Genomic DNA, 143239 nt, shown 5'->3' with positions numbered 1-143239 from the left:
GGCATGAGTAACGTAACAGCCTGTTTAACACCGCACCGGTAGAATTACTAGAATATTCTCCACCATGGAGCGCATTGTTCGCTCCAAAAAACTGAGATATAGTCGCTAATATATGTATGTATCCAACACTGTCAGACCACAAAAAGATGTTGGACAAAAAATTGTGCAATTTAAGCAAACGTGTCATTAAAAAACAGATTTCTTCAAGTGTTTGTAATGGTGATAATCCCTGGTAGAAGAGAAATAGTTGATTAAATTGATGCAGCTTTTTGAATTTCAGTCTATTTTAGTCACATTTAAAATGTTTTTTCAAAATATAAAGATAGATCAAAGTTATCAAACTGCTTCTATCATCTTTATTTTTATTGGAACTGTAGTAACAGAGGATGTGACACACTATATACAGTGGATATAAAAAGTCTACACACCCCTGTTTCAATGCCAGATTTTCATGATGTAAAAAACATGACAGCAAGACAAATAATTTCACAACTTATTCCACCTTTAATGTGACCTATAACCTGTACAACGCAATTGAAAAACAAACTGAAACCTTTAAAGGGGAAAAATATAAAATAAAAAACTTAAAATAACCTGGTTGCATAAATATGCACACCCTTAAACTAATACTTTGTTGCAGCACCTTTGGCTTTTATTACAGCACTCAGTCTTTTGGGGTAGGAGCCTATCAGCGTGGCACATCTTGATGTGGCAATATTTGCCCACTCTTCTTTGCAAAACCGCTCCAAATCTGACAGATTGCGAGGGCATCTCCTGTGCACAGCCCTCTTCAGATCACCCCACAGATGTTCTATGGGATTCAGGTCTGGACTCTGGCTGGGCCATTCCAAAGCCTCAATCTTATTCCGGTGAAGCCATTCTTTTGTTGATTTAGATGTGTGCTTTGGGTCATTGTCGTGCTGAAAGATGAAGTTCCTCTTCATCTTCAGTTTTGTAACAGAAGGCCGAAGGTTTTGTGCCAACACTGACTGGTATTTGGAACTGTTCATAATTCCCTTCACCCTGACTAAGGCCCCAGTTCCAGCTGAAGAAAAACAGCCCCAAAGCATGATGCTGCCACCACCACGCTTCACTGTAGGTATGGTGGTCTTTTGGTGATGAGCAGTGTTGTTTTTGCGCCAAATATACCTTTTGGAATTATGTCCAAAAAGTTCAACCTTTTCCCACATGCATTTGGGAGATTTCAGATGTCTTTTTGCAAAATTAAGCCAGGCGTGGATGTTTTTCTTTGTAAGATAAGGCTTCCGTCTTGCCACCCTACCCCATAGCCCAGACATATGAAGAAGACGGGAGATTGTTGTCACATGTACTACACAGCCAGTACTTGCCAGAAATTCCTGCAGCTCCTTCAGTGTTGCTGTCGGCCTCTTGGCAGCCTCCCTGACTAGTTTTCTTCTCGTCTTATCATCAATTTTGGGCGGACGTCCTGTTCTTGGTAATGTCACTGTTGTGCCATGTTTTCTCCACTTGATGATGACGGTCTTCACTGTGTTCCATGGTATATTTAATTCCTTGGAAATTCTTTTGTAGCCTTCACCTGACTGATATCTTTGAATAATGAGATCCCTCTGATGCTTTGGAAGCTCTCTGCGAACCATGGCTTGTGCTGGAAGATGTGGCTACAAAAATGTCAGGAAAAGCCTACTAGAACAGCTGAACTTTATTTGGAGTTGATCAGAGGCACTTTAATTGGTGACAGGTGTGTGCTGACTCCAGTTTAACATGAGTTTGAATGTAATTGGTTAAATCTGAACACAGCCACATCCCCAGTTATAAAAGGGTGTGCACACTTATGCAACCACATTATCTCAGTTGTTTATTTTTACTTCACCTCCCTGAAAGATTTCTGTTTGTTTTTCAATTGCGTTGTACAGGTTATAGGTCACATTAAAGGTGGAAAGAGTTGTGAAATTATTTATCTTGATGTAATTTTTTTACATGACAAAAACCTGGCATTTAAACAGGGGTGTGTAGACTTTTTATATCCACTGTATGTAGTGCTGCTAAATGCATATTTGAGTCATGCCCAGAAAAGACATGAACTACAGTAGCCTGCATGTTTGCAGTGATATTCAGAGTACGAGGATTAATAGTCAGGCTTTCCAAAAAAAGGCTTGCATCTTTGCAATTCACTTCTTTCACTTGAATTAGAGAAAAGAAATTCTGTTCATATATTCTGTTATCAAAGTTTAAAAAAAAAAAAAAAAAAAAGTGTAAAATCTCATCTTGTATCGTGAGGTCAGAGTTTTGTCACACCCCCATGACAAAGTGATGATTTACTGTCTGGAGGCTGTGCATAGTGTCGTACGTATTTCAAAGCTGACTGGATACTTTGTACGTTTTTCTGGCTGTTTGAATAGATCAGCTCTATCAGTTTGACGCCATGCAAACTATGTTCTTCTGTTACTATGAACATTTCAAACATGACAAAAGTCAGTCGTCTGCCTGATCTTGTGTTGTGAGCAGACAGCTGAGCATGCTCTCTCTGGACTGTTATGTGGAACTAAACAGTAGCCAACTGGGAAGTGAAGTGACTGAAGAAGGAAACACAAAAATCACAGCAAATCACTTTTTTCTCACCTCCAGTTTGGATTGCAACCATGCACAGCCCACATCAAAGCCTTGTTTATGACCTCATCCATGATTTTTTCTTTGTAAATTTTGGTAGAAATTTCAAAAACTGCAATAGCGTGATCTTCCTGCCTGTTGCCCACCCTGTTTGACTCAAACGCTGTTTCTCACTGCAAAGGATTTGGTGAGATTTGTGAGACTTTTGAAAATAATGACACCGGTTGTGAATAGAATCTGGTAATTTGTGACGTTTCTGTCTGCATGTTTGGAGTTTTTTCATAACATTTTTAACATCTGTTAAAATTTTTTAAACCTTAGTAGGCCAGGCTTTTGCTTAGCCTAAAGACTAACAACTGGTGGAAATGCTCGCCTTGCTCTGCCTCTAAAGCAATCAAAACCCTGTCTACCAACCGTGCAAAAGTTTAAATAATTCACTTGATAATCGACATTTTAGTCTGCAGAGAATAAAATAGTTGTGCAGGACTACTGCTTATTTAGTTCTGCTTTCTGCTTACTTAATGAAATACATTTTCATCATGAGGCTGCCAGAACACAGTTACATAAGGCTTTTTCTCAAATTGTCTGAAGTTTTTGGATTTTTACAGGATAAAATCTGACATAGACACAGCTCTCCCTCAAGAATAAACTTTCTTGCCGTGACTCAGAAGTCCATGTCAAGTTTTATTCCTCTATATGAGTGTCAAACCTTCACAGTAAGAGTCTGTATTGTACCTGTGAATTTCTGGCTCAGTGGAGGCGTGATGGCCGTCGCTTTGACCAAGGCTGCCTTGCCGATGTGCTCCAGATCCTTCACCTCAGGCACGCGGTCGTGGTAGATAAAGTCGTTGTCCTTTTTGGCGGCAGTAAGAGCTCGGTTGATCTTGTCACTCAGGTCTTTTACACTCACATATTCATCATAGCGGGACGCCACCGTCTTCACCAGCTCAGTTGCATGCTGCAGGGAGAAACAGAGTAGAGGAAAGAAGACGGATTAAAACATTTGCTTTACACCGCGTTACACCCGCCACATTATTATGCAAATGATATTTTTCTCTGATTTTCCTAAATATTAATGCAAATGACAGAATATTTTTCACTCCTTGAACAAATTTCATAATGAAAAAAAATATTTTTTTAAAAATAAAAACCTCAAAATGCACTGTTCCACATTATTAAGCACAACAGCTTTTTAAAGCATTTTATAGGTTGCAAAGAACTGAAAATGGTCATTTGTAGAAATTGCAGCATCAGGGGGTCATATTTACTGAAATCAAAGCTATTTCCATCAAAAACATCTTAACAGGACAAGTTCCATGTTAACATAGGAGCCCTTCTCTGATATCACCTTCACTATGCTTGCATCCATTGAACTTGTGAGTTTTTGAAGAGTTTCTGCTTGAATTTCTTTGCAGGATGTCAGAATATCCTCTCAGAGCTGCTGATTTATTGTGAACTGCCTCCCACCCTCATAGATCTTTAGCTTGAGGATGCTCCAAAGGTTCTCAGTAGGGTTGAGGTCAGGGGAGGATGGGGGCCACACCATGAGTTTCTCTCCTTTTATGCCCATAGCAGCCAATGACACAGAGCTATTCTTTGCAGCATGAGATGGAGCATTGTCATGCATGAAGAAAATTTTGCTACAGAAGGCACGATTCTCTTTTTGTACCATGGAAGAAAGTGGTCAGTCAGAAACTCTATATACTTTGCCGAGGTCATTTTTCACACCTTCAGGGACACTAAAGGGGCCTATCAGCTCTCTCCTCATGATTCTGGCCCAAACATGACTCCGCCCCCTCCTTGTTGACGTCCCGGCCTCATTGGCCATCCACCAACCATCCACTACTCCTCCATCTGGACCATCCAGGGTTGCATGGCACTCATCAGTAAACAAGACTGTTTGAAAATGAGTCTTCATGTATTTCTGGGCCCACTGCAACCATTTCTGCTTGTGAGCATTGGTTAGGGGTGGCTGAATAGTAGGTTTATGCACGACTGCAAGCCTCTGGAGGATCCTACACCTTGAGGTTGGTGGGACTCCAGAGGCACCAACAGCTTCAAATACTTGTTTGCTGCTTTGTAATGGCATTTTAGCATCTGCTCTCTTAATCTGATGAATTTGTCTGTCAGAAACCTTCCTCATTATGCCTTTATCTGCACAAACCCATCTGTGCTCTGAATCAGCCACAAATTTCTTCACAGTACAATGATCATGCTTAATTTTTCCTGAAATATTGAATGTTTTCATTCCTTGTCCAAGGCATTACACTATTTGACACTTTTCAGCAGCAGAGAGATCCTTTTTCTTTCCCATATTGCTGAAACCTGTGGCCTGCTTAATAATGTGGAACATGTGGAAAAGTGCATTTTGAGGTTTTTATTTTAAAAAAAATAATAGTTATCATTATGAAGTTTGTTCAAAAACATTTGAATTATACTCTAACTGTTGATGACTTGAGAAATATTATGACTGTCATTTGCATTGATATTTAGAAAATCAGAGAAAAATGTCATTTGCATAATAATGTGGAACGCAGCGTATGAATATGCTTCATGATTCTATGTGGATCTTACTGTTTTGTTTGACCCTAGATTTTGCATCACATAATATATCTGAGACCATGAGGAAGTCGTGTACCTGCAGGCGAGCGATCTCTTCCCCAAAGCGTTTCTTCTGCTTGGCCAGGACGCTCTGGTGCAGCTCGGCGTTCGCTTGCATGATGCAGTGCTTAGCCGCCAGCACCGGCAGCACTTCCTGAAAATAAAAATACTGACCAGGGAGAGGCAACCACAGAGCAACACGCAGGCACACGCAAACAGATATGTACACACGCACACAACACAGATACACGATGGCAAGGCAAACCACAAAGATGGCGGACACACAGCGGCAAGGTAACAAATCACAAATGACACCAAGGGAGCCAATCGCAGACAAGCACAAGCAGTCAGAGGTGTGCAAAAAAAATAAAAATAAAAAACACAACACAAGCGTACACAATCATTGCCAATGCCACCACCACCACCACGAGGGATGCAGGAAGAGAGGAAGACAACGAGAGAGAAAACAGAACAGGCCATGAGTGTTTAACCTCTCTGCAAAAGCTGCAACACCTTCATCAAAACGTCCCAGAGCCAAAAACTGAGGATGTGTGTTTGTAGGTAGAAGAGTGACGATGATGCTGCATGTGTACCGTTGATTTCATACATTCACATTCATTCATTATCTAGTCCAATTTTCTTCTTTCTTTAAAGCATTAGTATCTATATCTACACCAAACGAGGGATTCAATGATTCAATCATTGGGTTTCAGAAAATATGAGATACCCCCAAATTAAACTGATGTATAACCAGATTATGGTTGGCAAAAGACGAAAACACTTTGTTTTGTTGAAATAAGAGGAAAACAGAGGGAAAGTTTTATTAAGCTGATGATTCTGTGCTATCCTAACCAAAAAACGTTCAAGGGAGATCTGAAAGATTAGGAGGTTGACTCTTTATATAGTGATGAGCTGATGGCACAATTTCCTTTCTCAATACTCTGTTTTATTTTCTACAAAAGCCTTTCCACTGTACATTCAGATCCCGTCATTTTTTAAATTTTATTATGTTTCAGCCTGATGCTGCAGTTAAAAAATATAATTGTCATCCTCAGTAATCTACACTCAGTACCCTGCCATGACAAAGTGAAAGCAGAACTTTAGAAAGATTTGCACTTGTGTTAAAAAACAATTTACTTGCTTTCAACTTCTTTTGATTTATTACATTGCCATTCTGATTTTATTTTATTTTTATTCTGTTTTTAATTAATTTCAGTTCTTTTCTAATTTGCTTTTAGTTTTTTCTTTTTTTTCTTTTAGTTTTTATTCATTTATTTTTAATTTATTTTTGATTGAGTTTTTTATAATTTAATTATTTCTTTTGTTTTAGTGCATTTTATTGGCTGCAAGTGTTAAATAAATATGCTAGTAAAATATCTAGGAACTATCACTTTCACTGCATTCAAAAAGCAGCTTGAAATTAATTTAATTCTGTGTTTCTCATCGAAATAACAATTTTTATTTGCATTCAGAGCCCGGTCAGAGTTAAAAAACATACATGTTGGTATAATAAATGATCATGAAAGCAACATATTCTTCTTTTCACTGAATTATTACTAATCACAGGGGATAAATTGAGAATATGCTACAATATATAAGAAGTTGGCCCTCTGGCATTGGCATAAAATCGATGTGGCCCTCTTGGTAGCCAAAGTTGCCCATTGCTGATCTAAAGCATGAAATCACAGTGTTGAGTGTGTGTGTATGTTTTAATTCCAGTGTTAGATAGACAGTAAGTACGTCAGACATCAATGATTAGACGGTGAGAAACCATTCAGAATGGAAACGGCAGCTTAGTAGTAATCAACCAATCAGAGTGAAACAGGATGGAAATGGACCAATGAGAACAGAGACAGGGAGTAATTTGGACAGTTCCCACACCTGAAAATCACCCTGAGAGTCTTTATTGTTTCCAGAAATCCACACGCACATACAGATCAATACACAGAATGAGACAGACAAAACACACACTGCACAGTATAGAATCACCACACTGAACACACAGCTGACTGTGAGTGTGTGTGTTTACTCTCTAAAGCCGAGCAGTGTGTATTTTTGCATGTGTGAGTCTCACACATACCTTGGGGAGGTTGTCTTTGTATTGGCACTGCTTGAAGGCATCGCCGTAGAAATCTGCAGCCTGATTGGCCAACTTTGCGATGACAGCATCTTTCATTTTATCTTTAGGGAGAATGAAAAGCTTTTCAGAGAAAATTTTCAACATTAAACAACAAAAATAAGTGAGAATCATGTGATTTTTCTGACTGATTATCTAAAATGTGGATGTCCATCCAACATCTGAGTGTGTGATTATTTTTTAGCGCTCTTGCGCTGCTTTATCTTGATATCATTTTATACCCTTAAATAAACAATAAAAGTGAAAACAGTAACTTAAGGTAAAGCTCTTCCACTCAGCACAATATATAGGTCTTTCTTTAACAAGTGGGCTTTTTTATGATGTAACCTTCAGACTGTTGTGCTTACAAACTCCAATAAATAACAGTAGACAGAACTGGGGCGGAAGCTCTGTGCACCCGGGATCAAATCTGCCAACTGCATGTTTGCAACACATTAATCTTGAAGTGGAAGAAAGCTGGAGTGTGTCATAAAAGATTTTTTTTTAAGTCAGCCACTCTTAACTCAGGGATACAGCGGCCTAATTTCAATTCTAAAAATATTTCATTTTCCACCCCAAACATTTAATCACAAATCTCTGTACACCTGAGACAATGATTAAGTGTTTCCATTTAGGTGTTTATTTCATTAATATCAAAATCAGCGTGAAAGTGGGTCTACAGTGATGCAGCGCAAGTAATTAATGCAGCCACACACAAAAAACTTTTAAAGTGCCAAAGTGCAAAAATGAAATGTGGGGGAAAATGTTTTATTCTCATGGCCCACCTGCAGTACTTTCACTGTCAGTTATCAGGCCAGTTGTCCAGACCCTAGGAATCACTGTATTATTTTATAATCACTGTTAGGGCCTGACCAGTGACACCAATGCACATGAGCAGTAAAATACAACTGCTGTACTATTCACACAGGACTAGTACTACCCGTGAACCTCTAATAATTTGTGAAATACCCCCTGACATCAGGATTCGGTGCGGTGCATTCACACAGGATAAGTTAAGTCTGTAATGTACTCAAATTTACAGACATTTCATACTATATTGGAGCCACGCTAAAAGATAAAAAATTAAGAGGATCCTTTAATTTCTTTTTAGAAAAAAGTTAAAATTTTTACAAAGAAAAAAACCCTTTTTTTTTGGCTTTTTCAGTGTGTCTTTCTTTGGATGACTATGATAGTTTTTGTCTACTTTAAATTATTTCATGTCTCTCTTCTGAGATCTATAGAAGTGCAGATAAAACACAAGAGTGCTCTGAAAGACTCTCCAGCCTGCTCCAGGTGTAGATGGTGTGTGTTTTTGTGTGTCTGTGTTGGTACACTCTAGATGTCTGTCTTTTTTTAGTACCTGATGTGGCTTTGAGGAAGAACACCTCCTGAGCCTGAGCCAGCATGATGAGGCTCAGGGTGCCCACGGTCTCAGGGGAGATGTCCATGGTGGGCTCCCTGTTCAGAGCTGACAGCACCGTGTCCTTGATGTGACTGAATGCCCCGCTAGCCAGCTAGAGAGAGAGAGAGAGGGATAAAAGGAGAAAACAGGTAAGATGCTAGAGAAAGGACTGGAATTCACAGAAGTAGATTTTTGGAATTCTTATTCAGTTTTAGATGCTGAAATATGAAGTTAAGTCACATTCAAGTTTAGTTTTATTCCTGGAAGAGGTCAGAATCAACTAGAAGCTTGTGTTGCAACTTCAAACTCAGTGAAAACTGGTTTTGGCCTTCTGCTAGACAAACTTTCACATCATGTGACTTTTCTTCAAATACTAATCTCAAAATAATTAAAGGCACAGATTAATTTCAGTCAAGTTTTTAAAGCATTTATGGAGCTGGAAACAGAGAGGGGGTAAGTCAGGAAAGGGAAGGGCATCAAGGATCGGATTTTAAAAAAGGCCACCTGCGCTGAGGACAGCCTCTGTACATTGGGCGCTCAGACATGAGTCTGGTTCTTCCTGAGATTCCTTCCCCTGAAAGGGAAGGTTTTGTCGCCCCTGTAACAAGGCTAAATGCTTGGGCTGAGCTCATGGTGACTAGTGCTTGTTTTTAGAATAATAGGCTAAATCAGGGAGTACGGTCTGGACCAACCCTCTTTGTAAAGTCTTTCGAGATCACTTCAGTTATGAATTGGGACTATACAAAGAAAGACTGGTTGGCTGACTTGACCTTTAGGCTAGACCCTAGATTAAATCAATTTTTCATGTTTTATGAACAAAGTTGTACCGAGAAAAATGGCTGTTCTGTTACATGTAAAAAAGAAGACCTCCAGCAAGCACAATCAAGACTTGACTAATTTTTAAAGGGCAAATCCGACATTTATAAGAGAACTTTTGCATTAACAGTAATAAAAAATTAGAATGGAATAAAATAAGGTAGGCTGTTATTATAGCAAATCAGATAAAACCAAATTCAATAAATCAGCATCAAAATCTTAAACAAAAATGTGTTATTTCTGTATTCTTCACTGAGTGGTGGTGGGCCATCGATGAAGTGGTCAGATGGGAACACGAGGGTAAGAACTACTTGTTCTTCCCAAGCTGCAACCTTCAGTCCTGAAAAATGAAGCCAATGCGGAAGTGCAAAAAAATTGCTATACTGTGAGTGTCCACTTTAGGCTGGCTGTAGGAACACCGGAAGTCCCGTCTACACACGTTAAACAGCTGGTTTTGACACTAGAAATAAGCTGGTTTACAGCCTAGTTGAAAACACCAAACGTGTCTCATTAGCCAGTGTCTTATGGTGCTCCCACTGTATGGGGGGTGACTGTTTTGGTACCACGATCGTTTGGATTATATTTAGGATGAAAGTTGACTGGTGCATCTCATTTGTTGACAGATAGCTCGGCAGGCAGAGATTCTGTCTCTGTCAACCGGAATGCTAGCTAGCAGGCTGACAGGAAGTCGCACTTAGTGGGTGGGCCGTTAGGTTGATCCAAAGTTCGGTTGAGACCGCGATTTCAATATGGAAGCCTCCACGGATTGGCTTCAAAAGCCGTTTGAGTCTACCTGTTGTAAGCAGACAACTGACGTCACACGGGGTTTGTCCAATTCTTTCTACAGTCTATGGTTCTTCCCCTCTTCTGTTAAAAAAAGGTCAATTTCTCGTTCCTTTGCAGCATATACGTATCCTGTATTAAGGAGAGACTTAACAGCTGATTTCTCTCTAAGACGACCTCAACCTGCAGATAGTCCACCAGTTTATCTGATAAAATGCTGCATTGATAACCATCTCAAAAAAAGCCTCACAGCTGCGTCAGATGACGGTTAACTTGACCCACTTTGGAGCCACTTTGTTCCAGGCAATCATCGTGCAGCTGTGAGTGACAGCTGGCCTCAGTCATTAACGTTCTGTTCACGATACAGATCAGTGGCATGGTCTTTTTTGTGAATGTATATCGGCATAAATAGACCTATAAATAATATAAATAAGACCATCCCTTTTTTTCAGGTGCGTTTAAAGGTACACACAAAAAAACTTTTATCATATTAGGGGTAAATAAGGTACATTACTAAAAACTGTAGAATCAAACTTTCATTGTAGCAAAGAGGGACACTGAAGAAATGTATTTATTTGATGTTTCTGAGTCACAATTAAGAGACAAAGGAGCTTTAGAAGTGAGTTAAAACAGACTATCAGCTGTTAGAAACATCGTCTGTATGTCCATCCAACAGGTTGGTAAAACTTTGCAGCCAGGCAAAAACATGAAACATGAGACACTGAAAAGCAGACATTCAAAACACATTTAAGGACAACTGAAGGCAGAGCCATCACCAAACGACATCTTTAGATGTCTGTAGTGAAAAGAAAGTGCTTCTTATTTCTTCCTTTTTTTTTAATTCAGTTGGGTTAAGGCTGAGTGATGCAATTATTTTTCATCCTGTTGAATCTGGTCTTTGTTGATCTGAATCTCCTGATGGAGGGCAGGAGCTCAAATTCAGCATGAAGAGGATGATCAGGACTCTGTATGATGTCCTGAGCCTTAGATGTTACCCTCTTGTAAAAAGGTAAAGATAGATCAGGTTATTTAATACCAATTATTTTACTGACAACTTTAATGATGTGTTCTAACTCCTTTTGATCTCCTATTGAGAGGAAACCAGGAGATAATGGCAAAGGTCAGGACAGATTCAAGCATGGAGTGATAAAACATTGACATTCTTTTGCTGCACACCCCAAACCAGTTGAGCTTTCAGAGGAAGTGCAGCAGCTGCTCGATTTCTCTAACTACATCAATAATTTTGTTAAAAGGCAGCTTATTATCTATGACCGTGATCATAGCAAGCCCCCAACAGCTTCCCATCTGGACCCCAAAGTAGAATTAAATTAATAAAATGTGCAAAAGACAAAAGATGTGGTTTATAGAGTATCTTTTGTCTTTAAATCCCTGCAGTTATTAAATCAACCCCAAGATGATTCATATTCCTGATTGTTTTATCAAGAACAATTTGATGCTGCAGTTTTTTTTGTGTCAACTTTCCGCTTCAGGGTCTCTCAGAGTGCATCTTTTCCAGCCTGACAATCAAAACAAAACAGCTGTTTCTTGCATGTGCTTTTAACCAATCACGACACAGCATACTAACGTCAAACCCACAAATGTACAACATGACAGTCACAGAAACATGCAGCCAGCCAGAGTATTTCAATCAACCGTATTTGGGCTGGTAGGAAATTATTTAAAAGTTGAGCCCTTGTACAAATTCAGTTGATGACCCCTGGTCTATGCTAACACCGAGGTACATCCAAGTGGGAACACTCTGCAGTCTCCTCCTTCATTGTTCTTAAAATGTAGACAGACTTTACTAATAAGCTCCATCTTTAAATATCAAACTTCCAGTAGTCCTTTCAGACTACAGTTAATTTCCCAGGTGTCCCATCACTGAACTGTACTCAGGTTACTATAAGACTGTGCAGGAGTACCTGATAGTATTTGGCTGCAGCCTTCAGTCCTTCATCGTTGTCCAGGTTCTGCTCGGAGGCGATCTGACTGGCCAGCGCTGCTGCGTTGAACAACACGCACGTCTTCTCGTAGCCCAGACTAGCTAAAGCTGCAAAACACAAAAACAAAACACAACAGAGTCAGAACTTATTCATCCTGAGGATGCTTTTTATTTGTTGATGTGAGTGCTGATATATAAAAACACACTTTCACATCAGCTCTACAGACAGATAGTTGGCACCTGGCATTTCTGTGAGCTGATATTTAACAACACCAAAAATCTTTACTGGTTCATGCTGCAGTTTCCCCCTGAGATTGGTGAGAAAATTCACCAGACACTACTCCCCAAAGAGGATTTAAGATTTACTCTGTGAGGTTTCCAGGGATTATTTGCTCTCATTATTCTTCCAGTTAAATTTTCTGAACTGTAACTTCTCTCTCCTTGACTCACTTCAGTTTCAGCACACATACCTGTCTCACGTCTCTCTCTCTTTTACACACAGTGAGTGAGCAGTTTTTCCCAAACGTGATATAACACCTTGTCAAACCTGTTTCAGGTATAACAGAGATCTATTCTGAGTTAGAGAGCTTTACCTGAGTCAAAGAGTCACACAAAGAGACGGCTGGACTCAGAGATAGTATGACAAATATTTACCCAGCAGGCCTTTGCCTTAAATACTCCTCCATATTGTTTTCTCCTACTGCAGTAAAATGCATTTGTTCACATTTATATCTTTATTTGTCTGATAAAAATCAACTGATTTGAGGTGGGACTCACCAAGTTTGACTGAGCCACCAAACAGGGATCCTTTATCAAAGGCATCCTTCCATGTGAAGGTTAAGCAGAGCTGTGGGACAAAGAGACACTTTGTGTTCAGGTAGAAGTCTTTGGAAACTGAACCTTAAACTACAATCATGTGCGCTGTTCAGTCACGTACCTGGTTTTCAGAGAAGGGAAACTTAGGCTCCACTGCACACAGCTGGTCATAGTATCTGAAGGGAGAGAGAAACGGCAGAGTTAGGACAATGTCTGACGATACAACAATGTCAAAGATAGGCTTAGATATGATACGAGCAAAAATCTAACTACTTGATGCCCTTTTCAGTAGGGATGCACGACATAATCAGCAGGATATCAGTATCGGCAGATAGTAGCTTAAGTGAATTATTATACCAGCAAATATTATTGTTATTATCAGCAGATAGGAAAATGTCTGCCGATATGTAGAACCAGAATTTGGGCTATAAAAAAATGCCTGTATCAGCTGTAAATACTGGCTGCATGAACAAATTAGATAGTGGGGTTTTAGTCTGGACCAATTACAGATGTAATATTAAAATCATGACAACCATGATATGAAATATCATCAGTATTATCAAAGTATTATTAGAATAAGCCTAAAATCTAAAAACAAAAAAGTTCTCAAGTGTGCATTAACAATAAGGTTAATGATGGTAATAAGGTTATTGAAGCATTCGATGATTTGATTTTATGATTTTATTTTATTCCAAACTTTGTCTTCTTCCACCTTTTAAACATTGCTTTAATTTCAGCATAAATCTCAACAAATAACCATGTTTTTATTTTTATTTGAACCAATTTCATGCATATTTCTACAAAAATATGCAAAATATACAATCTAAAACCATTTAAAAATACACTCCGGTTCTTGGAAGGCATCTTGCGACCCCCACTTTGCCTTAAATGACATATTTTCCATTACTTTACATTTTAACCAAAGTTACCAAAAAATCAAAGAAAACAAAAACAGATATACAATTCATATTTTCAGTTCAAAGCACTCATCAGTCTGAGTCCTAATCAATACCACTATTGATACTTTACTGTTGTTTAGTGGAAAGATAAATGACAATCTGTTTTAAGCAGATGTTGACTGAGTAATAAAAAAAAAAATAAAGTTAAAAAGCTCATAATTCCACCTGTTAAATCTAGTTTATATAGCTAAAAAAGAAAACACATTTCTCATCCACACAACTGGATTTATTCAAGTTTCTTATCAAAAACTGAAAGTTTGTTTTCTTTAAATTACATGTGAACACATCATGACATTTTATTTTGCTTTCACTCACACAATCATTTTGCCCTACTGTCCTTGAACATCTCATGAATATTACTGTTTTGCGGGCTCATTAAGTGAGAGAATTTACTTCTACCCTGCTGATTTAAACAGGGATTTCAACACTGGATTTATATCTTTAACTAACGGGAGCTGCTTCCAAGTTTAGGAGAGCTTTTCATGGACGTTTTGAGCAGATGAGGAGCTTCTAAATCCAGTGTTCATATTAAACCTACCGTGTTTTTTCCCGTAAAACTGACAGTCTACTGTAGGCTGCTGCATTTTGGTTTAATCTGATTCATAGTGCTGATGTGATTTTTTTTTTTTTTTTGAGCGTATGCATTGATTAGCCTGCTGCTAAAGTGCTCCTTAGGTCTACCTGTCTGTCTGTGTCTCTGCACTGCAGCAGACAGTCACAGTGAGTGGAGCAGGAAAGACCAGAGGAGAGGCACAGCGATGTCGTCTCCTCCTCCTCCATGTGTTTTTTTTTTCTGTTCACCTCAGTAAAAGAGCCATTCTAACATGCTGTCTAGACATTATTTACAGTGATATTAAAAAGCATGGTTATTGCTTACAGTTACCATGGTAATAAAAATATGAACGATAACATAACCATGTGGAAATTTTATCACGTTTATCATTATCACTAATAACCGTTTCATCTCTAGAAACAACAGACCTGTGTCAGCTTAAGTATTTTTCTTTCTTTATCCTCATTCCTTAGACTTTAAAGTCTGATTGAAGGACCAAAATGTGTTAATTTGTTCATCCTTAAACTATAAAATGTGTTTTAAGGACTGAAGTTTTAGGTCTGAATGAGATTTAAATATTGGTATCACTATCGGTATCTGCAAAAATTAATTTGTAAGTATCAGTAGATCAGATATTGCAAAAACTCAATATTATGCTTCCCTACCTTTCAGTATCATGGAAACAAATGTAAACGTTTGGGCATCTATTATTATGCCATTTCTTATTTTAAATCACCACAAAATTTAAGCAAACTCCTTCACAACGTTAGCAACATACTCGTGCAACATAGGCCGTGTTCTCTCTATTTCTCTCAGCAGCTTTTGGTTAAGATTCTGCCTTGACAAATAAAAATGCCTGTTCTGATTGTTTTTACACTTCTATACCTTCTTTTAAGTGTAAAAACTAATTGGAAAAAAAGGAAACTGATAGATAAATCTAAACATCAAATCTTAGTTAAGAAATGGTTGTGATTTTATGGCATAACTTGAGATCTTTGAGGAAACTCTGACTTTAACAGATATTTGACTGTGAGTTTAGAGAATAATTGATGGTTAAGTAAACACTTTGGTGTCTACACTCACAGTGGAAACTCCTCTGTGCTTGTCTTATCAGTATCTGTGCACTTGTGATGTAAACCATCTATTATTAGGAATGACTTCATGTGAATGGGCCAGTTAGGGAATCCCCCATTACCAGTTCAACCACATGGCTTCATCGGTGCCAGAGAAAACTGGAGAAACCATAACAGAGTTTACACTTCAATGTTTCCCATTCAGATACAGAAGGTCAAAGAAAACCTGAGGAGAGCTCTGCTTCCGTCTGAAGAGAAACAAAAACATCCTAAACAAAACAATGGTTACCATGGCAACACAGTGGCTCTGTGTCTGTGCAGCTTTGAAAAGGACAGAACCCGTCGCCCTGGCTACCTGACTAACAAACGACATGTGCAGGGAGACAGGGACGACAAAGCTAGCAGGTCATTTTGCACAGACATGCTAGCTCATACTTTAGTGCTAATTAGAGTCATATGCTGAAAGTGACAGACCGTGCTGCTTACACACGCAGCATTTCAAATATCTAGATCTTTATACAATAATGACATGTAAAGTAAGACTCATATCTACGAGATCAAGACTGTTATAGGGTAACAGGAGAAGTATTCCCTGCCCCCCGTCTTATCGGCACCCATCCTACAGCTGGTAGCCCGTATGAAACTTTGATAATCCTGCACAGTCTGGTTAAATGTCATCTCTGCATTAGTGGATGCCCATATCATGTGCGTGTTTATTCCTGGCCCTGTGTGTCGCATGATCGAAAAAACAGTAAAAATGAATTTCCTCAGTGGAGTTAATAAAGTGTATTCTTCATAAGTGATCTGACGTTATTTTCTTTCTTTTCCCCACATTTATAGTTGTTTTAGGTACCTATGTTTACGTAAAGAAGAAAAGTTTAGCTAACAATGACACATCATGCTGGAAAAATACAAATAAAGCAACAAAAAGATTATCAGAGAACAGACAAATGGAAGACCCACACCCTCGGAGTTTTTCACTGGCTTTACATGTAGCTGGGTTAACTCTCGGCACTAAATAACCTGTGAGTCACACAGAACAAAGACTGAAAAGAGAGCGAGGGCAAAGTCTGCTATAGGTGAGGAGAAGCATGTTAATTTTCACTGAACACAACAATAGTGAGGTTTCAACTGTATTTATTATTAAGGATAAGGACCCTTTGAACTATTCATGACCTCTTTGTCCAGGTCTATCTGGCCTCTTAAAGATTAATAATCTGCTCACTAAGAAGGAGAATGACAGAAGTCAGGCCGGGTAACTGGAGCAAAGACACAGAGGAACTTTTACACACATAAATCCTAATTGCTGTCATACTTCCTCCATGAAAATCTGTCAGCATGTGACATATGTGACATATTCTGTTGTATCAAATACTGTCCAGGGTTGAATAAAGTCAGAGCTGCTATGAAATTTACAAAGAGAGTCATCACAGTCCTTCTCACACATATACTCATTTTGATCTGATATGTAAAGCTGTGGTTTTCTTCCCAAGCCTCTGTCTCCTGAGCCGAGGGCCTCAGCTATCTGTGGGTCTGGCTGTGATAGCCATCAGGGAGAGGAGCTGTCTAGCTTGGACTTCCTCTCTGATTTTGCATGGATTAGCAGCTAATGCAACTTCGACCCATGGTGATCATGAGTTTGAAAAAGAGATGCAACAGTACCTCCCAGAACAACTGTAAGCTGATACAACTACAGAAAATCTAAATCAATTTCAAACTGCATGTCAATGTCAATGCAGTTGTACTTACCAATGTAATTTTTTAGAAGTAAAACATTATGCACTGTTTTACACATGACTCAATAACCTCAAAATTAAAAAGTTTTACTTAAACGTGTAAAGAGGAATAAGGAATCAGGGTGTTTGCATATTTATTGTTCAAGAACTGAAATATAATGGTCATATGTTTTCATTAGCTTAAAAAGTGAATTATCAATATCAACAGCTATGAAAATTTCTGACAATATTTACAATCATTATTTTGGTTGTCAAAATCTGCCTGTATCAGCTGTATATATTGGCCATACAAACAAGTAAGTTAGTGGAATTTAAGCTGGACCAACAGACCTACATCAGCTGAAGTCTTTTTCTTCATTTATTCTCATTCCTTACACCTTAAAGTCTAAAGACTAAAATTTGTGCATCCTCGAACTTCAAATTGTGTGTATTAAGGACTTAAGTTCGACATCTGAATTACATCTAAATATTGGTACTGATATCTGTAACAGCTATAATTTCTAAATATCAGAATATCGGTTATCAGTACAGATCCAACATCATGCACCCCTAAGTAAAATAAGTATCACTTTAATTCAAAAAGAAAAATAAGGAAAAGGTTTATTTTTAACTTTCCAATAATTTAAATGCAATTATCTTATTTTTTCATAATTGCTTTGAAGCTAATTTTACCTTTATAAAAATTCTAAAATATCATAAGGAAGTTGTGATAAAATCATGCCGTGAACTCAGTTTTATGAGACAAGTGTTTTGTTACAGCCCCAGTTTGAATGTGTCTTAATGAAAATGCATGTTCATCATTTTGTTAGCAGCAGAAAAAATAAGTAATTAAAAATTCAAATTCTGAATTTGACTTGGTATAGATGACTAGGAAAAAAAATACTCAAGGTGAGTTCCTATCTCTAAAAACCTTCATGTGTGTATTAACCAATAATACAAATGTCACCAACCTAAATAAAATCAGCAAAACCACAGTGTAAAAATGATCTTATTCAAGTTCAAGTCTTGTACTCAAAATCTTATGGAAGTTAAAGTAGTTATATTAAACAAAATATACTTAATGTGACAAACATAAAACTGCATTTCATAATAATATATCATACCACTGGATTATTCCTACACAGTTTCACATAGCATGTAGAGATGCACAGTATTATCTGCACAACATGGGTATCAGCGAATATGAAAATGTTTGCCAGTGTTTACAACCGATATTTTGGCTAAAGAAATCTGCCTACATCAGCTGTAAATATTGGCTGTGAGTTGATGGAGTTTTAGGCTGGATCAACAGACCTATGTTTGCTGACGTCTTTCTTTATTAGTCATTATTCCTTACACTTTAAAGGAGACATATTATGCAAAAATCACTTTTCCAGGCTTTTCTAACAAAAATATGTGCCCCTGGTCCGTCCACAATCCCCTTATGTACCAGAAAAATTAATTCCCTTCTAACCTCTCTTTCTCCACCTTTCAGAAAATGTGTGCTAAAACAAGCCGTTATCAGACTTTACCCTCGTAATGTCACATGGGGAGTAGGCACCCCAGGTTTGGTTGGCCCTCCCTGCTTGGAAGACAGTTCCACGCTCCTCTCCTGATCATCCTCTCAGCTGCCAGCTGAGATGCTGGATAGCTCAGTGGGTTACCCTGCTGACTATGGTCTGGGAGGTTGATGGTTTGAATCCCAGTCAGGTCCTAAACTTTAGATAAAAGTGTCTGAAGGACTGAAGTTTTAAGCCTGAACTACATTATATATCAATATTGATAGCAGCTAAAACTGAGTTGTAAATAGCATTTTGGATATTGGCAAAAATCCAATTTCATGCATCCCTAATAGCAAGAGAACACTATCCCAAAACAGCTGTTGTATTTTACTTTATTACAAAGGTATGACTTTACCTGAACAACCTGGTAGGAGATCTATTCTTTTGTTATTGCCAATGAGAAAAGATCAGTTTCTTCTGTACAACTCCTGAGTAGCTACTCAGTACTTAAATCAAATTTTCAATTAAATTGTTGTTACTTCTGCTGGAGTAGATCAACAGTCTTGTACTTTTACTCAAGTGAAATACTAGCAGAGTAACTGTGCTTTTACTGAAGTACAATCAGACATTTCCCAACCCTGATAGGTAGTTGTATTCAAATGTCATTATATCTCTGCTTTTTCTTATAGTTTCCCTGTATGTTAAAGATATGTTAAAGCCTCTTTCAGTCCATGAAAATGCGCTGTAAACATCTTAGTAATTGTGATGATTATCAGCCAAAGTAGCTTTAACCATGTCTGTCTGTAATGTTATGCTTCAGCAGGTATTCAGTCATATTTTCAGTTTAAGAGGCCATCTTATATTGCTATCTTTCTGACTGCTGGACGTTTGTATTTTGTGCTACAATACGGTTTAATACAGAACATACAATTAAACTAAAGATTTAAGCTAAAACTAATCCTACAATCATACCACAGATTTGACCACAGCTAACTAGGCTAACATGGCTAATATTATTTCAAAAATATCAGACACTTTTGTTAAACTAGAAGACAGGTCAGGCCTCTGTTAGTCTGCCCAGGAAACTTGGCAAGTGTAGCAATGAGTCAGGCATTATGGTAAGGAAAAACCTCCGACCATATTATGTTGACCAACTTTAGCTCCCAGGTTAGCCGCTAAAGCTAACACATCTGGGTGCGGCAACGGCTGGGCTAACTCACCGCGACAGGTGAGACGGTAGTCGGTGTAAGTGATAGAGTTGCTAAGCCAGGTGAGTTACGGAAGGCAGCTCTTTGTACCTGAGCAGGATCTCCAGGGAGCTCTCGTGTTTGTCCAGCGGCCTTCCCAGCGCGTTCCTGCGGAGCTTGTTCAACTCCTCCACGGCGCGGATGTACTCCGCCTGCTCCTCTCCCGCTGAGTAAGAGGCTGTGACAAACTTCGACAGCGGCTTCGCCAGATCCACCTCGGAGGACTTTTTTAACGGGACTGAAATAAACGTCGCCATTTCGGCCCGTAAGGTGATATGTAGAGTCAGAAAACAGAGGCGATTAGCGACCAACGAACACAAACAACAGCCAGCGACTCACTTCCTGGATTCTGACAAGAAACGTCAAATTACGTCATGGGGAAACGGCGCCGCGCACCGCGCAGACTCAGTATAGGTTATAAGAAATGACGTTATTAAAAGTAAATGTGTCCACAGTTTAAGTTTCATAATTCATTTGACTTGTCAAAGAAGCATATTAACAAAGCAGACAGGTGTCAAAACATATCTGACTGGCCCGTGTTGGCCTGTTTGTAGTCCCATCTCTGAGTAACGGATATGGTTTCCTCCCACTTTCTCAGACCAGGATATCACATGGCTCCTGATTTAACGCCAGTGATTGGACCAGGGGCGGATTAAGCAATTCAGGGCCCAGGACGAACACAGGTATGGGGCCTCTCCACATCCTTTCTTCTCCCCCTCTTAGATTCTTAATTATTAAAGAAGGAGCCTCTTCTCTTAATCAGTCTTCACACAGAAATGATTTAAGGATGTTTGGGACTTAATAAAAGAAAATATATACATATATAAAACTTATAAACAATTAAAAAATGCACTCAGACTATACAAATTTAGTTTTCTGTATTTTTTTTTTTACATTATAGTCAAATACATTTCATTTTTAATTTCCTCTTGCAGTTGTCCAATGCTGTAAAGATTTAGTTTTTTACTCTGTTAAGTTCTGTTTCGTTATGGCTGTGGTATTTTAGATTAGACACTTAATGGAGCCACTGCCACATGCATGATCATGTTCAAGTTCAAAATTGATCCAACACAACCAAAAACGACTGTTTAGCCTTTAATTTCTTTTTGGTATAGAAATATCCAGGTGGACATCCTGTGGCCAAAAGGCATTGGATCATGAATATTAAGTCCACATATTTATTTCAGTTAAAAAATGACAATTTACTCAAGGGGGTGTATATATTTATATGTGTTAGTGTGTGTGTGTGTGTGTGCGTGTGTAAAAAAAAAAAAAAAAATCATCTCCCCTTTCTGTTTTCCTCCACCTGCCCCTCTCCATCTCTCATTTTCCCTCCTCTCTCTCTCTTTTCAACCCAAACACAGCTTGGGCAGATGGCTGTTCCATGAGTCCAGTTCTGCTCCAGGGTACTGCCCAGTAAAGGAATCTTTTTCCACAACACTGAAACTTTTCAAAATGTTATTTAATGCTGAAACTTACGGTGATTAATGTTGGGTCTTTATAAATAATGTCAAATAGTATGGTCTAGACCTGCCCTTTTTTAAATTGTCTTGATTACTTCTGTTATGAATGGGTGCTTTACAAAGACTGACTGACATGCTGTTTCCACTAAAATCTAATGTGAGTGTTGTGTGATGAAGCAGGACACCAGAGAAAGTTATGAAATCATTTATTCCCAGCACGTGGTTGTGTACATCTCCAGCATACGATACTGTGCACGAGAAGCATCATCATTGACATTAGGCTGAACATGAACGGTGGTCACCTCTCCTGCTCGCACTCTCTCAAACACACTCAATAACACACACTCACACATACAGACGACTGGGTCAGGCCTTCAGGGGACCAAAACTTGGTATCACATCCGCTCTATTACACTCTAATTCTTTGAGTCTATGAACACAGTTAACTTTGCCTTGTAAACATCACAAGAGCTACAGTCCTGGCTCTGGCATGTGGGGAGACAAACTTCTCAGTCTTTACATTTTTTATTCTCTTATTCTCTTTCTTATAGGTGGGTATAAAGAGGTTGTGGCTGTAGGACTATGGACTACACATCAAGCTTGAGTTTTGTGATTTTTCAGTGCAGACTTGGTCTCTAACTTCTGGGGAAAACAGGAGGAATAACACCCACTGAAAATCCTTTATCCCTCCCTCCCTGCTTCCCCATCCTCCTCATGCTCTTTACTAAACAGTAAGCTAAACAGTTACATCATACCAACAGGAAAGATTTCATGACTACTACTGACATAAGTTTTTTCTGAAAGAACAAAAAAAATAATACACATGCTCACACACGCATACACATCATCTGACACTTTGAGGCGTGCAAACTGGATGCAAATCGCCACACATGGTGCACCAAAATCAAAAAGGAGGGTTGACTAAACCAAGGACTCGTGTGAGACTTCCTGTAACTTTTCAAAGTAAGTGAACACGCTTTGCGCTCCCCTTGCTTAGCTACATTAAAAACAGCATTTTGACGATGGAGGTGGAGCTGCCAGGATTTTCTAGTCTATGGTTTAAGACTTTCAAAACCAGGCTACTGCAGTGATACATTTCTTCCAGCCTGTGCTGTGCTGTTCTTGCAGAGGAGATCCTGGAATGGAGGGTTTATGTACATGCAGGGTAGAGCAACTCCACTACATGAGGGTTTAATTTTACCACATAATGGATTTCATGATTGCTTCTAGTGACAGAGATGTACAAAGCCATCTTCAGAAAATGCCTATCAACCTGAAACCCATTTGGTCCACATAACTGAAGGTTTTTGGATAGGCATTGCTGTCCTTGTATCAGCCGGGGTTTTTTTTACATTTATGGCTGACATTCCAAAAGGAATAAACCCCACTCCTCTAAAGCAGCGTCACAGGGTCAGAACAGAGAGCAGATGGGTCAAAGATGAGGAACGTGTGCACTGTGTTTGTGAATGTGAGCAAAAGATTCAGTTTTTTAAAAAAGCCGATATGGCACCAGAAAAAAGTAAATTCAATGAGAGCAACAAACACAGCTGATCCATAAATAAAGCATCAACTAAAAACAGGTAAAGCGCAGGCTGAACAGGACGCACATGAGGAGACGGATAGATATGGCTGGACTTTATACGAGTGAGTGAGTGAGTTCAGTCTGTTTGACAAGAAAATTAAATTAATTCTTGTGTCAACGTCCATGAATTTGTCCTGAATATTTCAGGCATTATCGAGCTCAGCCGTTCATAAATGTTTCAATAAGACAACCCTCGTCGCGAATGTTAAACAAGCAGAGTAAGTTGGGTTTCACCTTGAAGCAGGTTAGTATGTTGAGATCGCATGCTGTTCAGCAGTACAGGTTATCAAATACTGGCCTAGTGCTGGTTGTGTGCGTTGTGTAGGAAGGGCAACGAGCAATAAGGAAACTCTGCTTTCTTTATATTTCCTTCTTCAAGCCAGAACGCCACTCTACCCCCTCTCCTGGAGCCCCCCCCCTCCCTCACCCTGCAGGAAACAATATAAAAGACAAAAAATAAAATAATAAAATCAAAATACATACAACGTTGTCATGTTTCCTCTAACTTCATAGCCCCCTCCGGTCTCTCTTCTCTGAACTGACCTCCTCCGTTAATAGTGTTTTCAATATGAAACAGTGGACACACCCATGTCAGATTCTAACATTTTACATGGCTTCTTAACGCAGTCTCTGCTTTCCATCAAGCGGGCGGTTAAGAGAGAAGAGGAGGAGGTACGAGGAGAGAGTGAGAGGCAGTGCGAGGGAGGGGACGGAGAGGAGGCTTCAACTCCAAAACAGAGGGTGGAGTATTAGTGATGCCATCTGTCCTGCTCGCTACTTCAGGATTAGATGGAGTCCTTCGCCCAGTTCATCTGTGGAGGAACATGACAGAGGTACATCAAATCCCTGCTGATCCCTTGGGCCAAATTTACAAAAAAAATGTTTAAAAACCCATGGTATCAATGATCCTGAGCTCACCTTTGACAGTGCTGATCAAAAAACAGGTTTCATCTGGCAGGTTGTAAACCATCTGTAAAACACATCACAGACAAGGCAGACATGTAAATTACATGCAAATAAGAGGCCCCACACAGTCGAGTTGTTGTTGCTGCACAAAGCATGGTCTAATTCTACTTCTCTAAACAGTCAACACGTCTCAACTGTAGCCCTGCCATTTACTCTAAAAAAGCTCTACAATTACATCTACAGACTTTAACCAGAGCAAAATTAAACATTTAGAGAAAAACAGTAATATTTCAGCTTATGACTGATGTATTTCTACAGCAAACTAATATCAAGCACAAGAAACACACCAAACATGCATAGGGCTGGGCAATTAATCACAAATTAGATTAAATCACAATATGGCCTGTTGCAATATCCAAATCGCAGAAGTTGAAATATTTCTTTGAATTGAAATTTGTGTCAAAATACCAGTTTAAAAACTTTTCTGCAGCAGATTATGTTATGCATTACACACTATGCAATCATTCAAGTGGCATTTTTTTAGAATAGTCTACAAAAAAAATCTTACTTTCTTCATGTTTTTTTACATTTTTGGATCAAATATGAGAATGACATAAAAATTATCACTCCCTTCAATACAATAATTCATATCCAATTTGCAATACGAGTCAAAATCATCACAATTAGATATTTGTCCAAAATTGTTCAGCCTTAGTTTAAGCTAATATTGTGTTGCTTGTAATCTAGAAATATTTATTGCTTGTGTTTGTTGGAAAATAGACAAAATGAAGAACTTAAGAAATAACTGCATATCAAACTGCAATTGCAATATTGCGGAAAAATATCGCAATTAGATTATTTTCCTAAACATGCACATCCCAGAGAAAAAAAAAACGAAGAAAAATGTCTTTAATGTTTAACAAAAAAATATGTTTTCAATTTACCATCATCCACCACAATCACTACAATTAAGGAGAGACATACACTCACTGAGCACTTCTATAGGTGTTTAACTGTTCATTCATACAAATCTTATCAGCCAATTCATGGCAGCAACCGATGCATTTATTTTCATGCTGAGCAAAAGACTGGGGAAGAAAGGTAATTTAAGGGATCTTGAATGTACCATGGTTGTTGATGGTCTCGCAGACTTTGCAAATTCTGACCCTACCATTTTCTGACCCTACCATTTGAATGTTGCTGTGCTGCAGTGACTTGCGGTCTTGTTGCAGCATCCTGTGGTTGTGTTGCTGTGTCCTGCTGTTGTATTGCAGCAACTTGAGGTTGTATTGCAGTGACCTGTGGTTGTGTTACAGTGACTTGCAGTTGTGTTGCAGCAACTTGAGGCTGTATTGCAGTGACTTGTAGTTGTAGTGACTGTACACATGTCTATATATATAATTATGGGTGTGTATATATATATATATATATAAGTGTACATTTAAGAGTCTCCCCATTTCCAATCTGTAATTTGTTCAACATGCTTTGTTTACTCTACTCTTGCTGCTGTAAATTTGGAATTTCCCCTTGCGAGACTAATGAAGGAATATCTTACCTTAGTTGTGTTGCAGCGACTTGTGGTTGTGTTGCAGTGACTTGTGATTGTGTTGTAGCAACTTGTGGCAGTGTTGCAGCAACTTATGGTTGTGTTGCAGTGACTTGTAGTTTTTCTGCAGTGACTTGTGGTTGTCTTGCAGTGACTTGTGGTCTTGTTACAGGTCCTTTTGATTGTCTTGCAGTGACTTATGGTTGTGTTGCAGCGACTTGTGGTTGTGTTGCAGCAGCTTGTGGTTGTGTTGCAGCAGCTTGTGGTTGTTCTGCAGTGACTTGTGGTTGTGTTGCAGTGACTCGCAGCTGTCCTTCACTTGGTAGCATTAGTGTTTTTGGTCATAGCTTGCATTTGTGTTTTCTGTTAATGCAAATTGTTTTGGATATGCATTTCTGTAAGACCTCCCTGCCAGCGTACCTCTATCTCTCTCTCTGAACTTCTTGGGTCAAGTGCACCAGCTGGTCATACGCCTGGGTGTAACATTATGCCTGACTTAGAGCTAGAATTAATGACTGACTTAAAGTTCTTCCCTGTGCACCAGCTGGACAAAAGCTCTGAGTTATGCCTGGGTGTAATTTTTATGCCTAGAATAGAGGAGTATGTTAAAAAAGTCAGACCTAACCCATGTTTTGTGAATGGGAGGTGCACCGAGACGGTCATATAATGTAAGAAAACCTGATGGCAGCGCACTTTAACTGAATTATCAACGGAAAGGTATGAAGACAAGAGATGGAGAATCATTTGTGATTGGACTATAAACCTGTCAGTGTACCTGGACAGTCACCTGATAGAAAAGCTTTGTTTTAGCAGACAATCTCTGTGAACATTTCTCCTAATACACTACCAGATGTGTCAGATAAGACAGAGCTGTCACGCCCTGCAGGTGCTGATTCAGTGTGTCAACTTTTCTCTCTCAGTAGGCTGTGTCATATACACCCATTTAAAGCAAACAGTGATATACTATTTAGTTAATAGACATGTTTGGTGCTAATTTGATTAAAAAGACTCCATAATTCAAGACAGCGGAGCAGGGCAGGCGGGTGGTGCATTTTAAACCCTTTAAAGACCACTTTAATATTAAATCAGACAGCATCATCGCAATTTATAGGAATTCTATTGGCTTCACAAAGAAATAACTGACTAATGACTTCTTTTCTTTTGGTTTACGTTATTCAAATCTTCTGACAATAGTCTGATAGAAGCTAGAATAGAAGGGAAGTGTGTACGGTAGGGAAACACATTCATGGGTGGGTTAACTTTTCAGGTTGGTAATTTGGACTTCTGGATAAATCCAAAAGACACACATCCATAAATGTCATGTTTAAAATAAAGTCTGCTTTTTGGACTCGGGGCATTAAATATAAGAGTTTGAACAAAACTTAGATGAAATGTAGTTCAGTTAGACAAAATCTCAGACTCATATTTATTCTGCCTATCATGTCATTGTAGTGGTGGGCAGTGAACTGGTATCAGTACCTTCGCATGAGTTAAACGAATATGTTGTGTTGTAGTACACACGTGAGGTAAAAATGCTGCTACCGCTGGCGTAGCAGAGTGATATGTGACAAACAGCAGCTCAGCCTGAGTCAAGTCATCAGCATGTCTTTCTCTAGCATTATAAGCTGCCAGAAAACTAACCAAATGTCACCCACTCTTACAGTAAACGGGTAAAATATGTGTTTTTTCTCTTAATGTTTGATGGCTGAAATAACCACAACATGCAGCAAGTGTGTTCACATTTCAGAGCATCTCCGTTGGCCAATCTGAGGCTTTAAAGGGATATTTTGGCATTTTTTGAAGTTGGGTCATATGAGGTACTTGGCTATAGTAGTGGCATTGGCCTCCGGTGATTTTTGTGAAAGTTGATCCTGTGGTTATAACGAGCTCAGAGAGCTCCGCGGCATAGTGGCTATAAATGGGAACGTTTTATCCACATAGTTTAACAACTTTTACATAAAAATGGGCCAAGAAAACATTAGCTCGCCTGTATGCTGTATCCAGAAAAAACCACCATACAAAGCACTTCATTTCTCCCAAAAAACCCCCTCAGAGTCAAGCACTAATTTACGAGCATGGGTTCGCATTTTCCACACCCACACAACCAGGTAACTCAGGATCTTTCCTGCTCAAAACTTTCAAATGAAGTTTCTCTGCTCTCTTTTTCAGCCTGCTGACTCTCCAGGGTGCAGACGATATCAGTGCGCGGCGGAAGGAGACAAAGTGCTGAAAAATTAGTGCCAGACACAGAGGGGTTTTGTTGGAGAAATGAAGCGCTTTGTACGTTTCAACGCAGCATACAGGTGAGCCAACATACTTTCTTGGCCCATTTTTACGTAAAACTCGTTAAACTACACGGATAAAACGTTCCCATTTATGGCCACTATGCCGTGGATCTCTCTGAGCTCGTCATAACCACAGGAGTAACTTTCACAGAAATCACTGGAGACTAATGCCACTACTATAGCTACGTACCTTATACAACCAAACTTCAAAAATCCGAAATACCCCTTTAACACAGGCTCAGTGTTGCATTTGTTTGTCTCAAGTCTTTTAACTGCTCAAGTAACATTTTTAAAGGTGTGTTTTAACTCATGACTTTTGTTTTAAGGCTATGGTGAGTTAAAACAAGTTCTGAGAAGCAGCAGTAAACTTTTTTGCAGTGTAAATTTGCCAGTGTGGTAGCCAAAGCTAAGTTAAATCAGTGATTTACATGCTACTCAAGTTCTTCACAATAAAATTCATGGTTGTTATTTTTCTCACGTTTTCACTGTGAATGCCCACATCAGAAAATGTGTCGTAGAGATTACACTTACAAGTGTAATGAGAAAGGGGATCTTCTGCTCAGACATGAGTTCAGTCGGTCATCACAGGCTTGTTTTAGGGGGAGAAGGGGGGTTGTGTCACATGAATATGCATTTAAATGTATTCTCTCTTTTTAATTTTGTAATACTGTGATGCAAAGCTTTACTGTAACATGCAAGAAAAAGATGGTGATATGATCTTAAGGCCATATTGCTCAAGCTGCGTCATAACTTTCTACTGAGGGATATTTGGGTTCAGTATTATTTTTCTTCTATATTTTTAATCTTACTTTCTGTAAGTCTCTTGACAGCAGAAGTACTGCTGTTTATTGGCTTTCCACTTTTTTCTTACACCTATGTTCATATTTTGCAACAAAGTAACAGGACAAATTTATCATATCTGTAAACCTACTTGGCAACAAACTGCTTTTTGATCCATGTGCACACGCTCATCATTTCAAAGATGTACTTAAATATACACCTAGAGCTCAGTGACAAAGCTGTTTGCTGGTTTTCATGGTGACGGTTTTTTACTGTATGTGTGCTGATGATGGAGGCCTTCTTTCTTTTGTAACAACAAAGAGCCCTCTACTGGTTGAAGATTTAAGGTGCTGATGAAGAACTGTTTTCAACAGAGTGCACATGTGTCTGTGGTGTACCTGGTCGCTGAGCAGGATAAGGATGCCTGTTGGACCCTGTCTGTACACCTGGTTGATCGTCCCCAGCGGAAGGCTGCACACACATGCCATCTTACGGATGAGTTCTGCAGCTGTGAGCTCCTCCAAGTACAGAGCATGATACACTGAAACAGAGGAGATCTTTAAACTCTTGCACTGTATTACACTTTGAATGAACATCAGCGCTCTAATGCAATTTAGCTTGTTTACCATGTAAATTTGAGGAAATGCTGTGTTCTTCGTTTTCACTGGTGCCCTGTGTCTCCAGCAGGGGGCTCTCTCTGGGAGACTCCTGACAGACGTACACTGTCAACCTGGGGCGCACTGACCTGCACACAGACACACAGATTAATGCAGAGAAACACACTGGCCCCTTTATTATGATGTGTACAAACACACTTTCTAACAAACCTGGATTTAAGGGCATTGAAGAGTCTGATACCATCTGCCGGCCCGCAAATCTGGACCAGGTCGTCCCGGGTAAGCTTCAACAAATCGGAACCTACACGAAAAATATGAGAAGAACTGTTACTGAATCTGTTACTACATCACACCCATGCTTCAGTGTGTGTGTGTGTGTGTGTGTGTGTGTGTGTTTGCACCTGAGAAGTGAGAGAAGAGCCGTGTGTAGGAGTTGAAGCGGTTTTTCAGCAGCCACTTCTGTGCGTCCTGTATGGAGGCAGTGGGGCTCAGCTGCTGCACAGGAAAGAAAAAGACACGTCAACACACTTTCAACATATGAATGCCAAATTTAAACTTTTGACACATATTCGCGACCCAGAGATTCTTCAGAGTAAAGTTTTTAAATTAGAGCTGCCACATTTCCTCGTTACCAGCCACTGAGGAAATATCATTTTCTTTTATGTCAGAAATAACACTAGAGCTGAAACACACTAGTATTTCATTCATCTCACCATGCTTAACGTAGTGTAAATATTGTAAGTAAATTCTTTTTAAAATTGATGATATTTATAGATCATGTTTTGTCAAAACCAAATGTCAGTAGGTTTGCTGGTAAAAAAAAATAAAGAAAACAACTGAACTTTTCCATGGAACAAGAAATGGACCCAAACATTTTTGGCTATTATATATTTGCTTTAAAAGTGATTACTAAAAATTATTACAAACCAAAAACATTTTATATGAATAATCATGCAATTTTCTAATTGTTGCAGTTCTCAATTACATACTATGGCTTTATAAAGCATTGTACTGTATGTTTTACCCTTTTAATGATTTTATAAACCAATCATGGTCACTATAATTTGGCTTTTTTGACAAAAATTACAAGAAAACTCTTTAATGTCAAATTGAAAACAGATGTGACTCAATAAATATTCACCCCCTTTATAGAACAAAGGTCAAGCCAATTGGTGCTAGTAGTCTCACAATATCTGAAATGTGGATCACCTGAGTGCAGTGAATGTGTCTCAGTGACTGCAGTATAAAGACACCTGTGTCTGGAAGGTCCATTCACTGTCTAATTGGTATTCATGGCTACCATTACACAATGAAGACAAAAGAACACTCCAAGCAACTCAGAGAAAAGGTTATTGAATAGTATAAGTCAGGGGATGGATACAGAAAAATTCCAAGGCACTGAACAACCTCTAGAGCTCAGTTAAATCTATCATCAAGAAAGGAAAGGAATATGAAATGTGTAAATCTGCCTATATCAGGCTGCCCTCACAAACTGAGTGAGTGAGCAACAAGGAGACTAGTGAGAGAAGCCATCCAGACACCTATAACTACTCTGAACAAGCTGTTCAGATTAAACCTGGACTAGAGTTCACCAAATGGCAGCATGTTTGGCAAACACCAAACACTGCACATCATAACAAAGGTTGTGCTGGACTTTTTTGTTGTCCATCATTTTGACGGAAAGGGTCGTAAAAATTCTGTCATACCATTTAACAATCCATCATCATACTTTTCTCTTTAGTATCTGTAATATTATTCAATATGAATTTATTAGTAGTGTTTAAATAATGAAGCACTCTTTCCCAACTTATATTTAAAGAACAATCTTTGAGGTTGTGCATTTTTAATAGCACTGAGAGAAAGATGAACACAGCAGCACATCATTTACTCCTCATCATTTTTACGCAGTGACAGTGGAACAACAATCCCTGTCTTGAAGCAAGCAACTATGAACTGCACTATTTAAGATATCACACACAGTTTTGAGGATATTTCTAATATCAAGATGTTGTAGTTAGACGACCATAGCTGTTAACAAGTTGTTAAAAGGCTGCACTGTGGAGCTGTGTACATTTGTCTGCTCCACAGGAGTTGTAATCCGAAAAGATGTCACACACTCGGATCTTGCACCCTGAGTCAGGTGCGTTTGTATTTGCCTTGACTGTGAAAATTTGTAGCATGTGGCAAATTGTACTGCGAGCCTGTGTCTATATCACTTCTTTAAAGTCCTGCTGGATCCATCCAGCCTGACAGAGAGCTTCATACAGCACACACTCATGCGTCACAGCGCTGAGACAAGTTGGAGAGATGGAGAACAACTTTTTAATTCTGTCTCTGTTATGAGCTGTGAGTAAGCTACAAATGTATGTCTGTTTCCATATCTGATATCCACAAAATAAATGAGCAAACTTTGGTGTTTAAAGTGAGGTTTCGGTGCAAGAGGGGAGAGGGGAGGATCAGGCGGTGGTGAGGAGGCGAGGTGAAGCAGCGGAAACTGTTTTGAATCCTCAATCACCCATTTAAATGACTTAGACTGATACGAATTTTGCATAAAATCGAACCTGTTCCAAAAAAAAACGGCAGTTTTGGCATCAGCGTGCAGACATGATTAGAACATGAAATGGACTCATTGTGCAAAGGCATTAACACTCTGCATGCTGACCTGTACCCCTCTGTGACTGAGACACCTGCAGTAGCCTCAGTGCGCTGTCAGCACAGAGAACCAACATGCTTTTACTTATCTACGGTGTTGAGGTCAGGGAGAGAGCCCACTGGCTACAAGATTTTTTAACAGATTAAATAACCTCCTTAATAGTCCATGTGTGCAAAATGGAAAAGGTCTATGCATCTGTGTCTCTGTGTGTGCGCTGAAATGCAGGGTCATCCTCATCATTCCAGTCAGTCAAAATGACGGACAGCCTTCAAAATTCTCTGTCATCCTTCAAAAAAATCCATCAATGACAGAGAAAATTCAGTTAATGCGACCTCTGCATCATAACAAACAAATCATCCCCACTGTCAAGCACGGTGGTGGCAGCACCATGCAGTGGGGATGCTTCTCAGCAGCTGGCCCTAGAAGGCTCGTAAAGGTAGAGGGTAAAATGAATGCACCAAAATATAGGAAAATCCTGGAGGGAAACCTTAATTAGAAACAAGCAGCTAAAGTCACTGCCTAGGAAAATGTTCAGTTCTCCAACTTTTCTACAAGTAATACTTTTAAAAAAGACAAGTACACTCTTACCTCTGAGTTGCCATGGTTACCAGGGTCTGCCTGGTGATTGGGCGAGGACGAATCACTACAACACAAGAAAAACAAAGAGTAGTGAGATTGACAGAAACCTTCATTAAAGGAAATGCACAAAAACAGAAACGTACAGTTACCTGTCTGGTACTGAGGAGGTCGTATAGGTGGAGAGTGGGGCGGAGCTGAAGGAGGGAGTAGCTGCCTGGTTTGTGCTGACGTAAGCATTATCCGGCCACGGGGAGCACTGAGGAGACACAAACATGAAGATAAGAAGAAAAAAAGAAAAAATCTAAGGGGGGACTGGGGCTTTAGCATTGCATCCCCTACTCCTTCCAGTTAAGAGTGAGGGTTTCCCCATTATGCTTATGGCTAATTTACACAGTGCAGTTTCAAGGTGTAATATTTACACCCTTGTGACGTTTCATCTTCACGATGAAATGTCCCAGAGGGATAAGGGGGGGTGAAGACACCCCCCCTCTGTGCTGGCTTCAGAAATAGAGAGATATTACAGAGGGTTAGCAGGGGAGCTCAGTGCTGTGTGTGTGCATAAATCTTTTATTGTGTGCATATGTTGGAGCTCTCACTATGCTGTGAATTAACATATGTTGACATCAATATCACACTGCTGTGAAATCAATATGACTGTCGTAAGGCAGAGCTTCATCGTGGCAGAGTGGTGGCACCTTTACTCTACAGTCAAGTGTATACAAAAAAAGGTTAGAGGGTCTGTGAGTGGAACAGTGAAGGATGATCTCTGGAGGAGACTAGAGCCGGTTGCTTACACTGCCTCTCTTGGCCAGTGAGTCGCCACAGTCAGCGGGAAGTGTCCGCTTGCTGGACTTTTTCAGCTCGTGGTCACCCACGTCTTCTATGATGGGTTCAAGTCTTGTCTGCACACAGAGACACAATGGAGGATAGATAATCAGAGAAACCAATAAACACAACTACAACATTCAGGCACGTTGTTGATAAAAAACTGTGATAAAACTGTGGCACAAGGCACATGTTCTATTTTTATAAGTTAATGGATGAAAGTCAAGGACCTCCTTATTTTTTATAAACATTTTAAACAATGCATTCACATGATTATGATGATGGGCGAATGCCAGTTAGGGGTCAGAAAATGGGAGACAGCCATTAGGAATTAATGGGAACAGAGGAAAGTTAGAACCTTACATCGCTACATGGACCTCTATACTGCAATTATCACAAGAAATGTTTTACATACACCAAGTATGATCCCAACAATTTACCCAAAAAAGTGATTTTTTACCACAGTTTAACAATTTACCTGGCCTGGAGGCGATCAATGTCTGGACCTGCAGACCTCCTAGCGTTTAGCCAGATGACAGGAGACAAAAGTCTAAGAGTTTATATTGAGCTAAGAGGCTTGCTGAACCCCTTTAACATACTGCATTACTGCATCATCTGCAAAGAACCTATGGTTTTTTTGCAGTTGTTACACATAGAAATTTTTTTTTCAACTTTGGGTATAAAAAAAGAGAAAAAGTAGTCTCCCAATGAAATCTCCACATTTATATCATATCGTGGTTGTTTACACTGTTATCTAGAAACTGTTTAATTCAATCTGACTGACAAGACCAGTGGATTCAGGCAAAACAATCCTAAGTTTTTGAGGGAGCTGGGAAAGATCAGTACTGTCAACCACTTTACAAAATACCAGGCCCCCTCTCGGTCTTCCAAACAGCTATCTGTTTCATATCATGTCTGTTTAATTTAAATAAACACTGAGGGACTTGACCTTTCTTAGGATAGTTAACCCATTAGTTCTGCCAGGCAGTATCTTCATCACAATGGTCCTATGCAGAGCAGTTAAAGAACAGATTGTTCTTAAACCTTGTGTGTTTGTTATTGATGAAGCTCAGCTGTGGTAACGTTCTGTACATGCATGCATCCTCTCAATGCCTTAAATCTTTGGATACTGTATACCATGGGGACTGGGTTTATAACAAATCTTAAGTCCTTAACTCATCACTGCATTCTGTATGATCAAGTTGGTTGGACTTCTTTGACCTCACAGGCTAAAACAGTGGCATATCCTTATTCATAAAGCTTTACTTAATCTTCTTCCATCATATGTGTGATTTTAGTCATGTGCAAAGTGCTGAAAGCTACAGTCTTTGCTCTGTGACTCAGTCAGAAAATTTTCTTTTACCGTCTGTTGCCAAAGCCCATCTTGAAATAAGTGAGAGGAGTTTCAGGTACACTGGTCCTGCAGCCTGAAGTCTGCTGCAGGACATCTCATGTCTTGAGAGGCTGGTCTCTTTCAATCTTTTTAAAGGAAGCTTTAAGGCATTGGAGGAATATGCATCAGATTGTAGATGTTTTGATTGATGATTTTCTGCTCTGTGACTCAGGATCTGTGATCGTAACTGCTCCGTTTTTTATGCTTGTGTCTTTGTTAAATGTGCTGCTGCCCGTCGTAGCCAGGACACTCTTGTAAATGATATTCTTGATCTCAATGAGGCTTCCCTGATTAAATACATTTAAATAATAATAATATCTCACCTCTGTGTATCTGTATTTTCTGCCTTATACAGAATTTTGATTCATTAGCTCCAAATAACTTGACTTAATGGGGGCTGAGAACACCTTAATGGCCCTTTACCTCAAATTTATTTGTGATTAACCATTTTGCAGAAATATTCTTGCATGAGCACTAGGGCTGGGCAATTAATCGCAGACTAGATTAAATTGCAATATGGCCTGTTGCAATACTAAATTGCAGAAGTTGCAATATTTCTTTGAATTGAAATTTGTGTCAAAATACCAGTTTAAAATCTTTTCTGCAGCAGATGTTAATCATTACACATCATGTAATCATTGAAGTGCCATTTTTTTAGAATAGTCTACCAGAAAAATCCTACTTTCTTAATTTTTGTACATTTTTCCAATTAAATATGAGAATGACATAAAAATTATCACTCCATTCAACACAATAATTCATATCCAATTTGCAATACGAGTCAAAATCATCACAATTAGATATTTGTCCAAAATTGTTCAGGCTTAGTTTAATCTACTATTGTGTTGCTTGTAATCTAGAAAAATATATTGCTTGTGTTTGTTGGAAAATAGACAAAATGAGGAACTTAATAAATAACTGCATATCAAATTGCAATTGTAATACTGCCAAAAAATATCCCAATTAGATTATTTTCATAAATGTTTCAGCCCTAATGAGCACCCACATTTTAAAAAGGGCAGCCCCATGAGTAATAAAAATGAATATTGGTGCTTGGAGGTACATAAACATGTCTGATGTTCAGTCCATACCAGCAGCTCACTAACCTCTGACAGGATAGTGGTATCATAAGAAGGCTGGTACTTTTCCTTTTCTTGGGCTGTGCGTTTCTCCATCTTCTCCCGGTCCGTCTTCTGCTTACGGTCCGCCCCCTTTGGCTGAACAGGACATGGAGAAGGAGAAGAAAAGGACGCCATTAAAGAAGGCACAAATTGCTAAAAGGGCTGATAAAAGTTGAGGTGTACAAGCCTCTTTCTCTATCAAACAATGAGTGTACCTTAAAGACTTTGATTTGGCAGGAGGCAGAGTGGAGGTGCTCTGTGTACTCTCCTCCCTCTCCCTGGGCGAACGTGTCAAACTGGATCCTGAAGGGGACGCCCTTCTCCCCGCCGTGCTTCCTGGGAGTGAACTCTGTGCTGATGCAGTGCACCTTTAGAGAGTGAGAGTGTGTGTGATCCAAATGTGTTTGATGTGGAAATTCAGTGGCACACCCAAACAGCTGGCGCGGAGACAAGCTGGTGTGGGTTTTTTTGTTTTGTTTTTTTTTTTACCTGAACAAAAACAGAGGTTCTTTTGTTCATGTCCCAGAGGAATTCAGCTGCATTCAGCTGGGAGGGGTGAGTCTTCGGCTCAATGATGCCCACTGACATGGGGATATCTAAAACACAAACATACATTAAAACACAGAATAACACGGATGCCACAGTTAAAGAATACATCATTTTCTGGGCATCATTACCGATGTCAAGGAGACGGTCGCCGGGACGATTCCACTTCCAGCCCTCCAGCTGCTGGTGCTCTGTGTATTGTAGCCTGCGGTCATGAAACACCACCCGCACTATGCTCTACGCACACAAACACAAACTTAGGAATCATTGCTGCATGTGCTCCTCAGATCATCACAAAGGGCTGGAGTAATTGATTATTTTGTAATCAAGTACTCTATCGATTCTTCTGTTGATTAATGGAGTACTCTAAGAAGAAAAATTGCATTTTGAAAAGAATCACTGCTTTTTTCAAGAGCAATAGTACCAAACAAATGAGAAAAGAAGACGGGCCCCTTAAAATAAGTACTTGTATATTAGAAATTGGTATTAACAGATTCTCTAAAGGAAATATACTTTACAAAGTGCCACAGAGTTATTTTTGCAATTTACAATTATTTTAAGTTAAAATTAATGAATTGGGGTTTAGGGATGCTCTCACATTTTGGGTGCTAACACTTTATTTCTTTAATTGGAGTTTATTTTTATTTATCTATTTGCCATTAAAGTAAAGGGACTCTTAATCATTTATATATCTTCTGCTTCAAGCATGAGTGTAATATTTCACCATCTAGTAAAAATAAAGCTCCATCATTCACACATTGGTCTAATAATGCCTGAAAACTGTACTCTTACATAACAGGAATATGATCTAATTTTCAAAAGGTGTTCACATTTAGTTTTTGCAAGCGCATTTTAGTTTTTTTATTAGTTGATCCATGGTAAACATGACTTTTTAACACGATCTCTGGACCTCGAGAACACAATAAGGGATAAAGCTGCTTCAGAGACCTGTTGATTCCTTGACTGGAAGATGATGAACTCTAAACTATCTTTTCTCTCTGTCTCAGTCACTGTTTGTAGCAATAACGTGTTTCTAATTGATTGGTATCTTACACTTTAAAAAATGTAATCCCCACCTCTTGGGGACTGGAAAGAGAAAAAAATTGTTCTGTGACAAAAATTCTTCAAAATTTCCACATATTTACAGAAAGTCCTTCCACTTTTTTGCACTGGCTCGATTTATGCCATTATTAAAAGCAGTCCTGTCTGCAGAGACACAGAGGGCCACATCACAGGCTCTCTGTCTCTGTCTCTCTCTCTCCATCCTGAGCTATTCAGGCAGTCTCGGTCATAATCTGCACAGATACAGCTGCTAGGTGCTTATGCGCTTTGTTTGCCAAACATGATGCGATAATGAAACAGCCACCCATTGGTTGTCCTGCCGTCAAAACGCATCATGGGATACAATATGGAGGTTAGCATCCAAAGCTAGCAGCAGAAACTATCGAAATTTTGGATTTAAAAATCGATAAAAAGACATTCATTATCAGATTTACTTGTGTGGATTTTATCTATAAATACCCCAGAAAGTCATCTGAGTTGGATGGTTCAAAAGTTATTTAACTGTTAATAGCCTGCGTTTTATCTTGTCATATATGACAGCAGTTTCAGAGGGTTAAACTGTGCAGTTCTGCACTATGCCACTCTTTTCTACATTCTATTTTTACCATGTGGAGTTTGCATTTCTGCTTGCAATAGTATGATAGTTGAGCTCTCAGCCACAGCCCATGAGTAGTGCTGCCCGCCTCTGCTCTCTAATTGCAGTGCGTTCAACAAAGTTTATTTGTTTAAAGCAGGATTATGACATAATAAGGGAAAAGGCTGTTAAGAAATAGCACCAACCTCTGTGGTCGTGGTTTCCCACCCTGTGTATCCCAGTACAAAATGAGTTATTACGGCACCTGTCTCAGGGTTATATACCAGTATACATCGGTATATAAGACTTGATGAGTGTGGATTATAGACAGAATTTTAGGAAAATTAGGTCTTGTCTGTATATCAACCCCTGTACCAAGAGATTTTCCTTAGCTTTTTTAATGCATAAAAACCTGGTTTCTGGGGTTGGGTGTGGATTTTGTTTTCACAGTTGTTTTTTTTTTTTTGTTTTTTTTTCTTTGAAAGTAAAGGACTTAATATTAGATTTTTGGTTGTATGAAAAGTGCTCTGCAAATAAATTCTGATAACTGAGTGACATAAGGTGGGAACATTAAATTAGAAAAAAACAAATGATCCAAGAAGTAATAAACTGCAATGATCTGCTCACCTTCACCAACTTGTTGTTGAGCTCTGGTAGCTCCCCTGGATTCCTGTTATCCAACATACGCACCTCGTAAGACTGGCCTGAGAGGGTGAGAAAGAAAAGAGAAAAAAAAACATGGCTAAGAGTATCTAAAAATAAGACGGTGTGTGAAAACAAAGTTTACCCTTCATCTAACATTTTAAGTTAATTCTATCTGTTATGGTTCATTATTTAGTATCGGGGTCATTCCTTAAAAAAGTCCATCTTGGCTGAAAGTTTGCATTACAATTCAAAGAGCAGCATTACGCAGAAGAGTTTGCTTGACACAAAGCTGTAGGCAGTGAGTGATTATCTTTGTCGAAAGGCCCATTTTGCTAGATATTCTGCTGCCCCACATAATCAACCCCAGAAAATGACTCAAACCCTTATGGTTGACAATCATCAAGATTGCTCATGAATTTTACTGTGAGACAGATGATTCAGAGCGTCAGCCCTAGAACCGTTTCATGTTGCCATTTTTTCTCTGGTCTCAATCTGCTTCATAATCCGGTCCTCCTACACCTCTAATGCCGAATTTTTGTTTGTGATGCACTGTGGTGAAATTTTGTATTTTGCTACCTTTTTAATGAGGGTAATGATGCAAGCAGATGCTGTATCTCCATTTGAGGCCAGACCAACAAGCATTGATAAAACAATCATAAACAAACTGGATTTTGTCCAATCTGACTCAGAGGGTGACCAAGGATTGACTAGATTATCTTACCCTGCAGTTAATGGAATTAACTTATAACACTGTGGTTGATTTAAGGGGTTTAGTAAGATAGAGTGTGTATGTAAGAGATTTTACAACCATATGTCTTTAATTTAAAAGATTTTGTCTGCCGATATTGATATTATAGTAATAATATGGTCCATTACAAACTGATTAAAGTTGGGTCTTTGTTAAGAGAACAATTAGTGCAGTCTGCTGGTTTTAGAAAATGTCAGGGGACATTTACTATGAATTGGTGCAATACAAAGAAAGATTGATGTAAATGAGAAACACGTTGTGTTGCCCCATGTATAAAATGTGCTGTAAAAGTTTGACTCGATTTAATGTTGGCCACAGTTATCAATTCTTGAATTCAGTTTCTTTCAATCAGACCCACAGGTGAATAAAATCAAGTACATAGCCATGCAGCCTCCATTTTCAAACATTTGTGATCCTTAGTGGGTCGTTCTGAAGAGCTCAGTGACTTTAGGCGTGGCACTGTGATGGACGCCACCTTTGCAATAAGACGGTTGTGATATTATGACATAAGTGATATCATAAGAAAGTGGAAGCGTTTAGGGACAACAGCAACCCAGCTACAAAGCAGGAGACTACGCAACAACATAAAGTGGGGTCGATGACTGCTAAGGCACATGGTGAGTAAAATATCTCTAACTCTCTGCTGATCCCACAGCTGAAGAGTTCTGAACTTCCACTTGCATTAATGTAAACACTAAAACTGTTAGGCAGGAGCTTCAATAATGGGTTTCCATGGTTGAGCAGCTGCATGCAAGCCTCACATCAACAAGTCCAACGCCAAGCGTCAGACAGAGTGGTCTTAAGCACACAGACACTTCACTGTGGAGCAGTGGAAACGTGTTCTGTGGGGTGACGAATCACGTTTCTCTGTTTGACAGTCAGATGGGTGAGGCTAGGTTTGTTGGATGCCAGGAGAACATACCTGCCTGACTGCATTGTGCCAAGTGTGAAGTTTGGTGGCAGAGGGATAATGGTATGGGTCTGTTTTTTGGACATCCTGGACAATGCTATGCTTACAATTTTGACGCAACACTTTGGGAAAGCCCATTTTCTATTCCAGCATGACTGCCCCAGTGCACTAAGCAAGGACTATAAAGGCATGGTTTGAGGAGTTTGGTGTGGAAGAACTTGACTGGCCCACACAGAATCCTGACCTCAACCCCAATGAAAACTCCATATTAAAGTATGTGTATTTGAATACAATGTCATTACAGTTCCTGTTGGTGTAATTGTCAGGCAGTCGAATACTTTGTTCTTATAGTGTATTTTCAGTTTCACATGGACTTGACATTTTCTATGTGCATATATAAAAAAAACACAAATACATTTTCTTCTTTTAAAAGGGTTAGCAAAATAGCCAAGATTCCATAATTCCTCTTATCCAAACAGCTACCCTTTTCTTTTAACTCAACGGTCGGGGAGGGGTGCTTGAGTATTGTTATGTCACAATGCAGTGTTCAAGGATGAAGTCAGGAAATTGTTATGATTTTACCTTTTCTGAAATGATCAGAAACTGAAAGATAATTGAGAATGAGAATTTGCGGGACATCAGCCACAATAAAACTTCATGTTTGATTACTCATTAAGTTACTGTATGCAAGAGTAACCCTAAGACTTCACTTTGAAGTGGCAAAACGCTAACATTAACTATTGATCAAAAACTGCAAATGGCTCTTTAAATATTGTTTCATTTTACACTTTGGCTCATTTCTCTCTGATTTCCACTGTTCTCCTTCTCATAACAGCATGAGCTCCTAACTCAAAATGATCCCTTTTAAAATCAGATTTCAACACAATGAGATGATAAACAGACAATAGACCCAGTACATTGCTGATAAGACCATCTACATTCAAGTTTTTTGTTTTAGCAACTGACAGTAGAAGACTTCATTGTTTTACCCAGATTGTGATTCCATGATTTTTGTCTGCTGTCTTACAGGAAGCTTAGAGGCAACAAAAGTTCCAACAAAATGAACTACCTCTTTTTTAATAAAAAGTGTAGCAGAATCATTCAAGTAGCATGTGACATTAAAGCATTAAGGTTAAAAGAGGCTGTAAGCTACATCAGTGGGTTCAGTGTGCAGTAACCGATGAGTAGTGAAATAATCCTGGAAAATAATAAATTACTGGTGCTAATGAATACAGCACAGAGAAGCAGGCTGTGTGTGATTGCATGAATTAAACTAAATCTATATAGACATTCTGATTGTCCAAGAAAATACATCGAGTTATATGCAACAACTGAAGGGACAGGTGTCACACCTTGGTTTAGGTATGTGAGCGTCTCGTCGTGCAGCTTCACAGCAGGCGAGGTGGCGGCACACAGCACATACTGGAATGGGGGATTTTTGGTCTCCTTTTCAGGAGGAAGGCTGGAGTCCTCCTGCTTAAAGATGGGCAGAGCCAGCACATCGCTGAGGGAGACACAAGAGGAGCAGAAAGAGAACATCAGCATGACAGATACTCAACAAACAGACATTATTAAAGAAGAGGAGCTGTGGCAGAGTAAAAATGGTTTTCCAAGAACAGCTGAATTATGGCGTTTTTCTTGCCTTTAGGCCATTTCAATGATATTCAACTGACTCATTTTAATCTAAGCTTTTATTGAATCTCCTCAACCGTGAGGAATCTAATGCTGATGGAAACAACCAGTGTGTCCTCCTTAGGCAACAAAAACGTCTTTCCTTATGCCTTTAGAGTGGATGTTCTTGTTTTCCTACTTTGATTATCTCTGAAATCCATCAAATGTGGTCGGACCATTTAAACTGTTGAATCTTACAGCGTTTTAGGGCAATACTTGCACTCTTCTTAATGTGGAATTATCAATAATGTTGGCTAGTTTTGAAATAAGTTACAAGAGCTCCTCATTGATTAAATGACTCTTATATTATGTATGCGTGAGGCTGCAGAGGGATAAATGAACAAAAATGCCCAGAGACAGCTTGAGCTGCTGCTGACACACTCAGACACACCATCTCTCACACCTGGCAGCTACTCTAGACAGGCAACTGTCCTCGGCTCACCCTGACAAATGCCGTGGGAGTGTCAGCGGGTGCACAACGCGTGCGTGTGTGTGCAGAAAGAGTCCCATCAACGCAAAGAAATGCAGATCATGGCATCTCATTACATGGAAAACTTTTTGGCACGACACCATGCTGCTTTAATCCCAATCCAAACTTCAATTAAAGAAAGTCCCTTCTGCAGTAACTTCCCCCCAAAAAAGCTTCAAACAGTACTGCTACTTTCAAAATCTTAAATCAATTCTTGCTGTAACTTTTTATTTATTTTTTATTTTTTTTGCTGTGGACCGAGTGGCCTGAGCTTTAGATGGTGCCAGTCTGGATGCCGCAGCCCCGCTAACCCTGCTGCCCAGGAAAACTACATCTGCTTCCTGAAACCTGACGAGCTGGCCCTGCTGACACACACTGAGACATTCTGTTCCTACCAGCTGCTGACTCCAAAAACTGACCTGTAACTCACCCCAACACCACAGATAGATATCACTACCGAACACAACAGGACTGTTTGATGACAGCATTTTAAACATTCATATGATACCAAATCAAACAATATCAAGATAGGAAAAACACACGCCCTCAACAGCAAATATCAGAGATGTTCCAAAACCATTTTTCCTTCCAGATATCAATATCAGAGCTTAGGTAGCGGCCAATACAGAGTACTGATCCGATACCATTGTAAACTTTCTGCAATGACTCTGCTGTAGAAAGCTTAAAGTTTAAGAAAGAACAAAGAAAATGAATCTTCAGAACACACTTTAAATTTCAAAAAAAGAGGATTAACAAAGACAAAGGCCTCAGGTCTGTTGGTGCTGGCTAAACCACCACAAACTTATTTGTACATGAAGCTGATATTTACAGCAGATATACGAGTAATAAATATCTGATATTTTTAAATCTGATGATGCCAATAATCAGCTTTTTAAGCTTATACAGTCGCTAGAAAAAGTATGTGAACCCTTTGAGATTTCTTGAATTTCTGCATAAATTGGTCATCAAATGTGTTCCGATCTTCATCTAATTCATAACAATAGACAAACACAGTCTGCTTAAACTAATACTGCACAAAAAATGATATGTTTTCATGTTTTTATTGAACAAACCATGTAAACATTCACAGTGCAGGGTGGAAAAAGTATGTGAACCCCTAGGCTAATAACTGGTTGACCCTCCTTTGGCAGCAATAACCTTAACCAAACGTTTCCTGTAGTTGCAGATCAGACCTGCACAACGGCCAGGAGGAATTTTGGACCATTCCTCTTTACAAAACTGTTTCAGTTCAGCAATATTATTCGGATGTCTGGTGTGCATCGCTCTCTTGAGGTCATGCCACAGCATCTCAATCGAGTTGAGGTTAGGACTCTGACTGGGCCACTCCAGAAGCGTATTTTCTTCTGTTGAAGCCATTCTGTTGCTGATTTACTTCTATGCTTTGGGTCGTTGTCCTGTTGCATCACCCATCCTCTGTTGAGCTTCAGTTGGTGGACAGATGGTCTTAAGTTTTCCTGTAAAATGTCTTGATAAAATTGGGAATTCATTTTTCCATCAATGACAGCAATCCGTCCAGGCCCTGAGGCAGCAAAACAGCCCCAAACCATGATGGCCCCTCCACCATATTTCACAGTTGGGATGAGGTTTTGATGCTGGTGTGCTGTGCCTTTTTTCTCCACACATAGCATTGCATGTTCCTTTCAAACAACTCAATTTTGGTTTCATCTATGGACAGAATATTTTGCCAGTAGTGCTGTGGAACATCCAGGTGCTCTTTTGTAAACTTTAAATGTGCAGCAATGCTTTTTTTGGACAGCAGTGGCTTCCTCCGTGGTGTCCTCCCATGAACGCCATTCTTGTTTAAAGTTTTACTTATTGTAGATTTGTCAACACAAATGTTGGCATGTGCCAGAGATTTCTGTAAGTCTTTAGCTGACACGCTAGTATTCTTCTTCACCTCATTGAGCATTCTGTGCTGTGCTCTTGCAGCCATTTTTACAGGATGACCACGCCTAGGGAGAGTAGCAACAGTGCTGAACCTTCTCCATTTGTAGACAGTCTGTCTTACCATGGACACATGAACATCAAGGCTTTTAGAGATACTTTTGTAACCCTTTCCAGCTTCATACAAGTTAACAATTTTTGATCGTAGGTCTTCTGAGAGCTCTTTTGTGCCAGGCATTGTTCACATCAGGCAATGCTTCTTGAGAAGAGCAAACTCAAAACTGGTGTGTGTTTTTAATAGGACAGGGCAGCTTTAACCAGCACATCCAATCTCATCACATTGATTGGACTCCAGGTTGGCTGAGTCCTGGCTCCAATTAGCTCTTGGAGAAGTCATTAGCCTAGGGGTTCACATATTTTTATCATCCTGCACTGTGAATGTTTACATGGTTTGTTCAATAAAAACATAAAAACATATCATTTTTTGTGCAGTATTACTTTAAGCAGACTGTGTTTGTCTATTGTTGTGAATTAGATAAAGATTGGAGCACATTTGATGACCAATTTATGCAGAAATCCAAGAAATCTCAAAGGGTTCACATACTTTTTCTAGCGACTGTATCTACCAGTGCAGATATCATGTGGATAATATCATCCATTACCCTATAAGGATGACTTTTGTGGTCTTTTAATCAGATTACACCTCCATTTGTAAGAGGCTGCATTTGTCTACAAAACTAAATAGACCAAACGCTCAACCAGCTGCTATATCAAAACACTTATTGTGATTGTATCGGCAGTAGACCAGCAGATCTCACTCATACATGAGCTCTATGACAATTAAATTTGTAGAATTTGTAATTACTTTGTAGAACGAGGATATCTGGGAAAAAATACCTTATTGTGAATCAGGGAGAGAAATTAGCACCTGCCACTTGCCAAATGCAGATACTTTTGGGGTATTTTTTTATTTGTCAGGTGAATTTGCTCAGCCTACCAGCCAAAGACCTAGTAATCACTAATTGACCAAAGAACACTGCCACTTCTCCCCTGTGTCAGAGCTGCCATCAAATGTTTACAGTCGGCTGTGGGCTGGGATGATTAGACTCAGTATGAGTCTAATCATGAGTAGTGCTGCAGCTGGTCTACCTGTAAAGGGCCTTTAAACCCATGTTTTGCTCGTCTTAAGCCCAAGACAAGGCCTGAATTCTGGTATGAGATTGCAAGAACTGTGCACAAAACACTAAATACTTACAAGTCTGGCACTCATAATGCAGGAGAATGCCACAAGAATTTCCAGTGCCCCCACATGCCACACTGCAAACATTTGCACGGTTGAGTACAGGACAAACTGGTTAAAAAAATGGTTTGAAATGAATGACAACACGCACTTTCCTGCATAACCTTAATGACTGCTCAGCTCATAGCAACAAACTGACTATCTTGCCTCTCAGTTGAGGCTTGATTGCAGTTGAATCTAAATTTATATGACCTGGCTGCAACGAAGACCCAAACCAGCTTCAAAATAATATGAACAAGACGGAGTGTATGCCAGTATTTTCTTAAATAGTTGGAGAATTTCCCTTCATCAAATAGCCCATAAATTAAATACTCTAATTCTTGATTTTTATGCCATATCTAATTGCATTATGATGCTTGTTAAGATAAAGTGGCTTGCAAAAAATGTCAGTGGCTGGTAGATTTTTTAAAATCCGCCAGCCAAACTGGCAGGTAGGTGAGCAAACCCAGTATGGGGATCATATGATAGCATGAGTTGAGTATACTGTTACATCCGCAGTAGCCAGTAGTGATTTAAAAAAAGCTGAAATAATTTATTTTTTTATGGTAATGGAAGAATAAAAAGTCTAGAAACTTTTTACCACCCCAAAAGCACAAACTCTCCATTTTCTCCCTAAGCTTCAAAGCAACCCATCACTTTCTAAAATTCTGACACCCTGTGTGTCACTAAACCCCGATAAATCTAAGTCTAGGATGCAGATGGCCAGAGAGGACGCTGATAAGACAAACACATGTCCTGAGAGCTGCTGTGCTCGCCTTTGCCACACAAATATCATCACCTCCCATAACCTGTTACATAACACGTTACACGCATATCAAGAGTTACTAATTGAACAGGTGCTTTACAACAATACTGCTCGGATTCAAGCACAGCTCTTCTCAAGCTGTTTAAGAGAGACACAGACACAGGAAACATATCTGTCCTCCACAGTCAACAGGTGACTCACAGTGTTTCCCTGAATCATAAGACCCGAGTACTGCTGGAAATCCCTGAGTCATTAATTGAACCCATTTCAAAGTCTTATTAACCAGTTATGAAAGAGTCTAAATTTAATACAGATACAGCTATATGTTATTTAACCAGACAATCCGATAATTATTTTCAATGCCTGACGCCCTGCTGGATTCCAATGAATCGACTCACAGCACACAGAGCAAACATCCTTTTGTTTACATTTTACCTGGTAAACTTTCACAGTATGTTAACAAGTAAAGAAGCTGGATCAAAAAATATTTTCAAAAAGTCCAGGATGGGCTGCTTTCTCAACAGAGGCTACCAAAACAACTCAAGTGGAGTTTGACACAGGATTCAACTTTTTTGCCCTCAAGGCAAAGTGTCATATACTGTGTGAGTAGCTTTCAGAGCTGGGTATCATTAAAAGAGTTTATTCTTAGTTCCAGTAACATGTCCGTGAAGCTAATAGTAATTTGAAAATGATGCTTTATCTCCTTTGGTCTGATTAGTTTGGAGACAATAAAATAATATTTTGAAAAGGAAATTTGACCTGAGCAATACTGTACTGCATGAAACAAAAGCTATAGAAGTCAACCTTACATATCTGGTGGCTGTTTATTAATTACACAGAACTGCCGTTTGATGCTAACTTGTGAAACTTTCTGATGCTAAACAAAAACATTCAGGGTCAAAAGTCAAAAAGTGTCAATCATGTATGGTTGGTATCAGATGTTCTGCAAAGGTCTTAGTTTTGTAGATCTTATAATATTTATATTTAAGATTTCTATAATATATATATAAACACATCAATTTTCTACACCGCTTATCCTGTTTGAGGTCACAGGGGCTGGAGCCTACTCCAGCTGTCATTAAGCAAGAGGCAGGGTGCAACCTGGACTGGTTGCCAGTCAACAAAGGGATGACATATAGAGACAAACAACCAGGCACCCTAACACTCACACCTACGGCCATTTTAGAGTCACCAATTAATGTAACAAGCATGTTTTGGTCTATGAGAGGAAGCTGAAATACCCAGAAAGAACCCGTGCATGCATGGGAGGAACATGTAAACCCTGTGCAGAAAGGCCCTGTATGGAACCAGAAACCTTCTTGCTGCAAGGCAATAGCTTCAACCCATTCACCACCATGCAGCAACAGAACACATAATACATTACACAGTAATATTATATCATGCTATTGTAGGTGGAGATATAATAACATATGTTTTTTCAAACTTAGAGATCATTCCATTGATAAACACTATGATGAACCCTTTCAAAACAAAGGCAACAAAATTCAGGTCTTTTGGCAACCAGTTTTATAGGGGTGCATGATATTGGACTTTTGCCACTATCATATGCGATATTTTCAAAACTTTTTAGCCTATACCAATATCTAAATGCAGTTCAGACCTAAACGTTAGTCCTTTAAACACACAATTTCAATTTTGAGGATGAAAAAATTAACAAATATCAGTCCTTATAAATGATGTGTTAGGAATGATTAGAAATTAGGGGTGCACCAATAGATCAGGCAGTCAATCGATTGGCGCCGATTTCCTTAATTTTGGGGGATCGGCGATTGGCCGATACTTACATATGAAACCAATCTTATCCACCCATCTTATCTACCTCTACCGACTAAAATGTGAAAAATGAAAGACTAAAGGAACTGATATAATTTAGTTGTTTGGACAGCAATGCTCTAAACTTAACATTTATATTAGAACTACCTCATGTGCAGTTAAAACAACAAGTTTGTATTGATTCACAGGTATTGTTCAATGTTTTTTCAATAAAATAAGATTGGAACATTGAAGGTGTATGCAGTCAGTTATAAAAAAAAAAAAAAAATTGGTATCGGCCAAAATCGGAATCGGCAGGTCAGGCTTTTTAAAGATCGGTGATCGGTGATCACCCAGAAAACTGCCATCGTGCACCCCTATTAGAAATAAAGAAAAAGCCTTCAGCTGGCGTAGATCTTTTGGTCCAGCCTAACACCTGGTATACACTGTACAATTTTGGACTGTCCCTGATGGAAGACAACCAATCGCTGTGATATCTTTGGTTGTAGCTCTAGAACCATGGTCCTATGTTGCACTGTCGGACAGGTTGTCAGACTGCTGTTGTCATGGTCTTGTGACCAAAGAAAGCCTGGGATAAAATTCTGACAGATTAAAAAATTTAGGATGGCTATCTCATAATGTGACTGCTGCTACGACCTATGTCAACTAACCAATAGGAATGCAGAAAGAAAGATATAACAATAAACACGACACTGGCACTAACAAACAAAAATGTTAGCATTAGAATGGAGACAATGCCAAAATGCAGAAGTTTGTTGGATTCCAACAAGGAGAAAAATTTTGATCTCAGATGTTTAGCATATAAATGCTACAATTACAACGGCTTTGTTGTTGCTTTTCTTCATTATTCACCACGACACTGGCGGTGTAGATGGGTGGTGCACACTGATGTGGAGCACACTGATGATTGTTTTTTTCTTGCTTATCGGTGTACACTGACACCTGCGATTCAGTGGCATTTAGTGGGAGTTGTCATCGTACAGTCTGCACACATCTAACTTAATGTCCTATGAATTTCACCTTGCACAGTGTGGTGTGCCAGAAGCGTATAAGATTGTTAAAAACGCACAGTTTTTAGGAGGCTTAAGGCCCTGTTTGCAACATTTTCAACTGAAAACACAAACTTTTTTGCAATCTGGGCTTTCTGTCCATACGAGAACAGCGTTTTGTGGGCCTGAAGACAGGACAATTTGGAAAGGAGCTCCAGAGAGAAAAGTTTTCAAAACACCCCCATCTCTGTCTCCACATGGACGGGCAAAATCACACCGCCAACTACTGGACTGACATGTATACTACATCATTTTTGTTTTTTTCTGTGGTCTAACATGCACAGGGTTTCTTTTCAAAACATTGCTGTCTGCTTATGGGACTTTTTGAAAACAAAGACATAAACAGAGCAGAATGTTGCTGTGTAAGCAGGGCCTCATACTCTGCTAACTTATTTGTACAGCCAATATTTACATCCGATATAGGCAGATTTTCATTGCCAAAATATCTGTTGTAAATACTGGCAGAAATGTGTGTATCTTCCAATACTGATAATTCACTTTTCAAGCAAATTTTGCTTGTGGGAGCTTTTGGTTTAAATTTGACTTGAGTTATTCTAATCTAGAGTGCTTTGTTGGGATGCAGATGGTCTAGTGGTTTGGTTTTGTTGTAGGTTTGCATTATCTCTGCAAAATTTGACCATTATAGATAATTAAGGGAGAAACACCAGTCTATTTTACATCCATACTTTAGTAGACACGAAAAGTGGATGCTGGTATTTCTGAAACACTGTGAGTGCAAAGAGCTTCAGCAAGTTTTATTCCACAACTGTTAACCTTATCAGCAACTCTTGAATCAGAAACAGACCCATCAGTGTGAAGGTTTATACACCCTTTTGTTCCCCCCTCACCACTGGTGTTGAGAAACAAAGCCACACATCTGCTCTGATAGACCTGCCACTCTGAGAGGCCAAACAAGGCCTTTCTCACACACTTCCTGTTATCTTGATATGTACACTAAAGTTGTGTAGTGGCAAGTGATAAGTCTTACTGTACAGCATATGCCCCCTCGTTACTCTAGTATGGGTTTAAAATTTAATCTTTATCCCCCCTCATGGCACCCTGCAATGACTGCCCTACTCCAAAACAAAGAGAAGCCATCACAGTCAGTACAATGGGAATAACAGCCACAGGTAGGGGGGTGTAATGTAATTTAAACCCCCCAGACTGAGTGTGTTGTTCTCCCTATCGACCCCATACTGTGCTATACAGCTGGGGTTACACTCCATGTCTGACCTCATGCTGTAGGCTCCAGCCCCCAGCTCCTGCCCGATGCCGGACAGGCTGGCATCAAAGTCGTGCACCAGCCCCGACTCTATGGTGGCGTCGTCCATCTTCAGCACCCAGGCCATGGGCCCCAACTCCTTGTCCTCGGCTTCTACTTGGAGGGCCGCCAGCTTGCTTCAGGTACGAGAGGACGGCTAGCGAGGAAGTGGGCTCTGCAGCTCGTGAGGGACACCGTGTGAGGAAAGTTATGCTGCTAGCCCGTTAGCCGCTCCTTGGCAAGCTGGGCAGGCGAACTGATAGCTTTCCACAGAGACTCGATGTGTCGCCATATCTCCACTCAGGATTTAGAGGAGTCGTTTATCACACTGCACGGAGCTCCACGACTATCTGAAAGTGATGATACGATAGACTCCACGTAGCTAGCTAAACGTTAGTCGTGACTGAAGACGTGAGCTGATTGTCAGCATGCTAACGTTAGCTATCCGCTACCTAGCTCTACAGAGACAATTTAAGCAGGCTAACATGAATCCAGCGGCCACTTCGTTACTCCAGGAATGGTCCCTTCAAGCAGTCCAGCTAACGTTGGTCCTGAAAAATGTCACAAGCACAGCTGAGGGTTTTGTTTTAGTCCACACGCCGCATCCCACGCAGCGTCCGCACAGCTGTTGCTACCTAGCTACCAGGCTAACTAGCATCAACTTCACTTGCTCTGAATCAACTGTATGATGTCCGGTGACCTAAGAGCAGCTCTCCTCTAGCGTTCCCTGAACCATCCCAAATCGCTCTCCTCTTCTCATCGTGGTACCGTAATCACAGGTGAGACTCCCAGTCCATCATCCGCACTCCTGTGACCATCCAAAACGAAGCGGCTGATATAAAACCAGGCATCAACATGGCTCCCTCAGCATACAGGCTGTTGGTCTGTGAAGCCTGCAGGGCTGCCACCGCCAGCCTCAGGAAGGATGCCAGGACGGAAGGCAGCCAATCAGAGCGCGCCTTCTGTGCCAAGCGCAGTAAGATTGTCCAATCAGAGTTCTCCGAGCTTCCGTCATTATGTTCTCTACTGTATGTGTGCTCTGCCTCCCAGAAACTCCTTTAAAAAATCTGTTTACTTTGAAAAATATCCGATTTCTTTGAAGGAACACTTCCTGGTATCATATATTTATGATGGCTAAACGCTCCAAACCTTTCACTTTCCCTCTTTACTATGAAATATATCATATCTGCAATCATAATGGAGCACAGCATGACTGATTTTCTTTTTAATTTGTTTGTTTTTTTTTTAAATCCAGATAAATCTATATTTCTAAGGTCAAAAATATATTTATGAAAGGCACAATACTGCTTTTAAACCAGCTGCAGAATAAGAAAAAATGTTTAACATTGGCTCTTGATACCATCGGCGGAGTGAGGGGTGGCCCACAGGGCTGGAGCCCCAAATGTTTTCTCAGAAGAATTTCTGAGGTTGGAAAAATTAAGCTGTCTGCTAAGCATTATGGTGAATAATTGCATCATCACTGGGTGTGATGAAAACCTTCTTAAACATAATTTCAGAATGTTAGCACAGGAGGTCTGACATTTGGTCTGTTTTAAAAATTAGATCAAATAAACTTAGATTATTATGATATGATCTTGTTTTTGTTAAAGCAAAAAGTTATTTTAATTCTATAATCAGATTGTACTGGATCAGAAATACTCTCTTAAACTTTCAAAATAAAATCAGATTCAATTTCCTTTTAGGGTGAGGGTAAGGGTTAGGATACCGAAGCTTTAAAGTTAAAAACCTGGCCTGCAAAACCTGATTACAAAACGTTAAATACAACAGAGTAGACAGTCTGCTTACAGGATAAAGCTTGTCCTCCATGAAAATGTTCTAACACAAAAAGTATAGCTTAAGTAATAACGTAACTATGTTGATAAAATAGCTATGTAGCTAAGGTAGCTAAAGTTAAGATCACAAAGCAGCTATGTAAGCTATGTATCTGTTATCTGCGTAGCTAAGTATCATATTGTGAAAGCTAATTTAACTATAGAAAATGTAGCTGCTTTGTGAGCTACATAGGCACATAGCTACATTAGCTTTAGCTACATTAGATTTAGGCTAGCTAGATTAGATTTAGCTAAATTTGCAAAAGCTCAGGTTGCTTAAGCGAACTTAGCTACATTGACTTATGTACGTTAATTACATAACTAGTGAGCTATATTAGCTTAAGCTAAAGCTAACACAGCTAAAGTGAGCCATTGTTCATGGCACTTATTCTAAAACTGGTCTATACAAAATTTAATCTTGGATTAGACTGCCGACCTTTTTCTCTGTTATATTTATGAAATGTTTTTTAGTTTGTAATGTTTGCAGTGTGGTTATTTCATGAATGCCAGACCTTTTTTTATGAATAAAGTAGTTTTTAAAACAAAATCTAAAACTGGAAATGCCTTGTACTAGCAAATTATGGCACCTAATTTCTGAGATATACAGTCTCAGATGAACGGTCTGTGATAATAGCTGTTAGAAATGAACAGTCTGCAGCCAGACCCCTCTAAAATGTGTCTTCACTTTTAAACATTTTTTTCTCTTAAAATGTGACAATTATCCACAAAAATGAAAGGTTGATTTACCTTGTTGTAAATACACCCTATAGAGTTAAGTTTTAATGAAGAGACATCTCAACTGAAGAAAAAAAAATTGAAAATAAGAAAACATAGTAGGCAACGCGCATGCGTGGATAAATGTCTGGTCTGCAGCCAGGCTCTGAAGCCCTGAATATTTAGCTCTTCTGGCTTCGGCCTTGCGTGAGAACATGCTCTCTCTTGCGTTGTTTGTGCTTAATTTATTATTTTGTATGCTTCCCGAGCCATTTCTGCAGGGTCACTCACATGCTGATACATTTCTTGCTAAATATTGTTAACAAAGATGAATGCTTGCAGGCAGGGTGACAGGTAGGCGTCATGTTTTTATGCAATATACCCTGAAAAAACTTTAACGTGAACATAAAACAGCCACTGAACTTTTGTCAAACACAAGATTAACCATTAGAGTTCATAAACTTCAAAAGTAGCCTACATTCACTCAGAAGTTCTCACCTTGTGTAGCTGTTGTTGCCGCTGTGTGTCTGTACGGTGGCTCGGAAGTTTTCCGTGTATGGCTGCCAAAACAACATCGTGTCCCCACCACACCTGTCCCACTCCTAACAAACACGACCCAGTCCGGTACCGAGGAGGTCCAGACAGACTCTCATGATAGTTTCATGTCAGTGCTGGGAAATAGCTTACTTCACAGAGGCTGGCAGCAGACTTGTTATCTGGTCAATTATTATCCACCGGCTGGTCGGACCCTGAACGGCGAAGGGTGTGATGTTTTTTTCGGAGCAGGGTACACGCGCTATTTTGGCTAGTGTGGGGAAAGACCCGCCTCATGACTTAATTATTGCCACCTTGTCTGACTACTGAGATAACTGGAGGTCAACATAGTTATCAAAACTTAAAACGTGGAGAGGCCAGATAGACGGGGAAGAGGAAAACGAATAAAAACGGTTATAGACATATTTAGGGTTTGAATAATTTTATTCAGTAACCTCCAAAATAAACTGACTTCAATTATAGAGATGTTATGAGAAATCCAACAAAATAAAGGACTAAAAAGGCAGAATGAACAACATCAATACTCAAATACGTTTTTATCATTCTACTGAACTGTTAATATATATTCCATTATGTGCATGAAGTATGTATTTATTTATTTTTGTTTTTAACAAATCTTGATATCGGGGTTTATTGCCAATATTCCATAAAACGATTCTTTCTCTCACTTTCACTGTTCAGTAAATGGTTCCTTTTCTCCCTGGACTAAATTGAAATGCAAATATGAAGATGCACAAAATATAAAGACCTTAGAACTGTACAAAAATATCACAATTATGTAACTACTTGCCCTGGTGGTTAAATGTTTATGATTTTAATTATTTGTCAAATCACATTAAATCATTGATACTCAACATGTGGCTCTTTTGTGATGAATAGTGGCTCTTTTAAGTCTAACCTGGAAAAATGTGGTGAATATTTATGCAGTCATTTATTTTACCTTACATTTTTTCATTTAATTGACATTATTTTGTAGAAATCTGCTTTCACTTCAATGTTAAATAGGTTTTTTTTACATTAAACAAGCCTAATCATATTGACCATGATTGGTTTATAAAATTAATAAAAATGTAAAACAGTCAAAGGGGTTTTATAGGTACTGTATACAGCATGTTTTAGATGTTACTTGAATTGTCTGCACTTATTTTGTGTCTGTATGATTCCATCAGCTGTGTGCAAGAAAGAGCATACAGGATACATATCACTGATTCTTAAGAAAAGGGACTAAACATGTTCTGAGCTTGACTTTTTACTTTTGTTTTGAAGTTGATAGGTTTAGGTCTAGACTAGCAGCTGTGTACAGGAACAGAATTTTAATTCAGCTTTTGTTTTTTCCAAAATATGACTTTTTTCTCCATGATATCTTGATTTTTGTCAACTCCGATAGACACAATAAAATATGTTTCATATCTTTTTTATTAATTCAAGCTAAATATCAAGTTTTCAGGTATATTAGGCTGGCATTCAGTAATAATATTTAGGAAAAAATGCATTATTTTATTTTTTTTCCACTCATCTGAAGTATCTTATCTTTTAATTTATGCTTTTCTGACTTTATCTTTGATTGTAACCATATTAAAATAATCTTTTTAAATAAATAGTTAATATTGTGTGTTGATGCTGGTATTTAAAAAAATAAGCAATATAAGATGAACAGATTATAATGCATTTTTTGGCAAACGAGCAAAACCATCGTCCAACAGAGTTGACAATGGAGATAAAAATAACGGCTTAAACTAGCTTTCTAACCCCAAAAAACAATCTTAAATCACTGAAGAAATTAAGAAAAGATGATAGAAATTAAAGGTTTAACAAAGCTCTCTGCATGCTATTGTTAACTAGAAAAGCACTCAGAGAGCGCAGACCTCTGCCATCAGCCCTGTCTCCCAATAGTGAAGAATCCTTTAAAAACATTCCTGGATCCAGACGGTGATCAGGATCACTCCCAAAATCTAATTTGCCGATTACTCCCTCCACGGTGGGGTGGAGACACGTGAGGCAAAGCACTGGCTTCGCTACATGTGGACTGTCATGGTGGAAGCACCCATGGTCTCACCAGACGACTGAAAATCATGGCAGAGGGTGAATATTCCTCTATTCCTCCCAGCATTGAGAGTATTCTCGCTACAATTTGCTGTCTTTCTCTCTGTTACGCTCCGACTTGTCTCCTCAACCGGGCATGCGTCTTTCAAACTCTATAAACTCCAAAACTTTTAATAGAAACACACCAAAAACATGCTCTTGGGATTGAATTCACTCATGTCCGCCATCTCCTGGTGTAAAGTGGTAACAGTGCAGACCTCCTCCATTATCCCTATCTCCCAATAGTAAAGAATCCTTTAAAAATTTTCAGGATCCAGACAGTGATCCGGATCACTCCCAAAATCTAATCAGTTCTTCCTTATGCCATTTCTGACATTTTCTAAAAATTTCATCAGAATCGGTCCATGACTTTTTGAGTTATGTTGCTAACCCACCTGATCATTTAACCTCCTTAGCGAAGGTAATAAATATAAATATTTTAAGTAGTTACTGGAGATGCAACCCTAGTTTCAGATTGTGGCTCTTGCAGAGGTATTTTTCAACAACCTGTCTTTTTAGCTGATCAGGTTGAGTAACTAAATGTTTAGTACTGTTTGAAAACAGGCTGTGTGTCAACTACACGGACTCTTGGCTCTGCAGAGGTGACTCCAGGCTGGCAGGAATGCTTGCAGGTCAGGCTGGTGCTGTCTCTGAGACTGTCTTTAGCTGCACCTAAATTTAAAAACCACTCAGAGCGCATGAAACTCAACCCTCGCTTTTCAAATAGCAATGTTAAATAAGACATACTGTTATACATTACATCACAGGCCCACATCAGCTTCTACTTGCTGTGCACATTTTCCTGCAGGTTTTCTTGCCATTGCTGTTCTGCACTAACAAATTAATAGTCGTATTTTGGACAGGAAGTGAATCATTTTCATTTTTAATGATTTACTTATTCGATGCTGTGATACATTAATTCACACATAACTAAGAAATCTTGGTGGGTATCGTGAAGAGAAATTGATCAAAACTAATCAAATAATTCAAAGTGTATAGACAAAAGTGGGGAAAAAACAGAAGAAGATCAAATTCATCTCTGGGGAGAAATTCATTGCTATAAATGCAACACGCTACATTCACAAAACCAGAGATGCACATGCATGCACAAACACAACCCTATAGGCATGAACAAACAGATTTGTCAGCTGCAAAGGAGAGAATGCTCATGCAGTTGAGGGTTTGGTGTCTTGTTCTGGCCTAACACTTAAACACCTAACACTGGACTAGTGGTTTAAAGTACGCCTCATGTATTTGGGCGGCCCAGGTTCAAATCGGGCCTGTGGCCCTTTACCACGTCTTTCCCCACTCTCTCGAGCTTCGACTCTATCCACTGTCCTCCTCTATCAATAAAGGCCCCAAAAGCCCAAAAATAAACCTTTAAAAATCTTATAAACCCATATTTTTCACAATAAAACATAAACAACAAATCAGATGTCAAAACTGAGACATTTTACCATTTCATGAAAACTATAAGCTCATTTTGAATTTAATGGCAGCAACACATCTCAAAAAAAACCATGCTTACCATTGTGTATCATCCCCTCTTCTTCAGTCTGCAAACATCTAGGAGGTGAGGAGACTAGTTGGTGAAGTTTTGAGAGAGGAGTGTTGTCCCATTCTTGTCTGATGTAAGATTCTAGCTGCTCAACAGTCCTCTTTGCTGGATTGTGATGCTACAAATGTTTTCTATTGGTGAAAGGTCCGGACTGCTGACAAACCAGTTCAGCACCTGGACTCTTCTTCTGTGAAGCCATGCTGTTGTGATGGATGTGGTGTGAGGTTTAGCACTGTCTCGCTGAAATAGTCAAGGCCCTCCCTGAAAGAGACGCTGTCTGGATGGGAGCATATGTTGCTCTAAAACCTCTCTCTACTCTTCAGCATTGATAGTGCTTTCCCAAATATCACATAGTGCAGAAGCCAGATAGTCTTCTCTTTAGTCCACAGGACACATTGTCTGTGGTTTCTGAAAAGATTTCAAATTTTCATCTGTCCACAGAACAGTTTTCCATGTTGCCTCAGTCCATTTTAAATGGGCTCTGGTCCAGAGAAGACAGCGGCATTTCTGGATCCTGTTCACATATGGCTTCTTCTTTCCATGATGAAGTGTTCCTGAGACCATGCAGTGGTTTCTAGTACAGAATCATGCCTGTTTTTAATGCAGTGGCCCCTGAGAGCCCATTATCATTATCATCCAACATTGACCTTCAGCCTTGTCCCTTTAACACAGAGAGTTCTCCAGATTCTCTGACTCTTTTGATGATATTATGGACTGTAGATGGTTGGATATTCAAAGTCTTTGCAAACAATTTTTAGTCACAGTTTTTGGCAGATTGGTGAATTTCTGCCCATCTTTACTTCTGAGAGACTCAACCTTCCTTAAATGCTCCTTAAATGCACCAAACCAGATCTCTTATACACATCTGCACTCCAGATTACATCCTTTGTGCAAAAATCAGCATTAATTACACAAGTATTTTGGATTTAAATCTTTAACAACAGGATGAGACAGAGAAGCACTGCCCATTTTAATATGAGGTTCATAGCAGCCATCTGTCACCCACAATCAGAGAGTGAAAGTATAAAATAAGCACAAAGAACCACTTTAAAAAGTTTAGATGACAATGCAGAAAGACTTTAGAGTTGCTCGGGCCTACACAGTGAACTTAAAGGTCAGAGGAGGATCAGGATGAGAAGTTTCTAGCTGCTCTTGTTTCTGTGTAAATTTACTCTCAAACCACAAAATACCATGGCGTGAGGGCCGGTTTGATGAGTCAGGTGTGCTGTGACTGTCAGACTGACGACATGAAAGCAGGTTGGATTTCAGATGCACCTCACAGGGGAAATGTCACGAGGTCACGCCTCTGTAGTAGAGAACACCGTGCCCTAAAAACGGAGCTGGAGCTGATTGGAGGAATGACAAGAAGACCATGGATGACGTCTGGAGTTGTAAATTTGGACTGAGCAAGCAGAGCATCAAGATAAGCTTGTGTGAATGAGAAAGAGGGGCAGTTGTTCTGGGAGGAAATCCTGTTGGTTTGAGTTTCAGTTAACAAACAATAAACATGAATTTCTAAGTGGATAAAGTGGATTAAATGAACCATCAACACTCCTATAATCACTTGATCTCCTCCTCTCAGGTCCCATACTGTGAGGCGAGTTCTGGGACTGGAGGCCCAGCTCAGATGTCAGGGTCACATAAATTTCATGAAGGTATCCATGTTTGTTTGTCTCTTTAGGCCTTCACACGTGTTGGAAAACAAGCTGGAAGACTAAACAAGACCCTGGCACAGGTACAGCAGAGCTAGCATTGACTCTTCTGTCAGCAGTACAAAAGTTTGACCAACTTTCTCAAGTTTGTGATAATCATAGGGTTCAGTTATAACCTTTTTTTTCTGGTAGCAAATAATCTTACATACTTTCATTCAGCATTTCCTTTCCCTTGTGCTGAAGCACCAACAACAGGGTGGTAACCTGACACGCTGGAAAGAGTGTTTCATATATGCACTGCATGGTTATTTCCCATTCTAGTGATGGGTCGTTCATGAACGAGCTGGTTCAAAGAGTCGGCTCTTTTACGTGACGGATAACAGCCAGATCCTGTTTGAGAACCGTTTTATATTATTATAACTATTATTATTATTGTTATATAGATTGAGTGTGTCTGTGTGTTATGTGATTGATTGGTAGGGATGATCTTTTATCCTCTACCATAGGCACACCATGCATAGAGGATTCGTCATACATCCCAGCCAGTGAGCAGATTTCATCTGACCCACAAGGTGTTTTGGGGAGACATTAGATTTTTAAAAAACTTTTGAAAAACAATTACACAATATTTTCATCAATTTTAAAAAATTGAACGTAGTTGGAGTAAAATACCCGCCCAAATATCAATCATATGTTATAAAATTGCTAAAATTGGCACGTCAAATGAAGCCAAACTGGTACCTGAATGAAGAGCCATTTGGGAGTAGAAAGAGCCGACTCTTTTTGCTGAGCTGAGCCAACTGAGGCGGATCACTGGAAAGAGGCAAAATTCCCATCACTATCACATTCATTTGGGAAAGCTTGCTATCAAAACGTCTGGGAAGGGCAGGGCTTTCTCAGAAGGTAATTGGATGAAAGTTTATCCGTCACATTCATCACAGGCCAATCAGAGCGACAAAACATAAGTAGTAGCACACGTGCAGCTCTGCAACAAACCGCTACCATAGTTAAAGAACTGTGTGGACTATGATCATGGATCAAATGCCGCGGCTGGTCAGGAGAAGAGAGAAAACGACTTTTCCACCAAGAGGAGCGTGCAGTGTGGCTTTTTGCTTTTGTTTCAATAAAGAAATATGGTCCAGTTCGGATTAAACTGCCACTATGCCAATGCAATAGCAGAGCTAGCCACTCCACCAGCACCCTTTAATATACAGACCCACACTACATCCCCCACCTTCCGTAACTTCCCCACAAACTCATGCCGAAGCAGGGCGGCAGTAGTGATGGGTTGTTTGTGAACAAGCCGGTTCAAAGAGCCGGCTCTTTTAAGTGAACGAGAAGAGCCAGATCCTGTTTGAGAGCCATTTCATATCATTTTAACTATTTTTTTTCTTTATTTTTATGTATGTTGTTTGTGTGTTATGTGATTGATTAGCAAGAATGATCTTTTCTACATACACTTCCACAGGCACATCTTGCATTAGGGGCACAAGCTTGATGGTGCAATATTAATTATATCAGGCGTTTCATACAGCCCAGCCAGTGAGCAGATTTCATTTGACTCACAAGGGGTTTTAGGGAGGACAGTATATTTAAAAAAAAAAATAGCATGATATTTTCAGCAATTCAAAAAACTTTGCACAATTGGACTAAAATACCAGCACAGATATCAGTCATACGTCATGACATTGCCAAATCTGGCAGGTCAAATGAACATAACTGGTACCCGGATGAAGAGCCGCCTGGGAGCCGAAAGAGCCGGCTCTTCTTGCTGAGCTGAACCAAATGATCCGGATCACTGGAAAGAGCCAAAATTCCCATCACTAGGCAGCAGAAGGGCGGAGACATCTTGAAAAGCAGTCAATGCTCTTTGTTGTTTGAAGAAGTGTGGTCCAGTTGTGATAAAACTGCCGCTGTACTCCACTGAGCTATCTACAAGTAACACGGAAGTTGCTGACCACTCACAGTACAAACCCTGCTCGTAGCTACCACCTCATTCTCCTCAAATGACCCTGATTGGTCCGAACGGCATCTGGTTTGACACACACGTTGCAGATGAGAGCACTGCAAGATCGATTTGCCTGATGAAAGACAGTGAGTCTGGCCAATCCATCTGCTTTACAAGGTGCATGTACTTCTGAGCAGTGTCAGGGGAATTTGCTAAACTCACCGGTCACTGGGGCAGGACAATAAAAGTAGCCCAACCAAAAAGAGTAACTTTTTTAGTAGACAACCTGTGTCAGAGCTGCTGTCAAATGTTAACAGGCATTGCGTGCTGGGATGGTCTGATTCAGTATCATGTGAAAGCTGTTCTCCTCTGTAGTTGTCTGCTAAAGGTGTGTTTGATCCAATGTCTTGCTTGTCACAAGTCCAAAAAGTTAAACAAAACCTGAATTTTGGCCTGAGACTGCAGATACTGAATTCTAACAAGTCAAAAATCTATAAAGAATGAATGAATTTACAGTGCCCTGGTAGGAAGCATCGCAAATGCTTGCATAGTCTAGTACGGGACACATTTTGTTGAAAAACAGGGCTCAAAATAAGCAACAGTGGGTTACAGATTGCCAAGGTGTTAGGTCAGGCACTATGTATGCTGACTCCAGCCTCAGTCCAGTCTTTGTGAACCTCTCTTAAGTTCTTGAATCTGCTTTGTTTGACAACCCTCTGAAGGCTGAGCTCATCCCTGTTCATTGTGCTCCTTTTCTTACCACACTTTTTCCTTCCTATCACATTTCCATGAATATACTTTGGTTCAGCTTCTGAGAACAGCCTGCCCTTTCAACAGTGATGCTCTATGGCTTACCCTCCTAGTGGAGGATTTCAGTAATTGTCCTTTGGACATTAGTCAAGTCAGCAGTCTTCCCTATGATTGTGGTTGTGTGTGCTGAAACAGAGTGTAAATTTGATTTTTCCACAGTACTCTACTCTAATGTGTAGAGACAGTAGATTTTTGTAAGCTGTACACCATAACCATCAAGATTAAAACACAAAAGTCTTAGAATATTTTAATTGCATGATGTGAATATAGAATAAATAGAAGTTTAACTGAATGTATCAACACTGTCAGATAACTCAAACACTGAAGACCGTTTCACCCAGAATGGAATTAAAATTACATTTTGAGAATTAAAATCAACTCTAAAATGTTTAACCTAAGATACACCATATTGCCAAAAGTATTCGCTCACTTGCCTTGACCTGCATATAAACTTGCATGACATCCCATTCTTAATCCATATGGTTTAATATGATGTCAGTCCACCCTTTGCAGCTATAACAGCGTCAGCTCTTTTGGGAAGGCTCCCCACAAGGTTTAGGAGTGTATTTAAGGGAATTTTTCACCATTCTTCCAGAAGTGCATTTGTGAGGTCACACACTGATGTTGGAAGAGAAGGCCTGGCTCTCAGTTTCTGCTCTAATTCATCCCAAAGGTGTTCTATTAGGTTGAGGTCAGGACTCTGTGCAGGCCAGTCAAGTTCATCCACACCAAACTCTCTCATCCATGTCTTTATGGACCTTGCTTTATGCACTGGTGCACAGTCATGTTGGAACAGGAAGGGGCCATCCCCAAACTGTTCCCACAAAGTTGGGAACATGGCATTGTTCCTCTTGGTATGCTGAAGCATTCAGAGTTCCTTTCACTGGAACTAAGGGGCCAAGCCCAGCTCCTGAAAAACAACCCCACACCATAATCCCCCCTCCACCAAACTTTACACTTGGCACAGTGCAGTCAGACAAGTACCGTTCTCCTGGCAACCGCCAAACCCAGATTCATCCAATAGATTGCCAGATGGAGAAGTGCAATTTGTTACTCCAGAGAATGCGTCTCCACTGCTCTAGAGTCCAATGGTGGAGTGCTTTACACCACTGCATCTGATGCTTTGCATTGCACTTAGTGATGTATGGCTTGGATGCAGCTGCTCAGCCATGGAAACCCATTCCATTAAGCTTTCTATGCACTGTTCTTGAGGTAATCTGAAGACCACATGAAGTTTGGAGGTCTGTAGTGATTGACTCTGCAGAAAGTTGACGACCTCTGCATACTATGCACCTCAGCATCCGCTGACCCCGCTCCGTCATTTCACGTGGCCTACCACTTAGTGGCTGAGTTGCTGTCGTTCCCAATCGCTTCCACTTTGTTAAAATACCACTGAGAGTTGACTGTGGAATATTTAGGAGCGAGGAAATTTCACGACTGGACTTGTTGCACAGGTGGCATCCTATCACAGTACCACGCTGGAATTCACTGAGCTCCAGGGAGCGACCCATTCTTCCACAAATGTTTGTAGAAACAGTCTGCAAGCCTAGGTGCTTGATTTTATACACCTGTGTCTATGGAGGTGACTGGAACACCTGATTTCAATTATTTGGATGGGTGAGTGAATCAACACTCCAGTTTTAATGTGTGCCCTGCAGTAATGGTTAAATTTATTAAAATGGCAATATAAGAAAGTGCAGGACAGAGTTTGCAAAAGCCAGTTAAGGAGATGTCAGATGAAGCAGTGCAGGTAGTCAGTGGATACAGATGAGTAAAGCCAGCTGGGGGCAACAACAAAGGATGAGGAAACCCCTCTGTTCTTTCCTCCTCTTCTCTCTCTTCCCTCATAAAGCCCAGTCAGGCGGGGGTGAGTGCTAGCCCACGTTGGGGTACCTCACCTTAACCTTGTTCTCTTGTTTACCTGTAGTTTCATGTTTGTGCTAGGAATAGTTGACTTTCTGTAGCAGACCCAGACCCAGGCCCTATACGGGGCCTGGGTCTGTTGATGACATTGCTGTTTAGGCTGTGTGGGTCATGTGGTAAGGAAAGATAATGATGTTTATGTGTTGGCATGGTGGGTGCTGAGAGCTGGCATGGAGGGGGTTGGCTCTGGGACACTGGGGATCCAGCCCTCTGGAGGTGTGGTGGGTCCAACTGAACAAAACATTAGTGAAGGGGTGTTCCCTCTTGACAACCCTGGTGAAGTGTTAGACTGTGGAGGCAAATAGTAATGGGTTAAGGATTTCTCCACTGAGCACTGATCCCTTCTGTGGCACAAGTATCTTGCTGCATGTTGGCAAGATGTCTTTTTAAAGGCTACTCTTTAACACAGCGATGCTATAACCACTGCTCTCTTTCTAACAAACTGTCAATGTTTCACTTCTTCCTGTTCAAAGTCATGTCATCATGACTGGATGGACAAACCTGAACTCCTGCTCTGAACCAAACATGTTGATGATGGTCACAAGGAGCCAGCTATTTATGCAAATATTCAGTGATACACTCAAATCAACAGAAATAACATCTATCAGTCTGCTCTTCTGAGCCGCTGAGTTCACTTTTGTTCTCAAAGATATAGATACTTTGTTTTTTTTTCAAAGGCTCTGCCCTTTCCCAAACGCTCTTCATGGAATGTTTTCCAGTTGGATGTGTGAAACAAATCCATCTGGCGTGCCAGTTTATCTTAGATCTGGATCACCTCCTCAGTAACACTTTCAGTTAGCTGTAGATCTCCTTTGAGTTTGTCTACAAATGTACTGCATCAAAAACAACAGTGAATAAAGCTCACAGAGAAAGCAACTATTTGAAAAAATGACTCATATGGAAGACCAACATCAGAAAACTACAACACATTAAAAAAATAATCAGTTTGTACAGAGAAAGGAGAGAAATAAACACTCTGAATGTTACCCGTGGTATTGATAAAACAGTCTGAAGACACGCTTCTTTGCTCAGTGTTCATCTTTTCTTTTCAAATAACAGAAAAGGATGTGGAGGAGGAGTGATGGTAAAAAAGTATGCTCAGAAAAAAAAGCGGACAATATGTAGGCTTGTAGAGTTAAGGATTTCTGTTTTAATGATTTTATTCTGAAAAACTAATCATGCAAAATTCAGCCACATGGTGGCAGCAAAGAGCTGTGATGGCTGCATTATCTTTCCTATGAAGTTTCATGTAACAGCTGACTCCAGACTGATTCCATTGCTTTGTGTTGAATTGTATTGTGTTTAGGTGTATTGCATTCTTTTACTCTATTGTAGAGCATATGTAGTAAATTTTAACAACACTGTAATATCCATAGGATCATTTCCCGCATTTTGAATTAAAGCAGAATAATGGTATTATTTTTTAAGAGAAATGTTATTTTTTGTCCCTCTGATATTTCTGTCTACAAAGGTATTCTACGGATGGTTATGATTTTAAGAAGACCAGAGTTAAATAGTACAAAATCTCCTCTGCTTATTTCTACTTTTTCTAGCTTTTACTGACCAGTTTGATTCTACCTGATCAGTGACCAAAACCAAACTGACTCCATCTGACACAGTCACCAGGCAAATTAGAGTTAAAGCAGAGTTAAAGTTTTTGTAAACATCATCATCATGTTTTCATCATTGTCAGCCCCCCATGTTTACCTGCCTCCTTCAAATCTGCACCTTAACCTACCCAATGACATCACCATCACATCCTCCTCTTATTGGTCTGAAATGGTTTAATAAAAATAAAACAAAGCTTTATTAAGACCTGCTGCAAGAAAATAAAAAATGTACTTCAACAGTTATAATAAAAACTTTTGAGGCACTGACTTATGTACAGAGGCACTGATTTTTATGATTCACATTGATATTACAAAACATAACATTTCAAAATAAAGTTTTGAATGCAGGGCTTTTACTGAAGTCAGTGATCTTGATCTTTTTCTGACATCCTTTTAGACAGAAGGAGTATTGAAGAGGTAAGGGGTATTTAATTCTTGCATCTTGCCAAACAGTGAACACTATAAAGGGCGAAAGTACAAACTTCCATGTGTATACAAATGCCATTTCAAGCACACACTTTGAAGTGCTCACTCTCAAGGGCACAAGTATGTACTTTTAACCTTACAAATGTTGACTTTCCCATGCACACTTTGAAGTGCATACATTGTAGTCCTCACTTTCAAGGGAACAAGTAGGTACTTTTAATTAGAGATGTTCCAATACCATTTTTTCCATCCTGATATGATTCCGATACCAAGGTTTCGGGTATCGGCCGATACGAGTACTGATCCGTTACCAGTCTGAACTTTCTGAACTGACTGTTCAGACTAGCAAATTATTTTAGACCTATATTTGACTCAAAAGGCTCAACAAGTAGAATCATAATGTACAGCATCTCTGTGACCTTAAAGTTGTTTTCCTGCTTATTATTAAGTTTTGCTGCTAAATATTAAAATAACAATAACACAGGGGACTGCATCACAGGCTCTCTCTATCTCTCTATGTTTTAATATGAACTTTATTGCACTTTTCCAATTACAATATAAAACTTACAACTCGCATATTAACAATTGTTGTATACAGATATGTACTTAATGTATACAGCTGTATAAATCATCAAGTGCACTGACCTCTATCCCTCCTTCATGCTATTTTGTGCAGCATCACGTGATTACAGAACAGCCTTTTTTTTTTTCCAAACAGGAAATGGATCTGCCAGAAAATACACTGACCCAGTCATTCCCATCCTACCTGTTGGTGAACCTCACTCAGTGTGTTACGGTGGAGTTCAACAATTTTCACTTAATTTTGTCTCAAAAACACTGACAACAGCATATCACTGCAGCTTCTTTTATTCTGATATCCTACTTTTATTTCTAAACATATACTGTAAGGGTTAAAGACAGGTAATCTTAATTCTCCTCAGATGAGAATGAACATTCAGCTTTGGGGCCCCCTTATGGCTTGTGGGGCCCTATGCATTTGCATAGTTCGCGTATAGCAAGAAACGGCCCTGCATATGGGATTCAAAGGCATCAATAGCGTCAATGGGAGAACACAACGGCTAGCTTCAACAGGAAAAACAAGTGAGAGGCAACGATTTATGGTTTAAAAGTTATTTACCTTTTGATAAACTGTGTCAGTTCTTGTTCAAGCACATACTTTGAAGTGCTCACTTTCAAGGGCACAAGTACACACGTTTAATCTTACAAATGTGTACCTTCCCATGCACACTTTCAAGCAAACGCTTAGAAGTGATCACTTTCAACGGCACAAGTATGTCATTTTAATCTTACAAATGTTGACTTCCAATGCAGACTTTCAGACACACACTCTGAAGTGCTCACTTTCAAGGGCACAAGTAAGCACATGTGATCCTACAAATGTTGGCTTTACAATGCACACTTCCACGCACAGACTCTGAGGTGCTCACTTTCAAATGCGCAAGTATGTACTTTTAATCTTACAAATGTTTTCTCTCCAATGCACACTTTCAAGTACACACTTTGAAATGTTCACTTTCAAGGACACTAGTATGTACTTTTAATCTTACAGATGTGTACTTTCCCATGCACACTTTGAGGGACAAACTCTGAAGTGCTCACTTTCAAGAGAAAGAGTATGCATGTTTTATATTGCAAATGTGTACCTTCCCATGCATACTTTCTAGCACACACTTTGAAGTGCTCACTTTCAAGGGCACAGGTTTGTATGTTCTATCTTACAAATGTTTACTTTCCCACAATTAAAAAACTTAAGGTATGAGTTGCTATGAGGGTAACAGATAATTGTAAAGTGTGTTCTTTAAAGCACACACTTTCAAGGGGTGAACAAGGACCTTCAAGGGTGCTGGTGCAGACTTTCATAGGCACACTTTACAGTGCACCCTTTTAATTTCTCTTTAGATGTGGTAGCTTTAACTAGGGAGACGAGATTTCCCTGACCTCATGAAACACATTCAGCATCTATGTCCAAAGCAGGGTGTTTGCAATGATTCCATACAGCAACATGGTGCAGATATCCGTGTCAAAGTTAGAGTTGTGTTTAGTAAATTAGGTCCAGCATAACCTCCATTAGCTGAGTGTGAATAACAGGAAATGGAAAACTGTATTAACAAATACCTGCACCAACAGGAGAAGAATTTCCATGTCAGCGTTTAAATCAGCCTCAGAAGACCATAATGCATTGCTACCATTGATGCTGTAATTCAAGAGTAGATAAATTTATTTAGTGAGGAAGGTTTGAGGAAATAAAGCTGAACACAATCCAGCTTCATCACTGTACACTGCTTACAAATGAGATTTCTACAGATGTAACTGACAGCATTTTTGTTCTATTTCTGCTCTCAAAGCATTGTTCCCCTTTGTCCCTGCATCATACAAAGGTGTGAACAGTTACCATTTTCCATGTGGCATTCAGATGCTGTTCCCACTTATCTTACTGGTAAAAGTTACAAATAGACACTGTCCCCTACGAAGGACGTGAGACAGCTGTTTCTATTAATAACCTCCTGCCTCTTACCTACCACCAGACTCCCATGCCTCACTCTGGCCTCACTAGAGCAAGCCTGGTCGTAGACAAACACACCACACCGTCACAGACATACGAAGGAATAGAACCACAAGAGAAACACAGAGGAGGTGGAACACTGACACACAGAGCTGCTTCACTGCAGCTCTGATCACTATCAAGAAAATCTGCAGGGAAAAAAGAGATTAAATATGAAGACTCTGCGATTCCTAGCCGCTGAAGCCTTCGCCCAGAGTGGGCTGAGTGCTCTGGAGAACCTAAACTCTGTTTCTTTTAATCTCTACCCACTTCTCTTCAAGGCCTGCTACCTACACGAGCAGGCCAACCTGCTGCATGCTCTAGTGCAGACATGGCCTCTTCCTGAACTCAATCTGCAAAGACTCCTGGGAAGGACCATGGACTGTCAGATGGACCTCACCTCCTGCACATGCCGCCTTTGTCTGGAGGCCATTCTAGCCGGTTTAAAGGTACTTCAGTACTTTAATTTACTGTTGTTTTTATGTTCCCTGCATGTCTTACTGACTCTTGGTCTCTGTCCTCTTCTGTATCCCCCTCTCTCTGCCAAGTTCAGCCACAGATGATTTTCCGTTTTTGCAAGTTAAAATATTTTTTTCTTGCTAATGTTGTATCTGAATATTTTTGGGAACTTGTTGTTTTTTAAAGGTTTTGAAAATCTCTAACATTTTTAAAGGAAATTTTTTTAAGACCTCCAGAACTGTAAGAGGACATTTAGTTCATACTAGGCCTTAACAATTTCCTTCCGTCCATCATAAGTTGGTTAAATAGCAACTCAGCAATGTGTCGTTTCTGCAGAAACAGGGCCTTCTGGAGATGTGTTGTTCTGTTTATGAGTTTGTCTTGGATCTTCAGCACTTTAAACACATTTTATTTGTGAAAATTACTTCCAACAAGAGAGGAAATAATATATATTTTTTGTGTTGCACCGTAAACTAAGCCTATTTTCCTCATAGATCACTGTCTTGGTGAAAACAACTTCTTTAAAGGCAGGGCTTAGGTTTTATACTACCAGGTCCCACTGATCCAAAATGAATGAGAGAAACTAAGAATGTATTCAAAGTAAAACCTCTGGTCTCAGGAGAATCTAGGTTGTCCAGCTGTAAGATTTCACTTGTTTTCTTAAGGATTTTTGTTTGTTTTTTAAGGATTTTGTTTTTGTTTTCTTAAGGATTATGTGCTGTCTCCTCCGAGAACCTACGCAAAGAGCCTCCATGTGGTGGATCTGACTGCCCTGAAGGATACCGAGCATCAGTCCTGCCCATGTATGTCCACCCTAGGTCGATGGGCAAGAACCCAGCGCCTGAGCCAAATGTGCTATGAGACCATGGTGGCCATGCAATCCAGCACTGTGTCCCTATCTGCCTTTGAAACCTCCATCGAAGTCCACCTGAATGGCTTCGTCACGGGCCGTAACTACGAGCTGGTGGCTCAAGCCTTCCTCCTCCTCCGCTACTGTCCTCTGAAGCTTCACTTTGACAGTTTCCGGGCTGATTCCCTCTCTCTCAAGCAGCTCTTCTATGTTCTTCGTCTCGCAGAGCCTGAGGCCATCTCAAAGTTGGAGATAGTCCATAATGTTCCCCTTGAGGCCGTGCACCTGGAGGTGCTGCTGTCCAGGATAGAGTTCCCAAAACTAAAGTCTCTGACCCTGCCTGCTGGGGCTTTGGATGTGAGGAGGCTGGGTGCTGATGATGAAGATCTGCTGGCAACCATTGGTAGGCTCCTGGCACAGCTGAGCAGCCTGACTGAGCTTTATGTGGGATTCTCCACTCTGACTGGACACCTGCGCAGACTGCTGAAGTGAGTAAACTAATGGATGGAGGGAGAGAGACGACAGTGCGTCCATATTTTCATGTGCATGTGTGTGAATCAGGTGATGGATGGCTCCTGTATCAATTATTCGTGTGCACTTCAACATCACAAGGTTTGGCGCTCTGGTTAAACAATGGGAAGTATTTTGTTGTTGAGATTGCTGACATGATGCCAGAGTGAGGACAGACAGGAACCTGCTGGACAGACTCCACAGTTTAAATAGAGAGAACAAAGCAGACATGCCCAACAACAGACCTATCATACCTATCATAGCCTGGAAAATCATCCAAGTCTTTTATAGGAGCAAAGAGAAAAAGTGCTGAGAGAGTTTCAGTATCTCTGCACCATTTTCATGTCAGCATGGTTAATTTACCGTCAAAGTGCCTGCTTTTTTCCAAGTATAGGATACTTAGAATTTAAGTTTTCTTCTTTGCAAGGTTAAATGATAGTTGTCATGTAAACGCATAATTAAAACCTCAGTTCCTGAAAAAGCTGGGACATAGTGAAAAATGTGAATTGAAAACAGAATGCAAGTGCCAGCATCAAATTGAATACAAATTTGATGCCTGCAACCAGTTCCAAAAAAGTTGGGATAGGGGCAAGAAAAAACTGGGGTCCCATGCAGACTTGTCTGTGAGTTCCATGGTGACCCCAACTGTGATTGCCCATGTGAACTTCAATTTGAAGCAGCCCATATAGGCGCCATCAAGAGATCCCAAGTAGATCCTACTTGAAATCTACATGGGAAACCACAGGGATCTCTAGAAATGAGGCCCACGTAGGGGTCTCATATGGGCTGATCCAACTTGTCATCCACATAAGTGATCACAAGTGGGGCCATCATGGAACTTATGAACAAACCCACATGGGACCCATATTGCAGCCTGCATAACCCATATGGGCCTAGATGAACATGCTGGCTCGTACATGAGCACAATGTTCCTCAACTTTCAGTTTCAAGGAATTTAGAGATATCCCCATCTACAGTTCATTTAAAAGACTTAGAGATTCTGGAGAAATATCTGCACATAAGGGGCAAGGCCAAAGACCAACCCTGAATGCCTGTGACCTTTAACCTCTAAGGCAGCACTGCATTTAAAAAACATCATCACTCTGTGATGGATATTAGAACTTGAGCTAAGAAATACTCTGGAAAACCATTGACAGTTAACACAGTGTAATGAATATGCAAACCGAAGTTATACCATGCAGTCATACATCTAAAACATTCAGAAGCACTGCTAACTGCTCAGGGCCCAAGATGGACCGCCCTGAGGTGGAAAAGTGTGCTGTGACTGGTTCACAAGTCAAATTAATTTTTAAATATGGCTGTCCAAGTCCTCCACTAAAGAGGAAAAAGACCGTTCAGGTTTTTATCAACACAAAGTTCAAAAGCTAGCACATGTGATGACAACATATCCGATACCCACCACACTGAATGACAAGACAGATTTTGGTGCTTCATTTTGGTTCCTCATGATCCCCATACTTTTAAAGGCACAGAATACATTACATCTGTTTCCTTTAATCAAATGTCCTATTGGCATCTTATTTCTCGATTATGTATGATACCAAGACAGGTTTTTTCAGCTGCAGTTTTAAACACGTTTCTCTTACAGTTTTGAATCAGGTATCATTTAGGCACTGGCCCCTCAAAAGAACTGGTTTCGGAAAAACACCAAACAATACCCAGCCTTAATCTGGGGGTGTATTAGTGCCCATGGCATGGGTACTAATACAACTGAGAAGGCATCTTGATACTGAGAGGTACATTCAAGTTTGGAGCAACAATGTCCCTCTTAATTTCAGCAAGTTAAAACAGCATGGCTTCACAGTAAAAGAGTGCAGGCACTAGACTGGCCTGGATACAGTCCAGACCTGGCTCCCATCCAAAATGTATGGTGCATTGTGAAATGCAAAATACAACAGAAATTCAGCACTTTTTATCAGCTTACTGTAAGATGTGCATCAAGCAATACTGGGAAAGAATTCCACCTTCAGTACTTCAGCAATTAGTGTTTTTAGTCCTCAGTGGCTTACAGAGTGTTAGAAGAAAAGGTATTGCAAAAGTGGTAAGCATGCTCCTGTCCCAACTTTTTTTGTAATGTCTTTCAAGTTTTTGTTCTAGAGTGTATACTTCCAAAAATCTGAGTTAACATTGTATAATCTGTCTCTGTGTGGTGTTTAATTTTATGTAATTAACAGTGAATTTCTATTGTTTTCCACTTAGTCTCAAACCAGCTGACTCCTTTTATTTCCTCTCTGTCTTCCTTCTACCCAGTCCTATCAACACCCCACTGAAGCGCTTGGACTTGGCTTACTGCCACCTGAACCGCTTGGACATGACGTACCTCTCCAACAGCCTCCACAGCGAGGCTCTGGTCAGCCTGGACATCGGTGGCCACGACCTCTTCGGCTCTTTCTCCACTTCTTTCCACAAACTGCTCAGCCGCTGCTCTGCCACTCTGTCCAGCCTGGCCCTTGAGGACTGTAACATAGAGGATGAGCACATGGACGCCTTCACTAACGCTCTGTCTGGCTGTCAGGAGCTGGAGGAGCTCAAATTCCTGGGAAACCCTCTGACATCTGCAGCCTTGCGGAGGTTGTTCTCCATGCTGTCTGCAGGCTTTCCTAAATTGAAGTACATAGAAGTGCCAGTTCCTCGTGACTGCTACCCCGAGGATGTCACTTATCCGCTGGATGATTCAGTCCTGCTGTGCTACAATAAGGAGTTGTTCCGGGAGGTCAGGGACCAGCTGACGGGGATTCTGGAGGGAGCAGGAAGAGGGAGCATGCAGGTGTGCACCCCACTCATGGGAGCCTATGATCCGGACATTAATGAAACCAGTAACGAGCTAGGAGTGTCCATGCTCACATCCTTCAACAGTGTGATTGGGAATTTCATAGGAACCATAGTAGATGTGGACAGTAGGAGATCACAAGCCCACAGTGGGGTTTAGAGGTCTGTTTATGACACTTAATGACAGGAATCTTTAGTTCTAGAAATTTGGATACTTTTTTCACCAGGAATGACCCCTGCTCATGCTTTTAGGGCTGTCATTTTATTTCTCAGCAAAGCCAGATGACTGTCAAACTAATTTAAACATAAGTCATGGGTGCTTCCTGAGGAGAGGCTGTTTTACCAAATCTATCAGTCTGGACAATATTGTCAGAAAGGGAGTTTTTCACTTCTATTTTTTATTTTGTCTGTGCTACAGCAGACAGGATGAGTTTTTGAAGGTTGTTTTCTTGATGAGTTTAGAAATTTCAGTCTCAATTTTTTAAAGGGCCTATAGTTTAGACTGTATACATTTATTACCCTAAAAAAACATTTGTGGACAAAAATGTCCACTGCAAAAATATCAAATAATTTATATACAATTTTCCCTCCACTTTTTAAAAATTAATTCTTTCCATTGACTTGTGTCTGGTCCAAAAGTACCAAAATATTTGAATATTCTAGGGATTTTAACCCTTTAAATGCCAGTTTGAATATATCATGTCACTGTTCTATAAGAAAATCACACTGAAAATTAGTTATTTCAACAGTGGTTCTCAACTGGTGTTATCTCATAGAACTATGAAACATAGAAATATGAAGCACATAGAGCTATTTTAAAACAACACTACAGATTCTAATGAGGGGGCAGAATCATTTTTGCAGAGTAGCAACAATCAGTGCTGGCAGGAAACACTCTGGAGTTGATGCCCTGAGCGCTGCCAGCACAAAACAGGCCAGATATGGACACGCAGCCTTAAAAATGCTTTATGGACAATTTTTGTTCCTGGTCCCTATTCATGACCCACCTTAGGGTCCTGACCCCACCGGTTGAGAGCCAATGTAAGACACGACAGGTAGCAGATTTTTTTCAAAATAAAGACTTGGATGGGTCAAAAATAAGTGACAAAATTGATTTTGATTCATGATTAGTGTTTTTTTTTTTTTTTAGTATTTTAAAATTCAGTACCCTATTTAGCCTATTTACCTGCAATAATAATTGTTTTTGATCTCTGCCATAGCAGAATAAAATCATAAATTCTATGTCAATACTTCATTTTGAAGGAAAACTGTTGATCATCTTTAGTTTATACAACAATAATAGACAAAACCTAATAACGCATCTAAATCAATTTTGTTGCTAATATTGGCAATTTAGGGGTTAAAATCCCCAAAATATTGAAAGAGCTGGTAACTTACGTCAGGACTAAGGTTAATGAAAAGAAATAATAAATCAAAGGGGAAATAATTATTTTTTATGATTTTTGAAAGTAATGTGTCCACAGTGGGTATTTGTGTCCATGAATGGCTGATTAGTGAAGTATATTTTAATGATACTGGAAGGATAAAGAAATATGTGTTGTTTCTAGATAGATGCAGCTAAAATAGTACTTATGGTCGACACTTGCAGTATCTATGTCATTAATATCTGGTGATGTAAATGTTGTATATAACAGGGTTTGTGAACAGCACTTCTAATGTAATATAACTGACAAATATGTTTTTTCTGTCATACCCCAAAAATAAAACCTTCATATACTTCACCTGCTATTACATAAAAATGAGACAAATTCCAGATCCTCCAAAATGTATATTTTTTTAATGAGCACTGCCTTATATAGATCACATTTCATTTTAAATACAACACCAGGGGACAACCATAAACCGACCAAAGATGAGGATTAACAGGAATCATCTATTTCTTCATCCACTCTTCTTTCTCTTTCCTCTCACGGATCACCTCTTCCAGATACGGTGAAAGATAATTGACATCCTGAAGGGGAAAAATGAGGAAAAAAACAGGTTCACAACAAACAAGGTAAAAGAATATTAAGAAAAAAATCCACATTAAAATTAAAATCATTTTAGGTTCTATTAGATCAGAATCATGCATCCAAAGAAAACAGTGTTATATAAGTTAATAATAAACCTTGTGTTTTTATAAAAGGCTCCTCTATTCAAGGATTCATGTGAGCAGTGGAGCTGAGCAGGACATCTCTGGGTTATTAGATTGATATAAAGTTTACATAAATGTTACTACCTTGCCTACTTGCTTGTGTTAACTATAACTGAATATTTACTGCTTCATACTGCTCCCCTCATTATTGACTGCAGCAGTATGTACGGCTGAGCTTGCTGCTTAAACAGGGAGATCATCAGAAACAGCAGAACTTTTTGCAGCGTACAATAAAGCTTCCTTTTTAAATAAAAAAAAGAAAAAAGAAAGATAATACAAGGTATAGACAAGAGAGAATAGAACAATCTGATAATTTTGCACAGGGAGAAGTTGGAAAAAAACAACAAAAAAACCCAGCAATCTGACGGTGTATAGTAATGTCAGTTTGTCAACAATAGAGAAGTAGACACGCCAGTGAGAAACAATGGCATGTCTCTCATTTTGCAAAGCTCCCTCTGAACCATTTGGGCCCAGCTGGAAAGCAACAGGACCAATCAGCAACGAAGGGCAGTACTTTCGGGCTCGGCAGAGTCGTGATGTAAGCAAGCAGTGACAAGAGGCCGGTGCAATTATGGCAGAAGACATTAGCGTGGACGCTGCTAAAGCACCAGTTCTATCAGAACTTGACTACCTTTCTTTGTTAAAAGAACAACTTTGCGTTGCAAGGTTAGAATTGAGTTGTGTTCTTTCAAAAATGACAAAAGTCGTGTACTGACATGTCTACAGTCGCCATAGTTTGCGTTATGCAGTTCTCTATGGAGTGACAGATAGAACGTTCATCCAATCGGCCTCCAAGTTTTTTTTCAAAGCCACTGTCCTTTCTCAAACGCTGTGTATGAGTGGTTTTCCAGATGGATGTAACACATGCCAGGTTATAACAAGGTTATAACAAGGCCAGGTTATAATAAATGAGGACTCACATCTGAATCAGATCGCATCTTTTAGCGTCTATGTGAACAGAGAAGTTTGAATCTCCATCAGAATAAATTTAATGGGACTGTCAAAAAATTGCTCATGTAACTGCAGCTAGTGTGTTGTAGTTTGTAAGTGAGTCAGAGCTAGTTGGAAACAAATCTACGATTGCCACTGGGATGAGATAGCCTAGTAGCCTAAGGCACACCTCACATACGTGGGCTGCCCGGGTTCAGGTCCAGCCCGTGGCTACTTTCTCTCTCCCCACTCTCATCCCTGTTTTGCCTGGTTTACCACCTTGGTTGGAAGGCTGAGATACTGGTGGTATCAGTGTTGCCTCATGTGTGCACTACAACCAAATGTGCATTTTCAAACCAGTGATGATGACACAGCGCGCATATTTTTTTAACTTCCAAAGTGAAGTTACCAATTTAAGGGCCCAGAGAATTTAATACCTTTTCATCTGCCTGCTACTGTTACATATAGTTATAGAGAAAAAATGATTCTGTACATTTCACCCAACTGTCCCCATCAAAGAAAAAAGAAATATTATTTTTGCACCTCTTCATATTTTGTCCACTGGTGTTTGGGGAGGATTTGCTGCTTCATCGAGAGATCCAGAGCTCTCTTGATCCTGAACGTCCTCTCATTGTTAACGGACTCTGGGAGCCTCCTCAGAGCCTCTTTAACATCTGCATCCTCATAGATCGTGTCATCCCGCATCAAACCTGCCAAAAATAATGTTTAGATGCTCAAAGTCAAATCTCCTGCACAACTTCATTAATCCCAGGTGAGGGTTTCTTCATTTATAAGCTTCAGACAAGTGAACTGTATTGTCTGCAACTCTGAATAACTTTTCCTGGTGTTGGTTTTAGCTTACCCAGTTTGTTGAAGCTGCATAAACCATAATACCACTTGCGGATCCCCACCAGGAACTTTCCTGTTGTAGCTGTTTGGATGGCAAAGGGAAAAAGACACACAGACAGGATCAGTCATGCTGCACAGTCTTGTAATTGAAAATTGACAAGGTTTTATGTAAGCAACTATTAAATCTGACGCGTGAAAGCATTTTGGTTTCATGGTGTTAGGACATGAGAAAGGAGACAAACACATATGCAGACACTGTAAGACTGTGCTGACACTTAATGGGGAATAAGAGGAACATGAGGAGTCACTCGGAAAACCATCACTGTATAAAGATTTTTGTAGATTCGAGGAGTTGAATCTAGCCTGGCCAAAAGACTACTAAGAAAGTGTTCACAATCCAACTTGTATATTACCTAAGACCTAGAGCTATTTTCACATATAGACAACTTTCAATAATGCACACCTATGGCACTTTATCGCAAATATTGTAATCTTCAAAGCGTAGTTGTTTCTTCATTAAAGCCAACACTACTTTTTCCCCAAGTCTTCGGTTGTGGTTTTGGGTTTTTTGACACCACAATACTGTATTGTGGGTTTGTTACTGAGGTACTAGTGCACTGTGAGCTTTTAATACCATTACATCTCTATTAATTATCAAATCACTTCTAACTTTTATTTTATCATATTGCTTGTTTTGTTTCTTCATTTTCTTTGTTTATATGTGCAATAAATAAAAAGAAATTATAGCAGCAAACTCAAAAGCAGGGGTGGGAAGTATCGACTTACATTTACTTAAATTACTGTAAATGTGTAGTTTTTTGGGGGGATACTCCTGTATTGTAGTGTTGATCCATCAGTGTTAGTTTAACTCTGTAGAAAGTCAACAGATCTACACTCTGCCCTCTGATTTCAAATTTGGAGGGATGTGTGTGTGGGGGTGCATCCCCATCATGCTCCTGGGCAGAGTGTCTAGATGTGTTTGGATGGTTCCTGTTGTACAGTGATCGCTTCTAGGGTTCTTTTGTTACTGGTCGGGCTGGGCGATATATCAAGTGTACTCAATGTATTGCGATTCAGATTTAAAAAGGAAGAGGTCAACTGAACGCGCTAATCGTTAAAATATGCCACAAAATGAAGCCACGATAACGGCGAACACGTTGCAAAAGACATGGGCCCAGTGTTGTTGAAAGGCCAGGATTTAAAAATTTCATAAAGACAGGCCGACGAGAATAAGTGATTTTCCTGGGCGTGAACATTTTGCTGAAAACTCCCTGCCAGAGTCAGACATGTCAGAGAGAAGATGGCCGGGCAGGGGCAAAATGTGATCCATTTCTCCACAACCATGGAGACTTATCCCAGCCTAACAGTTCAAACCACCGACAATGGGGAATTAAAATGTTTGTGCCTCCAAATGAGCTTTTTTCCCCATGATCACACAGGAGAGTTTCTTGAATAAGCTCTAAAGACACTCCCATGTCATGAAATTGTCAGAAACTGGTCCAGTGTGAATCTGCACAGATAACAAACTAATGTAATCAAAGCTGTGAACCTGAATGGTGGACTAGACAGCAGGGTTTTGGCCTTCGGCTGCCTGCAAGATCGGTGAGTTTTGTGTACGTTTGCTTCACCCTTAATGAGGAAAATAATCATTTTATAATCCAAAATAGTAAACATAACACAGAAAACATTTAAGAATTTTAAAAGACCAAGTATTTCCCAATTCATACATCGTTGATTCATTAATAAAAGATTAAAAGAAGTCATTTTTTAAAATAAAACAGTGTGCTAATTTTGACTTTATATTAATTTTTAAACCTTTCTGCATACTATTTTATCAAAAAATCCAATTGAATCCTCTATTTTAATCACCAAACTGGTGTCATTTAGACCTGAATTTAACATTATACAGCTACTTAGAGAACATTTAAAAATATTGCGATATATATGTTGTGTATCAGGAGATAGCATAATATACTGCGATATAAATTTTGGGAGATATCGCCCAGCCCTAGTTTCTGGTGGATTGTTGTTTTTGATATGAGACATATTTGCACATATTTGAGTTGGAGTTCACACCTGTGACTCTAGGTGATCAAAAACGATGCACAGTGCTTATTCTTCATCAGTACTTATAGCTCTGAGGTTGACTCTCTGCTTTGTTCTTCCAGGAGTCCCACCTTATCACAGATTTTTAAGAGTAACTGCAGCACTGTCAGACAGTAAAATATTTAACACTTTTAGAAGTGTAGTTCAATTAGCACTGTCAAATTTGCTGCATATTTAACTTTATTACAAAGGTGAGACTTTCCAAACTGGTTGGATATCTAGTCTCTTGTCGTCATTGCCAATAAGGAAAGATCAGATTTTACTGTAAAACTCCTAAGTAGTTACTCAGTATTCTGTGCTTAAAGTAAACTCTTAATTAAATGCATTTAACTTTACCTTGAATAGATCTATTGACCAGTAATTTTTACTTAGGTAAATGTAACCAGACTGAAGGTACTTTACTTGAGTGCAACAGTCGTGCCCTTTTTCCACCTCTGCTTTCAAATTATAGTGCTGTTCATAATAAATTTCCTCTTTTATTCTGTTTTTCCTTTACTTTGACCATATGTGCGATAAAATACAAAACTGAATTATAGTAGCAAACTCTCAGGACACAATGTCCAAAAGCCCCAAGTCCTCAGTAACCTTCAGTATATGTAGTTTCGGTACCAAAACATCGTCGTCTTATTTACAATTTTTGACAACTGAAGCAGATCACCTGATATTAGGGGCACAGATGGTATATCTGTAGCGATCGCTGTATCGACACAAGTATTGCTCGATTGAATTATACAGTATATCATCCAAATATCATCCCTGTCTACGACTGTACTGTTATGTCATAACAGTGTAGCTAACATGAGGACATATCATTGTAGCAATGTTAACCTTACAATTCAACACGACAGTATGTTTTTAACTTTAATCTAACCTGTTATAAACACGTTCAAACGTTGAATCCGTATAAATAACTGCGGTAACGTGATTATCGTCAGCGCGACATCAGCGTTAGCTCACAGCAGCGTTAGCATCAGTTAGCACGGGGACACCAGAGGGCAAACCCGAGACAGAGCGAAAGAACACACATTAACCTGCAGAAATCAAACTAAACACACACACGTCGTATAAGCTGTTAGATATGACGCGGTTTACCGTTATAAAACAATCCTAAGGTTCTACATATGAAATGAATGTCAGGGAGCAGCATTCACCAACCTGGTGCCCTCGCCGCCATTTTTATCACTGACAAGGATCGCGGTGGATTATGGGTAAGGACTCTTCAGGTCAGAACGGATGTTGCACAATTTTACAACTGATTCCAATATCTTTGTAAAGTTCGCGAAATACAAATGTAAAACAACAAAATAAAGAAACGTAAAGTTAAATGTCTGATATACTGATCATTTACCGAATGGACTGTGGACCATAAACATAAAGGTTCCCGGATTAAGGTCATAGCAGTGAACAACGTTGTGAAGTGTTAGGTATTCTGGTTTTCTCCAATTCCCAAAATATTTTTAAAATAAGAGGATTTTTTCTAAAGAAAATGATTCCTCATTGCTAATAAACAATGCTCTTCCCCAGAAGGCTTTATTGTTAAAACAAACTTTTAAATCATTCTAATTGCTAAACTAAATTTAGGCTCTTAAAACACTGGACATCATTCAGGCACATGGAAGACATGTTATTATAGACGACCATGTTCATATACTGCGCTACCTGCACACTAATACCTATAAAGATAATAGAAAACATACATATGATCCTAAGAAGGAAGAAATTCAGAAGATGCCCCACATTACTCCTTCTAGCTAAGAGGCTTAGCTGCTGACACTACCTAATGTATCCAGACCACAATTACAACTTTTTCTTGTAAATTAACAGAAGAAATTATGTTTTCAGCTGATAGCTTTTCAACTTTGATTCCATTAAATTATAACATAACTCATGCTTCACAAAAGTATGAAATATGAGTTATGTTATATAAGTGAAAAGTGCAATTTTGGCTTCACTTTAAGACCCTTTACCTAAGTAAATGGTAGCTTACATACTAAGCCGCATTCACAATTGAACAGTGCAAGACACCAAACAGTTGCAGAGGAGCTCATGCTCCATTCAGCATAGTTTATGGTGTCAAACTGTGAAAGTGCTGCAAAGTTGATGGCTGTCACTTTTACCATTGTAAGGGGTGCATGCTTCAAGGGCACTTAGAAGTGCACTCCTTTCAATGACCCTTTATAGCAGTGGTTTTCAAAGTGTGAGGAAGGCCTCCTGTGGGGAGACGCAGAACCATAAACCACAAAAAGGTGATTTGCTTTGCTAACTTCTGTTGTGCATAGGGAAAATTGGACAGAATTATAGGTAATGTCTAGTTAACTATTAAAGTTGGGAGTTTCCTGCATTGGTCCTGATGATGCACCTGTTTAATTAGCAAAGATGTGCATGCTAACAACAGCATAAGGCTGCTTCTGCCCTGGGCTCATATTGAATCAAAAGCACTAAGTCTAGTGACCAAACCAGGGAAATCTTTTGACAAGAAGTAAAAGGAATTTTGGTCAGTGAGGGTAACTGAGAATTTTGGTGTCATAAACACTAAGACAGCCTGTGCAAGTGCAGGTTTTTGCACCAACAATGACCAAACAAGATTACCAGGCAAGGCTGAAGGTAGAGGATGATCTGTTGTTATGCATCCTGCATCAACTGCATAGATGCAAACTCATAGTTCCCACTAAATAAGAGCATAAAAATCAGATCGTATTGACAATACGTTAATCACTGAAACCAAATAACTGATTGCCTTGGAGAGATGGATCTTTAAAATTATATTCTGAACAAAATATAAAAACACTATAATAAAAATGCTAAAAGGTGAGACATTAATGTTTGAAAATAAAGTTAAGATTGTGTTTTTTATGGTGGTGGGGGTCCACAGAATAAATTTTTCTTGGGGGAGGCTCATTTTCTTTTACTTTGAAAACCCCTGTTTATAGGGCAATCAGAAAAGCACATTTGTTGGGGCACAATGAAGAGGACAGTTAACAGGGCTTTTAGAAGTACAGTACATTCTCTTAAACTCACTCAGAATTTCCCATTTAAGTGTAGTTAAAAGCGAACACTTTAAGGGCACTTCAATACATATTCTTGAAGAGCATGTAGGAGTGCATACTTTTAAAGGGCAGTTCAAATGAGTCAGTTTTAAGGGTACCCAAGAGTGAATACTTGAAGGGAGACTTAGGTGGCCACTTTCATGGGCATTTTAAAGTTTACACTTTTGAAAGCATTTCAAGTGGTTTATTTTCGGGCACTAAGATGTGCACACTTTAAGGATGGTTAAACAATGAGGACACATTAAGGAGACGTAAGTATGACACTTTTACCACCAGACTTTTAAGGGTACTTTGAAACACACACTTTTATGTGCATTTGGGGAAAAAAAGGGGAACATTATAGTGCACACTTTAAAGGGCACTTATACATAAAAACAATAAGATATCTAAAGTGCATACTTTGAAGGTCTCCACAACAAACTGTTAAGGATACTCGACAGACAACTCTTAAAGGTCCCTCAAATTGCACACTTTTAGGGCCTTTGAATATGCTTTCTTCAAGGACACCTAGGAAACCAAAGTTTGGAGTTACTTGGGGGGGCAAACTTTTAAGCATACACCTTTCCTCACATGTACCATCTCTAACTGCAGTAGTGGGTCTTGCCTGGTAAACCTGAGCATACAGTCCCAGTAAACTGGCTGAATATTTTAAGCAGAAAACACCATTCACAGAATATATTTATTCAACATCATATTTACAAAACAAATGTTGTTGATCCTGTGTGTGTTAAAAGAATGCAATGCCAGCATGGTTCTGACACCGCTATTTATTCCACATGCATGACCACTGTTTTAAGATCATTCAATCATCCACCTAAGAGGAATTAAAGTGTCTTTTGGAACAAATAAAAGTCTTCCAAAGAGGCCAGAGCCAACTCGGTGCAAAAATCCTCATCCGGCAAAGAAACCAGGCAGTCCAGAGGGATGTAACTGGGCAGAGTTGGATCATACTGAGCCCTGCCCAGGTACTCAAGGAACAGGTGGCGCTCTTTGATACGCAAGTACTTTGCATTGAGGACCTACAGAAGGATATATCAGATGCTCAAGTTATTACATGACATATGGACAAAGCACAAATATATCTGCTTAAATTTACTTAAAAATGGAAAATCAACACAAAACCACAGTCCACCTACCTGTGGGAACTTGGTGATCAGGTGGTGGGGCACGCTCATGGTATTGTGGAGGAAGTCAAATATTTGGGTTAGCTTCTTCTTATTGGCAGTCAGTACTTTAGGGACAGCTAAAACTATGTGTTGGATCTCATTTTGCTTAAAGCCGAGCTCTATTTCACACACCTGTGGAAGACATCACAGAAAAAGTATTCAAAAAAATGCCTTAATGATACTTAGACAAATTATCTCTAATAAGAAGTTTTGCAATCCAGTACCTTTAAATTTTCTTTAACAGGCTCCAAACTACCACACAGCAATCTAGGCAGACGAGCTACAATGTCCCGTGTCTGAGAAGAGAATCAGAACAAGCTGTGATATGCTTTTCTGTTGAGTTATGTGTAAACCACTGAGATAATAAACCATCACTCATGATTGATTTAAGATGCTTACATTAGCAGTACTGAGGCTGAGCTGCTGCTGGTAGAAACACAGTCGGTTGTCTAGCCTCTTCACACTAAAGTTAAGCAGATAGGGAGCTCTGGACACCATGGATGCAACCGTCTCAGAAGTGAACTTCTTTGACTTCAGATAGTTAACCCTTTGGCATATAATACAAAAAAAAAACATCTTTAAGAAACTCACAGTGCCTTTAATCACTTAGGTGCAAACAGAGCATATTCACCTCCTTGGATATTTTACCCTTTTCACTGATTTTATATTGATTGATTTTATAAATCAATCAAAATAGTTAGTATTAGTAGGCTTTTTATATACAAAAAACCCTTTAATATCAAATTGAAAACAGATTTCAACACAGTGATGTCACTTAAATGAAAATATGTAATGTAAAATTAGTGACTGCATGAATATTCACTCCCTTTAAAGTGACTGAACTAATTCAACAGCCAATTGTTGCTAGTAGTCTCACATTTAATGAAATGAAAATCACCTGAGTGCAGTGAATGTGTCTCAAGTGATTGCAGTATAAAGACACCTGTGTCAGGAAGGTCCAGTCACTGGTTGATCAGTATTCCTGGCTACCATTACACCATGAAGACAAAAGAAGACTTCAAGCAACTCAGAGAAAGCATTATTGAAAAATAAAAGTAAGGGGATGATACAGTCACATTTCAAAGGCACTGAACATCCCCCAGAGTTCAGTTAAATCCATTACCAAGAAATGGGAAGAATGTGGCATGTGTAAGCCGTCCTTACACCTAAGTGAGTGTGAAAGAAGGAGACTAGTTACAGAGGCCACCAAGACAACTATGACTACTCTGAAGCAAGCTTCAGCAGCTGAGATGAGAGAGACTCTACATACAACAACTGTTGGCCGAGTTCTTCACCAGTCAAAGCTTTATGGGAGAGCGGCAAAGAGAAAGCCACTGTTAAAGAAAACTCGGATTAATTCTGGACTAGAGTTCACCAAAAGGCACGTGGAAGACTCCATGGTCAATTTGGAAGAAAGTTCTTTGGTATGATGATCAAAATGGAGCTTTTTGGCCAAAACTGCACATCACCACAAACACACCATCCCCAGTGTAAAGCATGGTTGAGGCAGCATCATGCTGTGGGGATGCTTCTCAGCACCCGGCCCTAGAAGGTTTGTAAATGTAGAGGGTAAACCGAATGCAGCAAAATATAGGAAATTCCTGGAGGACTATTTTATTCAGTCTGGAAGAGAACCTCGGCTTGGGAGAAGATTTATTTTCCAGCAAGACAATGATTTTGCATACAGCAAAAGCTACACAGAAATGGTTTAAAGACAACAAAGTGAATGTTTAGGAGTAGCAGAGTCAAAGCCCGGACCTCAATCCAGTAGAGAATTTGTGGCTGGACTTGAAAAGGGCTGTTCACACCTGATTCCCATGCAACCTGACGGAGTTTGAGCAGTTTAGCAAAGATATATGGAGTAAAATTGCGGAGTCCAAATGTGAGAGTCTGATTGAGGCCTATCCACATGAACTCAGTGCTGTGATTGCAGCCAAGGGGGACTTAATACTGACTTAAAGATGAATATTTTTTCAGTCAACTATTTTACATTACATATTTTTATTTAACTGACATTACTTTGTAGAAATCTGTTTTCACTTCGACATTGATGAGATTTTTTGTATTTTCAAAAGTCAAATTATATTGATCATGATCGATTCATAAAGTAAATAAAAGAGTATACCATCCAAGGGGATTAACACATTTTATAGGCACTGTATATACATGTTAGTTGTACATGTGACTTAAATCTTTAGAATTTCTTAATTTACCTTATAAGAGTGGGTAAATACAAAATGATCAGATTTTTTTGTTTCTGAAATCCATTCATTCACCTGGCCTGCAGGTTTTCCAAACTCTCTGTGAGAATGAAAGGGTTGTGGGAGATGATGTAGCCAAAGCGAGAGTGCCCCACTCCGATATCTTTGAGAAACAGCAGCCTTGGAGCCACGTCTGTGCTGAAGTTTAGCCTCAACAGCATGTTTCCTACATTGGGCCGTTGTTCAAGCTTCCACAGGTTTACTCCTGCAATGAGAGGACGAGCCAAGGAAAATAGAAACTTGAGTTAAGTCACCATTTGGAGATAACTGAATCATAACCAGTGAATGTGATAACAATTGTAAGAATTTGATTCAGAAGGCTACAGCTAGAGACTGAATTACCTAGCTGTACCAGTTTGCTGAGAGTCTCAGACTGGTCCACGTAGTCTCTAAGAGAGGTGGAGGCTGGAGGTATGGAAGAGTGGACAGATATAGTGACAGCCTCTTCATCACTGATCTCCTCCAACGCTGAAAATTCAGTGGCAGCACCCAAATCTGAAACAGTAAGAGGATTTTTAACAAAACAATACATTTGTGTTGAGTACTGTTAAATGAAAAAAAAGTTTCTATGGTTAAATCAATACGAACCTAAAGACATCTGGTCTTCTGTCACTGTGACAGCATCTTTAACAGTCAGTGAAGGGTTCTTATATGACACCACATTAGCTTTTGACAGTTTCTCCACATCCTTGTTTTCCTTCTCCTCCGTTTTCTGATGTTTGGCAGAGAAGGTACAATAATACATCTGTTGTTTAAATCTCAGTGTGGCCTGAGTTGTTCTCTGATCCCCAAAAATAATTGGTGATCCATGTAGGAATTTGATTGGTGTCCTTGTAACAGCAGTATAACAGCGAGCTTGAGAGACAAACCCCCAGGTACTAGTCACTGTCTTGGTGCAAAGGAGACTTCTGCACTGAAGACACAGCTTTCCACAGGATGAAGCCATGACAACTCTGCAACAAAAATACAATATTATTATCTCAGATTATAAAATAAAAATAAAATTTAAAAAAAAGAAAAATTATACATATTAGATTTTTCCTTAGAGACCCCGGCACTGACATATAAGAAAGCTTAGCCCCCCAGGATCAATTTGGAAATATTAAACATCAATTCTAATTATTTTCATGGACAAAATCCAAATCTTCTGCTCTAAATTATGTTAACTGACATGAAACAAAACTTGACTTTTCAGTTTATAAAGTCGGGTATAACCGATTGTGTGGGGTTATCCAATCACTGTTTTCATTAAGTCAAATTTTATGACTTTAAAAATATTTTAAAAATTAATTTTGTAATATAAAATTTTGAGTTTATAATCTGAACATGAATTACTTTTTAAAACTGGAAATTCCCATTTTTTTCTCACAAATTTACAACTTGTTAAACTCAGAAATTCTGAGTTTGGTTTCTTGTAAATATACAACCTCCAAAATGTCTTCTTTTTCTTTTCATCTAATATTGACAATGTCAGAAAAAACAGGGCCCTGCATGTGGGTTGCAACCATAAAAAAATCACCAAATCCTCTCTGCCAATGCCAAACAGTTTATATCTGCTGTTACTATTCTTTTTTGTTTTGATCTTCCAGTACCCCCAAGTATCAACAACCTGGTGGCTGATTGTCATCATTGGAGGCAATCTCAAGACAGAGAGATAGAGATGAGATTCTGCAACCAGTGGCAATCCCATATCTCCACATTCTAGGACCAAACTCTATCCTCCAAGATGACAGAGCAGGGTTTATCAGAGACTACCTCCAGAATTTGGGATTGGCCTGCCACCAGTCCTGACCTCAACCTCACTGAACACCTGCGGGATCAGCTTGGGTGTGCGGTTTGTGCCAGAGTGACCAACACAACCACATTGGCTGACTTGTGACAAATGCTGGTTGAATAATGGGATGCGATCCTACAGCAGTGTGTGACCAGGCTGGTGACCAGCAGGAGAAGAGGTGCAATCCACCAAATAAGATTAAAAAAAAAAAAAAAAAAAAGACTCAATGGAAGATTAAGCTGTTTGGCACTGGCAGAGAAGATGTGAAACACTTTTCATGGACCAACCCACATACTCAGCTCTGCTGCTCATCCCACAGATGCATGTTCCTTATAAATGCGGCACCATTTAAAAGGGAAATAAACTGGCTGTCCACATGATTTATAGCCAAGAAGCATTGTTATAACATAGAAATATCCCTACTTGTTGTGCTAAGTTGACAATAGTCCTGGTACTCTTTCCACCTCCGGGTACTACATAATATTTCAATGGGACTATTTTGGCCATATACTTACTAGCCAAATTAGCTCTTCCCAACTGCAACAGCTATTAGGACACCATGTGTCATTCATATGTACTAAAAAGAGGATACAGTCATATACTTTCCGACTGTTGTTCATAAATGATGACAATATTTTTAGGCTGCACTGTCGTCCTGTGTTATGCTAGCTTGAGTAAGATGTTTGGTAAAGAAAAGATAAGGGAGCAATTTTAGCTTGGCACAAACGGATCACATAAACAAATTACGTCAAAATATTTTGCTTTTTTACTTACGTTTAGATCAAAATGTTTAATCATCATTTACGAGCCATTATCCTCCAAACTCCACCAAGATGTCGCGCAATGTCAACTGTCTTCACGTGCACATCGGCGGAAGGACTTCACGGAAGTGTGGTAACAGGGATGTACCACTATGACAGAACTGTGGGTGCCACTAAATCCAAATAATACACATATGGACATAACACATAAAATACAATAATTGATAATTAAATGACGTTATAATAGTCATGTTTGTGTTTTCGTATTATTAATCCACCGGTATTAGTTAGCATTAAAACAACTATCGCGACTTTCAAACACCCCCCTAAGATCTATGAATGAGCCCAACTACAGGATTTCTTCTGTGGAGACTCTTCGCATCACATCTTCTGTTTCTGCGTTTACAACTTCTAATTCTTTAAATTTGAGCGGTAAAAAAATGAAGAGAGCGGTCCAAAACAGCGAAAAGGCAGCCCAGGTGACGCCGAGGACACATTGGGAGGAAGATGTGAACTATAATCTACATTTCCGAATGATAAACGAGCAACAAGTGGAGGATATCTGCATTGATTTCTTCTATAAGCCTCACACCATCTCACTTCTGACAGTGACTGTGCTCAGCCTTATGTACTTTGTGTTTACCAGGTAAACTTTAGCCTGAGACCATTTCTGCTGAAAGCTGAAGGCTTAAAACCACACGAGTAAATCAATACCATTGCTGTGCCATACTTGGCCGACTGTTAAATTGACAGTCCTTCATTTGTTGGCCTGTCAGCTCCCTTTTTTAACATGTGATTCTGTTTTACTACAGGAACGATGAAAACTCTGACAACAACCTCCGAGTTGGTCTGTTGGTGGTTCTCTCCTTCTTCTTAGTCATCAGTGTCCTGGCCTTTCCCAATGGTAAGAAACTACATTTATGTATTTATTTACATGAATTTATTTACGTTAAACTCTTGTGATGAATTTCATGTGGTAATGAAACAGTTTAAAATAATATGGAAGGCTCTTTATGACCGACAAAAACAAAGGAGACCATCAGCGACAACTGTGATTATTTGTAGGGGAGAGGGGGCTAAGATGAGCCAGTTTTTACTTGTGCTGTCCTCAAAGCCAGAAAAAAGAGACGGAAGTAGAATGAAAAGATGAGCCTGAATTTCAAGATCTCTGCTATCAAATAGAATATCAGCATGACTATATAACAAAGCTGTCTGAAAATATTACCTCCAAAAAAAGTGCTCCTGTGGATCAACTTGCCCTAGAGAAGGGGTGATCCATCATGGGCCAAACCAGGGAAATCACTAGAAAGGGGGGCTGCCACGCTGCCATTTTTTTTTAAACCTTAAAGGCTTAATTTATTTATTTATGTATGATTAGTTGTAGAATATTCATCAGGACCTATTATCCGACTTACTCTCTTTTCTTTCCCTTCTAACTCTGGAAGACCCTCTGCCTATCTGTTCCCAAACCTTCAGGAGGTCTTCCTTTTTTAATAACAGTCTAATCGAGTTTATGAGTTGGTATTTACAAGTCTATTTGTTGGGATAAGTTCATGTAAAAAAATGAAAACATATCCAGTAATGCATTTAGTAAAATAAATGTGGTATATAAAATCTAAAAATATATAGTTTAATATCTCCTCCCTTTGTTCTTTCAGGCTTTCATTTCTGCTTGCCACTGATATTTCCCTGTGTCTGAACACAGTCTATATACATTGAACAGAAAGTAACATAATGGAGTGGTGCATTCCTTAATTGATTAAGTCACTGTTTTTACTGTAACTATTGTTGGGGAAGCTTAGGAACACTTAAGGGTGACATAAGCCCCCCCTCCCAAAAAAGGCTGAACGACAACCATGGACTAAACTGAACACCTGAGTTTGAGGTTTAGGATGACAAAGTCACCAACCAACTGATCCAAAATGTCTGATTCACTTATGATTAAAGGACAAATCATATATTCCAGTTGTTTCCAGCCTTTTTGCTCTGAACTCCACCTACTTGAAAAGCTGAGCCCCCCCAGTGATCCAGCTGAGAATAAAGATTATAATCTACTGTAAAAATCCTCATTGATTTTAGTCATTTCATTGGTAAGAGTCTTAAGTAAAAGCTCTACACGTTTCTCTTATCATAAGAGTTTTGTCTAGACTATTTTAAAAAAGTGATGATTTCAGTTAATGTATGCATATTATGTTGACAACCTTAGAGAAGACAAAGCCTTGCGCCTCCCTGATATCTTTGGGATTAGTTTAATTTTAACTTTTATTTGTATTTATCTTCCTTTAAATAATTGAAATTCACCAAAATTCACTTGTGTTTTGATTTTCCTTTATTAGGACCATTTACCAGGCCTCACCCTGCGGTATGGAGAATGGTGTTTGGTGAGTTGGTATCGCTCTGTCTCACATCTGCATCATTTAATTTATCCAGATTGTTCCATCTGAATCTAGTTTATCTTAAACCTCCATTTCTTGTAGGTCTTAGCGTTATGTACTTCCTGTTTCTTGTCTTCCTCATCTTTCTCAACTGGGACCAAGTAAAGTTGCTTATGTACTGGATGGACCCAAATCTGCGCTATGCCACACGAGAAGCAGATATCATGGTGAGGATGAATTACAATTCAACTGAAGCAGAAGAGCGGGTTCATAACAAATGTAGCAGAGTACGCTATGTTTGTGGGGGATAAAATTCCTTTTATTATGTGTTGAACAGATATAACTTTGGTCAATTTGAATTTAAAGTCTTGAGTAGACTACATGAGCACATTAGTCCAAACTTACCCCAGTTTAAAGGTGGCTGAGATGTTGCAGCCAGCTCCATTAGAATTTGAAGGTTGGCAGAGCTGTGTAAAACTTTTCAAGCCACTAAATCAACACTTCCTGCTCATCATTTCCAGCTATACAAACATCTTATTTTGAGTTTCCTGTCTATTTCCTGTAATTATTTTTCCATTCCCTTGACAGGAATACGCTGTAAACTGTTCATCAATTACATGGGAGCGGATCATGAGCCACTTTGACATCTTTGCGTTCGGCCACTTTGCAGGCTGGGCCATGAAGGCTCTGCTCATCCGCAGCTATGGCCTCTGTTGGACCATCAGCATTACCTGGGAGCTCACTGAGGTAGCACACCTGTAGTTATAATGAAGTCAGGCTAATGAGGATATTTGAAGTCTACAAGGTCAGGGAGATGGAGTAGATACTTGTGCTCGTCTTAGGAAAGCATTAGCAGGAGTTGCTGCACACGACTTCTGTCATAAATTCTGTTGCCAAGACTGAACTTGGGATTATGAAGTTTATTCTTATAAAGACTTATTAACCGCTGAATCAATGGAGTCAGGTGTCATTGGGGAAAAAAGGCCAGAATAATTATATAACAGGTTGAAGAAGTCAGAGACATTTTAGTAGTCACTGACTTAAAACTCTCATGGATAGAGAGTTTTATGTTCTTTGCATTCTCACCTCTTTTCACAGTTGTTCTTCATGCACCTGCTGCCAAATTTTGCAGAGTGCTGGTGGGATCAAGTGATACTGGACATACTGTTGTGTAATGGAGGAGGCATCTGGCTTGGCATGACTGCTTGCCGCTTTTTAGAGATGAGGACGTACCGTTGGGCCAGCATCAAGTAAGTGAAGAGTACAATCTTTGCCTTTAACTTTTCTTTAATTTTTTTCAATCAGATATTACATTCATGGATCCAAGGAGGGGTGAAAGAAAAACATCAAAAGCCAAAATCTTGCAAGAGTATATTGTGTCCTTTATGGACAAAAGTATTTGGCTGCTTGATCGTTACACCAACAGGGACTGTAATGAAATTGTCTTCAAATCCATGTACTTCAATATGGAGTTGCTCCCCTTTTGCAGCTATAACAGCCTCCTCTCTTCTTGGAAAGATTTCCACAAGATTTTGGAGTGTTTCTGTGGGAAGTGGTGCCAATTCATTCTGTAGAGTATCATCAGTATCAGTTCATCCCAAAGGTGCTCGGTGGGGTTGAGGTCATGGCTCTGTGCGGGCCAGTCAAATTCTTCTACACTGAACTCATCAAACCATGTCTTTATCGTCATTGCTTTGTGCACTGGGGCACATACATATTGGAATAGAAAAAGGCCTTACCCAAACTGTTGCCTCACAGTTGGAAGAATAGCATTGTCCAAAATGTCTTGGTATGCTGAAGCATTAAGATTGGCCTTCACTGGAGATTAGGGGCCTAGCCCAGACCCTGAAAAACAGCCCCATACCATTATCCCTCCTTAAAGTAACATTCTCCCAGCATCCTCCAAACCTAGACTCACCCATCTGACTGCCAAACAGAGAAACATGATTGATCACTTCACAGAACACGTTTCCACTGCTCCACAGTCCAGTGTTGGCGTGCCTTACACAACTCCATCTGACGCTTGGCATTGGACTTGGTGATGTGAGGCTTGCATACAGCTGCTTGGCCATGGAAACACATTCATGAAGTTCCCACTGCACAGTTTTAGTGTTTACATTAATGCCCTTTTCTTCATCTATGGAATCAGCAGAGCATTGGAGACTTTTATACACCATGCGCCTTAGCAGTCATTAACCCTGCTCTGGGATTTTACGTGGTCTTCTGCTTCGTGGCTGAGCTGCTGTTGTTCCTAAATGCTTCCACTTTCTAATTATATCACTTACAGTTGACTGGAATATCCAGCAGGGATGAAATTTCCCAAACCATCTTATCACAGATGTTTGTAAATGGAGACTTTTTTCCTGCTGTTATTTTCGTTGCTTTGGCACTGAAACATATTGATTTCCATGCCAATAAAGCTATTTGAATTGACTGCAGGGCTAGGTGATGATTCTGACCTGTGGCAACGGGTCTGATTGAAACATCTGAATTCAGTGAGTGTCCAAATACTCCTGTCCATAACGTCTATGTTTGGAAGTAACACTGTTTTATGATTTTTTTTAGAGTCATGTAAGACATCAGCTGGTATTAACTAATTCCTGAAAGAGCCTTTTGCTGAAATAATTTTGGAAACCTGCATATTTCTTATAAGATATCACGTCTCTATTTCATAAACTCTTGTACTCTGTTCAGGGAAATTCACTCCACCACAGGGAAGATAAAGCGGGCTGTGCTCCAGTTCACCCCGGCAAGTTGGACCTTTGTGCGCTGGTTTGATCCAAAATCATCGTTCCAGAGATTAGCAGGCATCTATCTGTTTATGATCCTTTGGCAGGTACTGTAACCTTTGTAATATGACCAGAAACTCCATCTAACTTTAACTACAAGAACCTTCATTTAGGTAAAACATTTTTTAAGATGTGTTCACAAAAAAGACAGCACAGTGCAATAACAAATTAAACCACACACATATCAACACATGACAGCATGGTGCAATCAAAGAGAGAAAATCTTGTGAACCATAATTAATACTGCATGAAAGATGGAAATATAAAATACTGTGAATGCTTACATGGATTAAAACAAATGTCCAATTATAAGAACACTTGTAAAAAACATATTGAAGGCATAATAAATGCGTCATGAATAATATTAGGACATTGTTAAAAAGAGGTGAACTGGGTTGACCCAGCATTACACTCTTCTCTGGCCATTACAACGCCATGTCTTTGCTCTTGATATCAGGAATGTTACTGTTATTTTCACTATTGGTTATTTTATTTGATTCCTGATGATAACGCTTAGCAATTATACAACATGTTCATAAAAAACCTCTCAGATTTTCTGTCTCCCACATTTTGTCTTCCTAGCTGACAGAGTTGAACACGTTCTTCCTGAAGCATATCTTCGTCTTCCAGGCATCTCACCCTCTCAGCTGGTGTCGTATCCTGCTTGTCGGAGTCATCACAGCGCCCACTGTACGGTACGTCAAACCTTTAGGATCATGTTGTTGTACCACCTCCTGCAAGTAACAATAAGTCTGATATATTATTCAAACAAAACAAAAAATAAACCTGATTTGTACGGTAGCATTTTGTCCTAACCTCACAAATTATTGTTAATAAGTGGTAACTTTTTAGAGGCTCTCTGCTTTAAGCTCATTTTTATAATAACTTTTTTTTATAACAAGATATAGACAATCAGACATGACAGCCCATACTGAGACATGCATTAAAGCAAAACTAATAATAAATGACAAAGACCAGAAAGTCCCACAGAACCCAGAAACCATAGACATGTTTTTTTTAATTAATTACATGTTTACAAGAGAAAAATACCATTCTAATTCAATTACAAAATTTTATATGAGAGCCTTGAGTTAATGTTTTTCCTATGAATTTAATGTTTTCTTTTATGACTTAAGTTTTTAGATAGACCTTAAACTCTTGCACTGTTCTTTTCATGTACAAATTTCCAGTTTTCTTCTTTTTTTAGACAATATTATGCGTACCTGACAGACACTCAGTGTAAACGTGTTGGCACACAATGCTGGGTGTTTGGGTGAGTACCTTTAGTCCTTTTTGTTTAAAAACCCAATTCCCTAAAAAGTTGGTCCGCTGTGTAAAATGTAAACTATAACAGAATGCAATGATTTACAAATTTGGAAAAGTGAGTGGTCCTAATGAAAAACAGCTGGAGGAGCAGTTTGCAACTATAAAGGATAATGGGTCAGGAACATGAATGGGTATAAATGGAGCATTTAAGAGAGGCAGAGCCTTTCAGAATTACAGATGGGCAGAGGTTTACCAAGCTGTAAAAAAACTGTCTGAAAATTGTGGAACAATTTTAGAAAAGTGTTCCTCAGTGTAAAATTACAAAGACTTTGAATATCCCATCATCAACAGTTCATAATATCGTCAAAAGATTCAGAGAATCTGGAGAAATCACTGTTAACAAGGGACAAGGCTGAAGGGGCCCTCAGGCATGATTCTGTACTGGAAATCCCTGCATGGGTTTGGAAACACTTCCAAAAATCATTGCCTGTCAACACAGTTAGCCATGCCATCCACAAATGACAGCTAAGGCTGGATCATGGAAAGAAGAAGTTATATGTAAAAAGGATCCAGAAATGCTGCCGTCTCCTCTGGCCCAAAACTCATTTAATATTGACTGAGGTTAAATGAAAAACTGTTCTGCTGTCAGATGACTCAAAATTTGAAATTCTTGTTGGAAACCACTGACGCCATATCCTGTGGCCAAAAGAGGAGAGGGACCATCAGCTCACAGTTCAAAAGCCTCCATCTTGGATGGTATGGCATTGCATTAGTACCTATGGTGTGGGCAGCTTACATACCTGGAAGGGCACTATCAATGCTGAGAAGTAGATAGAGGTTTTAGAGCAACATATGCTCCCATCCAGACAATGTCTCTTTCCGGGAAGGCCTCGGCTATTCCAGACAATGCTAGACCACATACCACACCAATGTTGATTTCATCGACTAATACTATGACTAAAACTATTTGTCGACAGCCTTTTTTCCATGACAAAAACTAGACTTAAACTAACAAAAATAGATCATTGATGACTAAAACTGACAGAAAGTAAGTTAAGTTTTAGTCAAGATGACTAATAGACTAAAATGTAATGTAGTTTTCGTTGGACATTCAAAATCTGTGATATTTCTCCACCGTGGGTTAATCTGTCAAAAACAATGCAGCTGTAGCTATTCTGCCTCTCAGCTGTAGAGAGCAGGGACCCCAGGTTTAGCAGAGTGCATAGAACACACTACCATGATTTGGTACCAGATTTAGGCAAGAAAATAAATGCTTGGACTAAAAGTAAAGACTAAAATTTAAGGACTTTTTATGGACTTAAACCAGACTAAAATGTTTTTGAGTTTTCATCGACTAAAATTTGACTATAACTAAAAAGTGTAAAAAAGACTAAATGTGACTAAAACTAAAAGAAATTTCATCTAAACACATTTCATCTAAAGACTAAAACTAAGACTAAAATAGCTGCTATAAATCACAACAGCATGGCTTCACAGTAGAAGAATCTGGGTCCTGAACTGGCCTGCCTGCAGTTCAGACCTTTCACTAATAGAAAACTTTTGAAGTATCATAAAAGGAAAAGTCCGGCAAGGAAGACTAACAGGCGAGAATGGGACAACATTCCTCTTGCCAAACTCCAGCAACTTGTCTCCTCACTTCCCACATGTTTACAGATTGTTGTTAAAATAAGAGGGGATGCTACACAATGGTGAACCTAGACCTGTCCCTGCTGCCATCAAATTCAAAATGAGCTAATATTTTTCATGAAATGTTAAAATGTCTGTTTCAATATCTGCTATGTTGTTTATGTTCTATTGTGAATAAAGTATGGGTTTATGAGGTTTGACAGTCACTGACATCTGTTTTAATTGAAATTTTACACAGTGTCCCAACTTTTTTGAAATTGGAGTTAAAAAAAACCTCTACGAATTTATTTAAGGATCATTGTAACATTTGCCTGTAAGTTAACAAGATCAGTGAAAGCTATTTTAGAGTAAACAAAAAAAATGTTAATGGATATTCAGGCTTTGCTGAAGTTTATTAAAGTGGAAATTAAATCAATAACAGAATGTTTTTTTCTTCATCTGTGACACAAAGCCGCCAGTGGCATCAGTCTGCTCTAGTTTCCATAGCAACGAGACAGGCGCTCTCTGTCTGGGTGAAGTACTTCACATTGCGTCCTCTCTCTTAAGTGGCGTGCATCCCTGCAGTGTGACCTTTAAACATGAGGAAGAGTTTCCCACAGCAGCACAGGGAGTGGATGTTTTTATAGGCTGAGAGAGGATTTATAATCATAACCACCTGAATTTGAACTTACTGTACACTACCATCTTCATTGCAATAAAACAGAATTTCCAAGAGAGGGGGCCATAGTTAAATATTGTTGAAAATTTCCAGAGTTGTGTCCCCACTGTTTTCAACATGTATGTGTTCACCTGCAGGGCCATTGCCTTCCTCGAGGCTCTTGCCTGTGTGAAATTTGGTCATGACTTGTTTTCCAAGACGCAGATTCGCTCTGTGCTCCTGTGGCTGCTCTGTCTGGTAAGAAACATCCAAAAGAGATGCAGTTGCATTGTGCAGTTACCGTTTTTTACAATTGCTAAACATATTTCTCAAACTCGTCTTTAATTTTCTCTAAACATTGAGTACAAATCTCCAATCAAGCTACCTTCACAAAACCTCTGATTCTGCAATCAAAACCAAACAATCATATCCAGTCAGATTAAACTGTGCTTAGAATCAAAATGTTCTCACATCATAAACATAGCGGTCAGACGTCAAACGCTACAAATGAAAATAATTACATTTTTCAAATTTTAAGAACTTTTTGTGCACCTGGAAAGGGGAATATGACAGAAGTCAAAAATCAAAACACTCCAGCAAACTTCTCTGGCACAATTCTTAGATTTACTGCATTGCTTCAAAACCTTGCTTTACTCAGACCTTTATCAGGTTGATTCATTATTGCAAAGATTGATGAAGGTCAAAGAACCAAAAATGTTGGGACACTATTGGAATTGCAAGAGCAGATAAGAGTGTGTCTTTGCTTTCTACTTCTGTTTCTTTTCTCCTTAAATAACTATTTACATCTCAGTCGTGATTTACAGACTTGATAGCAGAAGGTTGTTTTTCATCAAGTGTCCCTCATTAACATCATGAACTTTGTCACTGTTACAATCTGAAATTTCTAGGGATGCACAATATTGGATTCATATTGGATATCAATTATGCCCATCTTTACAAAACAGTTTTAGCTGATGCTGACATTTAAATGTAGCTCAGACCCAAAATTTCAGTCCTTGTAACACGCAGCCTGAAGTTTGGAGATGTACAAATTTTAGTCCATAAAACAGACTTTTAGTGTAAGGAATGATAATGAATTAAAAAAACATTACTTCAACCGATATTGGTCTGTTGGTCCAACCTAAAACTCCACTAACTTATTTGTTTATATAACTGATTACAGCTGATAATGGGAAAATTTTATAGCCAAAATACTGGTTGTAAATAGCAGAAATGTTCATATCTGCCGATGCCAATATCATACCAATACATTTGTGCAATTTTGTTTTCCTCTCTAACACTCCTCCTCCTCAGAGCCTCAGATTGTCTCCGTCCATTTTTGATATCAACGTTAACTCGTTTTGCTCTGTAAATTGGCCTAAATTAGTTTCACATCTTTAGAGACAGGTGTTTTCAGTTTTGACTGGCTTTGTTTAAACCAGACTTTCTGGTTGTTTTATCTGACTGAATTTTAAGCTGGGGGTTCACAACACAGAGTCCTGTCATACAACAAACCTAAATACAGATTTATTATCCTTTTAGAGGCCCTTTAATAAAAACATAGCAAAATCGTGCCGATGGGTGTGCAGACCTCAGAGGGTTAATACTCATCCCATCATGCCATTTTATAATTCAACTTAAGTCTCCCTTCCCTGAATGCTAATAAAGTTGTCTCTGTAGTATGACACACAGGCTTAATGATGTGTACATTTTCAACTTGCTGGTTTCTATTTTTCCTGCATACTTTCTCAGCTTACTTGCCCACTTCAAGGTTCATACATGTACGTGTAATACTGTTGGAGGAAAACAAAACTAATGTTTGACCTGACTTTTTTCCTTTTATATTGCATTTGTAGGCACTTATCACACTTCTGTGTTTATATGGGATGGTGTGGTATGAGCAAAATAAAATGAAGGTGAGTATTTGCTTTTGGTACTGATTAAATGTATGTTTGTGATTTTGAGTTTGTGAATATTTCCAGAAACGTAAAATCTTCTTCAGTGGTTGCATTTACTCTTGAATCAGAGTCTTGTCTTTAAAGCTGGTGGAAATGGCATTCACTGTGATCTGTCTTTTTGCAGAGTATGTCTCTTCAAAGTGAGAACTGTGATGACAGCAGGGTCGTGGACTCATATGGGTTTGTCTCAGATGGCTTTGCAGGTCAGTGTCATAAAAGGCTGATTTGAGACAACTCTTTTGTTAACTCTATCCTTAAACGTATGTTATTTCCCATCTATAGCTCAGAGGGAATCAGGGAAAAGTTTACAGCCCACAAAACGGAGGAGAGGTGCCGGGAAGAACAGATTCATAAACGGCCATGATGGGAAGACACAGTAAACAACTGACACTGAGAATTTACAACCTCCATGGAAGACTATGCAAGTTAATTATTACTGAAAAAAATGTTTTTAGTTGCATCAAGGTGAAAGACGGACTCCTTAACAAAACCACAACAAAAATGTCAGTCAGCATCCTTGATGTATTATCTATAATTATTGAGACCTGAGCGAGTTTGCATGTTCTCCCTCTGCATGTGTGGGTTCTCTCTGGGTACTCTCGGACCAAAGAAATGCTCTAAGGTTAATAAGTGACTCTAAATTGCCCGTAGGTGTCAGTGTGAGAATGCCTGGTTGTTTGTCTCTCCCAGTGACAGCTGAGATAGGCTCCAGCCCGCTGCAGCCATGAAAGGGATAAGTGGTGTAAAATATGGATGGATGAAGTCCTGAGCTCATCAGAAACATGAGCTAATGCTTCATAGGGGACACTGGGATGTTTATTCTTCATGACACTGTTCTAAAGCACACAATATGTCTTGTATTTATTGTCAAAGATATTTTAAAACACACAAATACTTTATAAGCAAATATTGTGCACTGGGTTTTCAAAGAGATGGTGACCTTCTTTGCACTATAAAATTTGCATTCTAGCCTTTTTGCACTAAACTGTTTAAATTGTTTTCTTTGAATAGCTGCTTTATACTAAAGATAATGCCCCTAACAACTAAACTAAGGGTTAGGTTTATTTTTGAATGGCATTTTTAAGTTGTTTGTTGTGATGCATCTTTTTACACATTATTATTGCTAAAAATAACCTGATTTTGAACCTGTCTGTATTAAGATGTGCTTTACTTTCCAATCCAGTTGGCGCCTCTGAAAGATGATTTTGCCTACTTCAGTTAAAAGAGGCCACCATATGTAGCTATGCACATGTTATTCTAACTTTAATTACTTTAATGTCATTATTATAGCTCTACAGTATGTTTCTATATTAGCTGTGATTGGTGGTGTTTGTTGTTAGAGAGCAAAGTCAGTAGTGTCACAGGTGTCCTGGTAGAAATACTGTGACATTAGATGTGATTGCACTGTGGTGACTTTCATAAGCAGATGATAATCACTTTGATCCAAATGAATTAGATGTGATTAAATGTTATTGTCAGGTCAGTATAAGCTATTTTACTACTGTATGTGTAAAAATGTTTTGGAGTTTTCCATTTAATTGACCAATGTTAATTAATTAACTCTTGCCATTGAATTTGAACTGATGTTTTTTGAATGAAACTTTTTGTAGCTATAGCGTATCTTATTGACTTCCCAGTTTTGCTCCTCTTTGAAGCTAGGTTTCATACAAAAGTGTATTTATTATAAAGTATTTTGTTTTTGCAACTATTTGTAACTATATTTTGTAACTTCTATAATTTACTTGGTACTGATTTGAGATTTTGAATGTTTTTTCACAGAATTAAAATATCAAATACAACTTATTTTTTTGTTGTTTCCATTGAGATGAAGGATAATTTAATAGGGATGCATAATAGTGAATTTTTGCCAATGCCCAGTATGCCGATATTAATAGCTATACTGATTTATAAATGTACTTCAGACCTAGAACTTCAGTCATTAAAGTACACTTCAAAGTTAAAAGAATGATGATGAATAGACAAAAAAACTTGTGCATAAGTTTTAGGCACATAGGGTGCTGAGTATTCATCACAGGGCCCAATATGTCCCAACCAGGGGCTGGAGGGGGGAGGCACCCAGAGTCAAGTTAGACACATGTCAACATACACATGTGTCACTCAGCAGCCAAAGTCAAGCTCGACAGTATCTCTTTTGTCCAAGTCTTTTCTCACCTGAAAATAAACCCAGAGAACGCTGGCAGTTTTTGTGCCTTTGTGTCAACCACAGTATGACCAGAGGCTCTTTGCAACCCTAGTACTTGCCATGCAGTACTCTAGGCCGTGCTTACTCACCACATCCATCCCTTACTCCACCCTAAAGGTGTGAACTTCGTAATTTTTCCAAAAAAAAAAAAGCACAAAAAGTAAGGGAGTTTGTGCTTGGTAGATTATTTCTTTGTTGCAACAATACTTCTTTGCAATAAATCTTATATTTTTGGAAAGCCTGTTTATTTCCCTTTAAAATGGTGCCACATTTGTAAGGAACATGCTTTTATGGGATGAGCAGCAGAGCTGAGTATGTGGATTGTGCCCATGAAAAATGTGCCAAATCTTCTCTGCCAATTCCAAACAGCTTATTCTGCCATTGACTCTTGTTTGATGTTTGGTGGAAGTTTGAAGAAACAAGACATATTGGCAATTTAACAATTTATTCATTCATTCAATGGGGTTAAGGTCAGGACTGCTGGGAGGCCATTCCGTCCTCTCCACTCCCAAATTCTGGAGGTAGTCTCTGATAAACCCCGCTCTGTGGGGTCAAGCATTGTCGTCTTGGAGGATAGAGTTCGGTCCCAGACTGTGGAGATATGAGATTGCCACTGGTTGCAGAATCTAATCTTAATATCTCTCTGCACTGAGATTTCCTCCAATGATGACAGGCCTTGTTTTTCTAGAGAGGGAGATGCCGCCCCACACCATCACACTGCCTCCACCAAAAGATGTTACTCTATCAGTATAGCGTTCTCCATGTCTTCTCCACACTTTGATCCTATGATCCAACTGCCGTAGACAGAATCTGGACTCATTGCTGAACATAACATTCCTCCACATGTTCAGGTTCCAGTGCACTTGTTTGTGTACCAGCGCAAACAGGCCTGACGGTGAAGGGCAGTCATGGCAGGCCTTCTGGCAGCCCTTTGAGACTGGAGATTGGCTGTGTGCAGTCTGTTCCAGATTGTCTGGCAGAGAGCCATCAGCCATAGTGTCCTGCAAATCTTGACTGCAAATCCGTAGAAGACAGCCTATGGTACCTAAGTGCTGACAGGGTGAGGAAACAGTCTTCTTGGGGTGTCGTATTCTTGGGACTCCCACCTCGCGGCCTGTCTCTGACAACCCCCATTATATGAAACTTGACCTTCAGTTTGGAGATAGTGCTAGGCCTCACTCCAAACAATGCTGCAACTTTGTTTTGCGGAACACCAGCTGTAAGTTCCCCTACCGCACAGGCCCTATTCAGATCATTCAAACAGGGCATGCTGATGTTTAGAGCAAACACCTACTGACCACTGTAGCAGGGCCCATGCTCACAGGTGCTGCCAGTCAGGTGCCAATCAGGCACCTGATTGGCAGCACCAGGGGGGTACCAGAAGCTCAAAACAAGAGTCAATAGCAACAGCAATATAAGCTGTTTGGCATTGGCAGAGAAGATTTGGCACATTTTTCATGGGTGCAACCCACATAATCAGCTCTGCTGCTCATCCCACAAATGCATGTTTTTTACAAATGTGGCACCATTTAAAAGGGAAATAAACAGGCTTTCCAATGATATAAGACTTATTGCAAAGAAGCATTGTCACAACAAAGAAATAATCTACCAAGCATAAATTTCCTTACTTTTTGTGCTAAGTTTATTTTTCAATGCCCCTGCTAATATGCAAAGACATCCAGAGAGCAACTTTGGCCAAAATATGCCTTAAAGCTCTGAACAGTACTGTAGGTCTGTTAATCCTGCCTAAAACTCCACATATTCCTATAACCCATATTTACAGCCAACAACATCACTTGCAGAAATATTCATATCTGCCAATACCAATAGTAACCGTCCTAAGCACTGAAAAAGCTGCCTTTTACTCAGCATGATTTAGGCTTCAGTGACGTAACAGTACTGCAATACAATCACCAACTGATGCAAAGGAAAGCCAGTTTAAATTGATGAGATATATATATATATATATATATATATATATATATATATATATAAAAATAAGCTTTTTTTGAAAAGGTCTCATAACCTACTATCATTCTTTATAAAGAAAGAAATTAATATTATTTTTTAATTACTATACAACCTCTGAATTAAAGGTACTATCTATATTTATCAAGAAAAAAATGTATTTTTGTCGTCTGATAATGGAAAAAAATACGTTTACTCCTATTTATATTTCATACTTATTTATAAATCCCTTTTCTCATGTATTAATACAGAATGAAGGCTAAAATATATAATTAAGCCTCAGACATTTACTTTTTAAATTACACGATACGAAATAACCTCATGCTATAGCGACGAAATTTGATACATTTAAAGGTTCCTCATTGTTATATTAAGGAACTACATTTCCCACAATGCCGTAGTAAGTGGCCGCTTTGCTGGATGACAGCTATCCGGCGCCGAAACACCGATAGACACTCAGACGAAAGAGCCATGGCGGCCACGGGTGGAGGGAAAATTAGAAGCAGGAGATATCATATCGCCTCCAAACCTTACGCCAAGAATAAACAGGTAAAACAAATGAAAGTTTTCATGGTAAAAGCCCGTGTCGGGAACAGTATATTGACTGCAGTGCCACTATCTCGTATCTCTTGTTATTGTTTTGTTGGAGACATTTTACGGCCTGCCGTTAGCGCTCGTGGCCTCCACGCGCTGCTAGCATGTCCGAGAAATGCTAGCGAGCTAACTGGCTTGCTTACAGGTTAGCCAAGTCAGACGGACTTGACAGGTCAAATCACGGCTCAGTGAGTCATCTAGACTAGATATCTGGTGCCTAGAAAAGAGCATATGAACACCTGAGACGTTAAGATTTCCAACGTTTTAATTTACTGTTACGTTTTTAGCTGCCAGCGAAGTTAGCGGAAAGCTAGGAAGTAGAATTCTAAGAATTAGCTGATGTGGCTAATGTTGCTAGTAAAGGCGAGAAATGCATTGTTGTCTTTGGTTCATAAGTCGCCGGTTGGACTGACATGATTGCTAGGCGCTAAATTGCGTTTTCCAAACGCTGTTGGCCACCCCAGTATAGTTTAATTTAACTATCTTATTGCTTTCTTTTTGGAAATCGTTTGGCTAGCCTAACTTAGCAAAATCTCGGCTAGTTTTGTTGCGCAGGAAGCGTTAGCTGATTGAGAACCCACATGGTTACCAGTGCGTTACCTGCCGACTGGACGTCAGCTAATGTTGAAAACAGCACTTTATTATTCTGAGAGGGCAACATGTTTCTGAGGATGTAGCGGATGTGTTGACCTGTTTTTGTGTCGTAGAAAAGTGTGGTGAACTGTATATGACTTTGTTTACATCAGCGTTAGCCTACTCACATTACTAATCTAAAATAACGAGTGTTAGATTGTTTAAGTTTGAATATTTGTTACATCTGTGTGAACCGTTAAAGCAAATTTATGATGGATAACTATTCTCCACAACTGACGTGTAGCATAAAACTTGTCTAAGGAATCACACATTGAAACATTTACACTGAGAGGCGTTCAATTATACTGCCATAATAAAGCAAGTGTACGGATTAAATAAGAATTAATATAAACTAGAGTATAATGTAATTTGTTTCTTTGACTTTGTCAGTTTTGGAATAATGCACCTTTTCACATTCTCCCTGTTGGCTTCGTTAATATAATTGGATGAAAACAGTATTAGACCAATCTTTAAAGTCAGATTCTTACAGATTAAGTTGATTAAAAAATACATATAACTTTAATTCCAGGTGTTTTTAACTCTGTAAGCCCTTAAATTTGTTTGAACAAAACTAAAATTTATGATTTAGGGCAATTTTAAAGTTTTACCTAGCAATTTTCACCTTAGTTGACCTATGAGCAGAGCACATTTATACAAACTGGCCTTTTTTGTGAGCATGCATAAAAACACTTAGGTAATTTGTAGTGCTGTTGGTAGATTATATGCAGTCTAATTAACTGTAGGCTTTGTAATTAATTGCAATTAATCACATATGTCGATAATCTGAGAAAGATTGCATTACTGGTAGATTAAAGATAATGATAACTAATCAATCAGAGAGGACATGCTACTGATTGGCATCACAACTTTCTACTGGCTTTAAAACAGAAGACTGTCTGTCTAGGGTTTTATCCTTAAAATTAATTGTATTTTTAAGCCTTGTGATTTATTAATCAAATAGAATTGAAAATTCTGACTGCAGTAATAATTTGTCACATACATAGTTTCAGTAGGGATTCACAATGCTATTGGTATTGATAATGACATCGTCAGATGTTGGTTTAAAGTTAATTATTGGTATTGGCACTAATGAAAATTTTTGCAGATAATTACAATGAACATTTTGGTTTTAAAATCTGCTGATGAGAGCTTTGAATGTTGGCTGTACAAAGAAATAAATTAGCTCAAGTCTTTTTCCGATTCATCATCAGCGCTTACTCTTTAAATTTTGTTTAAAGGACTGAAATTTGTTTATTAGATCATCCTCAGACTTAAAATTGTGTTTTGAGGTCTGAAGTTTGAGGTCTGGACTAAATTTTAAAAAGGTTTGGGTAAGGGGTGGACTCACTCTAACCCAAATCCAATATCAGGCATCCCTAATTTTCAGGCTTGACATTGTTACATTTTTACATATTCAAATGATCACCCATTAGCCATTGTATATTTAAATTTTATAATAATTTACCAAAGTGAAGAGAAGTAAAGTGCAATAATGGATTTGTGGTGATGCGTTACCTAAACATTAACTGACATACCTAAACTTTTAGCATCTAGTGTGACTAAATGCAAATAAGACTACCAAAGAACCTCTGGCTTTTCATACAAGTCCTGATTACACCCTCTATAGATTATGCATGGTTGACAAAGCAGTCAAACACTGTGATTATCCAGTCTTGTATCTCTGACTCTAAATGAAAGGTTCAGTCTTTCTTTGATATCACTAATCAGTGTTTGTAAAACCGAGTATAGTTGCATTTAAACAAGGATAACATTTTTTATGGCCTAAAATGACCTTACCTTTATTACCTGTTATCTTTATGAGGCCTGTACATACTAGGGGCTTGTTTGACTTGTTTATAGGAGACACTCATTACATTAATTTCTGTTACTTTTTTGTTTGTGAAATCAAGATGCACTGGTCACCTCAGGTTTTGGCAAATAGAGTAAGTCATTCAGCTTTATTTGATGACCTTAAAAAAGAGCCATGGCAGTCAGTCTTAAGTTACTTTGTCAAAGAGCCCTGCCCATGGTGGAATGCAGCATTAAGTCCTAATAACAAAAGCATAGTAATCATCAAGCAAACTAGCATCAGTGCTTGACTTTGACTGTGTAAGGTTCTGTGTGGGGTTTTGCACAAAGGTTAAAGTGCAGAGTGGTCCACAGGTGTATTCTATAGATAAGCAGGCACAAGTGAATCTTATCAGAACTGACTGCTACCTCGGGTCAGACAGAATATTAGGTGATACACCTGCTTTCTGGCAACCTTTTCTCAACCTTGCAAAACAAAACATGAAACACAGCGAGATAGCCATTAATTGCTAATTTCATAAGTAGATTAAAGACTTTTTTCCTTATCTTTTGACTTCCCTTACTGAACTCTGAAATGCTCCATATTTTGTGGACTTCATTCTTGAACCTCTTACTGAGCCACAAGGTGTTTTAGATTGACCTTTTGTGAACAGTTGACACTATCTGATTGTACGTGCATTTTGGCTGTTAAACCTCTGTCCTTATTTTTAGTCTGCATCATTGTGCTCTCCCAGTACAGGAGGCACTGCATATCAATTTGTAATGACCTGAACAAATCTGAAATTGTGGATTTATGTCGATCACTCAACAGGTTTTTATAAGATGACCAATCCTCTACAGAGGTCACAACTCCTCAAGACAGAATAAGAGAATTGTTTTTTTTTTTTTAACTGGTCCAAAATATTGAATGAAGAGAGATCTTTTTAAATGGGTTAGGCTGATTTTTGAAATAGGATCAAGAGGTTCTGCCGACCAAAGTCCCAAAAACATAAGATCAGAAATTATAGCCCTATATCTGATTGGATTATGTCAATCGTAATAAAGAATAAGGATGAAGAAAGTTGAAACAGTAGTGTACGGAGCATTTATCTTTCTGTCTGCCCGGCACTTTTGAAAGCCTTAAAACACAGTGCTGGTTAAACATTAAACTAATGTTGGCTGATAAAGGAGTCTTGATGTGCCGCTCAAACTAAGAGAAAGAGAAATATGTGGCCTGAGTTGGTTATAGATGGCATTGAGCAATATTAGAAATTTTGTGTCAATGAGGCTTTATAAATTTTTATAAACTGTTGTAAACAGAAAACACTGCACGGCTTGCACACCTTTTGAGATGCAGTGGATAATGTTCCAGGTAGCAAGTTAAGCAAGTTCATGTAGAGGACGTTTTACAAACACTTTGGTTGACCCTCTGTGTAGTTCAGGATACAAAACTTGACATTATTGACCTGAATTTATGCAGCACTCTTCACCCTCAGTGCTGTACAGTTGAGACCAGCATTTCACTGCTTCACAGAAGCATGCTCAGTTTTTGACCCAGTTTCTATCACACTGAACATGTTTTGCTTTGCACTCAGGAGCGCAAACAGAATCTCTTTGCAAGAGGGGCTTTTCAGCTGGTTTAAATAATAAGTTAAGCTTAGATTGCTTTAGCCTAATTTTTTGATGAGAGTGCAGTTGTTCAATGCTACTTTTGTTTATTTAGGTAATACAGCATCCTTTAGGAAGTGAGTTTATTTTATTTAACCCTCGTAATACTGATAATTAGACATTCAAAAATTTGCTAAATCAAAAAAACGCTCTGGCAGTCATTGCCTATTACCTTCTGAGAGACCTCTGGGAACTGATGTTAATATTTCAGTATTCATGGTTAAGTTATTGCTTAATATCAAAGGATGAGGAAGCAAGACTTCCTTCTCTGTGCAGCATTATCGTCTGCAATATTATGAGCATTATGATGGAGATTTTTTTTTAAAGTCAAGCTTTGTCAGATCTCAAGAAAAGACCTAAACAGGGTTTAAAATGTTTATTGAATGAAGAGATCTCCCTTTTAATACAAAGAATAGTCTGGAAATCCATGCAGTAATTGGCTTTAACAATACATCCCCTAGCTGAGTTAAAATGTTTGATCTATAATGGGTTGTTTATTGTACTTTTGTGCAGATGTCAGTTTATAAGGATCGATAAATCGTCATTGGATTACTGTCAGTGGGAGCTGGTCTGACATTAGTGCTGCCTTTTTTTGCCTTCCATGCACAGTTTTTCTTTCTAAACCATAAACTTATTATACATAATTGTGAAGACACCTCAAATTACAGGTGTAAAATCAGAGTGTTTCTATGCAGACCCTATGTAAAGAGTCTTTCTGTAAATGGGAGAGAATACTCCGTAAAAGGAGATTATCTATCAATTAACTGATTGTGTTTAAATTAAAGTGTATACAAATATTACATTTATTGACTGCCTGAGTTGATGGTGTGTTCTTCGTTTTGTTTTCTTCTCTTGTCTTTATCAGCAACAGTCAGGTCTCATCAGTCGAGTGACAGATACAGTAAAGAGCATCGTTCCCTCCTGGCTGCAAAAATACTTTAAAAATGGAGATACTCCTGAAGGGGGAGGGGCTGCACAGGGGTCAGATCAGAACACTGTTCTGCCTCCACCTCCTCCAAATGGCAATGAAGAGGGACCACCTCCACTTGATGGACGGGATTCCCCAGAGCCTAGCACCAGTAACACAGGTGAGTATCATTCAGTGTCTTGATAACAAAAATGAAGTGAAGAATTTTGTTTTCCTTTTAGTTAGAACAGAACAATTTCATCTGTATACTCACCTGTATCTTCTTTGTTTCTCCCACAGAGCCCTCAACTAGCCGGGCGTCTTTGAACTTTCAGGACTATGTGCTTTCACGGCCTCCTCTTAGTCGCTCCCATCTCCACTTTCCCCCGCTGGATGCCTCCTCTCCTGTCCTAGGAGCATCCAGCAGCCTCTTTTCACAGCCCTCGACCTCCTCAGCCCCTGGACCCTTTTCCACAGGCTTTTCCTTGGTCAAAGAAATCAAGGACAACCTATCACAGCATGAAGATGACAACATCTCCACCACTAGCGGCTTCTCTTCCCGCGCCTCTGACAAAGGTGAAGACAGTTATGTTTGCATATGGAAAGGTTTTATTTTCTCTGAATAGATGCATAATAACCAGTAGTGTCTGGCTGTAACATAACACTTATTTAACCCTGAGGCCCTCATTATAAATAACTCACACTTTCCCTCTTAAAGCCCTTTTAAGATATTGGATATATTTTTAAAAAATTAAACATGAAAGAAAAAACCTTTTTTTTAATTGGTCCTTAACTCCAGTCCTCATCATGTATAGAAAATGTAAATTCATTTTCATAATTTTTACCCTATAGATGCCAGTTTATTTACACAATTCCACTTTTTTACACACACAAAAAAGAATTATTTTCTATTTGACAAATGCAAAGCAGATTTCTTTTTGTGTGGGGATTTTCCAGAGAAACCTTTTGTTACTGAAAGTTTCTTTCATCACCATCTATCAATTTTTTGCAACCTCTCAGTCCCTCCTAATATGTTTTCCTGTGTAATGCAGTGGTCACTTTGTAATTGCCAATTAAATCATAGAAATAAGTGTTTAATGAACCTGTACTCTGCGGGTTTTATACAGACCTCACATACTGATTGGCACAGTTTCATGTGGAGGAAAGTCATCTGTTTCCTGATTGGCTGGGATGAGAGCCTGCACAGGTGTCTGTACATGATTGGACACGCCTGTGCTACTCATGAAGTCATTCATTCCAAATGAACAAACCACATTTATCTTCTTATCATCAGATTTACAGCTCTGAAACAGATTTAAAAATGAGTAGTTTTTGATTTTTATTTTGTAAACAGAAAAATCAAAAATAATGATATAATGATCCCAAGGTCATTTTCTTTTTATTGTCAACAACAGGTGAACAGAATTTTTAAATGCTTCCATCTTACATTTAGTAAAAGAAAATAACTGGCAGAGAGAAATTCAGTTTTTTTGAGATAGATTGTGGTATCTTTGTTTTCTGGGCTGTACAAGCCTTCCATCAAGTATAGGTGGCTGCCTCGAGTGGTACACACTTATAGAGGCCCACCGCAAGTCTTGAACATTTTGAATGTTCGCTCCTCTTATCAGCCCTGCTTGACTCAGCTTCTCTTTGCACTGGAGCCACTTAGTGTTCTTTACAATTAAAAATGTGTTTATATATCGTTAAAAGTATTGGCTCAAATTAATTTGGAAATTTCAGCATATCAGAAAATGGATAAAAATCTAGGGCTATGGTCAAAGAAAATCTTGGTCAACCGAAACTATACCCACAAACCAACAAATCGATTGGTTGTGCAGGTAAAAATAAATCTCAATCAGCTCGATCTTTGACAGGTTTCTCATTGCACCCTCTGGTAGTGTGAATGCTCTTGAACATTAACATAACAAGCCTTATGAAGCATTAATATTTCTATCCTACTTTTATTGTAGTAAAATAACAGCTGACTTAGAGATGATCAGCTAGCACCTGCCTTTAACCAAGTAATATCTGTGAAAACTCTTTGGCATCATAAAGCCTAAAAAATATCCTCAGATAATTATTTGTATAAATTTATAATGATAACTTTTAACAGGAGCACTCTTTCCAGTCCACGCTGTGTCATTTATAAGCATGTATCAGACCGCATGCAGTGTTTAATTTATTGAGGTGGAGTGGAGTAAAAGTTCGCTGGTTGGGACTTAATTACCAGGAGACATTGTCTTTGTCTGTTTTGCTTTCTGTCTGTAACAGACACTAAGGCTTACATTTTAATGCAATGATAAAGGGACTTAATACCACATATTTACTGACCAGTGAGTTAAACAGGCTACAGGAGTTGGGGCTCTGGTGGAGTGCAGAGCAGAGACACTCAGCGGCATCCTGCATCTTCATTTCAAGTTTAAGATTTGTTGTTTCCATCTTATTTACAGCATTACACTGTGAAACAATCAGATTTCAACATGTTCTGTGTCACTTTGTGTGCCTCAGCACCGGAATTCTCCTCTCTCACCTGCTGCGTCTTTCAGTCAGTCAGCTGCATGCTCTGCTGTTTCGTTCTCGCATACACATGCACGCACTACCAACAGACAGAACAGGAATCTTGATCAGATGAGGGCATATCGACCAACTATAAATACTCTGTAATAAGAATAAATTATAGGACTAATATTAATGTTTATATTTAAAGCAAGAGTAAGTTGGTTAGTTAGTTTATTGTCCCTTCTGGGAAATTCATTTTCACAGATACTGTACATACAGGTATGAGAACGTATTACAGGAAGAATAGTCACAGGCCACAAAAACACATAGCTTTCACTTCCAGCAATGAAAGGGTGCAAAGATGTGAGGCTCTACTGACATTTCTGACTCCTGTCTTACATATTTGTGTAAAGATTAGCTTCATTTATTGTTAATACTATCCATTCTGGGCAAATGTTAATGTTAAGACTATAACCATCCAACCAACTGAGTGAAAGGTGTCATCCCTACAAAAATCTAATACTATGCTTCCCTAATGCTTTCCTAATATGAGCTAAGTGCAATAAAACATCACAAACATTATACATGTAGTTTAGTTTATAAATATATAAAAAAAATACTATAGATTTTAAATTTCCTTGGCTTTTCTATGTTTGGAAGAGCAAGTTGATAAGCTGTTTTGATTGGATTCATTTTCAAAATTAAAAAGAAATCAGGTTTTGGCTGGAAAACTTTCCCTTTCCTGTATAGAAGGCTTTATATTTGAAAAGCATCTCAGTCTATACAGAGTTCAGCCCTGTTGATGATCCTGTTTCAGGATAAAAAAGGGACTTTGCTTAAATTTTTTTCTTCTAATTATTTTCATTTTCTTTTTCTAAATGAAAATGAAACCATTTGAAACTTCTCATCTGTTTTTGACCATTAGAAAGAGTCTCCTTGTATTTTAGTTTTGATTTTCTGTGTTTAAACAAAAGTCAAATGACCAACCATTTATCAGTGTTAAATACCTGAAATTCTTACTTGAGGATTTTCATTGTTTAGTTGCAGAAACAGCAGGATCAATCACTTTTTGATGCAGTAGGTTTAGGACTGTGTTGGGAGCTTTTTCCACTCATGCATCAGGTTTCTTACATTCCTGCCCTGAGGTTGTCTTTACATGTTGTTTTAAAAGTCTCTTATTTTTGTCTCTTTGTGCAGATGTTCCCACTTCTAAAACGGCATCACTTCCCCAACTTTGGTCCCCAGAAACAGACAGAACAAACTCTGGGTCTCACCCCACTCAGTCCAGTCTAAAAAGGCCGGCTTTCAACCTGTCTGTATTTGGGACTTCCTCCAATGTGAGTATTTGTGTGTCTGTCCATCAATACGCAGAGTAAATCTGTGCCCCATGGCGCTACACTCTGGTGCCATTAGAGCAGTGACCCACTTAGATTCAAAATGTCTCTCCTCATCTCTTTCCTGCAGTTTTAGGTGCATGTTCACCTCTGAATTTGATAAGTTTACATTCAAGTGTTGTATTAATGAATAATTATCAGCCATTGGTTTTAATGACTTTTTTTTCTCTCAATTACTTGTCCTAAAAATTCACTATCTAAGAAACCAGCGTTGGCGTCATTCTGCTCACATCCAGGCAGATCCCCATTTGTTGCACTCGCTCTCGTGTGATCAACACGCTGGTGTTTACTCTTCATGAGCATGGCAGCATGCCAGGCGCCACACCTCGCCAACTCATAACAACCAGTCTGCTGTAGTGTGCACTCAGACTCAGATTTCTTCCTGATGAGACAAGAAATAAAACAATAAAACATAATAAGAGTTACGATTCAAGTCTGAGCTTGTTCAGGTACATATTGTTAGCATTTCATGCAACACTCTCCCATGCTGAACCTCACTGGATTATGATCAATGACAATTTAACCAGACCTTCTCTTTAACCTTTAGAGTACTTTATAAAGAAAAAAAAGACAGCAACAAAGATGATAGAAAAGTATGTGTATTTATACACAGTTGTACTCATGGCAGTGCAGTGTTTTGCTGCTCAGAACTACCTACCCATGCATCATGCTTAAAACAGTTACAGTGTTATAAGTAAAATGATTATGCGTTAGAGCCAGTTGAATATCACCCTCTCTGTCTTTCTTCTCCAGTCTACATTCAACAACTCAGTGCTAAACTCCAGCCAGCTTGGAGATTCACCCTTCTACCCCGGGAAGACGATGTACGGTGGGGCAGCTGCAGTCAGGAGCTCTCGCGCACGTCCTGGAACACCTTACCAGGTGAGATAATGAGAGCAGTTAGACTATGAAGTGACTCATCTGTGGAATAATGTTAAAATGATCAATACATTAGTGAAGTAGGACTAGAATCAGAAACAGAAAACATTTATTGTTATTGCATAAGAGCACAACAACATTTGCAGTGCCTCTCAAGTGGTTCATTCCAACATTGAAACAAAAACACAATTTGATAGATATAAAAGCTGAATAAATGTAGAAGTAAAGTTAAAGTATTCAAAGTGCAGTAAAGTGCTCAGTGAAGGGCAGAATGGTGGCAGTAAACATCTGATTGTGTAATTATTTAGCTTTCGGATGGCTGTCAGGGAGATATCATCACTGAGTCTGGTGATTCGTGCTTTGGCTGCTCTGTAGTGTCCACCAGACAGCAGCAGTTCAAAGAGTTGATGGCCAGTGTTTGAGGGGTTCTCCATTATGTTTTTTGTTTTGCTGATGTAGCAGGAAGCGGCAAGCTTTTCAGAGGATGGCAGGGGATGGCCAGTGATATTTTCTGCAGACTTTATGACTCTTCCTAGAGCCTTTTTAATCCACAGCTATAGAATAAACGGAAGTTTTCTTTACCTTCCTGTGCTTGAAGTGTTCAAGCTGATGCAGTTCCAATGCAAGCAAAATATATGTTCAAGATTTTGATCTGATAGGTTCTTGTCAAATATGTACTAGTTTAATGTAATTTTGTTTAGGTTTGTAGACGTCTAATAACGTTGACAGAATTTTATTTCTGTTATTTTAATCATGGATAATTATAATACTAAAGGGATTATTTTTCCTTTTTTAAAATCCATGAAAACTACTGACCCACAGTCATACTTTGATCAAAGCTGCTGTGAGAGGTTCATTCAAATTCACAGATTGGCAAACACTGACATTACTAGGGCTGGCATCTTCCAGCCATCAATCGATTGGTTGGTCAATGAGCTCTCATCCAACCAGGATCTTGTTGATCGCATGGTCGCTTGCACACAAGCCTGGGATTTAGAAAGGGCGAGAGTGTGCAGCTGAGTGAGAGATGAGACCAATAATAGTCTATTTAAGTTTCTAGTCTCTTAATATTTGTTTCCTACCTCTCTGTTATCTGTTTTGCACCAAACACCAAGTGACATTCCTTGCATGTGAAAATGTACTTGGCAATAATCTAGGTCTGATTGTGATTTGGATTGAATGTTTTTCATTAAACTGGAGGTTAAATGAGCTCTCTTGGTGTTCAGGCCCCAGTGAGAAGACAGATCAAGGCAAAGCCTGCTGGAGCTCAGCCTTGTGGAGTGACCAGCGCCACAGCCAGACGCATCCTGCAGTCCTTAGAGCGCATGTCGAGCCCGCTAGCTGTAAGTACAGACATATTACTATTTTTCTACCACTGTCTCTTTTCAATAATCATCCTGTTTGATGATCGTGTTTACCAAAAATAATTATCCTCTTTTCCTCTGCAGGATGCCAGGAGAATCCCAGCAGCAGCCTCATCCCCTCTTTCAACAGTAAGATTTAATCATTCATAAACAAAGACTGCATTTTATTGCTCTGACATATTTTAAATTTGGAAATCTGTCAAATGTTTCAAACCTACAAACCCTTAGAATATTTTGTCAGTACATGAATTTTTCTCATGTTTTTCTTTTTCTTTTTTACAGTCGATGGAAGGCACAAATCTAGACGTTTCTGTTTTCCACTCAAAGAAGAAACGGGTAAGGAGAGATTTTTAAATTACTGCCATGATCTCCTCCCATGCTATATCCATTTTTCTTTCCACATTAAGCCTTTTCCTCATTATAACAACATGCCTGATGTCCCTGAATGACCCAGAGCCTGTGTAAACACATCAGCAGATCAACTGCACTTGTCCTCTGTCCAGTGTGTTTGTAGCTCAGTACACAGCTTTGTGAAAGAAACAGGGATATCATTGTACAAACCCAGTAGCACTTGTGGTTTGTCTTCCCGTCGTTTCCGTCCCACGGCCCGTTGGTGTCCTTTACACCTGTTCTCAGGATTCTCCTCGGCTTGGACACAGCTGTTCACTACTGTGTGTGGTTTTCTTTAACGTCCATATACTAGGGAGTGATTTCCATGAGACCCCATAATGGATTGGGTAAATACGAGTGTGTGTGCACAGTGTTTTTAAGTGTAGGGCATTGTTGGCTTATTCCAGCTCTGGACTGAGTCTTGTCCTCAGTAAAAAACCACCAGGCCCTCCCAACTGCGACAGCTGCTTTTCAGACTCCAACAAAGGTTTATTGACTCTTTCAGGCCCACCATCTCTGGGGTTTCGAAGTCAAGTCCAGCTCTGTGTTTAACTCTACGTGGTCCAAATAGCTGTCTGATCAAACCTCATTTCCTGAGACTGATACTGACGGGTTTTATATTAATTGTTGTTGTTTGTTTGCTTTTTGTGATAGTTAACTTCCTCATCTAAGCCATGGACTGAAATTAATTTTATTGCTGGAGAACAGTATATTCTTTCTTTATTTAGAGGCGGTAATTTCAACCATGAAAATTCACAGTACAACTTTATATTAAGATAAAGATGCAGCACAGTCTCTAACCTGAAATAAATCACTACTTAGTTTTTTAAATCTACCTCAGCATAAACTACATTGTTAAAAATATGTTTAATCCTATATCTCATTTAAAAATACGTTGATTAGTAAGATGCCAGTATAATGCCCAGCCCTTCCTCATAGTCTTTTTCTTTGTTAGATACATGTTTTTCTCTACAAAAATTATCATCTCTGCCTTGTTGCAGCTAAACCTGTTTCTCTTCTTATTGAGAATTTGAGTGAGCACAGTTGGCGAGTTTATTAGTCAGTTGTCAATCATGCTATGCTCGTGCGCTTTAACATCCTCATCAAAATATAGGGATGGTTATCGTTTGGGTTTTTCTGATACCAGTGCTAAATCAACTTTTCATTCGGTGCTGATACCTAAATGGTACCTGACTAGATACTTCTGAGAGGAAAAAGTATGATGAAAGTCAGCAGGAGATTGAAAGTGGTCTGGGTATCATGAACCTGGTCCACCCAGTTGAATATGAAAAAAGAAAAGGAAAATGGTGTAACTTAACACATAAACCACACTATTTCCATAATGATTTTCTTGCTGTAAATTTGGGTTGACGGGGTATCGAAATGAAGTATAGATAACTTTGTTGTAATCTCGTCCAGTAGGTATTGGATGTGTTGGAACAGGTTCCATGTTGGTACCAAATTTCAATACTCATCCCTGTCAAAATAGTGGACATGAAAGTAGATCAGACTCATTTTTTTCTAATCCTATGCCTCTAATAAAGAAGTCTGTCTTTCTTTAATACAGTTATCAGTGGCTGTCTCTGTGCATTAAAAAAAGTGTTGGGGCTCTTACTGAGGGGATCACATCAGTAGCAGATGATTTTGATGCACTGATGACCCTTGTCAGCTGTTCAAATGAAGACAGACGTGTGATAAGGTTTTGAAACAGAGTACTGTGCCGTAGGCCTGGGCGATATGGCTTAAATATCATATCACTGTATTTATCTTGCATTTGACGGTAACTGTGTTATATCACAGTTAACAAAAGAAAATGAAATAATGCTTTTAAATTCAAATTCAGGTATTACAACATCCCTCTCCCTTTAAAGCAAGCCTTTGATGACATAATCAATTTATGTCCAAGCATAAGAGCACAGAAAAAACTTCTTTTTTTCTGTAGTCTCTCTGTTAATGTCTTTCTGTGCTCCAAGTTTTAAGCTTCATCTCTATCCTGTTGAGGTGTGTCATGTTGCTAATGACTTTAGCACATTTCCTGATGAGGCCTTTCCGAATTAAAAGCACATCAGCAAAATAACAGCTGCAGACTTTTATTGTGAAAAACTTGACGGAAGTAGTGTGTTTAGCGTTGATTTAGCATAGCTTTGGCTGCTGTATGGGTGAGTTTATGCAGCTAGTTTACAGCTGCTGGAATACAGGAGCCAGTCAAAGCAGCCTGCAGCTTGTGTTAAAGCCCCAGGCAGGCAGACAAAACGGCATGCTGGCTTTGAGTTTCGCCTAATGACTGTGCTTAGTTACAACAGCAAGAGTGGGTGACGTTCAGTTAGTTACCTGACTAATGCATAACGCTAGAGCAAAGCGTGCTAATGGCTAGACTCAGCCTGATCTGTCTGTGACAAATCACTCGCTCCATCAGCTGTGAGAGCGGATATGCCTTCCCTGTGTATCACAGCACAATGTAGGCATTTACACCGGTGATGAAGGTGTTGCAACAAACAATCCATGGCAGACATTTTACAGGTGAGGTTGAGGGGAATGAGGATGTCGAGATAGCCAGAGTCTGAGGAGAAGAGGAGTTCTTTGGTAACTTTAAGAAGGCCCATTTCTGAACTATGTCAGGGTTGGGAAGTCAGACTGAAATGGTTCAAACAGATTCTAATGGTAGAGGTGAGACTTGAGTTGTAAGGCGATGATGCGTCTGCAATTTGCTTTATTAATTTTAGGAATGCTTGTGTTAGTCTAAAGTAAGACATTTTTATCAGTCAACTAAAACCTTACTATGAGACTTCTGTGGTTCAGTGGTAGAGTTGGTTTTCTCTTAACTGGAAGGTTTGGGGATCATTCTCCAGCTCCCTCAGCCAGATCCTGGTGTGTCACTGGGCAAGACACTGAATCTGCACCAGCTGCATGTATGGGATTAGTAGATACTGACTTTACATAGCAGTGTCTGCCATCAGCGATGAACATGGCGTGAATCTGTGAATTTGACCCGTGGTCGTCTATTCAAAATAGATTACCACACAGAGCAATGAAGCAAACTGCAGAGAGAGACATCCCTCACAGGAATTTCTGTGTTCCTGTTGCCTGATTCTTGCTCATGCTGATAAGTCACTTCTCCTCCTGTAATTTAGGTGGATCCCTCCCTTCCACCGGTTCAGAAGCTGGTGGTCCCCGCTGCAGCACCGGTGTCAGGAAACCGCTCCGTGTCCTTTAGGCCTACTTTGACTCCTGGAGGAGTGAACAGAACTGTGGAAAGAACCCCAAGGGAAACGGTGAGAAATTCTGACAGTATTTTACATCCCAGCATTGATCTTTCAGGTCAAATGCAGCTAAAGAGAGTTTAATATGTGCTTGATGTTTAATTTGTGACTTTTTTTTCTTTCTTTTTTTTTTTTTTTTACCTAGCCAACAAGACAATCACCACAACTACCTGAAGCAACCCCAGGCCCATCTCAAAGGTGAAACATCATCAGAATTATTTTCTGTTTTTTTATTATGGGGATTGTTTTGGTTTTAAATACATTTGTATAAAATTGTGCTATATACCTTTTTTTCTGAGTAAAACACATACCTGGTTAAGATCAAAGCCTGACTTCTTTCTTTAAACTCTTTTCTGTACATGTTCCTGTCTTTAGCATTTTACAGAAATCAAGTACCCTAGGCACAAGAGCATATAGGACATTAATATCTACGTATAAGGGAGCCGGGGCAGCAGCACTGCAAAGAACAGTTTGCTTTAAAAACCTCTTTGCTTAAGCTAAACATTAACTGAATTATTACTAATATTTTACTTCTCTTACTTCCAGCACAACGGGTTTCAGTGGGTCAGCCTATCCTCTGTCCAGCACCCCGGCAGTCAGCGGTGTGGGTTCTGGAGGGGGCAAGATGAAGAGGGAGAGGACTACTGCTCGGCCTTCTTCTAAACGCCCTGAAGAAGATGAGGTAAGGCGTCGTATTTTCTCTTTGAGAATGAATGCTTTAAATCTTTTTCTTGTTCTCTAATTATAACCTTTTCACCAATTATCCCTACAGTTGAGGTAATACTTGGGTTTGTCCTCTATCACTATAAGGCTGAAATATTCGCTATTAAAAACAAAAGAGAATTGTTAAATTGTTTCTGTTTCTCACTATAGAATGTGCTGTGCTTAATTGTAAATCGATACTCAGACCTGTTTTTTTACCCTTAAAGGTTGCAGAAGCACCAGACCTTCCAACAATTTCACTTCCTATCAGCACCTCTGCCTTACCTACCTTCAGCTTTACCTCCCCCCTTCCACCATCCACTGCATCCACCTCCATCCGCATCGCTCCCAATGTCACACCTGTAACTCCTGCTAAGGAAGCAGATAAGGTTGGTTCAAAAAGTTATCTTCCTACAGAGATTAAAAATCCCATGACTGAGAAAAAAGTTGAAGTATTTTGATTTTCGTGTCTTCCCAGGAGCCACAGACAGCCTCGACACCACCATCTGTACCTTTTACATTTTCATCTCCCATTGTCAAAGCAACTGCTACCAGTCCTCCATCATTTTCTCCCTCAGTAAGTACAGGCTTTTTCTATTTTTCAAGATTTATTTGGGGGCTTTTTACCCACGCCGATGAAACCGGCAGGGGGTTATGTAAAGGGTTCCGTATCTTTGTTTGTTCGTTTGTTTCTTTGTTTGTATATGTACAAGATAACTCGAGAACAGAAAGTCGGATCTTCACCAAACTGTCAGGGAATATTGGGATAGTGACAGGGAAGAATCGATTAGATTTTGGTGATGATCCGCACACCCATTCGGTTTTTCTTGGACTTCGAAATTTTGAACACCATAGTAATCAATGGGAGCGTGAGTTCCTCGGTGGCGCTGCTTAGGTGTGGGTCTGCCGCCTCAGACGGCCATTCTAGTTTCTTAATGCGGAGAGGACGGGCCAGTGGATAGTGTAGAAAATCAGGAAGAAAGAGTGGGGAATGCAGGAAAGGAGGCACAGGTCAGAGTTAACTTTGTGTTGCCCGCTTAGAAGACTAACTTCTGTACATCTTCATCTGTATCTAGATTAGAGTATGTAGCTAATTGACATCCACTCTGAGAATGAGAGAATGTTGCAGTTTCTTAGCAATCATCAAATTTCAAACTAGCATCATTCTACTTCTGTGTGTGTTCATGTTTTTTTCTTTTTTTTATTTAAATGCTGTTGTTGCTTACTGTAACTTAAATACAAGTGTTTTTTGCAACCCTTATGCCATTAATAATGATTTACTTCTCCATGCAGGCTGGATTCACTTTTAGTGCCCCTGTAGCAAAGTTAGGTCCCTCCATGTCAAATGACAAGATGTTCACTCCTACAGCAGCAGCAGCAGGTAAGAGCTGACTCATAATTATCATGCTTTTTCTTCTGCTAAACCAAACAAAGTTGGAACTGAAGTTTAATCTTTTATGTTTTCATGTTTTAACAGTAAAGCCAGCAGCGAGCAAAAGCACAGAAGATTTTGAAGGACCTTTCAAACCAGCAAAGACCCTGAAGCAGGGCAGTGTGCTGGATCTTCTCAAAGCTCCTGGTTAGAATCATTAACTTATTCCTGCAGTGTTTACTTTCATTGTTCATGTTTATTGATTGTTTAAATTTTTAATCCTTCATTTCCTTTGTCAAGGTTTTGCCTCTCCTGTTCCTCGGACTTCTCCGAACCCAGAAGACGCTCCACAGCAGCCCTCCACACAATCAACTGCCCCCCCCTCCTCCTCCTCCTCCACCACAACAACCTCCTCCTCCCTTCCTCCGTCGACTGGGTTTGGGGATTTATTCAAACCCCTGCCAGGCTGGAGCTGTGATGTTTGTTTGGTTCAGAACAAGCTCTCGGATACAAAGTGCGTGTGCTGTGCAGCCCCACAGCCCACTTCCTCTTCATCCAAATCTACAGACTCTAAACCATCAACAGCTGCTTCAGTGGGGCCTGAGAGCAGCAGCAGCTCGACCACAACCTCCACCACTACGACCACTACCACAGGCTTTGGCACAATGTTTTCCAAACCTGCAGGGACGTGGGACTGTGACACGTGTCTGGTTTCAAACAAACCTGATGCAGTGAAGTGTGTGGCCTGTGAAACGGCCAAACCTGGGACGGGGCTTAAACCCTCATTGACTCTTCCCTCTGCCTTCTCAGCTGTAAAGACTGCACCCATCCCAACAGCCCCAGTTTCTACTGGGCTTATCGGATTTGGAGACAAGTTCAAAAAACCTGAGGGTGCGTGGGAATGTGATACATGTTGTGTACAAAACAAGGCGGAGGACACAAAGTGTGTGGCCTGTACAAGCGCTAAACCAGGTAATGAACGTGGGACCATGGCTCATGTTTGATATCATACAAAGTCCTCCAATCTCTGGTTTGGTTTTAAATGTTAAAATCCTGTAAAAGTGACAGATTTAAGTTTGGTAAATCATTGTCTTTGTTTCATTCTCAGGGGCGTCTACGACGTCCACAGCATCTTCCACAGCAGCCCCCTCCTCAGCCAGCACTGCTCCTGTGTTTGGGCTGGGGGATGCGTTCAAGAAGCCAGAGGGCGCCTGGGACTGTGAGATCTGTCTGTTACAGAACAAGGCTGCTGATGTGCAGTGTGTGGCCTGTCAGGCAACTAAACCTGGAGCTAAGGTGGAGCCCAAAGGTAAAGAAAAAAACTCTCACTCAAAGGCATTTTGAAATCAGTGACCTCAAAGGCAAAAGTTCACTTAAACTTTGCTAAAACTAAGAAAGATCCTCCTTTGATGGGGGTATGACATCTACAGATTTCTAGGTATTATTGTATTTATGCCGTTGAGTGTAATAGAAAATAGAAAATTGGTTCAGCCAGATGGCATTTTACTAGATGTTTTAGTTTGCATGAAGCAAAAATATAAATAATGCAAGAGCTTGTCAAATAACCTGTTCTATTCCACACCATTCATATTTTATTTTTTATCCTTTTTCTCTGTCAGCTTTTGGTTCAGTGTTTGGATCGTCAGCAGCTGGGGCTTCAGGCTCCTCCATTTTTGGCTCTTCTGGAGGTTTTAAGTTTGGCACGTCAGACAGCACCTCGGGGTCCGGATCTGGGGGTTTCAAATTCGGAGGCTCATTTTCAGAGTCCTCTTCATCTTCAGGTGGATTCAAATTTGGAAGCTCCACATCTGAAACCACTTCTAAAGACACTACTGCCACATCAGGGTTCAAATTTGGCAGCTCATCTGAGGGCTTTAAATTTGGGGCTGCTCCCTCTGACGACAAAAAGTCAGACCCAGAACCTGCAGCAAGTTGGTCCAAGTTCAGCACAAGCGGCAGGATTGTGTTTGGAACTGGATCATCTAACAATGAGAGCAACTCATCCAAGAGCGGCTTCACTTTTGGACTGTCAAAACCGGAAGAAAAAACATCAGACACCACCACCACCTCCTCATCCTCTGTCAGTGTCACTCCTCCTGTTTCTTCTGAAGAGAAAAGTGAAAGTGTGACGTCTTCAAGCATTACATCTACAGACACCAGCTCATCAACAACCACAACCAAAACCACGGGCTCTGTCTTTGGGAGACTGGGTGAGCCCAGTTTGGCCACCACCACCTCCACAACCACCACACCACAAGGGGGCTCCACGTTTGGCTCAGTGCAGACAGACAAACAGCCAGGCGCCCCTACGTTTACTTTTGGGAAGCCAGAGGAAAAGAAGGAAGCTGCTGCCCCGGCTCCCTCTGCCTTCGTCTTTGGTGGCGTCAGTAAAGATGCAGATGCTGCTCCAGCAGCGCCCTCTACAGGGGGATTCTCCTTCAGCAAACCCAGCACACAAACGCAACCTCCCCCACCTGTGTTTGCTTTTGGCAAACCAGCAGACAAGAGCGAAACTACTTCTGCTGAGGCCCCAAAGCCCACTTTTACCTTTGGACAAACTGCTACAGGTAAGAGGATGTTTCCACACAGGTTTATTTACATTAGGTTTTATTTTAAAAAGTAACTTTTTAATAAAATTTAAACTACAGTCTACCATAACTCATTTTAGATCCTTTGACGCTAAAAGTCAATATTATTAGTATGAATCAAGGATTATCTGTGTACATGCACACAAACTTTATGCTGTCCCTGCTTGGGCTGTCAGTTAAAAAAAAACATCCTCATTCATTTTCTTTCTTTCATTGCCAATAGACAGGAGCTCAAAATAACAAGAATACAGCATATTGCAGTGTTTGATATAAATCATTTAGGACAGCAGGAGCGATTTTCAAACTTTGGGTTTAACCAGGTGTTATTGGATATTAAAACATTTACCAACATCCTGATGGCATCTTAAGCATCCTGGTTATCTCAATGGAGATAATTTGCTAGAAAGACAAGTCTGTCAACTTGATCAGGATCAAGTGCACCTCTTTTTATTTATATTACCTGCAGACAGGGCTGAACTGGTATTCCGGGCATTTTCCTAGTGAGCTGACATTCTTTGGGACTTGTATGATCATTTTTCTTTTTTAATTGCTAAGCACCAGCCAATAAAGCAGCAACAGTGGTACATTGGTTGTTTTCTTTATAATGACAGTGAACTGGCCAAGCCGTGTCTCCTAAAGCTCAATTTACACACCTCCCCTCCCCACTCTGCTGAAGTGTTGAAAGTGAAACTAAAGTGTCTGGAGGAATTGAGCATCAAAACATTTAATAGTATAAGAAAATTATTGTCAATTAAAAAAATTTCAATCAAGATGCTTCAAAAGCTGTGAAGACTCTGCAGTCCTGGTAGTCTGAAGCTGCATGCATGAAGGGGGATTCTAAAATATACTCATGAAATTTGAATTGAAGAATAGTTACTTTTTTGCAAAGTATGTAAAATAAGTTTTGTGTTTATAAATAAAATACCTCATGGCAGAGATTTTGCTTTTTTAAGGTACTTCTACGCGAGTAGTGATGATGAGTGTGCTAGACAAAAACAGAGTTAAAACACCATTAAATTTGTCTATGCCACTTACATCTGAGCGATTGTTTGATCTACATAATCAGGGGGACAAAAGAATGATGTGCAGCAGTGAAGTCATATTTGACCTGCTTTAAGGGGCAGGTTTGAGTTGAAAATGCCAGGGCCAAATTTTCTGAGAGGCATTTGGCTGTATACCTTCATGGTTGGGCGTTGTGGGCTCATCTGTTGCAGACCTCTATGGTGGGGCAACCTCGCCCATGGGAAAGGGGAAACTGGTTGATATCATGTACAGGACTTTTTATGTGCAAATTCAAAGCTGCTTTTTAACATCCACACACATTTCCTTTGAACAGATTCTTCTGCTGCTCCAAAGCAAGCGTTTTCTTTTATGGTTAATAATCCCACCACAGACTCCACCACCCTGCCCTCCTCCACCCCAACACCAAATTTGTTCAGCGGTTCCACCACCAGCAGCAGCAGCTCCACTCAGGCTCCAGCTCTTTCTGCAGCTCCCAGCACTTTTATGTTTGGTCAGCCTGCTGCGACCTCCACCGACGGTCCTCCAGCAAAAGCGGCCTTCGTCTTTGGTCAGAGCCAGGACAGCCAGGCTCCTGCACCGTCAGCTGCTCCACTGAGCTCTGCTCCAGCCCCCGCCCCAGCTCAGCCCTTCATATTTGGTGCCCCTGCCAACGCTGCTCCTCCTGCTGCTGCGCCATCCTTCGGGTTTGGAGCAGCAGCGCCCTCTGCTGACTCATCTGCAGGTCTGTGTGCTGATGGAGGCTTTTTTCAGATATGCAGGATTTGATTTGGACCTGAGTGCCAACAAAGAAAGGATATGTTTGATTAACTTTTATCTTTTAAATGTACTTATGTTGTTGATCTGCTTTGTTTTACTTACAGCTCCATCAGCAGCCCCCTCCCCATTCGTATTCTGCTCAGCCCCTTCTGCTGGATTCGGGGCCAACCAGACTCCTTCATTCGGCTCATCATTTGGATCCCCTTTCACAGCCACATCTTCTCAGACCCCTGCCTTTGGGGCCAAACCTAACTCCACCCCAGTCTTTGGTCAGCAGGCCAACTCCACACCTGCATTCGGGGCGACTTCTAATTCTGCACCAGGTATTTACTTTTATTTCAGGTTGTCTTTCTTATGATCTGCACATCCAGTTTTACTTTCATTAGCAGACAGTTTGAGTTCAAACATACAAATGTGTGTGTATCTATCAGGTGGAGGCTTTCAGTTTGGAGGAGCCAGTGCATTTGGAGCTACTAACAACACCTCAGGTGTGTTTACGTTTGGAGCAGGATCAGCAGCTTCTCCTGCCCCGGCTGCCAATCCCTCTATCGCACCCCAGTCAGGAGCACCCGGAGGTGGATTCAATTTTGCTGCTCCACCTGCATTCAATATCGGGTATAGTTCATCTTTTACTTTTTATTGAAGGCGAGGAAAACAGGGGTGAAAACACAAGTTTATTCTTTTGATTTTAGCCTGACTTGTTCTGCTTAAAGCCAGGGCGTACACTGTGGGAATTTCATCTGATTCAGACACAAATTTTGAGTCGCATGGTTCACTTGGAAGTTGTGCTGACTTTCAGTCCGATCATGTGTTGTTTGTCCTGCAGTGTAGAGGGGGACACGACAGCTAAGGTCTTAAATTTTAGAAGGCACATTGACTAAAACTTGTCTGTATCCATTTTTTCTAGCCCTCGTTATATGTGTCATTCTTTTTTGTGTATATATTCATCCACGTAACAAGTAACAACATTTACTGCAGTGCAGCCTGGTCATAACCTACCTCTCTGTCTGTCTGAGTCAGCCCCGTCCTCTCAGCATGAGCAGGGTCAGAGAGGAGCATTTAGTGTTCGAGAGCTTTTAGCAAAACTATTTCAAAAGAGAATAAATGAATTCAGCCACAAAGAGAGGACTCATCTTTGTTAAAGGCTGCCCAAGAAAACAGTGGTGTTAGGTACAGGACTGCTGTAAAGAAGCATCAAGAGTTTTTTGTCCTTATGTTTGTACTCAGTCCCTCATGTCTGCATCCCCTCCCTTTCTCTGTAGAATCATTAGCAGGTATATCATTTTAAACTCATAGTTAGCGCTATATTTAAAAAAAAAAAACAGTGGTCTGACTGAACAGATCGGGATTTTAGGTCGTTTTTGGATGTGTTGTTGGATGTGACCACATCCATTATAAATCAGTTAATAAAGACAGACCATCTGAAAAACTATCAAACCAGCCATTGATGCAGGAAGAGCTACAGGCAGGAGTTACTCAGGTTGCAAAACTTCAAAAAGTCTTTCTGAGCAATATTAACAAGTTAATCCCCTTATTTGGGGGAATCTGTAGATTATACTGATTTATATTTGGGTTTATACCAGGTTATATTTAAATAGTCTTTGTTTTTATGAGTGTTAAAACGAATGTGGTTTATGTTTCATATAAAACTACTCATTTTCAAAATTTTAAAAATCACAAATTCAAGCAAACTATGACACAGGCTTTATAAAAGAAAACATGCTTTTTAATTGATAATCATTTTTGTTTTTCTAACTGAATTTCCTTTACAAATTGTTGCATAAATATTCTCCAGAATTCTGGGAATTCAGTATTAAATGGTCAAAATGTTTTTTAGACCACCTTCTCATTTTATATTAGGCAAATTTCCATACTCTTGGAAATCCAGTCCAGTTCTCAAACACCTGTGCTAAGAAATTACCCACTTGTTCAGGTCATCCTTATTCTGACAAGTCTTCCCTGATAAAAAGCATTATTCTGCTTTTAGTCAGACTGTTTTGAATCAGCTCACAAACACCTGATAACATTTTTTGTGATGAGTATTACTTTATGGTATATTGATGGAGTAGAGGCATGTTAAATGTGCCAGAAATAATCTTTTTTTTTAATTTAAGGCTTAAAAAATTATCTGCTCTAAACAATTTTATATTTCACAAAGGCTACATAAAATTAGACATTCACCCCTGGTCTGGTGTACGAGGAAATCTCATCTTTCTTTTTGACTATTTGCCAAGTAAAAAGTGGTATTGATTTTTCCACGTTAAGGGTCTTAAAAAGGTCTTATTTTTTATTATTTTTATTTTCTAAGTTTGTAGGAACTCTGTATTTTGTTTGTTTCACTGCATACACCCCCACGATGAGAGCAGGGACAACTTTGAGGCATTTTTTTTCTTTGTAAACTGTCAGAAAATGTCCTAAATTGCCATGAAGACAGCAGGAGTGACTATCTAACGTCACATCTATCAACTTCATATCTGTCACAGTTTATACCCAGCCTTATTTATCTGACAGCTGGGTTTTGATCCTGTTTTGTATTTTCTCTTCCAGGTCAGCAAAATCCTTCACAGCCTCTCCTGCTGGACAGCAATCCATCGCTGGACGCAAGATCAAGACGGCAGTGCGGCGCAGGAAGTAGAGCTCTGTGGACTGGACCTTAAAGTAGACTTGACTTGACTGACTGTTTCCCCTCCATGAAGGCTGAATTAAGTCCCAGAAAAGTCTAAACTGGACAAGTGGACTATGGATGAATAGGTGAAGAAGGACAGAGGCTTGGGGCTGAGATTTTGCTGCAGGCTGGGCTGATTATTCAGAGTTCTCCACATGTAGACCAAAGCTGTTTATGTGTGAGACTGCCCCATCCATAGAACAAACTGTCGACTAAAAAACACTGACTAACTAAACAACAATCAAACAAGGATCCCTACAGGTCAACAAGCAAGACAGTCATATCTATATTTTCAACTACGGCAAATGTCTGCTCGACTGAGGCATGACTTTTTGTAATAAAATTACAAAGGCAAAAACTGCAAATCTAAAGAGTTGCGAGTGTACACAAATTAATTGGTGTGGATGATCAGGTTATGAGCTGTGTTATGCAGAGAGCTAGTGAGAGCTGTGCGGCTCGTCTCCAGCGGTTCTTCTGAAAACTTTTTAGACTGCTCCTCTCACAGGAATCCAGAAGCCGCTGGAGATGCAGCCATGGTGTCAGTGCAGCGTGCTGTATGTACAGGGATGAGCGTGTAATCTTTGTGGTGAATGCAGCGTGCTTGTTTTTTCCTCTTTATGTACAGACTTGAGGTGTGTTTGGTTTCTTTGTACATGCTGAGGTTGCGTGTCGGTGTGCGTATGAAAACAGAGTTATCGCCTGGGCTGCTAGCAAACGCCGCCGCAGGCAAGCAAGCAAATGAATGTTTAAAACAAAAATGAGGGGAGGATAGAAGGAAGGAAGGAAGGGGGGCGGGGTGGGGAGAAGAGAAAATGTATCCATGCACTGTGGAGGATGGACCGGGCCGGAGGCTTACGCCATCATTCAACTCCTTTAGGACTTTGTAAATGCATCGTTTCCAAACTCTGTTACATGTTTGATTCTTTGAGCTCTCTCTGGTTCGCTCCTCTGCTCTGCTCTTTGTGCCCTCTTGTCTCCTTCTCTCTTTCTCTTCACCTGACTTCTTTTACTCTCCCTTTACCTCTCTCTCACTCTTTATCTCTCTCTCTCTCTCTCTTAATTGGCCTTTGAATATTATAAAAACCTGTAAATAGTGATGTTTTTTTTTTTTAATCTGTGAAGTTGAATTTTTGTGTTACCAACTCTGCATTCAGCATTTTTGTCTTTAGAATTTATTATGTAAATTCCTATATTCAAAGTTGCCCGAATCCATTTAAAAGGAGCTTAAATGCAAATTGGAGAGCCTTTGATAACTGAAGGTATATTGGCTTTTCTGATCCACTTTTGTTTGGACCAAAACCAGTATTGTACAAAGTATTAAGTATATATTTTTCTATTGCGTGTTTAAATGGACAAGGGTGACTTTGGATGTTAAGGAAGTCAGTTTAATTTTAAAGCCATGATTATTACTGGATGAGTGATAAAATTAAAACCATGGGTAATTACCATCAATAAAATTATAAAAACAATTCATGTGTCTGTTTTGATTTTTATATAGGATGGAGAAGTGTTTAGATTTCTTTGTTAGATTCCTTGATAAAGTTCTTTTTGTCAGAGGTATCATCAACATATCTCATGTCTGAGTTACAATCACAATAATTTAGCTTATGCTGCAGTGTGAGTGTTATCATCCATGTTTTTAACCAGTTGTACTGGACCATGCAAATGTGTGCCACATGACATATGGGAGCACTGGAAATTCATGCAGCATTTTCCTGCATTATGAGTGTCAGACAGGACTGTGATTAACTGTTACCAAGTATTAAGAATTACCATGTTGAACTATCTTGGACTTAAGCAAAACATTGGTTTAATGTCCTTTAACATGTAGACCGGCTGCAGCACTGCCCGTATCATACTGAGTCAAATCCTCCCAGCACACAGCCGACATTAAACATTTGTTAGCGAGGGCGAAGAGACGTGTGTGGTGCTGTTGCAAAAGTTTTCAACCTAAAGCACCATGAGCACAGTATCAAAAAACTATAAAAGATGTTTTTTCATTTAAAATGATGGCTTGGACATGCATATAGAAGCCCATTTCCTCCATTCACAGTTTAAAAAGACATTATGAGGAAAAAATATCAAAATTACAAGATAGGAAGTTGAACTTCGTATATAAAGATAAAAATTAAAAATTTAAAAGTCATAATATGAGATGAAAAGTCAAATTATAGGATAGTAAAGCATACGTATGAGATTCATGAATTGAAATTATGAGAGAAATACAAAATCATAAGGAAAAAGTTGAACCGATTTGTTAGTCATACTTGGGGTAAAAATTTAGAATTGTAATAGAATTTTAATTATGAGAAAAAGTCAAAATTGAGAGATAAAAATACATAATTATGAGATAAAAATATTAAATTATGAGATCAAATGACAAAATTACTAAATAAAAGGAAATCCTGAAATAAAAATTCAGTTATTAAATAAAAGTGAGAACTATTAGATAAAAAGGCTGTCAGATTAAAGTAATAGTTCCAACTTTTGTGCTCATAATTGTGTCCAACTATCTCGTAATATCGATGAGGGTTTTTGTTGTTGTTGTGTTTTTTTTTATTAAAAGTTGAGTCGCCAAAACTCAAGTCACAGAAGTGGCATAAACGGGCCTCCGTACATCCCGGTACACCGTCTGACGTGTTATGTTGGAGCGTTCTGTGGTGGAATTTATGAATGAAATGTTTGTTTTCACTCCCAACAGAAACTTTAAAGAAAAACAAAAATATGTTGAGTTCAGCCTTGTAGATTTTAATGCTCTCTCCCTACGTGTCGATGTTTCTGGCTAAAATATCCGCTCATTATTTGGTCGAGGTTGAATTAATCAGAGGAACCTTAATCCGGTATGTTTGATTCTGTCCGTTTTTGTGGGCGGACTACAGCGGATCCGCTCCGGTTCTCTCTGCCGGTGTCGTCCACCAACAAACCGGTGTGGACATGCAGGACTCAGACCCAGACTCAGAAGTACCCGGTCTACAGGCCTGGTGATGACATCGTCTTCTCACTGCGTGAAGATATGTCGAGGGTAATGAACGGTTGAACCTTACTCCATTTTATTTTATCGATTAATTTGACTGGTGCTGGCTGCCCTGAGCCCTTTACAGAGTAATAGACATGATAAAGACATCTGCCAAACATAGAGTTGTGGAAGTGATTGCATTTTACATCAAGTATTAATCTCCATATTGTTGGTGAGGGTATGATGCATGGAGGGAAGGTTTCTTTTGCTGTTATTATAGGGCGTACACAGTTCTACTTCCAAATACTGAGACTAAAGTTTGAGCCAACTGCACTTGTTCAAATTTTCTCATTAAAATTTTTGAATGTATTCTTATCACTGATTTGAAAAACTACTGTTACAAATGTCCCTTTTTGTTTTTTCATGTTAAAATGTAGTTTTACATTTTTACATGCAACAAAGGATGTTTTGATATTTGAAATTACATCATTTATATCTTTATTGGTTTTTTTTCATCCTTTATCTGTGAGAATAAGGACTAGTTTTCCATTAAGTAATCATATTACAGATATAAAGCTACACTATATGGACAAAAGTATTTGGCTACACCTGTAAATTATTCATTTCAGGTGTTTCAGTCAGACCCACAGGTGTATAAAATCCCCACCTAGCCATGTAGTCTCCATTTATAAACATTTGTGATCCTAAATGGGTCTTTCTGAAGAGCTCAGTGACTTCAAGCGTGGTACTGTGACGTATGCCACCTTTGCAATAAGACGACTGGTAAAATTTCATCCCTGCCGGATGTTCCACAGTCAGCTGGCAGTGACATTAGAAAGTGGAAGAGTTTAGGAACAACAGCCATGAAGCAGATACCACGTAAAATCCCAGAGTGGATTCAACGGCTGCTAAGGAGCATTACAGTCCCTGTTGGTGTAATAGTCAGGTGGCTGAATACTTTTGTCTATATAGTGTTTCTGACATGGCAGGTTTATATAGAAAAAAAATGTATAACTCTTAGATGTACATTTTAAGTAGGAGGAAATTATTTCCTTTTTCTTAGCTTGAAAACATGCAGCCTTAAATTGTTTGTCTTCTGTAGATGCCCTCTGTTGCCTACAGCAGTATGCTGAACCTAGGCACTCGGCAAACAGAGGTCACTCACTGGCAGGCGCAGTTATCTGAGACCATCATTCAAGTGGACCTGGAAATCTTTGCCTTAGAGATGGTACAGTATATTTGATTGCTTTGAAGCAACTGTTTGTGCACCATGAAAAAACAGCAGAAAAAGCAGCTAACATCTGTTTTTACTGTATAACATCTCCACTCAGTGTACTTGTCTGCTTCTGTGCTCAGGTGAGAGACTCTGCTCAGGGTGTCCTCAGGGAGAAGCAGCACTACAGTCAGCTCCTGAGCGGGTGTGTGCCGCTCGCTGACATTATTAGTACGGCAGACCTGACACACAGCTGCATCCTCACCAGGCTGAAGAAAGAAGGGCAGCTGACCAGTGAGATCAGGGACACAGTGCAGAGGCAGCTCTGTATCCTGCAAGACAAAATAAGGTCTCCTTATCAGATTGAAACCTCTGAATGATCAGTGAAAGCTTTTCTGATATTATTCAAGCTTATTTTTTCTGAGTGTGAAGCAGTTTGAGGATGTTTTTTGTTCAAATTCAACTGGATACTTATTCATTTTACTTCTTAATTCCCAGCTGTCTAAATGGCATCCGCTCACAGCTTCTGGACGATTATTGAGACAAAGGTGAAGCCTTGAAACTCACCACCAAATGCATTCTCTATGACCTAAACACCCCGTGCTCACAGCTCCATATGAACCAATGCAACCTGCGCCATGTGAGCCATAACCAGTGGCTCTCTCACTGCAAAGACCAGAAGCTGGCAGCTGAGAACCCCATCAAAGAGTCCTGCTCTTTCAGGTGAAACCTGCGATTTACACTGGCCAATGTAAGACAGCAAAACCCATTTACCTGTTTCCATTTGGTTTCATCTCATATATAGTTTGGGGGTCATGGCTGATTGATGCTTTCTATGTTAACACCATAAACGTCTAGTTTTGTCAGTCAAATCTATTTGAAAGAAAGCCTGAATTCCAATCCCTTTGTATGCATGACTTTCTCATAAATGACTCTCCCAGATGAAAAACCATCAGGATCACTTACGCCGCAGCACAGAAGAAACTCTGAGAAAGAAGATCAATGAGCTGATCAAAATCCACGACACTATGACCTGGGAGAGGCAGCAGGTTAGTCCAAATTCAACCATAAAAAAAAAAACAACTAGATACAACTTTTTTGAGAGGTTAATATATAATCCTGTTGCTTTTAATAACTAGATTAGCGATGAGATTTCTGATCTGATGAAGGACATACAGAGAATGACGGTCCAGATCCCACACTGTGATCAGAAGCTGCATCAGGCCATGCACCACCTGGATATCCTCAACCAGAGACCAAGACTGGAGCTCTGCCTGGACCAGGTGAGAGTCTGAACGTGAATTTTCAAACACATCAAGCTAAAGCCAGAAATGATTGAATGTTATTTCATGTGAGCGGTGTTATTCAAGAGGCATGTTGTATTTAATATCCTCAGCATTGAGTCTCATATTGATTTCATTTTGAAAAACTAGAGCAAAGAAGTTGATTATAAACCCATATGGCCCATAATCCTTTGCTCCACCAGCTCAACTGGTTCCACATCTTCAATGAGACTGACCAAGCAAGCCGAACTTTCTCTTGCACTCCACCTACCTTGTTTGTATTGATGGTTATCACAGACCAGCCTTCTATTTTGATTAACATTAATTTGTGTGTTGAATTTATTATGCAGCGAGTTAAAGGCACAAAATAAAGATGTTTTTTTCCTCTGGAGATATCTAAGGAGTCTCTTGGATTAACTGTTTTAAGAAAAGACTTCAGAAAGCATGTAGAATAAATAGACATTTTGCAATCAAAATAATTTTATGCTGTTCACCATTCAAGTTTATTGTGAAAATTTACAGACTTCCTGCTTTTTGCAAAGAACAATTCAAACAAAAGCAAGCTCAACACAACTAATTCTTCAAGTGGTTACCCCAAATTCAGCAACTTATGGCTTCTCCAATCTTTAAAATTATTCAAGCCCCTTCATGGCAAGCATATTTAGTACTTAGAAGAGCTCTTTTTTGCTTCTATGACCTGCTGAAAATGGAGGAATGTTAGCCCATTCCTCATGTGCCATGGCCTCTAGTTCAGAAATATTCCTGGGTCTGCGTGCTGCAAATGACTTCTTCAAATTCCACTATGGATTTTTCTATGGTGTTCAAGTCAGGTGGCAGTGATTGCCATTGTAGAATCTTACAGGACTTCTTCTGCAACCAAGCCTTGATGGAATGTAAGGTATGCTTGGGATCACTGTCCTGTTGATGTCCAATGATGTCAAAGCTTCAGTTTCCTCACAGAGGGCATGAAATTTCCTCCTAGGATTTCCTGGTACTTCAGTGAATCTATATTGCCTTCCACACACTGCAGGTTTCAGTGTCAGAGGATGCAAAGCAACCCCAGAGCATCACCAATCCACCACCATGCTTAACTGTGGGCACAGCGTTCTTTGCAGCGTATACTTCATTCTTGTTCCTCCAGACATACCGCCGATCCATCATGCCAAAAATATTCCAGTTTTGTTTCATTGCACCACAGAACAAAACCCCAAAACTGTGGCTGTACTGTACTCATATAAGTTGCATTTTCAATTGAATTTGGGGAAACTACTTAAAGCATTGTTTTTCTGAGCTATTTCACTAGCTTTTGTTTGATTTGTTCTTTGCAAACAGCTTAAAGTCTGATTTGCAATGGGGGTTGAACAATTACGATTATAGCTGTAAAAACCCTTTATTCATCTCCTCCTCATTCAGCCTCACTTCAGCCTCACTCTGGAGAAACAAGACCTCTCAAAGATGGTCGCTGGACAACATCCAGTAGTGAAGCAATCTCTGTAAGTCACTACAGCCTCCTTTAAGAATCACATCTACTGCCTGTCTTTTATATGATCCTTACCTCTGAACCATCTTATTTCATCTTTAGAAAGAACCTCCTGCTCACAAGAAGGCACCTAAAGCATCTGGACAACAAATTGACGAAAAACGCCCAACTCCTAGAGGTGGAGCAAAAACTTAAGAGCCTGCACAAGAATTTCTATCCAAGGTTTGACAACGCCTTGGTCTTGAGCACCAGGACTGGGCTGCACAGGCCACAGCTTCTACAGAGTCCTGTAGGATGCACCAACGCTCCTACAGCCACAGGAGCTTTTCTATGAGGTGCTGCAAATTCCTTAAAGAGAAAGATAAATTAAATAGGCTTGGATAGAATGCATATGTTTTCTTTTATTCAGGCTTCTCTTTCCTCAGATACTGATAATGTCTTTGTTAGAATATACATTCAAACTGGTCATTTAGTATTTTAGACTGGGTAACAAAACACAAACATTCAAGAACGTTTGGTGTTTATTTTTTCCTTCCATCTTTTATATCTCAAAAAGATAAAGAAGTTTATATTCTATGATAAACTCTATATTATTCATTCTGTGGTTATTATTTTTGGCTGATTCATGCCTGACTTGATCCCAAAAGCTCTTAAAGGAAGAAAAAATAGTTTGTTCATTATGATGCAGTTCAAACTTGTATAATAGTTTGCTCAGGATAAGACAGAATAATACAAACTAAGGGCCTCAGTAAGAGAGGTGATCAAGAACCTGACGGTCACTCTGATAGAGCTCCAGAGATCCTGTGTGGATATGGGACAAAGCTCTAGAAGAACAACCATCACAGCAACCCTCCACTAATCTGGGCTTTATGGCAGAGGGGATAGACCGAAGACTCCTCAGTGCAAAACAAATGAAAGACCGCTTGGAGTTTGCAAAAAAGGCCCTGAAGGACTCTCAGGTTGTGAGAAACACAATTCTCTGGTCTGATGAAACCAAGATTGGTGGCCTCAATTTGTCATGTCTAGAGGAAACCAGGCACCGCTCATCAACCTTCCTAATACCATCCCAACAGTGAAGCATGGTGGTGGCAGCATCATGCTGTGGGGGCTTTTTTTCAGCAGCAGGGACTGGGAGACTGGTCAGGGTTGAGGGAAAGCTGAATGGATCAAAGTACAGATATATTCTCAATGAAAACTTGTTCCACAGCACTCAGGACCTCAGACTTAAATTTGAAAAATTTAAATTTAGGATTTTGACTTTTTATCTCATATTGTGAACTTTTAGATTCCAATTGTAAATTTCAGGTCATAATTTGAATTTTCAAGATCATGATTTCAAATTTAATCTCATATTTTTCCCTTTAAACTCGTAACTTTGACTTTAAATACCATATTTTGACTTTTTAAACTCAAATTTAGAATTTAGTCTCACATTTTGATCTTTAGATTCACAGTATTAAATTTGAAGTCATCTCAACCTTCAAACTCAAAATTTTGTTTTTTATCAAATATTTTGACCTTTTCAACTCCTAACTTTGAATTCTAGTCTGAAATTTCAACCTTTAAACTCATTATTTTTACTTTCTAACTCATAAATTTGCCTTTTGAAAACATTATTTTGACTTTGGATTTTTGTGTTTTGACCTTTTGAACTAATATTGACTGTTTTTTAAATCTCAAAATCATTTATCATCAGTTTCTTTCCCCCTTAATTAATAACCTTTGAAAATAAGGTTCAGGGTTTATGGTTAAATGTTTACCCTGTTAGGCCCTCAGGTTAGACCTAAATTCAGATTTCGGCCCCTGCTGTGATTGAGTTTGACACCCCTGTTTTATATGGTATAGCACTTACGTAAGTATGACCCTGATGTGATACGGTTGCGCACATGCGCAGTATGCTGTATGCTACTTTGGTGAAAATGGGCGATTAAAGTCAATGAACATTAATCTTCGCCAATGCACCCCAATCATTGTTTCATTTTCGAGCTTTATAGTGTAAGATGCTTCAATAGGAATGATGGGAAATTAAAACCTTTAACACAGCTTGGATTAATACGCAGTGAATCTGCACTGGTGGCTTAGGGGGCACACTCACACCAGGTAATCCATACCGTCCCTGGTCGCGTTTGAGCCTGCCTAGTGAGTGCTCCTTGGACTGGCCTCATTAGTTCAGCCATACTTAAGCTGTTTTTTGGTAACTTTATAAAATCTCTGAGACTTTCAGTATCAGTAACAACCCTGCAAAAGTGTATCAGAGCAGTAACACAGGCGTGTCACACCTTTCTGTGTCCTCTTGGCTCTTGACACCCTCCCCAGCTTGTCCTTGGGTGTCAGCTCTTTAACCAGGTCAGATTTATTGTAGCAACGGCCCCTTAGCAACGTCCCGGGATCACGGAGGCTGAGTGAAGGAATGAGAGGGTTTCTGAGTGAACCAGAACAGCGAAAAACACGTAGAAAAGTAATTAAACCTGAGACATTCATGTCCTCGTCTGTCACCGTTGACCTGAGGTGAATATGGGATGCGGCAGCTCCTCAAACACGGTGGTTCACCCGCTGACACCGGAAGAGGTGAAGAGAGACGAGGTAGGCTATGTCACTCAACCCTCCACTTTTAGCTAAAACTGTGTAGCAGTCTAAACCCGCTATATCAGCTATAAATGAACATAAGTGCGACGAAAAGTCGTTGTAGGTGTAACGCCGAATTCCGTGTATCGGTTATTTTGGTGACACCAAGAGGACCCAAAAGAAGCGTGGTCCGTACTGCCGATATTTTTTTTATTGATTTGATTCAATTTCTTCATTATTTTGGGCATTCCTCGCCATGTATTAATGCTTTTACCAGATATAATAAGTATAGTGACATATGAATATTTTTATACAGTCTATATCAAGTAAAGGCGGCAAATCTCTGTAACATTTACCCACAGTAACTCAGTAACTTTCCTGTTTTGTTTTTTTTTGTTTTTTTATTTGTAATTTTACTTTTACTTAATTATATTTTGGGAAAAGTATTATGTTTCTTACATGTTAAAATACATCAAATACACAATACATTTTTCAGTGTTAAAGTACTGCTTAAGGAGTTAAAGTTAACTCATTTATCTCTCAGTACTTGGTCTGAGCTCCTTTTTCATGATTCTCTAAATCTGTGTGACGTGGCATGGAGCCAATCAGTCTGTGGTCCTACTCGGGTGTTATGAAGCCCAGGTTGCTCTGATAGCAGCCTTAAGCTCATCTGGATTGTTGAGTCTGGTGTCATCATCCTCTTGACATTTCCCTAGAGATTCTCTATGGGGTTCAGGTCAGACCAGGTGGCTGGCCAATCAAACACAGTAATATCATGGTCAGTAAGTTCTGGTAGTCCACACTTGTAGTCCATTTCCTGGACAAGTCTGTGTGGTAGCCCTTGATCCACTGACTCCAGTCACAGTCCACTCCTTGTGAGGCTCCTCTAAGTTCCTGAGTCTGCTTTGTTAGACAGTCCTCTCAAGGCTGAGCTCATCCCTGTTGCTTATGCTCCTTTTTGTACCACACTTTTCCCTTCAGTCTACATTTCCAGTAAAGTCTCTGAGAACAGCCTGTCTTTTCACCACTAACCTTCTCCTTGTGAAGGATGACAATGATTGTACTGACTCCATCTAGCAGTCTAACCGATGATTACAGTTGTGTGTACAGAACCAGAGTAAGAGAATGAAGGCTCAGGAAGCCTTTGAGCTGGAAACCTCCACAGACATTGGGGCGGTTTGAAGCTGAGTGAGAAGTGGTTGGGATGAGTGACTTCCAAGTCTGAGGCCATGGTTCTCTGCTGGAAAACGGTGGATTGCTTCCTCCAGGTGGGAGTGAGTTTCTGCCTCAGGTGAAGGAGTTCAGGTATCTCGGGTTCTTGTTCACGACTGAGGGTAAAAGGGAGCGTGAGACTGACAGGAGAATTGATGCAGCATCAGCAGTACTGCAGATGTGCCGGACCATTGTGGTCAAGAGGGAGCTGAAAAGGCGAAGCTTTTGATTTACCAGTCGATCTACCTCCCAGCGCTCACCTATGGTAAAGAATCTGCAGCTGTCATTAAGGAGACCAGATGAGAGCGCTGTTTTAATCTACATTTATAAAATGGTTCAATACAAAGACAAACATGACCATTTTGATCAAACATTCATGGATTTCTTTGTTTAATAATGCTGTGTTTAATAATTGTGTTTAAAAAAATCTGAAATGATGTAATCTGTGTGTGTGACCTGTTGTGCTGTTCCTCAGTGACTGTATTCATGTCAACATGACAACCACATGTCTGAGATACAATAAGGCCTCAGGATATTGAAGTGTTTGCTTTCATGTTGTGTGTCTGTGCTGCCAGGATGAGACAGGAAGTAAACTGGATGGCCGTGGAGACTCCGCCGTGTCAAAGGGCACCGCCGACAGCGGGGTGGTGATGGACAACAGAGAGACATCTGACTTACCCGGAACAGTGCCAAGAAAGCTCCCTCCTGTAACGCGTGTCATAGAAAGTGAAACAGATGGAATCAAGCAAGATGGTGTGTATGTGCAGCAGGCAAACTGAACTCTGTAGAGAATATTCACATGTTCTATGTTGAATTTTATGATTTTTATGGTGTTTCACGTTTCCAGGCTTGCTGCAGGAGGAAAGCGCTGTGCAGGAGCGTCAAAACTCCAGTGAGATCCTGGAGGAGCTGCTGCTTCAGGGTATCATACCAGCAGGACAGAGCAGAGAGAGGAGCAGCGGGGCAGGGGAGGCATTCAGCATCATGGTGGGTAACTGGTGTACACTGGAAACAGCAGAGGGAAACACCACCAGACATTTCTCTAGATGTAAAATTTCCTGTGGTTTTTAGTCTCTTAAAATAGTCATTTTATAAAAAGTTTTACAACTATCTGGAAATCTATTCTCTAAGTTCTAACTTTTGTGAATACTTGTTTGAAAACATGCCACTACGGTTGGTTTTCCTCTTCACTAGGTGTTTGTAAGATGCACATATTGAAAGCGTAAGGCTGCTGTTTTTTGCAGTGTGTAGTTTGAATTAGCTTTCCACTGAAGGCATTAAAAACAATGCTTTAAAAGTGGTACACTATATGGACTCCAGTCACTTTAAAGGGGGAGAATATTTATGCAGTCACTTATTTTACGTTGCATATTTTTATTTAATTGACCTTACTCTATAGGAATCTGTTTTCACTTTGACATCAAAGAGGATTTTTTTATTTTCCAAAAAGCCAGATTATATTGGCCATGATTGATTTATAAAATCAATAAAAGTGTGAAACTTCCAAGGGGGTGAATACTTTTTATAGGCACTGTAATTTCACAGGACTTTATGTTGAGTGTAGTCTGATGAATGTTTGCTCTCTGTTGCTCCCTGCTGGGCGCTTTTGCGTGTCATGGATCAGCTCAGTGACAGTGAAGGAGTTATGCGAAGACCTCCTGCCAGGCTGGAGTCTCTGAGGGCCAAGAAGGCACAGAATCTCCCCAGCAGAGAGGAAATAGACGAGAAGATGAGGCTTGCTGATGAGAGGCGCAGGGTAAGGAGAGTTTTCTTCTGTTTTTCTGTGAGTTAGATCCTCCTATGATTATCTCTACTGTAAACTCCTCCCTTTGTTTCTTTGTCTCTAAGTTAAAAGAAGAGAAGCTCAAGACACGTTTGAGGTACAAGTCTGCACGTGTTCGTGGCCCTGCACCCGTCTCCAGCATGGGCATGGATGCAGAGCTCACACCTGTAGAGACGCTCCAATCGCCCCTCATCCCGGACACCCCGAACCCACCACCTCAAAGCCAGATCCCCCGAGAGGCAGCTGAGGGTGGGGAGTTGGTGAGAGAGGCCGCAGGTGATGGTAGGGAGAGTCAGGAGGATACCAGCAGAGCAGAGAGGAGAGACGGCAGAGTGGAAGGAGGAGGGAGGGGAGAAAGTACAGGGGCAAAAAGGCAAGGTGAGAGTGGAGATGGAGAAGAGGAGGTGGAGTTTACTCAGGTGGAGGAGCTCAAAGAGGGGGAGCTCCTCACAGCCTCAGGGGAGCTGGAGTGTGATACCAGCTTTCAGCAGGTGGAGGAGATGTTTTAATGTACACAAAGAAGAGCCACAGAGCAGCACAGGAGAGAAAAAGTAAGAGCCAAATTTATGCCTTTTGCACTGAAGAGATGCCTTTTACACTTAAAAAAAACATGTAAAGAAACCTTTACATCAGCTTTATTTTCTTTCATGTCCAGGTGTATTTAAGTTTGTAGCTCAATGGAGCATGAGTGTTTTCTTTCCTTATTTAATTCAATGAATGCTTTAATTTAAATCATTTAGACTTGTCATTACAAAAAATCAATTAAATCATATTTTTGTTTCACTTTTTACTCTGCTCACAGTCTCATTGTTCTGGCTTTGAGTACCCTTTGTACTCTTTTACATTAGATGGCGCTGTTTCAGTGGAATAAAGTTGTTGGGCTGCCTCTTGAAGTCAGAAGGAGACATCACAGGAAGAAAAGAGCCTTGAGTGTACTGTGCAAGGGAAGGTGAACTTGTTTTTGTTTAACAGTATTCCCACTTTCTCTAGTGTGTCAGGATTTCTCTGAGTGGGGTGGTCAAAAACTTACTGAAACAAGCTCATTCAATGAAGGAAATTCAAACTTTAATGCGTCTGTGAGAAGTGATTAATATGGAGCTGTTATAGTTGCAAAACTATTTTCAAATGCATACAAAGATCTGCACACAAATTTGCAAATGCATAGATAGATTTGCAAATGTGTGCACAGATCTGCAAATACACAAATCTGCAAATGTTAGCTCAGATCTGCAAATGTGTAAACAAATCGGGTTATGTACAGGTCTGCAAGTGTATGCACAAATCTGCAAATGTATGCAAAGCTTTGCAAATATGTTAAAAGATTTACATATTTGTACAAACATCCACAAATGCATGCACAGATCAGCAAATGTCCACACCAATTTCATATTCATAGACTTAGTTTTTTCTGGTTCAGAAAATTTACTCTTTTTACTTGAAGTTGTCAAAATACCCACAAGACATCAATTACAAGTGGAGTCTGCCTGTCATACACACGTGACTGTTGCAACACTTCTGTAATGTGTTTTAGAAAGTGAGATTGTGTTAGAGTGCTGGGGAAAAAAGAGCAAACTAGTTTTGGAGGAGGAGGGCGGAAAAAATGTATTTTGCATTATATGTCATGTTGATTTTATAAAATTAATAGAAGTGTCTCCTTAACCCTTAATGGCGTAGTGTCACTTGTTGGTCACTGTGTTGACCTTGATTTTCTCACTAGAAACAAAATAAAAACAGTACGGTGCAGAACTTTTAGGCATGTTTGGGCTATAAATTGGGGCTGAAATAAAGCCTGTAATGTGAGTAAGCCTGCCTGAGGGTAGCATCCAGCAGAGAGAAAGATTGACACATCCCAGGCAGTGCTCTTGATGTCCTAGTATTACCAGGGGCATGGGAAAATAATCTGTGGAGAAAATAAACTCTGTGGTTAGTAAGCATGGCCTAACAGGTAGTAGGCTTGCCACAAGCCCCTGGTTGTGCTGTGGATGTTCCAAGGGCCTGAAAACTACCAGTGGTCTCAGGATGTATCACCAGGGGTGAAAAGGCCTGGACAAAAAAAATGTGGTTAAGCTTGACCTTGGCTGCAGAGCGACACACATGTGTGTCAGCATGTTGACATCCATTCTGGCTGCCCCCTCTCCAGCCACCAAAGGTCGCTGTGATGAATCCTTAGTGCCCTACATGCCCAAAGCTTATGCCCGTGACTGTATAATAGAGAAAGAAGTCCAAAAAATACCGGGGATGTAATATTCTAGGGTTTAAAACTTGAATTTCCAAGTATTTCAGTGAGTACCTATGAAGGGTTAATGACCATTTTATAAAAAAAACAGAGGAGGTCTCTTCATTTTTGAGTAGGCCTATATAAAAAAAATCCACCTGTGGGCTGCCATTTTTGTGCAATGCATTCTGGGTAATGATATTTGTTTGCATTATTCTTTTGACATCTTTTGCAATTCACTCACCTAAATCTACATTAAAGTTCCTTCTTCCTCAGCATTATTTTTGCTAAAACTACACTCAGGTTTAAAGTTATAAAGGTTTTAAGAATTGAATGCCATAGGAAGAAGAACAGTGCAGCCTTATGACATCACTTCCCTTCCTGACATTAAGAAGACACTAGAGCTAATCTAATAAAGTCAACATGTCTTCACATGCAGGTTTCCTTTTAAGAATGTTTTCTAGAAAAGTGGAGGGATGTTGGTGTGACCTCGGTGTGGGTATTCAGCTGTTCTGGTGACCTTTAGGCTCTCTCTGTGCGACAGCTGCTACAATCAGACAAACAGGAGTTACTGTTTCAGCTGTCAGACACTGCAGCCTTCATCTTTACCAGAGTTTAAAAAACAAAATCTTTCTGGCAAGCATTCTTATAAAGGATGTTTACGGATATTTCCTGACACTTTTTCTTTACGTTCTTGTACCAGTGTTAATTTAGGCAGCTATCTTTAACTGACTCTTTACATGCCTTTTAGTTGTAGTCGACAAAATCTAAAGAAACCTTTGAAACATTTTAGTCAGAAGTCTCAGTCATGGTATGCCATAGTTTTTGTCATCAGAAATCTATTTTAAGCTAGTCTTGGTCTTGTCCTCCTCATGGACAAAAGATAGTTGGCTAACATTTGAAGTTACAGTTTTAGTTGATAAAATGAACACTGGGCTCGTACGTTTGGAGTTTATCTAGAGTTGAATAGAAACAAGGCAGAATTCAAGTTGTGGCAACAGCCTTTCTTGTAACGGCATAAGAGGATTTAGAGCAGTCAGCATGTTGCACATGAAGAGAAAATAACAATTGAATGCAACCTGACCTCATCACTATTGTTGAGCTGGGAAACTGGATCCTGCCCCCCCTTTTACACAGCTCTGCTCTGGCTTTAAAGCGTGTGGCTGCATGAATAAAACAGTGAATGAGCAGAGACACCACAGAGGGACGCTCTATCGGGTGGCATTTCTTTGTTGCCAAGAGTGCTGTGGTCACAGCCCACACTGAGATGAATTTTATACTTTTCTGATCAATAATACAGAGATTATATGAGGTTTTATCAGCAGAAGAAAGG

At 39.5% G+C, this 143239-nt stretch overlaps 8 protein-coding genes across 16 annotated transcripts in view; 4 read left to right on the top strand and 4 right to left on the bottom strand.

The window, feature by feature from the left end:
• Window positions 1–20575, bottom strand: part of LOC121523972 (programmed cell death 6 interacting protein) — a 36489-nt gene extending 15914 nt beyond the window's left edge. The window contains exons 1-8 of one of the 4 annotated variants that reach the window (XM_041809089.1): window positions 20166–20575; window positions 13187–13241; window positions 13027–13096; window positions 12230–12357; window positions 8667–8820; window positions 7271–7371; window positions 5228–5359; window positions 3325–3547 (exon numbers count right to left, since the gene is read on the bottom strand). In XM_041809089.1, coding sequence (XP_041665023.1) covers window positions 3325–3547; window positions 5228–5359; window positions 7271–7371; window positions 8667–8820; window positions 12230–12357; window positions 13027–13096; window positions 13187–13241; window positions 20166–20371 — 1069 coding nt within the window. In that variant the 5' untranslated portion in view covers window positions 20372–20575. The remainder of the gene's footprint in view (window positions 1–3324; window positions 3548–5227; window positions 5360–7270; window positions 7372–8666; window positions 8821–12229; window positions 12358–13026; window positions 13097–13186; window positions 13242–20165) is intronic. The other 3 variants (XM_041809091.1, XM_041809087.1, XM_041809090.1) reach the window with 3 other exon arrangements.
• A 1192-nt stretch (window positions 20576–21767) lies between these two features.
• On the bottom strand, window positions 21768–53900 carry ubp1 (upstream binding protein 1). Of its 3 annotated transcripts, none has more exons than XM_041808386.1 (16): window positions 53588–53900; window positions 41702–41853; window positions 38674–38750; window positions 36542–36647; window positions 36354–36460; window positions 36080–36232; window positions 35850–35960; window positions 33320–33427; window positions 32675–32781; window positions 32535–32589; window positions 29695–29788; window positions 29504–29594; window positions 29303–29421; window positions 29075–29217; window positions 24078–24129; window positions 21768–23971 (listed from the first exon to the last, which is right to left on the bottom strand). In XM_041808386.1, the coding sequence occupies exons 1-16, from the start codon at window positions 53662–53664 to the stop codon at window positions 23934–23936; spliced, it is 1590 nt and encodes a 529-aa protein (XP_041664320.1). In that variant the 5' UTR covers window positions 53665–53900; the 3' UTR covers window positions 21768–23933. The 3 variants fall into 3 exon arrangements, with proteins under 3 accessions (XP_041664320.1, XP_041664318.1, XP_041664319.1); XM_041808384.1 differs by lacking the exon at window positions 53588–53900 and adding an exon at window positions 50516–51451; XM_041808385.1 differs by lacking the exon at window positions 53588–53900 and adding an exon at window positions 50516–51451 and having other exon boundaries at window positions 29695–29785.
• A 14330-nt stretch (window positions 53901–68230) lies between these two features.
• lrrc14b (leucine rich repeat containing 14B) lies at window positions 68231–74612 on the top strand. Its single transcript, XM_041809205.1, has 3 exons — window positions 68231–68665; window positions 69385–70013; window positions 72307–74612. The coding sequence occupies exons 1-3, from the start codon at window positions 68390–68392 to the stop codon at window positions 72983–72985; spliced, it is 1584 nt and encodes a 527-aa protein (XP_041665139.1). The 5' UTR covers window positions 68231–68389; the 3' UTR covers window positions 72986–74612.
• On the bottom strand, window positions 74607–80098 carry LOC121524035 (cytochrome b-c1 complex subunit 7). Of its 2 annotated transcripts, none has more exons than XM_041809209.1 (4): window positions 80021–80098; window positions 76773–76841; window positions 76454–76620; window positions 74607–74797 (listed from the first exon to the last, which is right to left on the bottom strand). In XM_041809209.1, the coding sequence occupies exons 1-4, from the start codon at window positions 80037–80039 to the stop codon at window positions 74720–74722; spliced, it is 333 nt and encodes a 110-aa protein (XP_041665143.1). In that variant the 5' UTR covers window positions 80040–80098; the 3' UTR covers window positions 74607–74719. The 2 variants fall into 2 exon arrangements, with proteins under 2 accessions (XP_041665143.1, XP_041665142.1); XM_041809208.1 differs by having other exon boundaries at window positions 79958–80046.
• A 2474-nt stretch (window positions 80099–82572) lies between these two features.
• mterf3 (mitochondrial transcription termination factor 3) lies at window positions 82573–87994 on the bottom strand. The gene is made up of 8 exons (XM_041809206.1): window positions 87888–87994; window positions 85928–86292; window positions 85682–85834; window positions 85355–85544; window positions 83478–83625; window positions 83303–83374; window positions 83049–83210; window positions 82573–82931 (listed from the first exon to the last, which is right to left on the bottom strand). Exons 2-8 carry the CDS (start codon window positions 86283–86285, stop codon window positions 82737–82739), a joined length of 1278 nt encoding a protein of 425 aa, XP_041665140.1. The 5' UTR covers window positions 86286–86292; window positions 87888–87994; the 3' UTR covers window positions 82573–82736.
• A 254-nt stretch (window positions 87995–88248) lies between these two features.
• Window positions 88249–100318, top strand: ptdss1b (phosphatidylserine synthase 1b). Of its 2 annotated transcripts, XM_041809815.1 has the most exons (13): window positions 88249–88520; window positions 88687–88778; window positions 90211–90255; window positions 90352–90476; window positions 90838–90996; window positions 91348–91499; window positions 92944–93085; window positions 93621–93733; window positions 94246–94311; window positions 96747–96846; window positions 98445–98504; window positions 98671–98749; window positions 98829–100318. In XM_041809815.1, exons 1-13 carry the CDS (start codon window positions 88315–88317, stop codon window positions 98924–98926), a joined length of 1437 nt encoding a protein of 478 aa, XP_041665749.1. In that variant the 5' UTR covers window positions 88249–88314; the 3' UTR covers window positions 98927–100318. The 2 variants fall into 2 exon arrangements, with proteins under 2 accessions (XP_041665749.1, XP_041665750.1); XM_041809816.1 differs by lacking the exon at window positions 94246–94311.
• Window positions 100319–103142: 2824 nt separating this feature from the next.
• Window positions 103143–128668, top strand: nup153 (nucleoporin 153). 2 transcript variants are annotated; one of them, XM_041808603.1, is made up of 22 exons: window positions 103143–103266; window positions 108266–108488; window positions 108608–108883; window positions 112004–112143; window positions 112954–113082; window positions 114306–114422; window positions 114528–114572; window positions 114726–114779; window positions 117965–118105; window positions 118239–118291; window positions 118640–118775; window positions 119023–119184; window positions 119274–119372; window positions 120089–120176; window positions 120273–120374; window positions 120468–121139; window positions 121276–121476; window positions 121787–122734; window positions 124149–124499; window positions 124639–124857; window positions 124966–125149; window positions 127082–128668. In XM_041808603.1, the coding sequence occupies exons 1-22, from the start codon at window positions 103189–103191 to the stop codon at window positions 127167–127169; spliced, it is 4506 nt and encodes a 1501-aa protein (XP_041664537.1). In that variant the 5' UTR covers window positions 103143–103188; the 3' UTR covers window positions 127170–128668. The 2 variants fall into 2 exon arrangements, with proteins under 2 accessions (XP_041664537.1, XP_041664536.1); XM_041808602.1 differs by having other exon boundaries at window positions 124092–124499.
• Window positions 128669–136257: 7589 nt separating this feature from the next.
• Window positions 136258–140405, top strand: stmnd1 (stathmin domain containing 1). Its single transcript, XM_041809644.1, has 5 exons — window positions 136258–136714; window positions 138484–138661; window positions 138756–138895; window positions 139533–139664; window positions 139757–140405. The coding sequence occupies exons 1-5, from the start codon at window positions 136646–136648 to the stop codon at window positions 140198–140200; spliced, it is 963 nt and encodes a 320-aa protein (XP_041665578.1). The 5' UTR covers window positions 136258–136645; the 3' UTR covers window positions 140201–140405.
• Window positions 140406–143239: the final 2834 nt, after the last annotated feature.

This window comes from Cheilinus undulatus, linkage group 16, assembly GCF_018320785.1.
Source record: "Cheilinus undulatus linkage group 16, ASM1832078v1, whole genome shotgun sequence".
NCBI classification, from domain to species: domain Eukaryota; kingdom Metazoa; phylum Chordata; class Actinopteri; order Labriformes; family Labridae; genus Cheilinus; species Cheilinus undulatus.
The sequence above is the reverse complement of the archived record's forward strand: the minus strand, read 5'-3'. Positions and strand labels throughout refer to the sequence as shown.

Bases quoted from the DNA above. Each gene is read 5' to 3' on its own strand.
- ubp1 (XM_041808384.1), bottom strand. From the start codon at position 50,631: ATGGCCTGGGTGCTGAAGATGGACGACGCCACCATAGAGTCGGGGCTG. The intron at 33,428-35,849 runs GTTAGTGAGCTG...CTCTGTGTGCAG, and splicing joins ATACCACTATCCTGTCAGAG to ACAAGACTTGAACCCATCAT. The intron at 29,422-29,503 runs GTTTGTTAGAAA...GTCTGTGTGCAG, and splicing joins TTCAATGCCCTTAAATCCAG to GTCAGTGCGCCCCAGGTTGA.
- lrrc14b (XM_041809205.1), top strand. From the start codon at position 68,390: ATGAAGACTCTGCGATTCCTAGCCGCTGAAGCCTTCGCCCAGAGTGGG. The intron at 68,666-69,384 runs GTACTTCAGTAC...TGTTTTCTTAAG, and splicing joins CCATTCTAGCCGGTTTAAAG to GATTATGTGCTGTCTCCTCC. The intron at 70,014-72,306 runs GTGAGTAAACTA...CCTTCTACCCAG, and splicing joins CACCTGCGCAGACTGCTGAA to TCCTATCAACACCCCACTGA.
- LOC121524035 (XM_041809208.1), bottom strand. From the start codon at position 80,012: ATGCTGCTCCCTGACATTCATTTCATATGTAGAACCTTAGGATTGTTT. The intron at 76,621-76,772 runs GTAAGCTAAAAC...TATTTTTGGCAG, and splicing joins ATGCAGCTTCAACAAACTGG to GTTTGATGCGGGATGACACG. The intron at 74,798-76,453 runs GTGCAAAAATAA...TTTCCCCTTCAG, and splicing joins AGTGGACAAAATATGAAGAG to GATGTCAATTATCTTTCACC.
- mterf3 (XM_041809206.1), bottom strand. From the start codon at position 86,285: ATGGCTTCATCCTGTGGAAAGCTGTGTCTTCAGTGCAGAAGTCTCCTT. The intron at 83,626-85,354 runs GTGAATGAATGG...TATATGCCAAAG, and splicing joins TTGGAAAACCTGCAGGCCAG to GGTTAACTATCTGAAGTCAA. The intron at 83,375-83,477 runs GTAAGCATCTTA...TTCTCTTCTCAG, and splicing joins TCAGCCTCAGTACTGCTAAT to ACACGGGACATTGTAGCTCG.
- ptdss1b (XM_041809815.1), top strand. From the start codon at position 88,315: ATGAAGAGAGCGGTCCAAAACAGCGAAAAGGCAGCCCAGGTGACGCCG. The intron at 91,500-92,943 runs GTAAGTGAAGAG...TACTCTGTTCAG, and splicing joins TACCGTTGGGCCAGCATCAA to GGAAATTCACTCCACCACAG. The intron at 93,086-93,620 runs GTACTGTAACCT...TTGTCTTCCTAG, and splicing joins TGTTTATGATCCTTTGGCAG to CTGACAGAGTTGAACACGTT.
- nup153 (XM_041808602.1), top strand. From the start codon at position 103,189: ATGGCGGCCACGGGTGGAGGGAAAATTAGAAGCAGGAGATATCATATC. The intron at 114,780-117,964 runs GTAAGGAGAGAT...CCTGTAATTTAG, and splicing joins TCCACTCAAAGAAGAAACGG to GTGGATCCCTCCCTTCCACC. The intron at 119,185-119,273 runs GTTGGTTCAAAA...GTGTCTTCCCAG, and splicing joins CTGCTAAGGAAGCAGATAAG to GAGCCACAGACAGCCTCGAC.
- stmnd1 (XM_041809644.1), top strand. From the start codon at position 136,646: ATGGGATGCGGCAGCTCCTCAAACACGGTGGTTCACCCGCTGACACCG. The intron at 138,896-139,532 runs GTGGGTAACTGG...GTCATGGATCAG, and splicing joins GGGAGGCATTCAGCATCATG to CTCAGTGACAGTGAAGGAGT. The intron at 139,665-139,756 runs GTAAGGAGAGTT...TTTGTCTCTAAG, and splicing joins TTGCTGATGAGAGGCGCAGG to TTAAAAGAAGAGAAGCTCAA.